At 50.2% G+C, this 121,896-nt stretch overlaps 4 protein-coding genes across 25 annotated transcripts; 1 reads left to right on the top strand and 3 right to left on the bottom strand.

Moving 5' to 3' along the window:
- Positions 1-2,423: 2,423 nt before the first annotated feature.
- On the bottom strand, positions 2,424-6,245 carry LOC144580772 (uncharacterized). The gene is made up of 3 exons (XM_078359619.1): positions 6,159-6,245; positions 3,785-4,240; positions 2,424-2,603 (listed from the first exon to the last, which is right to left on the bottom strand). The coding sequence occupies exons 1-3, from the start codon at positions 6,243-6,245 to the stop codon at positions 2,571-2,573; spliced, it is 576 nt and encodes a 191-aa protein (XP_078215745.1). The 3' UTR covers positions 2,424-2,570.
- Positions 3,947-48,785, top strand: ZSCAN18 (zinc finger and SCAN domain containing 18). 13 transcript variants are annotated; one of them, XM_078361018.1, is made up of 9 exons: positions 3,947-3,982; positions 22,763-22,895; positions 26,363-26,476; positions 42,405-42,928; positions 43,394-43,543; positions 45,113-45,201; positions 45,488-45,590; positions 46,210-46,302; positions 47,092-48,785. In XM_078361018.1, exons 4-9 carry the CDS (start codon positions 42,526-42,528, stop codon positions 47,973-47,975), a joined length of 1,722 nt encoding a protein of 573 aa, XP_078217144.1. In that variant the 5' UTR covers positions 3,947-3,982; positions 22,763-22,895; positions 26,363-26,476; positions 42,405-42,525; the 3' UTR covers positions 47,976-48,785. The 13 variants fall into 13 exon arrangements, with proteins under 13 accessions (XP_078217144.1, XP_035142143.2, XP_078217150.1 ...); XM_035286252.3 differs by having other exon boundaries at positions 22,763-23,099; XM_078361024.1 differs by lacking the exon at positions 22,763-22,895 and adding an exon at positions 38,990-39,052 and having other exon boundaries at positions 3,947-4,131; positions 47,095-48,785.
- A 13,647-nt stretch (positions 48,786-62,432) lies between these two features.
- On the bottom strand, positions 62,433-74,903 carry ZNF135 (zinc finger protein 135). Its single transcript, XM_035286247.3, is given in 5 exon segments — positions 62,433-64,112; positions 64,115-64,255; positions 68,621-68,716; positions 70,357-70,483; positions 74,583-74,903. Coding segments are annotated over 5 exon segments (2,046 nt in total). The 5' UTR covers positions 74,688-74,903; the 3' UTR covers positions 62,433-62,535.
- Positions 74,904-75,679: 776 nt separating this feature from the next.
- ZSCAN1 (zinc finger and SCAN domain containing 1) lies at positions 75,680-110,005 on the bottom strand. 10 transcript variants are annotated; one of them, XM_078361035.1, is made up of 7 exons: positions 109,939-110,005; positions 108,463-108,925; positions 108,206-108,247; positions 106,285-106,764; positions 103,027-103,121; positions 80,375-80,513; positions 75,680-79,877 (listed from the first exon to the last, which is right to left on the bottom strand). In XM_078361035.1, the coding sequence occupies exons 4-7, from the start codon at positions 106,652-106,654 to the stop codon at positions 79,255-79,257; spliced, it is 1,227 nt and encodes a 408-aa protein (XP_078217161.1). In that variant the 5' UTR covers positions 106,655-106,764; positions 108,206-108,247; positions 108,463-108,925; positions 109,939-110,005; the 3' UTR covers positions 75,680-79,254. The 10 variants fall into 10 exon arrangements, with proteins under 10 accessions (XP_078217161.1, XP_078217162.1, XP_035142158.1 ...); XM_078361036.1 differs by having other exon boundaries at positions 108,463-108,544; XM_035286267.3 differs by having other exon boundaries at positions 108,463-108,515.
- Positions 110,006-121,896: the final 11,891 nt, after the last annotated feature.

The raw sequence follows: 121,896 nt of genomic DNA, 5'->3' as shown, positions 1-121,896 counted from the left end.
AAAGATGCAGGTGTTGCAGAGTTAGCGTCAGCAGCATCTCCGCCTCTTGGTTTCAACTTTCAGATTCTGGGATGGGCTCATCCCCAGACCAGTTGTGGCCAGAGGGTAAGCATCCTGAAGAAGTGGTGTCAATGTGATATTGGTATGACCCCCATGCTTTTGTGTGAATTGTATTCCCTTTGCTCTTTTTTGAAAAAAAATTTATTAGGCTGGGCACGATGGCTCACACTTGTAATCCCAGCACTTTGGGAGGCTTAGCTGGGAGGATCCCTTGAGTCCAGGAGTTTGAGACTAGCCTGGGCAACAGACAGAGACCCTATCTCTACAAAATGAAATGAAACGAAACATAATGTACATATAGTATGTACATTACATCTAGTAGTCCCCCCACCAAATCCAAGAGGGATACATTCCAGTACCATGGTGGATGCCTGAAACCTCATATGGTACTAATTGCTATATACAGTTGTCCCTCCGTATCTGTGGAGGATTGATTCCAAGACTGCCCTCAGACACCATATCGGAAGATGCTCAAGTCCCTGATATAAGATGGTGTGCATTTGCATATAACCTACACATCTTCCAGTGTACTTTAAGTAATGTCTAGGCCAGATGCAGTGGCTCATGCCTATAATCCGAGCACTTTGGGAGGCCGAGGCAGACAGATCACCTGAGGTCAGGAATTCGATACTAGCCTGGCCAACATGGCAAAACCCTGTCTCTACTAAAAATACAAAAATTAGCCAGTGTGGTAGCATGTGCCTGTAATCCCAGCTACTAGGGAAGCTGAGGCAGGAGAATCACTTGAACCTGGGAGGCAGAGGGTGCAGTGAGCTGAGATCATGCCACTGCACTCCAGCCTGGGAGACAGAGTGAGACTCCATCCCCGAAAAAAAAAGGTAATGTCCAGATTACTTATGTTACCTAATACAGTGTAAATACTTTGTAAATTTTATACTGTATTGTTTAGGAGATAAAGAGGAAAAATGTCGGTACACGCTCAGTACAGATGCAATGTTCTTTCGAATACTTTCAATCCAAAGTTGGTTGAATCTACAAATGTGGAACCCATGCGTGTGAAAGGCTACTATATACTATGTTTTTTTTTTGAAATGGAGTTTCATTGTTGTTACCCAGGCTGGAGTGCAATGGCACAATCTCGGCTCACCACAACCTCCGCCTTCTGGGTTCAAGCAATTCTCCTGCCTCAGCCTCCTGAGTAGCTGGGACTACAGGCGCGCACCACCATGCTTAGCTAATTTTTGTATTTTTAGTAGAGACGGAGTTTCACCTTGTTGACCAGGATGGTCTCATCTCTTGACCTTGTGATCCACCCGCCTCGGCCTCCCAAAGTGCTGGGATTATAGGCGCGAGCCACCACACCCGGCCATGTGTTTTCTTATACTTACCTATGATAAGTTTTAATGTATAAAATAATTTTTAAAATACGGGTTACTTGAACACAAGTACTGAGATACCACGATGGTTGATTAATAACTAAGGAGTTACCTTGGTAACTCCTAAAAGCAACTAATGACGGGTGTATATACAGCGTGGAAACACTGGACAAATGCCTGGTTCCCATTCTGGATGGGATTGTGCGATACAGCATGGGATTTCATCATGCTACTCACGACAGTGTGCAATGTGAAACTTGTGAACTGTTTATTTCTGGATTTTCCATTTAATATTTTCAGACCACAGTTGACCTTGGGCAACAAAGGTGGAGAAGTGAAACTGCTAATCAGGAGAGGCTACTGTAATTTCATCACAGAGGATGGAAACTCCTGACCAAAGAGGATATGAGATGTGGACTAGGTAAGTTCCATATGGATTCTGGGGTAGCCTGGGCCATTGCAAGTGTGGCTAAGATGAGTGGGACATGGGATAGAGAAGACAGTATCCTGGATTATCTGGATGGGCCCAATCTGGCACACATGCCCTTAAAAGCAGAGGTTATAGGCTGGAGTCAGATGCTGAGGAAGGAATGAGTAGAAAGCTGAAATGTGAGAAGGATTCTACTCCCTGTTCCTGGCTTTAAAACTGAAAGGGGCGTGGACACAGTGGCTCACAGCTGTAATCCCAGCACTTTGGGAGGCCAAGATGGGTGGATCATTTGAGATCAGGGGTTCAAGACCAGCCTGGCCAACATGGCAAAACCCATAGCCAGGCATGATGGCACACACCTGTAATCCCAACTGCTTAGGAGTCTGAGCCAGGAGAATTGCTTGAATCCAGGAGGTAGAGGTTCTAGTGAGCCAAGATTACACCACTGCACTACAGCCTGGGCAGCAGAGTGAGACTCCATTTCCAAAAAAAAAAAAAATGTCTAGGTATGGTGGTTCATGCCTGTAATCCCAGCACTTTGGAAGGCCAAGGCGGTCGTATCATGAGGTTAGGAGATCAAGACCATCTTGGCCAACATGGTGAAAACCCATATCTACTAAAAATATAAAAATTAGCTAGACGTGGTGGCAAGTGCCTGTAATCCCAGGTACTTGGGAGGCTGAGGCAGGAGAATCGCTTGAACCTGGGAATCAGAGGTTGCAGTGAGCCGAGATCGCGCCATTTTACTCCAGCCTGGGCAATGAGTGAAACTCTGTCTGAAGAAAAGAAAAAAATAGGTTCATCAGAAAGCAGTATTATGCAAGTAAAAAGGCAAGTGACAGAGTGGGAGAAGACCACTGTAGAGCCAACAAAGGACTGGCGTCCAAATATACAAAGAACTCAGCGTCTCAATAACAAAGAAACTTAATAGAAAAGTTGGTAAATGACTTCAACCGGCCCCCTCATAAACAAGGAAATCCAAATGGCCAATAAGGGCATGAAAGTGTGCCCAACTTTACTACTAATAAACCACAGTGAGATTCTACTTCACACCATGCCAATGGCTAAAATGAAAGCAACAGTACCAAGTGTTGCAAGAATGTGGAGCAACTGAGTATCTTATACAACACTGCAGGGGGCAGTGTAAACTGGTGATATCTCCTAACCTGTACATGTGCACCCAGGAAGAGGCAGTTGCAGTCCTAGGCATTCAGCCAACAGAAGTACAAGCCTGCCTATCAAAAGATATACACACGATGTTCACAGCAGGTTTTTTTCTAGTAACGCTCAACTGGAAACAGCCCAAACGTCCCTTGACAGGAAGGAAAACGAGCAAATGGTGTATTCAGAGTGGTGCATTTTATATGACCACATAAAATGATTATTGTGCCCTAGAGGATTACACAGAGTGAAGTGGTCATCGTACAATGGATGATTACGCAGCCATGTGAAAGGGTTGTGCCACAGGGTATTACACAACCTTGGAAAGTGGTTTGTTACTGTGGCATGGAACCTTACCCAATGGCATGAAGGGCTTATTGTGCTATGGAGTCTTACATGACCACGTGGAGGGGTTACTGTGCCAGGGAGTCTTACAGAATCGTGCAAATGGGTTATTCTGGACGGAGCATCACACCGAGTAAAATGTGAACTGTGCATGTAAGGTTATTCGACCGCATGAAGGTGTCCGCCAGCGTCCACTGGAGCGTTGCACACCCCGGTACAGGAGTGACTGCAGGCCCCAGTCCCCGATGCCGTGAGAGGAAGGAGACACAGCGGTCTAGGAGTGGAACCCGCGTGAATGAGATTCTGCCGAAACCACGCGCGTCCAGGGTGGTGCAGGATCGCAAGGGGACGTAGGGCTGGTCAATCTGAGGGACCAGGAGCTTGTCCGCGGCGGCTCAAGGCCAGCCCACGAGCGCTCCCGGCGTTTTTCCGTCTGTTAAACCTCACCTACCAGCGGAGGCGAAGGACTAAGGCCCGGGAAAGGAAACACCGCGCGCTCCCAGGTTCCGGCTGCCTGGCAGCTGCGACCCCGCCGCACCCCGGCTAGTCCCCGCCGTCTGGGGTCGCCGGCGAACTCGCATCCGGGAACTCCGCGCGCGCATGCGCAGGACCCGAGGGCGAGCTGACGTAGACGCCGCGGCGGCGGGAGGTGAGTTCCGCCCTCTCCTGGCCTCTCGGGTCTCGGCTTTCCGCACTCCCGGCCGCCGGTCGTGGAGCCAAGGCCTTGTGAGGGTGGCGTCAAGGACTCTAGCGGCTGGGGCTGGGATGCGGCTGCGTGGACGCTCTTCCTGTGCGAGGGTACGCGGCAGCGCTGCTCCGGGCAGGGTCCTGTTGGCGCGCTGGCCTGGTGTCCTCTCCCCGCGGGGCTCGAGCCCCCTGCTCTCCTCTCCTGGTGCGGCGCAGACCCCTACGCCCCCATGTTCATGGGACGCGGGCCCTTTTTCCCTTCTCCCCTCCCCCCGAATCTCCTCTCCCCTCCCCCCGTGGGGTGCCGACCCCGAATCTCCTCTCCCCTCCCCCCGTGGGGTGCCGACCCCGAATCTCCTCTCCCTCTTCCCGTGGGGTGCCGACCCCGACTCTCCTCTCCCCTCCCCCCGTGGGGTGCCGACCCCGAATCTCCTCTCCCCTCCCCCCGTGGGGTGCCGACCCCGAATCTCCTCTCCCCTCCCCCCGTGGGGTGCCGACCCCGAATCTCCTCTCCCCTCCCCCCGTGGGGTGCCGACCCCGAATCTCCTCTCCCTCTTCCCGTGGGGCGCGGACTGATTCTCGTTATTAGAGACCGCAGGCCCCCTATTCTCTTCCCTTGAGGCAGGGACTCAGTTCTCTTTCTCCCCCTCCCACCGGGACAGACCCTTTATTCCCGCCGCTCGCTTAACTCCAGACTCCCCAGTATTCTGTTTTCTTCCTGCCGACACGAGCACTCTCTTCTCACCTCCCCACATTGTGCCCCCCCCCACAACTGCGCAGGTGCGGATGCGCTTCCCTTCTCCCTCTCCTCAGAGGACTTGGGCTTCAACAACCCTTTCTGTTTCCCGAGTCTGACTCCCGAGGACGTTTTCCCCACTTGTCATCCCACTCTCCCTAACAACCGTGTTCTTCCTCCCCTCCCTTCTCCTCCCGAGAGGTGGCTTCCTCCTCTGCCCCTTTAGGGTTGTGTGTGGATGCTTCCTTCCACCGTGAACACTCCCAGCCAGCCTTCCTCCCATCCCTGCTGAGTTCTGTCTCCACTGGCTTGCCCGTCCTCCCTTTCCTGAGGGTGTAGACTGGGCTGCCCTCCCCACAAACCTCTGTTGCCTGAAAGCTGACCCTCAGGGACAGGCATCTGAGACTTTGGGGTCCTCAGCTGAGCATCTCCTCTCCCCCAAACTCAGTCCTTCTAGACTCCTTCCACCCACAATCCTCATTGTCCACCTGGATATTTCTCTTTTTCCCGCACCCCCACGTCGTCTCGGCCCAAAATCTCATGCCTTAACCGTTAAGATATTTCCAGAAGTCAGTTAGTTGGACTTGGTGGCACATGCATGTAATCCCAGCTACTCGGGAGGCTGAGGCAGAAGAATTGCTTGAACCTGGGAGTCGGAGGCTCAGTGAGCCAAAATTGTGCCACTGCACTCCAGCCTGGGTGACAGAGCGAGAATCTGTCTCAAGAAATGTATAAAAATAAGGCCGGGCGTGGTGGCTCACACCTATAATTCCAGCACTTTGGGAAGCCGAGGTGAGTGGAGTATGAGGTCAAGATATCGAGACCATCCTGGTCAACATGGTGAAACCCCTTCTCTACTAAAAATACAAAAATTAGCTGGACATGGTGGCGTTCACCTGTAGTCCCAGCTACCCGGGAGGCTGAGGCAGGAGAATTGTTTGAACCCAGGAGGCGGAGGTTGCAGTGAGCCGAGATCGCGCCATTGTACTCCAGCCTGGGTAACAAGCGAAACTCAGTCTAAAAAAAAAAGAAATATAAATGCCAGATATAGCAGATATAGGTGATGGGGAGGAAGGCAGCCAAATCACACTGCCATGTGTGTACCTATGCAACAATCTCGCATGTACTTATGTAACAATCTTGCATGTTCTTCACATGTACCCCAAAACCTAAAATGCAATTTAAAAAGTATATATATATATATTTTTTTTTAAAAAGTAAGATACAATCATAAAAATAAAAATAAATATTCCCAGAATTCAGCCACATCACCACACCTCTTCTCCCTGATCTGGGCATTTCCTTGCTCCCTTGCCTCTGGCCTTTCCAGGATCCAGTGGGAGCCTGACAGGTCATATCTGTCCTCTAAACCCTCTTACTCAGTAACAGGCAGAATCCTCACATGCCCTAGGACTGCGGCTGCTGGCCTAAGGACTGTTTGCTGCTGCGTGTAGGTGATAGTAGAGCTTGTATCAGAGGGAAGATCCATGCCCTAGCTTCTTCTTTGGGCAGTTCATTCTCTGAAGCCGCTTGGCTTTTGAGTTGTAGGCAGCGGATAGAGATTGGGACAGTTTGGGAAAGGAGCCTAACTAAGAAACTGGATTGCAGGCGTATGTGCTTCCTCAGTTTGCAGAGTGAGCATTTGATAGTGACAGATTCTGCAGTACTTTGCTTATCCCTGCTAGAATGCCTACTCTGCGAGGTGGAGGTCTTCATTGTTTGATCCACTGCTAAATTACTGATGCCTAGAACAGGGCCTGGCATACAGTGTGTGTTCAGAAAATGCAGAGTGAAAGAAAAGGGGTCATCCCTGTGGCCACAGGAAGCTGGCTCTTTTCTCACAGACCTGAGATCACAGAGGGGGTGTGTGATGCATCCAACACACATTTATATTGTGTGCCCAGGCCTTTTTTTTTAGAGGTTTTTCCTTTATAATATGCACTGCCTTTGGCAATATAGAGTATTGGGTGAGTGTGTGCATGCACGTGTTTGTGTTTGAAATTGGCATGCTTCATGTGCTATGAAACTTTGCAACCTGCTTCTTTCCCCAACTTCTCTGTTGTACTAGATGAAGCTTTCAGCACACTGGCTTTCACTGCTATATAGTATTCTTCCTTGTGAAAATGCCACAGTTCTTTTTGCTTTGCCTTCCCTGTTGATGAACATCTTGGAAGTTTCCAGATTTTCAGCATTTCCACCAGTGCTTTAGAGAGCATGTTCAATGTGTATCCTTGTAAGGGTTTCTCTAGCCTGGAAGTTTTCAAAATTTTCACACAAGTGTTGAGAGAAACACATGTACACGATGGCTTGGATACATATCTAACTGGAACAAAAGTTTGATGAAACTATGCTTACTAAATGTGACATCCTCTGATACTACTTTTGAATTTTAATTAATGTCATTGTAAAAAGGATGCCAGTGTTGATCCACCACATCTCTTGGCATTTATAGTTTTTAATTTCAGCCTAGTTCTTCTGAATTGTTCTTCAGAGAGAATGTGGTATTTTTTTATATAATGTTGTGGGAACTACCCATAATACAGTGTTAACTAGGAAAAACAAAAAAGGACCCAAGTTATATATACAGGTTGACTCTACCTGTTTCAAAATGATTCTCTGTGAAGAAAACAGGAAGTAAATGCAACCAAGGCTCAACAGTGAGATGACAGATTATTTTTATTATCTTTGTACTTATTTATGTTTTCAGGATTTTCAACAGTAAACATGCATTAACTTTGCAGTGATGTCTTTAATATAAAATATTTAAATGGAATTTGAAGTTTTACTTAAATAGTAAGCTCCCTTGTTGAATCCTGAATAGAATTATATTTGTCCTATTTTCACTTACTTGTCTACTCAGAAACATACTTAGCTCACAAAGAGATTAAATAGCATTGAACTTGGATCAGCTGCCAACCACTGGGAGCAGCTAGAGGGCCAGTTGATTCCGTTGATTCCAGGGTTTACTGCAGGAACCTGGGAGTGCTGTGGACAGCCCTGGCTTGCCCCGATTCCATTTCTTAGAGGCTCACACTTCTGGCCTGCCTTTACTGTCCTACATCAAAACCTATTGCCTGGAAAGGACCTTACAAGCTAGCATTTTCCTAGGTGGAAACTCCATAGTTGTTGTTTTTTCACAGCTTCTAGCTAGCATCATGTTTTCCCCCTTGAACACTTACAACTATCTCTTGAATGCCTTTTGAGAAACCTGTTATGAATTCACGTCACCAAGGTGTTCATGAATGATGATCCTGGAATATCTCTCCAGGAGGCATTTATATTTCCCTTGCCTACTTTATATTTTGACAGGTTTCTAAAATACTCTTAACAGAAAAGTTGAAAAATGAGTATAATGAAAGCCCATCACCCACCCAAGATTCACCAATTAATGTTTTGCCATATTTTATATGCCTGTAATATATAACAGTTAAGTATTAATAATGTATATATGTGCATACATGTATATATATATATATTTGTGTATGTATATATTTGTGTGGGGTATATGTATATATGTGTTTTTGTATGTGTATGTGTATATTGTGTGTGTATATTATGCACATGTATATTTGCATATATGTAATTTTTATGTGCCATATATATTTTATATTTATGTATATGTATGTCTGCATGTATATATATTTATTACAAGTATGACACTTTCCCCATAAATATGTTGGGACATATATTCTAAGAATAAAGGCATTCGGCTGGGCACAGTGGCTCACGCTTGTAATCCCAGTACTTTGGGAGACTGAGGTGGGTGTAGCACTTGAGGTCAGCAATTCGAGGCCAGCCTGACCAACATGGTGAAACCCCGACTCTACTAAAAATACCAGAATTAGCCGGGTATGGTAGCAGGTGCTTGTAATCCCAGCTACTCAGGAGGCTGAGGCAGGAGTCTCTGGAACCTGGGAGGCAGAGGTTGAAGTGAGCCAAGATTGTGCCACTGCACTCCGGCCTGATGATAAGGGGAGAATCCATCTCAAAAAAAAAGAATAAAGACATTCTTCTGCATAACCATGAAACCATTATCACACCTAAGGAAGTGAGCAACAATTTTATGTTATCACGTGATAACCATCCTTTTCAAATTTTCCCAATTCCTAATAATATTATGGTATTAATATTATTACTATTATTATTTGAGACAGCGGCTACTCTGTTGCCCAGGCTGGAGTGCAGTGGTGCGAGCTCCACTCACTGCAACCTCCACTTCTCAGGTTCCAGCAATTCTGCCTCAGCCTCCTGAGTACCTGAGACTACAGGTGCCCATCACCACACCTGGCCACTTTTTTGTATTTTAGTAGAGATGGGGTTTTACCTTGTTGGACATAATAGTTTCCATCTCTTGACCTCGTGATCCGCCCACCTCGGCCTCCCAGAGTGCTGGGATTAGATAGATTATCTTTACAAGTTTAGTCACTCTGGCCTGCCAGACGTAAGTACAATCCAATTGTTCCCCTGCCCCGTTTTGTCTGTGTTATGTTGTATAAAATGCAGATTCCTCACGTTTTCCTCTGCCCCTTTTGTTTATGTGAAAACTGTGCTTCTTTTTTTTGAGACAAAGTCTGGCTTTTACACCCATGCTGGAGTGCAGTGGTGCGATCTCATCTCACTGTAACCTCTGCCACCTCAGTTCAAGTGATTCGCCTACCTTGGCCTCCGGAGTAGCTGGGATTACAGGCGCCTGCCACGACATCCAGTTAATTTTTGTATTTTTAGTAGAAATGAGGTTTCACCATGTTGGCCAGGCTGGTCTCAAACACCAGACCTCAGGTGATCCACCCGCCTCAGCCTCCCGAAGTGCTGGGATTATAAGTGTGAGCTACCAAACCTGGCCTAAACATTGTTTCTTGATAAGGAGTCTCTCACTCTGTCACCTAGGCCAGGGTGCAGTGGCACAATCTCGGCTCACTGGAATCTCCCTCTCCTGGGTTCAAGCGGTTCTCCTGTCTCAGCCTCCCCAGTAGCTGGGATTACAGGCATGTGCCATCACGCCTGGCTAATTTTTTTTTGTATTTTTATTAGAGACGGGGATTCACCACTTCGGCCAGGCTGGTCTTAAATTCCTGACCTCAAGATATCCTCTCACCTCAGTCTCCCAAATTGCTGGGATTATAGGCATGAGCCTCTGCACCCAGCCCCTCTTTTAATTTGGAGCTCTGGGTCAGGCATGGTGACTCATGCCTGTAATCCCAGCATTTTGGGTGGCTGAGGTAGGCATATCACCTGAGGTTGGGAGTTCAAGATCAACCTGACCAACATGGAGAAACCTTGTCTCTACTAAAAATATAAAAATTAGCTGGGTGTGGTGGCACATGCCTGTAATCCCAGCTACTCAGGAGGCTGAGGCAGGAGAATCGTTTGAACCCAAGAAGCAGAGGTTGCAGTGAGCTGGGATTGTGCCATTACACTCGAGCCTGGGCAGCAAGAATGAAACTCCATCTCTAAATAAAAAACAAAATACATTTGGAATCCTCAAAATCATTTTTGGAGAAAGGCATAGACCTGTCTTCTGGGCAGGTGGTTAACTTTGGCAAATGAATCTCTTAAGATGATTGAGACTTGTCTCATCATTTTCCTCTGTTGACAAGGTTTCTGCACCGTTGTGTTTTTTGTTTTTGCTTTTTATTTTGAAATAATTATAGATTCACAGGAGGATACAAAGAAATGAGAGGTGCTGTACACCTTTCAACTAGCCTCTCCCAATGTTAACATTTTGCATATGTGATGCAGTGATTTGTTGTATCAAAACCAGGAACTTGACATTGGTACAACCTACAGAGCTTATCAGATTTCACTAGTTACACATGTACTCATTTGTGTATGTTGTACTTGTGCAAAATTTTATGCTGTGTAGCTTTGTGTAACCACCATAGTCAAGATCCTTGATGGTAGCTTACTACATGACTCTCTTGTGCTCCTCTTGTGTAGCCATCCTCACACTCCCTATCTCCAGTCTCTAACCTCTGTCAGCAATTTTTTGTTTTGTTTTGTTTCGATTGTTTTTTTGAGACAGAGTCTCGTTTTGTCCCCCAGGCTGGAATACAGTAGTGTAATCTTGGCTGACTGCAGCCTCTGCTTTCTGGGCTCAAGTAGTTCTCCTGCCTCAGCTTCCCGAATAGGTAGGATTACAGCCATGTGCCACCACACCCAGCTAATTTTTTTGTGTTTTTACTGGAGACAGGGTTTCACCATGTTGGCCAAGCTGGTCTTGAACTCCTAACTTCCAAATGATCTACTCACCTAAGCCTCCCAAAATGCTGGGATTACAGGCATGAGCCACCACACGGCCGGCCGTGTCAAATATTAATGCTCTATCTCTGCAATTATGTTATTTGGTAAATGTTAGTATAGTGGAGTCACGAAGTATATTTATTTTTGAGATTGGCTTCTTTTTACTCAGTATAATTTCCTTGAGGTCCACCGAAGTTATTGTATCAGTAGTTCCTTTTTATTGATGAGTATTTTTTTGTGTGTGTGTGTGATGGAGTTTCGCTCTTGTTACCCAGACTGGTGTGCAATGGTACGATCTTGGCTCACCGTAACCTCCGCCTCCTGGGTTTAAGCAATTCTCCTGCCTGAGCCTCCTGAGTAGCTGGGACTACAGGTGCGCATCACCATGCCCAGCTAATTTTTGTATTTTTAGTAGAGACAGGGGTTTCACCATGTTGACCAGGATGGTCTTGATCTCTTTACCTCGTGATCCACCCACCTCGGCCTCCCAAAGTGCTGGGATTACTGGCGTGAGCCACTGCGCCTGGCATTACTGATGAGTATTCTATGGTATCTTAGATTGTTTTTTACTGCTGTAACAATACCTGAGACCGAGTAATTTACAAAAAATAGAAATTTATCTCTCATAGTTCTGGAGGCTGAAAGTCCAAGATCAAGGCACAGGCATCTGATATGGTGAAGGCCTGCTTGCTGTGTCTGTACGTAGCAGAAGGATGAAAGAGAGCAAACCTACTCCTTCAAGCCCTTTTTATAATCGCTTTAATCCATTCATGAGAGCAGACCCCTCATGACCCGAACACTTCCCAAAAGGCCACATCTCCCAAACTGTTGACTGGGAATTTAAGTTTCCAACACATGGGGCCAGGTGTGGCAGCTCATGCCTGTGATCCCAGCACTTTGGGAGGCCGAGGTAGGAGTATCACTTGAGCCTAGGAGTTGAAACCAGACTGGGCAATATAGGGCAAGCCAGTCTCTGGCAACAACAACACAAAAATCTTCATATCTATCTATCTAATCTATCTATAGGTGGGTATATATATATATACATATTTTTTTTTTCCAATTTTGAAGGTCATACATTCAAATCATAGTACACGGTATGAATGTACCAAGTTTTGTTTAACCATTCATTCACTGGAAGACATCAGGGTAGTTTCTCGTTATTGGGTATTATGAATAAAGTGACCATGATGTTAGTGGACTGGTTTTTGTGTCAGCCTTTGTATGTCTTTATTTCTCTGGGTTATATGCCTAAGAGTGCAATTCTTGGGTCATATGGAGATTATTTTTTTTCTTAAGACCACCTGCTGCCTATTTAATGTGGTAGTTTATTTTTAGTTTTACAAGAAACTGCCAAACTATTTTCCAGAGTGCCTGTACCATTTTATGTTTCTATTACCAATATATGAGGTATCAGTTTTCTGTAAAACCTTACTAGCATTTGATGTCACCATTCTTTTTCACTTTAATCCTTCTGATAGGTATATAGTGATCTCTCATTGTGCTTTTCATTTGCATCTCTGTAATGATTAGTGATGTTGCACATCTTTACATGTGCTTAGTTGTCATCTTGTGTCCTCTTGAAGAAAATTAGTGTGCATATCCTTTTCCCATTGTTTAATTGGATTTTTTTTTTTAAATGTTGAGTTTTGAGAGGTTTTTTTTTTTTGAGACAGTCTCACTCTGTTGCCCAGGCTGGAGTGCAGTGGTGTGATCTTGGCTCACTACCACCTCTGCCTCCTGGGTTCAAGGGATTCTCCTGCCTCAGCCTCCCGAGTAGCTGGGATTACACGTGCCTGCCACCACACCCAGCTAATTTTTTTGTTTTTTTTTTTGTTTGAGACGGAGTTTCGCTCTTGTTACCCAGGCTGGAGTGCAATGGTGCGATCTCGGCTCACCGCAACCTCTACCTCCTGGGTTCAGGCAATTCTCCTGCTTCAGCCTCCTGAGTAGCTGGGATTACAGGCACGTGCCACCATGCCCAGCTAATTTTTTGTATTTTTAGTAGAGACGGGGTTTCACCATGTTGAACAGGATGGTCTCGATCTCTTGACCTCGTGATCCACCCTCCTCGGCCTCCCAAAGTGCTGGGATTATAGGCTTGAGCCACCGCGCCTGACAATTTTTTGTATTTTAGTAGAGACAGGGTTTCATCATGTTGGTCAGGTTGGTCTTGAACTCTTGACCTTGTGATTCACCACCCTGGCCTCCCAAAGTACTGAGATTACAGGCGTGAGCCTCCGTGCCTGGCCAAGCGTTCTTTACATGGTATAGTTAACTAGTCCTTTGTCAAGTATGTGATTTACAAATTTTTTTTCTAGTCTGTAATTTTTCATTCTCTGAACAGGGTCTTTGGCAGAGCAAAAGTTTTCATTTTGATGATGTACAAATTACCAATTTTTACATTTATGGATCATGCTTTTGATTTCAAGTCCTAAGAACCAAGGAGTCTCCAATTTTTTTCTAAAAATTTTATAGTTCTCTTTTACATTTAAGTCTATGATCTATTTTGAGTACATTTAAAAAAAATATTTTTTTGAGACAGGGTTTCCCTCTGCCGCCTAGGCTGGAGTGTAAGTGGCATGATCATGACTCACTGCAGCCTCAAACTTGCGGGCTCAAGCAGTCCTCCCACCTCAGCCTCCCAAGTAGCCGGGACTACAGGTGCACACTACCACTCCTGGCTAATTTTTTTCATTGTGGAGATGGGGTTCTCACTATGTTGCCCACACTAGTTTTGAACTCTTGGGTTCCAGCAGGCCTCCTACCTCAGCCTCCCAAAGTGCTGGGATTACAGGCTTGAGCCACCGAGCTGGCCTGAGTGAATTTTTCTATATAATGTAAGGTAAGATTCCAACTTCAATCTTTGCATGTGGATTTCCAGTGCCCCTAGCACCATTTGTTGAAAAGAACGTCCTTTCCCATTTAATGCTCTTGTCAGAAATCCTTTAACCATGTAGGTTAGGGTTCATTTCTGGGCCCTCTATTCTGTTAGTCTATATGTCAGTCTCTGTGTTATTACCATCCTGTTTTGGTTACTAGTAGCTTTTTAAGTTTTGAAATCGGGAAATGTGAAACCTCCAGCTTTGTTGTTTTTCAAGATTGTTGTGGCTATTTGGGGTCTCTTGAGACTCCATATAAATTTTAAGTTGAATTTTTTAATTTCTGCCAAAAACATTGGGATTTTGATAAAGATTACATTGAAAATATAGATTGCTGGCCGGGCGTGGTGGCTCACGCCTGTAATCCCAGCACTTTGGGAGGCTGAGGCGGGTGGTTCACGAGGTCAAGAGATCGAGACCATCCTGGTCAACATGGTGAAACCCCGTCTCTACTAAAAATACAAAAAATTAGCTGGGCATGGTGATGCATGCCTGTAATCGCAGCTACTCGGGAGGCTGAGGCAGGAGAATTGCCTGAACCCAGGAGGCGGAGGTTGCGGTGAGCCGAGATCGCGCCATTGCACTCCAGCCTGGGTAACAAGAGCGACACTCCGTCTCAAAAAAAAAAAATGTATATATAGGTAGATAGTTAGATAGATAGATAGATAGATTGCTTTGAGTAGGACAATATGTGATATTTTGAAATATATATTTGGTCTTCCTCCCCATTTGCTGGCATACAACTCCTAAAATCTTTGGAACTTTTAAAGTGATAGGTATCTTATTGTTGAGTAATATCTGGCAGCCTCTACAAAGCTTCAGGATGGTGATTGGTCACCTGAAAGAATAAGGCCAGATTAGAAAGTTGAGACCTTTCAGCCCCACCCCCCCAACATTCAGGGAGGGGAGAGGGACTGAAGGTTAAGTTGATTATCAGGAGCCAGTGATTCAGTGAGGCATTCCTGTGTAACGAAACCTCCATAAAAAACCCAAAAGGACATGCTTCCAGATAGCTAAACATAGGGAGGTTTCTGGAGGGTGGCCTTTCTAGTGGGGGCATGGAAGCTCTGAGTTCCTTCTCCCGTGCCCTGCCCAATGTATCATTTCATCTGTATCCTTTGTAATGCCCTTTATAATAAACCAGCAAGTATAAGTATTTCCCTGAGTTCTGTTAATTGCTCTAGCATGTTAATTGAACCCAAGGAGAGAGTCTGGGAACCCCAAGTTATAGCCATCAGTCGGAAGCACAGGTAAAACAGCCTGGAGTTTGCAATTGGCATTGGAAGTATGGGCAGCCTTGTAGGACTGCACCCTGAACCTGTGGGATGTGATGCTATCTCCAGGTTGAGAGTATCAGAACTGAACCAATTTAGAGAACGGCCTGCTGTACTTTGCTGAGGAATCTGCTGCAGAATTCGTTGGTTGTTGGTGGTAGGGAAAAAGTCCCACACATTTCCTGGTGACCAGAGGTCACAGAATTCTTCTCTGTGGTGGTTGTGGTGTGATATCAGAGAAAAAACTTTTTTTCTACAGAGTTTTTTTTGTTGTTGAGACAGAGTCTAGCTCTGTCACCGAGGCTGGAGTACAGTGGCACAATCTCAGGTCACTGCAACCTCTGCCTCTCGGGTTCAAGCGATTCTCCTGCCTCAGCCTCCCGAGTAGCTGAGGTTACAGGTGCCCACTGCCATACCCGGCTAATTTTTTTTTTTTTTAAAACAAGGTTTCACCATGTTGGTCGGGTTGGTCTTGAACTCCCGACCTCAGGTGATCCACCCACCTTGGCCTCCAAAGTGCTTGGATTACAGGCATGAGCCACCACACCCAGCTCATGCCGGGCTAATTTTTATATTTTTAGTAGAAATGGGGTTTCACGGTGTTGGCCATGCTGGTCTCAGACTCTTGACCAAGTGATCTGCCCATCTCAGCCTCCCAAAGTGCTGGGATTACAAATGTGAGCCACTGCACCTGGTCTTCTACAGAAATATTTTAACAGTATTGTCTTCTATGAACATGTGATGTCCTTTTATTTATTTGTATCATCATTTTGTTGTTGTTCTTATTTTCCTGGCAACTTTCATTTGATATTTGTATCACCTTTAAATTTATTGAGCTGCATTTCTTAGTTTTCAGTGTATCCATTTTTTGCCTTTTTAGTTAAGATATTGTAAATGCAATTTTTTCTTTTTTTTTTCTGAGACAGAGTCTTGCTCTGTTGCCAGGCTGGAGTGCAGTGGCGCAATCTCGGCTCACTGCAGCCTCTGCCTCCTGGGTTCAAGCGATTCTTCTGCTTCAGCCTCTTAGGGGCTGGGACCACAGGCGCATGCCACCACGCCTAGCTAATTTTTTTGGTTTTTTTTGTTTTGTTTTAGTAGAGACAGGGTTTCACCATGTTGGCCAGGATGGTCTCGATCTCTTGACCTCATGATCCACCTGCCTCAGCCTCCCTAAGTGCTGGGATTACCTGCATGAGCCACCGCGCCTTGCCTCAATTTTGTCTTAATTTTCTTTTTGGATTGTTCATTGTTAAGTATATAGAAATGCAACAGATTTTTCTGTGTTGGTTTTCTATTCTGCAACATTGAATTTTTTAGATTCAACAGGTTTGTGCACATGTGTAACAGCATTTTCCTTATATAGAATCATGTTAATTGTCAGTGTTTTCCCTATATAAAATCATGTTATCTGTGAATTGAGGTAATTTTTACTTCCTCTTTTCCTTTTGTAGATGGCTTTTACTTGTTTTTCTTGCCTAATTGTTCTGGCCAGACCTTCCAATAAATACTAAATTGAATAGAAATGGTGAAGACAGGGCCGGGCATGGTGGCTCACGCCTGTAATCCCAGCACTTTGGGAGGCTGAGGCGGGTGGATCATGAGGTCAAGACATCGAGACCATCCTGGTCAACATGGTGTAACTCCGTCTCTACTAAAGATACAAAAAATTAGCTGGGCATGGTGGCGCGTGCCTGTAATCCCAGCTACTCGGGAGGCTGAGGCAGGAGAATTGCCTGAACCCAGGAGGCGGAGGTTGCGGTAAGCCGAGATTGCGCCATTGCACTCCAGCCTGGGTAACAAAAGCGAAACTCCGTCTCAAAAAAAAAAAAAAGAAGTGGTGAAGACAGCCATATTGTCTTGTTTCTGATCTTAGAATAAAGGTTTTATTTATTTTGTGTTTTAGACACTGTCTCACTGTGTTGCCCAGGCTGAAGTGCAGGACTGCCATCATTGCTCACTGTAGCCTTGAACTCAGTCTCAAGTGACCTTCTTGCCTTGGCCTCCTGAACAGCTGAGACTACAGATGCAGGCCACCATGTCCGGCTAATTTTGTAATTTGTTGTAGAGACAGTGTCTCAATCTGTTGCCCATGTTAGTCTCAAATTCCTAGGCTCAATCAGTCCCCCCACCTCAGCCTCCCAAAGCACTGGGATTGCAAGTCACTGCACCCAGCCATCCTTTATTAATGTCTTTTACCATTGAGTATGATGTAAGATGTGAGTTTTTCATATGTAGCATTTATTATTTTGAGGTAGTTTCCTTCCACACCTAGTTTATTGAGTGTATTTTTTAATCATGCAAGGGTGTTGGGGCTGGGCGCTTGGCTGACACCTGTAACCCTGGCACTTTGGGAGGCCAAGATGTCCATATCACTTGAGCATAAGAATTTGAGACCAGACTGGGCAACATGGCAAAACCCCATCTCTACAAAAAAATACAAAAATTAACCAGGAGTTGTGACCTGTACACATAGTCCAAGCCATGAGTATACTCAGGTGGGAGAATCACCTGACCCCAGAGGGGTCAAGGCTGCAGAGAAGCTGTAATTACACCACTGCACTCCAGGCTCGGTTACAGAGTAAGACCTGGTCTCAGAAAAAGAAAAAAAATGGTAAAGAAAGGCAAGGATCCAGTGTTGAATTTTCTCCAGTGCTTTTAATTTATCATTTGAGATGGTCATTTTTTTTCATTCTGTTACTGTGATGTTTCACATTAATTAATTTTTGTATGTTTTAATATCCTTGCATTCCATGAATAAGTGCCATCTGATCATGGTGTGTAATCCTTGTAGCATACTGTTGTATTCAGTTTGCTAGTATTTTGTTGAAGATTTTGCATAAACATTTAAGGCATATGGTTTCTAGCTTTCTTGTAGCGTGCTTGCCTGGTTTGGGTATCAAGGTAATGGTAGCCTCATAGGATGAGTTAGGAAGTTTTGGGAGACTCTTCCTCATGTTGTGGAACAATCTGAGAGGAATTGGTGTTAATTCTTTAATTGTTTGTTACCTGCTGGGCATGGTGGCTCCGTGAGGCCAAGGCTGGAGAATTGCTTGAGGCCAACAGTTCAGGACCAGCCTGGACAGCATAGTGAGACCCTGTGTCTATTAAAAAAAAATGTTTTGGGCCGGGCGCGGTGGCTCAAGCCTGTAATCCCAGCACTTTGGGAAGCCGAGGCGGGTGGATCACGAGGTCAAGAGATTGAGACCATCCTGGTCAACATGGTGAAACCCCGTCTCTACTAAAAATACAAAAAATTAGCTGGGCATGGTGGCATGTGCCTGTAATCCCAGCTACTCGGGAGGCTGAGGCAGGAGAATTGCCTGAACCCAGGAGGCAGAGGTTGCGGTGACCTGAGGTCGCACCATTGCACTCCAGCCTGGGTAACAAGAGTGAAACTTTGTCTCAAAAAAAAGAAAAATGTTTTAAGGTGCTCACCTGTAGCCTCAGCAACTTTAGAGACTGTGGCAGGAGGATTGATTGAGCCCAGGAGTTGGAGGCCACTGTTAGCTATGATCACACCACTGCACCCCTGCCAGGGTAGCAGAATGAGACACTGTCTTAAAAAATAGTTTTTTTCTTATGGTCAAAAAGGGAATGAATTAAAAAAACAGTTTTTTTCTGTGGGATTCAGTTAACCATGCAGACAGCCCTGAGAGCTACTGTGGAATGATATAAGCCCAAGACAAGAGCATGTAGGTATTACAGTACTGCTCATGTGGAGTTAAGGGCCAATCGAAGCAGTCTGTGTAAGTCAGAGCAGTGATTACCTCCAGAAAATGGGAATGTTTTATATCATGGATTGTCCTGGTTGTCCAGCTGCATACACATACGAAAACTCATAAAGATACATCTAAATGCTCAGTGAGTTGTCCACTTTGAATTTATTCTATTTATGTTATACTTAAATATATAATTAAAAGGTGGTTGTATCTTGGACCACAGTGGTGGAGGAAGTGTAAACTGGTAGGATACTAGGTGTGTTTGAAAGTCAGAGCTGACAGCTGAGGTGTGACTTTTGAGAAAAGAGAGAATGGAGGATATTCTATCCGAATGGAGCAGACTTCTGGCCTCTTCCAATAAGAAAATGGAGTGGCTGTTTACTAGGATTGGCAAGACTCAGGGAGGAGCAGCATAGGCCATGCCACAGCTTTTGGTCTCTTCGTGGTGCAATGCCAGGCAGAGCTCTAAGGGTTGAGAGGGCTATACAGTCCAGTATACATGTCTGGATTCAGAGGAGCTGAGTGGGTGGGAGAGAGGTGAAGTCAGAATGGTAATGGCAGGGGAATGGAGAGTGGAAGATGATTTGTGTTTGGATAGACAGAAAGCAAAGCATCATGGGACATTGAGGAAATATCTTGGAGACAGTTGGAGATCAAGTTCTCCTCAGTGAGGGGACCTCAGAAATACAGCTAGAGGATGGGCACAGTGGCTTATGCCTATAGTCCCAGCACTTTGGAAGGTTGAAGCTGGAGGATCACTTGAGGCCAGGAGTTTGAGACCAGCCTGGGCAACATAGTGAGACCTGTCTCTACAAAAAATAGTTTTTTAAAAATCAGCTGGGTATGGTGACATGCACCTGTGGTCTCAGCTACTTAGGATGCTGAGGTGGGAGGAGCCTAGGAGTTTGAGTTCAGGCTGGCAACACAGCCAGACTCTGTCCTTTTTTGAAAATAATAATATCTAAAGCAATGTTTATTCTCCATCCTTCATCTGTCTTCCTATACTCTTAAAAACATGCAAGTCTATAAGTGAGAAAAATCTATGAATACTTGGCTAATTTATTTTGGTAGGACGTTGTTTGTGCACATTTGAAATAAGATACACATGCGAAAGAAATACATAAATATAAAACTAAAAGTTTTCACAAAGTAAATATACTGTGCACTTTCAGTAAATATACTTCGTTTTTCATGTAATATGCCTGAGGAATTTACCCATATTTTTGTGTCCTCTTAGTTTATTCACTTTTGTTAATGTGTGGTATTTCATCATGTAAGTAAACCACAATTTTTCCATTCTCCAACTGGGGACATTAGGATAGTGTCTAGTCTCAGGCTATTATGAATGGTGTTTCTGTGAACATATATACACATTTCTCTTGGATGTACACTTGCGAGTGAATTGCGGTGTCACAGAATGGGCATAGTGTCAGATTTAGTAGATACTGGTCTGGCTGATTTTAATATTTACACACTACCATAGTAACTCTAGCAATTTTTTCTCTAAGGGTTCAAAAAACTTCCCCTTTTCCCCTTCAACCTAAAAAACAAAAGTCAAATGGAAGCATCATTTTGGGATGTTGGGAAAGAACATCCAATTTTGTGAAAATGGAAAGTTTCATCAGGGATGATTCCTGTTTATCTGCATTAGAAGTCTGGGAATGTGAGGACCACGTAGGAATGCTCCATAGAAATCCAGAGCTGCAGGCTGGGTGCAGTGGCTCATGCCAGTAATCCCAGCAGTTTGGGAGGCCGAGGCGGGCGGATCACCTGAGTTCAGAAGTTCAAGACCAGCCTGACCAACATGGAGACACCCTGTCTCTACTAAAATACAAAATTAGCCAGACTTGGTTGTGCATGCCTGTAATCCCAGCTACTCAGGAGGCTGAGGCAGGAGAATCGCATGGAACCTGGGAGGCGGAGGTTGCAGTGAGCTGAGATCATGCCATTGCACTCCAGCCTGGGCAACAAGAGTGAAACTCTGTCTCAAAAAAAAAAAAAAAAAAATTTAGAGGTGCACTTGAGGCAAACTGCATCCACGCACAAGGACCCAGGGCATCTTGTGAGGTGGTCACCATGACCACTGTGGTCATCTGCTCAGTCCTAGCTTCATGTCAAAGAGGTCCTCAGACAACAGGTTTTGTGAACATGACTTAAAGGTTAAACATATTAGTTACATATATAATTATCAGAAAGGCTCTAAAGATCAAATCCTTGAGGAAAATGGTGACTGTAGAGCAGCCATCAGCCAGGGTTGACAACATGACCACCTTGATGAAGATCTAACAAGGAGAGGAGCCTTCAAAATGTAATGAAGGTGGTAACTCCTTCAGCCTTTCTGCACACCTTAGTGAACAACATGTAACTGTCAGAGAAAGGAACCACACAAAAGAGAAGGACATGAGGTGGTGTTTGATACGGACACATGTCCTTATGAACAGAATGGAAGTATCTTTGGAAATGAATACCATGACTGCAGTGAATGTGGACTGACCTTTAGACAGAAATCTCATTTCATTAGTCACCAGAGGACTCATACTGGAGAGAGCCCTTATACCTGTAATGACTGTGGAAAATCCTTCTCCAAGAATTACAGCCTGATTGTGCATTGAAAAATCCACACAGGAGAGAAATCCTATAAATACAGTAAGTGGGAAAGGCTTCAATACTGGCTCTGCCTTTATCAAGCATGAGAAGCCCCACATAGGAGAGAAGCCCTGTGAATGCAATTGGTGTGGGAAGGCCTTCAGCTGTGACTCTTCCCTTGTTTTGCATCTCAGAAGTCATACTGGGGGAAAACTATTCTAATATAGTGAATATGAAAAATCCTTTTCTGATGTCTCCCACCTTATTGTCTATCTGAGAATTCATACATGAGAGAAGTATGTACTGGGTATAGAAAGGCCTTCAATGATCACACGTAACTTACTAAACATGGGACAATTAACATTGGAAAGAGACCCTATATGTGTATGGAGTGTGGAAAATTCTTCAACTGCAATAGTCACCTCTTGTGCATCAGAAAATTATTCTGAAATCTCATGAGTTAAATAGTGTGAAAAACACTTCACTGGGACCATGTACCTCATCAGGCATAAGAGGATTCATACTGGTTAGCTGGTCTGTGGCTGTAACCAATGTCAAACTCTTCAGGAACATTACTGGCATCATCTGACACCAGAGGACTCATACTGTTGAAAGGCCCTACAAGTGTAATCGGTGTGGCAAAGCCTTCAGGGACAGCTCCTGTCTGACCAAGCACAAGAAGGTACATGCTCAGGCAACCTTGTACCACTGTGTCTGGTGTGGGAAAGGTCTCCCAAGTATCTGTGCTCTTACTAGACACCAGAGTTGTCACACTGGACTGACACCTATAGGGATTCAGTGAGCATGAGTGGCAGTGACCAATCTGACACTCCTATTCATTGTCAGAGACTTCATGTTGAAGAATTTATGTTGTTTGAAAATAATGAATCTGTTTTTCCATATGTAAATGGAAGAACACAGCCTAGATGAGAGCACATGTGTTTATAGCATGGTATAATTAATATTTTATTTTATTTCATTTTCTTGAGATGGAGTTTCACTCTTGTCACCCAGGCTGGAGTGCAGTGGTGCGATCTTGGCTCACTGCAGCCTCCATCTCCTAGGTTCAAGTGATTCTCCTGGCTCAGACTCCTGAGCAAGTAGCTGGGATTACAGGCACTCGCCATCATGCTAGTTTTTTTAGTAGAGATGGGGTTTCACCATGTTGGTCAGGCTGAACTTCAACTCCTAACCTGAAGTGATCTGCCTGCCTTGGCCTCCCCAAGTGATGGGATTATAGGCATGAGCCACCATGCCCGGCCTGTACTAAATATTTTAAACCCACTGTTGAAACTTCCTCCTCAGAATGAAGATTCCTTTCAAAATATGGCTGTTCATTGACAGAAGCTCTGATGAAGATGTACACGGTGACGAATATTGTTCTCACACCTGCTAACACATGTATTCTGCAGCCCATCATGGATCAGATGGATCAGTAGTAATTTTGACTTTCCAGTCTTATTCTTTAAAAACAGATGTCTCTTTTTGGGACATGGTCTCATTCTTTTGAATGTGAATGAATTTCACATACATTACATTCGAATAGTTTTTCCCCAGTATGTCTTCTGAGATGTAAAACAAGGGAAGAGTGGCAGCTGAAGGCCTCCCAACACCAACTACATTCACAGGGCTTCTCTCCTAGGTGGGTCTTCTCATGCTTGACAAAGGCAGAGCCAGCACTGAGTGCAGTGGTACAACCATGGCTTGCTGCAGCCCTGACCTCTGGGCTCACGCTGTGCTCTTACCTCAGCTTCCTGTGTAGCTGGAACTGCCAGCATATACCACCACACCTGGCTAATTTTTTTTTTTGTTGTATAGATATAGTGTCTCCCCATATTGCTCAACCTGGTCTTGAACTCCTGTGCTGAAGCGATCCTCTTGCCTCATCTTCACAAAGTGCTGGGATTACAGGTGTGAGCCATGGTGCCTGGCCTAAAATGTTCTTAATGGCATCTAGCATGGTGAATCATTTCCAGAAGGTTTTAAATTTATTTTCCTCAGGTCCATCCAAGGAATCACTACTCTCTATGGAAGCTATAGCCTTACAAAATACGTGTCTTTTTTTTTCCTTTTTTTTGGCTATGGAGTCTCACTGTTGCCTAGGCTGGAATGCAGTGGTGCAGTCTCAGCTCACTGCAGTCTCTCCCTCCTGGCTTCAAGCAATCCTACTTCAGCCCCCTGAGTAGCTGGGGCTACCAGGCATGTGCCACTATGGCCGGCTAATTTTTTATATTTAGTAGAGCCAGGGTTTTACCATGTTGGCCAGGCTGGTCTCAAATTCCTAAGCTCAAGTAATGCACCTGCCTCAGCCTCCCAAAGTGCTGGGAGATTATAAGTGTCAGCCACTACACCTGGCCTGGTGGCGCTTTCTGTCATGCACAGGGAGAAGGAGGCAGAGTGAAGGCCAGAGACAGTGGTCAAGTGACCTTGTAGTGAGAAGGAGTGGCTCAGACAAGCAGGGTGGAGAGTGGCACTTCTCAGCCCCCCAGAGGAAGGCTGCACACACTCTGTGAGTTGCCCTGGCAGGCAGTCAGCAGGTTCTACATCACTAAGGCCCACTCAGAATGCTCAGTGTTCTTGTCACTTGTCAACTGAGAAAGCCTTGAGTCTCCCTATGTCTGAGTGATGTTCTTGTTTTAAACCAATTATATTTACTTTATTTGAAAAAGTAGTCCATGCATGTGGTAAAGAATTAAAAAATAGAAAAGGAAATGAAAGAAAAATGGGCCCTTTTCTCACCTGAGGTGCCCCCCTCAGAGACCACAATTGATGCTTTTTTATAAGACCTTTTGTAGACAACTAATGGCAGTGGGTTGTGGGGGACAGTACTGATTTTGGACATATGAGGTGTTACGTTTTGTATTCTATGCTGATCTCTGTGCCAAGTGTCCTGCAAGTCTCTTATTTTGTTGTTGAGACGGAGTTTCGCTCTTGTCACCCAGGCTGGAGTGCCTGGAGAGCCAGATCTGGGCTCACGGCAACCTCTGCCTCCTGGGTTCAAGCAATTCTCCTGCCTCAGCCTCCCGAGTAGCTGGGATTACAGGCACGTGCCACCATGCCCAGCTAATTTTTGTATTTTTAGTAGAGACAGGGTTTTACCATGTTGACCAGGATGGTCTCGATCTCTTGACCTCGTGATCCACCCGCCTCAGCCTCCCAAAGTGCTGGGATTACAGGCTTGAGCCACCGCGCCTGGCCCTGGAGGGTCTCTTTACATGTGTGCAAATGTGTATATTCCTCATTGTTTTAATGGACTGATAATACCCAGTTATACAGACCTGTCAACAGACATATTGTAGATTATATTATACATTGGGATTATAAACAAATATTTGATATTGTAAATGATACAATATAATATCCTTGTGATATTTTGCACGCATGCAGGCATGTCTGGATATACTTGGATAAATTTGTGGGGGTACAGTTGCGGGATCAAAGTGTATACATTAAAACTGTTTGGGGGCCGGCCACAGTGGCTCACGCCTGTAATCCCAGCACTTTAGGAGGTGCAGATGGGTGGATCACAAGGTCAGGAGTTCAGGATCAGCCTGGCCAACATGGTGAAACACCATCTTTCCTAAAAATACCAAATTAGCTGGACTTGGTTGTACATTCCTATAATCCCTGCTACTTGGGAGGCTGAGGCAGGAGACTCATTTGAACCTGGGAGGCAGAGGTTGCAGTGAGCCAAGACCACACCATTGCACTCCAGCCTGGGTGACAGAGCAAGACTTTGTTTCAAAAACAAACAAAAAGCTGGTTGGAGCTGGGGGTGGTGGCTCATGCCTGTAATCCCAGCATTTTGGGAGGCTGGGGTGGGTGCATCATGAGGTCAGGAGTTCGAGACCAGCCTGACCAACAAACATGGTGAAACCCCAAAACCCATCTCTACTAAAAATACAAAACTTAGCCAAGTGTGTTGGCACATGCCTATAATCATAGCTACCTGGGAGGCTGAGGCCGGAGAGTCGCTTGAACCTGGGAGATGGAGGTTGCAGTGGGCTGAGATCACACCATTGCACTCCAGCCTGGGTGACAGAGAGAGACCATGTCTCAAAACAAGCAACAACCAAAAAACAGGTTGGATGCAGTGGCTCATGCTTGTAATTCCAACACTTTTCGGAGGCCAGAGGAGGAAGATTGCTTAAGCTCAGAAGTTTGACACTGGCCTGGGAAAAATGGGGAGACCTTATCTCCACAAAATATATATACACATATTTTGAGACAGAATCTTCCTGTCACCCAGGCTGGAGTGCAGTGGCTTGATCTCAGCTCACTGCAGCCTCTGCCTTCTGAGTTCCAGTGCTTCTGCCTCAGCCTCCGGGGTAGCTGGGATTATAGGCATGTGCCACCACGTTCAGCTAAATTTTTGTACTTTTAGTAAAGACAAGGATTTCACCACGTTTGCCAGGCTGGTCTCAAACTCCTGACCTCTGGCGATCCTCCTGCCTCGGTCTCCCAAAGTGCTAGGATTACAGGCATGAGCCACCACACCTGGCCTCTTGTAGGGTTTTTATAGTTGTAGGTTTTACATTTAAGTTTTAACCCATTTTTATATATGGTAAAAGGGAGGGGTGTAGTTTCAGTCTTCTGCATATGGCTCACCAATTATGTCAGCACCATTTAGTAAATAGGGAGTCCTCTTCCCAGTGCTTGTTTTTGTCAACTTTGTGGAACATCAGATGGTTGTAGGTGTGTGGCTTTACTTCTCTGTATTGTTCTGTTGGCCTATGTGTTTTTGTATTAGTATCGTGCTGTTTTGGTTAGTGTAGAAGAGGTTTCTATTTAATGTAGCCAAATTTCCCCCTTTTTTTTCCATTTTTTTTTTTTGTGGTTTCTGGATTTTAGTTCTTCTTTAGGTCTCTGTAATATCTACACAAGACTCTCTTGCCACTCTTACAGGTTCTGCCTACATGGAAATTGAGATTAATTCACTCACTCAGACTGCAGCTGGAAACCTCAGAAGTTCTCCCTTCCTTGCCTCTCTGTAACTTCACTTTATTCATTGGAAACAAGGTGAGACCCACACACCAGATTCTCAACCATCTAGGATTAGCCAACTCTCTTTTTTTTTTTTTTTTTTTTTTTTTCTTTTTGAGACGGAGTTTCGCTCTTGTTACCCAGGCTGGAGTGCAATGGCGCGATCTCGGCTCAACGCAACCCCCGCCTCCTGGGTTCAGGCCATTCTCCTGCCTCAGCCTCCTGAGTAGCTGGGATTACAGGCACGCACCACCATGCCCAGCTAATTTTTTGTATTTTTTTTTTTTTTTTTTTTAGTAGAGACAGGGTTTCACCATGTTGACCAGGATGGTCTCGATCTCTTGACCTGTGATCCACCTGCCTCGGCCTCCCAAAGTGCTGGGATTACAGGCATGAGCCACCGTGCCTGGCAAGCCAACTCTTTTTTGCTTTCATCTAAAAAGAGCCCTCATAAATGGCAAATAGCTGTTGGGCGTGGTGGCTAACACTGTATTCCCAGCACATGGGAAGGTCAAGTTCGAGACCAGCCTGGCCAGTATGGTGAAACCTCATCTCTACTAAAAATACAAAAATTAGCAAGGCATAGTGGTGCACACCTGTAATTCCAGCTACTCAGGAGGCTGAGGCACAAGAATTGCTTGAACCCAGAAGGCGGTGGTACAGTGAGCTGAGATCGCAACACTGCACTCCAGCCTGAGTGACAGAGCAAGACTGTTTCAAAAAAGACAAAAAGGAAAGGCTGGGAGCTCATGCCTGTAATCCCAGCACTTTGGGAGGCCGAGGTCAGCAGATCATTTGAGGTCAGGAGTTCAAAACCAGCCTGGCCAACATGGTGACACTCTAAAAATGGTGACATTACTAAAAATACAAAATTTAGCTGGGTGTGGTGGTGGGCACCTGTAGTCCCATCTACTTAAAGGCTGAGGCAGGAGAATCGCTTAAACTCAGGAGGCGGAGGCTGCAGTGAACTAAGATGGCACCACTGCACTCTAGCCTGGGAGGAAGAGTGAGACTCCATCTCAAAAAAAGAAAAAAGGCAAATGTCAGTGTTTGGATCAAAATATCTCCTGGATGAGACCAGGCGTGGAGGCTCATGCCTTTAATCCCTGCACTTTGGGAGGCCAAGGTGGGTGAATTGCTTGAGGTCAAGAGTTCAAAACCAGCCTAGCCAGACGTGGTGCATGCCTGTAATCCCAGCTACTTGGGAGGCTGAGGCACAAGAATTGTTTGAGCCTGGGAGGCAGAGGTTGTAGTGAGCCAATATTGCACCACTACACTCCAGTCTGGGCAACAGAGCGAGACTGTCTCAAAATAAAGAAAGAAAAAAATAAAATGTCTCCTGGATATAAACAAAAACCTATACAAAGACACAGGGTCTTGCCCCTATCGCCCAGGCTTGAGTACAGTGGCATGATCACCAATCATGGCTTACTGCAGCCTTGACTTTCTGGGCACAGGTGATCCTCACACCTCAAGCCTCCCAGGTAGCTGGGATTACAGGCGTGCACCACTGTGCCCGGTTACTTTTTTTGTATTTTTAGTAGAGATGGGATTACACCATGTTGCCCAGGCTTCTCTCAAACTCCTGAGTTTAAGTGATTGCCTCCTGCCCCCAGCCTCCCAGAGTGCTGGGATTATTGACATGAGCCACCATGCCCAGCCAAAAACCCCTTTGAAGACTTTTAAAGTCTATTAAGTCTTTATTATTTCATTTTGTCCATTTAAATTTTAATGTCCATTTGGAGTTTATTTTGGTATATGTAGTCAGGCATTGGAATACAAATTTTTTTTTCATATAAGTAGTCATTTCTCCCAAGACCATCTATTAAACAATTACTGTTTTTCCTAATGGGCTGAAATTACATCTTTATCAGAATCTACATTCTACTGTGTATTTTAATCTGTTTCTGGACTCAGTTCATTGATATATTTCTCTATTTTTTTCTGTGTATATCATACCTTACTTTTAACAGTGACTTTTTTTGGTATATACAAGGTATCCTATAACAGAAGCCACATAAAATTAATTTGTAGCTATACAGATGTATTTAGAACAAAAAACATATTCTGCCTTTACCCTCATGGCTTTGCCAAAGCTAAACTGTGCTAATAGCTTCATGTGGACCTTTCATAATTGCCTCTATGCAGTTACATGCCTTGTATATACCTTCATGCAGAGGCAGTGCAGCCTGGACGTCAGGAATAGGATTCCAGGGTCAGGCCACCTGGACTCATATCTGCTGTCTGCCATTTTATAGTTGTAGGATCTTGTGAGGATACTCTGATGATTAAATGTTATATATGTAAAGTCTTTAAAACAGTACCTGGCAGTGCTATATAAACAAACATTACAGAATTGCTGCTGTTAGCCAGGCAGTGGTTCATGCTTGTAATCCCAGCACTTTGGGAGGCTGAGGCAGGAGAATCAGTTGAGCCCAGGAACCTCAGTAACACAGTAAGACCCTGTCTCTACAAGAAAATTTAAAATTAGCTGGGTGTAATAACACGTGCCTATAGTCCTGTCTACTTTGGAGGCTGAGGCGGGAGGATCACTTGAGCCCAGGAACCTCAGTAACATAGTGAGACCCTGTCTCTACAAGAAAATTTAAAATTAGCTGGGTGTAATAACTCGTGCCTATAGTCCTGTCTACTTGGGAGGCTGAGGCAGGAGGATCACTTGAGCCCAGGAGTTCAAGGCAGCAGTGAGCTATGATCACACCACTGCCCTCCAGCCTGGACAACACAGTGAGACCTTGTCTCTTAAAAAAACAGCAATGACTGCTTCTATTAATAGTTCCCTACAAATATATATAGTCATATGGATTTGAAAATTTGTGTTGTTTTAAAAAAAATGTTTTCATGTATCTCATATGAAAAATTCGAATGGGCTGGGCGTGGTGGCTCACGCCTGTAATCCCAGCACTTTGGGAGGCCGAGGTGGGTGGATCATGAGGTCAAGAGATCGAGACCATCCTGGTCAACCTGGTGAAACCCCGTCTCTACTAAAAATACAAAAAATTAGCTGGGCATGGTGGCGTGTGCCTGTAATCCCAGCTACTCAGGAGGCTGAGGCAGGAGAATTGCCTGAACCCAGGAGGCGGAGGTTGCGGTGAGCCGAGATCACACCATTGCACTCCAGGCTGGGCAACAAGAGCGAAACTCCGTCTAAAAAAAAAAAAAAAAAAAATTCTAATGATGTTTATAAGGAGGAATGGCATTTTCCTTTCCCTCATTCCCACTCCCTGCCACTACTCCTTACCAGAGTTAGTCACTCCCTGTTCTTTCAGTTGAATTTCCTGCCATTTTAATTCCATATTTGCAAGTACTTATACATACTTCTAACTTTATACAATAAGAACAATAAAATTTTAAAAATGATAACTAAAGCTTTTTTTTGAAAAGATTAATAAAATTTGCTGGGTGCAGTGGCTCATGCCTATAATCCCAGCCCTTTGGGAAGCTGAGGCGGGTGGATCACTTGAGGTCAGGAGTTTGAGAACAGCCTTGCCAACATGGTGAAACCCCATCTCTGCTAAAAATACAAAAATTAGCTACGCTTGGTGGCGGGTGCCTGTATTCCCATTTACTTGGGAGGCTGAGGCAGGAGAATCCCTTGAACCCAGGAGGTGGAGTTTGCAGTGAGTCAGGATCATAACACTGGGTGACAGAGTAAGACTCCGTCTGAAAAAAAAAAAAAAAAAAGGGAAAAAAAAGGTTAGGCCCATGGCTCACACCTGTAATCCTAGCACTTTGAGAGGCTGGGACCGGCAGAACACCTGAGGTCAGGAGTTCGAGATGAGCCTGACCAACATGGAGAAATCCCAGTGCTACTAAAATACAAAAATTAGCCAGGTATGGCGGCACATGGCTGTAATCCCAGCTGTTAGGGAGGGTGACCCAGGAGGCAGAGGTTGCAATGTGCCAAGATCACATCACTGTACTGCAGCCTGGGCAACAGAGTGAGATTCCAACTTAAAAAAAGAAAGAAAGAAAGAATGTGTATATGGGAAAGCACAGGGCATAGAATACCTAAAATAATTTTTTGAAAAAGAAAAAAAGTGGTAGGAATAACTGCACCTGATATTGTTACTCTGTAGTCATGGTAATCCAGTATGGTGTTGGCAGACACATACATAGATCACTGGAACAGAAGCAAGAACCCAGAAATAGGCCCACAAAGATACTCCTGACTGATTTTTTTTTTTTCTTTGAGACAGAGTTTTGCTCTTGTTACCCAGGCTGGAGTGCAATGGCACGATCTCGACTCACCACAACCTCCGCCTCTTGGGTTCAGGCAATTCTCCTGCCTCAGCCTCCTGAGTAGCTGGGATTACAGGCACGCGCCACCATGCCCAGCTAATTTTTGTATTTTCAGTAGAGACAGGGTTTCACCATGTTGATCAGGATGGCCTCGATCTCTTGACCTCGTGATCCACCCGCCTCGGCCTCCCAAAGTGCTGGGATTACAGGCGTGAGCCACCGCACCCGGCCATCCTGACTGATTTTTTTAAGGAGCAAAAGCTATTCAACGCAGGAAAGGTAGCCTTTTCCACAGATGGTGGAAGAGCAATTGGCCCTCTGTGGTGTTATAAAACCATATGTGATCTTTATCCCTGGTGCCTGGCACAGAGCTAAAAACCATGGAATTTTGTGAATAATAGGAGTAGGGTTTGCAATTCCTAAGGAGCCCCTTTTGACCACAGCTGAGTTTATGCTGATGAGGTGACTCCAGTGGGACCCATAGATATTTCAGGATAGTGACAGTCACCTTAAAGGAGGTGTGGACTCTTTACACCAGGATTGAGAGAGCTAGGTTGATGAACACATTCGAGTGCTGGGAGGATGGCTCACCCAGAGGGTGCTTGGATGTGCTGCCCCTTCAGTGTCCTCAACCAGACCTTACCCTGTGGATCTCTTCCATTTAGCACTTCCTGAGTTATATCCATTAAATAAAACTGGTAAGACTGGGCATGGCAGCTCATGCCTGTAATCCCAGGACTTTGGGAGGCCAAGGTGGGAGGATTGCTTCAGCCCAGGAGTTCAAGATCAGCCTTGGCACCCATCTCTCTCTCTTTTTTTGAGACAGAGTCTTGCTTTGTCGCCAGGCGCCAGGCTGGAGTACAGTGGTGCAGTCTCGGCTCACTGCAGTCTCCGCCTGCTGGGTTCAAGCAATTCTCCTGCCTCAGCCTCCAGAGTAGCTGGAACTATAGGCAGGAGCCACCACGCCCAGCTAATTTTTGTATTTTTTAGTAGAGATGGGGTTTCACCATATTGACCAGATGGTCTTGATCTCTTGACCTTCTGGTGATCCACCCGCCTCAGCCTCCCAGTGCTGGGATTACAGGTGTGATCCACCTCGCCCAGTTTTTTTTTTTTGAGATGAAGTTTCACTCTTGTCACCCAGCTGGAGTGCAATGGCACCATCTTGACTCACTGCAACCTCTGCCTTCCTGGTTCAAGTGATTCTCCTGCCTCAGCCTTCTGAGTAGGTGGGATTATAGGCACCCACCACCACACCAGGCTAATTTTTGTATTTTTAGTAGAGACGGCTGCAATCCCATCTCTTAAAAAGAGAAAATTAGCTAGGCATGGTTGTTCACACCTGTAGTCCCCACTACTCTGGAGGCTGCACTCTAGCCTAGGTGACAGAGTGAGACCTTGTGTCAAAACAAAAAAATTAAAAACTTTCAAAACTGAACAATTTTTTTAAAAATTGGAAAATGGGCAAAAGATGTGAACAGATATTTTAATAAAGATGATATACAGATTGCCAAAACATCATGGAAATGTGTTCAACTTTGTTAGCAATTAAGGGAAATGCAAATTGAAACCACAATGATATATCAAATACATCCCTATCAGAATGGCTAAAATAAAAAACAGCAAAACACAAATGCTGATAAAAACGTTAAGTGGATTAGCTTGGCATGGTGGGCACCTGTAGTCCCAGCTACTTGGGAGGCTGAGGCAGGAGAATTGCTTGAACCCGGGAGATGGAGGTTGCAGTGAGCTGAGATCGAGCCACTGCACTCCATCCTGGGTGACAGAGCAAAACTTGGTCTCAAAAAGAAAAAAAAAAAAAAAAAGTGAAGTGAATTCACACATACATTCATTGGTGGTGGGAGTGTAAAAGGGTCCAGCTACTCTGGATGAGGGTATGGCAGCTGCTTACATTAATAAGCACGTGTTCATTGTGTGATGTAGCAGTTGGACTCTTGGGCTTTCGTCCCAGCAAAGTAAAAACTTATATTCGGTTTCCTGAAACAAACAAATCTGTACACGAATGTTCATAGCAGCTTTATTTTCTAATAGCAAAATACTAAAAACGACCCTAATGTCTTTCAGTGGGAGAATGTTTAAAGTGCTGTATACCACTGAATACTACTTATCAATAAAATGGGGTGAACTGTTGATAGATGCTACTTCAGTGCATCTCAAAGGTGTGTTCAGTGAAAAAGCCAATCTGAAGAGGCCACATACTGTATGATCCCACTTATATGACACTGTGAAGGCAAAATGGTAGCAGTAGACCACTTAGATTAGCTGTTGTCTGGGGTTATGGGTGGGGAGGGAGTGACTACCAAGAGGTAGCAGGAGGATTTTTGGGCAATGGAGTTAATTCTTTGTTCCGAATTTGTTGGTGGATGTGAGTTAAAATTCATAGAACTGAATACCAAAAAAGTGTGTGTGACAAGGCCGGGCGCGGTGGCTCAAGCCTGTAATCCCAGCACTTTAGGAGGCCGAGGCGGGTGGATCACGAGGTCAAGAGATCGAGACCATCCTGGTCAACATGGTGAAACCCCGTCTCTACTAAAAATACAAAAAATTAGCTGGGCATGGTGGCGCGTGCCTGTAATCCCAGCTACTCGGGAGGCTGAGGCAGGAGAATTGCCTGAACCCAGGAGGCGGAGGTTGAGGTGAGCCAAGATCGCGCCATTGCACTCCAGCCTGGGTAACAAGAGCGAAACTCCGTCTCAAAAAAAAAAAAAAAGTGTGTGTGATGTATGTAAATTTAAAATAAAATATATAAATTGTTGAGATAAACATTTAAAAAATCAGTCACACAAAAACGACCAAAATGGCTTCCTCATAAGTGCCTCTATCTGGAAAACTCCTGGCCCTGCCCTGCCTTCCAGGTGGTTACATGTGTAAGGGGCTTTGCCAAAGCCCTCACCTTGGCTGTCGCTCATGTTGCCCCCATTTCAGCAGCTCCCGAAGCCCTGGCGTGAGTAATCTTTGAGTTGTATCCACTCCCTGAAACTGCAAAACCCATTTTAGCGCTTAAGTGTTTCGGGGTCTCCGCCTCTTGCCTCCCCAGTACTTGGTCTGCCTGCCTCTGTCTCTGTCTCTCTGTTCAGATTTGTCTTAGCCTGGAGTACATCCCTTCTCTGGGGCTTTCTTTTCCTGAGCCCGGGCTGGTCTCTGTCCCAGTCTCTGAGCTGGTCTCCCCCTTCCTTTCCGCGTTTGTGGGTCTTCATGCTTCTCTCCCTTCCCGTCTGCGCGTCTTTTTGTCTGTTTCTCTGTTTCTCACGGTCTTTGTTTCTCTGGGTCTCTGGCTGTCAGGGGTCTATTATTTATGCGCTCGTTCACCTTGTTGCCGTGGTGCCGAAAGTGACGCAGGCGCCGGGTGGGCGGGACGCCGGGGGACCACACTCGCGTCTGACAGGGTCCCGTACCCTGTCACGGCTCCCTCGCCTGCTCCCCCTACCCGGGCACCGGCTTGCGGCATTGTGGGAAGCGTAGTCCACGGCGGAGCCCAGCGCGCAGGCGCAGATTGGCAGCCGCCATCGCGCTCTGGGTCTCCAGGCGGCTGGGACTGGTCTCGGGTAGCTGCGCAGCAGGTGGGTCCGTCCCGGGACCGCGGCTTGGGGGTCAGGGAGCGACCCCGACGGGGCAGACGGTGAGGATGCCTCAGGGAGCAGCGTGGAGTGAAGCGGCCGGGGTGTCCTCGGGGTTGGGATGCCAGACCCCCGCTGTGCGTCCTGGAGGCCGAGGGTCTGAGAGCCCTTCCCGTGGAGTGCGGGGCAGGGGCTGGGTCCCCCAGGGGTGGGGCTGACATTTGGGTCGGTGAGAGGCCCCCTCCTGGGGGTTGGGGGCTGGGAGGGCCTAGGGGGCCCTGCAGGCAGGTAGGGAACTAGTGAAACCCCCACCCCTTGTAGGCTCGGGGAGAGGAGGCGCTTAGGGCACCCTGTGGGTGGGATACCAGGAAGGGGCGGCTCCTGATGAGGGGGAGAGTGTGGAGGGGGAGGCTCCTGATGGGGAAGTGGGGGAAGGGGAGGGGGACGTTGTTGAAGGGGGAGGAAGCGAGAAGGGGAAGGCTCCTGAACGGGGAGAAGGGAGGGGTAGGCTCCTTATGGGAAGAGGAGGCAAGGAAGCGGGACTTAGGGTGTGAGGGTGCCTTTGGTCGGGGGAAGCTGGTCAGGCCATGGCTACTTGGGCTGGAGCAGGGAAGAGGTAGAGGGCATGGGGACCAATGGGGTGCCTGGGATGGGCATTGTCTGCTGCCCCCACCCTTGGGATATCCCACCTCTCCCCAGTCACCTGGGGATGGTTCTGTTTGAGTTGGTGCCTGCGCCCACCCCAAGACCCCTCTCGTGAGAGTGGCAAGAGTGGGAGTACTGGGCTTCAAGCCTGACTCCAAGCTTGGGGTGGGGCCTGACTCTCAGCCTCCCATCACTCTTCCCCCATCTCCTTTCTCTCACACTCCCTGCTCCTTCCCTTCCCCAGTATACCTTCCCAACCCGTCCTGTCGTCTGGATTTCCGTGCCCCTGCTCCTTCCCCATTTTTGTGTGTTCTCCCTCCACTTTCCCATATACTCACCTGTGTCCTTGCTGACTCGTGGGGGAGCCTGAGTGGCACAGTCACACCATACCTGGTTCCATGTCACCTCTCCCATCCCATCGTGTCCTGCAGATGGTTTCCTGCTCTGGAGTCAGAGCAGGTCCACATGTCACATGGAGTTGCTGTTTTCTCTGAATGATACTTGAATCTGTGACTTCCTGGGCATTCCTGGCCTTGGGCTTTGTGGGGGCCTTGGCCAGTTGTGCAGGACATCTCTCTGGTTCTGTCTGTCCTGGTGAGTGGATCAGGGACCACAGAAGGCAGCTGAGATGTGAACGAAGACCCTCACTTCATGTTTTTCCATTCTTTTAAAAGCACCTTTTCTCCTTTTTGTAATGAGTTAAGTGATCTGTGGATGAAGCCAGGGCAGTCCCTGGGGATACCGGCCTATGCCCCACGCATTGAGCTTCCCTGGCTGATCCTCAGGCCTGAGGCCATGGGGTGGTTTGCTAGACCCAATGAGTGGGGCGGGATAGAGTCGTGATGAATAATCCTTAGGTGGCCAGGGTTGGGCCTGAGGAGGGCCAGACCAGTCTTGAGCTCTGCTCAGCCCCCGGTGAAGGCGATTTACTGCAGGACTCTGGGGGCCCGCCAGGCTTGGGACCCCTCAGGTCAGCCACCCCTCACCCTCTGTGAATCTCTCTCCCTCAGCCTATGCATTCCAAGCTGCCTGGGGGGCACAAAGCCTACAGGACTGGCTCAAAACTTGTGCAGACTGCTTCATTTTTTGAGGATGGGGAGTGTGGGCTCGAGGAAAATTCTGGACAGTCCCAAGATTGGGGGGTGGGGGTGGAGGTTTGCCCAGTGACTAAGCCAGACTCCAATGAGGTGTGGCCTCATTCAAGCAGGCTGTGGACAGGAAAGGGTCCCAATGGTATCTCTCTTGTTTTTAAGACACAGGCTCGTTCTGTCACTCAGGCGGAGTGCAGTGGCCAATCATAGCTCACTGCAGCCTCCAACTCCTGGGCTCCAGAGATTCTCCTGCCTAAGACTCCCCAAGCTGTGGGATGATAGATGTACACCTGCCCTGGTGCACACCTGTCCTGGTGATAATCTGAGCGTCCTCGTAACAGTTTAGCCAGGGATGGGCCTAAGGAGGCAAGAAGACAAACACAGGGCCAGAGATTTCTGGAGGCTCCTGAGATGGCCCTGTCCTCCTAGCTGTGAGCCTCAGGGTCCCTGTAGGAAGGGAGATGAACATGGAGAGGCTGTTTTTACAGGACAAAGCAGCTTTCTTGCAGTTGGGCATTTTAGGAGACCTTGGTGCCATGGAAGCCTCTGGTTTTCTCTGTAGGTGAATGTAAGGAGGGGAGGCAGAGGTGGCTTCCCAGAGAGGCTCCCAGCTTGCAATGGTGAGGGGAAAGAGCACAGAGGAGAGGAGGTCCCATGCCTGTCCCCAGGGGCTGTCCCCCACTGACATGGCCAGTGGCCCAGCCAGAGTGTGTCCCGTCCTCCCCACCCCCACTCCATCCCTGCCAGTGGCTGAGGACCCTTGTTTATTCTACTGAGACCCCGATACTCCCACCATACTCATAGCTGGGAAGTTGGAGCAGGAGGAGAGGGGCTGGGGTGGGGGGTTGGCTGGGATCTGCCAGACCATTGTGGAGGCCATGAGGGCTAGAGGGGGAGCTGTCAGGAGGCTTCTTAAAAGGAGGGCTTATAAGCCTGGAGCAGGAAGGATGAATGGCAGCGTCACTTTGCAGGTGGGGTTCCAGCCTTAGTGCTTGCCTGCCTCATGCCTCTGTTTCTCCACCTGCACCTTTGGGCTGCTCCTGCTTCCTACAATTGTGAGGTTCTGATGAGGGAAGGTTCTGTGCACACACATTATGCAGCTCACAGTGTCCTTTGTGGAGACAGGTTCTCTGCAAGGAGTGTATGCCTCTGGCATCCTAAGAAAGCCAAAATTACATGCCTGCCGGACCATACCTCTGTCCATACACCAAGTAGAGCTCTGTGCCTCCAGTGCCAATGGGGTAGAACAGGCATCATGCCTCTTATCCGAGAGGCTCCAGCTGGCCAGCATACCCACCTGCAGGCCAGCAGTGACCTGTTTTGTTTGTATTTATTAGAGATAGGGTCTTGCTGTGTCACTCATGCTGGAGTACAGTGGCACAATCATGGGTCACTGCAGCCTCCAACTCCTGGGATCAAGGGGTCCTCCCACCTTAGCTTCCCATGTAGCTGGGACCATAAGTGTATGCCACCATGCCTGGCTAATTTTTTTTTTTTTTTTTGAGACAGGGTCTCTCTCTGTCACCCACGCTGCAATACAGTATTGTGATCACAGCTCACTGTAGCCTTGATCTTCTGGATTCAGGTGATCCTCCCACCTCATTCTACAGAGAAGCTGGGACCACAGGCACACACTACTGTGCCCAGCTAGTTTTTGTATTTTTTGTAGAGACAAGGTTTTGGCGTGTTGCCCAGGCTATCTTGAGCTCCTGAGCTCAAACTGTCCCCCGACTTTGGCCTCCCAAAGTGCAGGGATAACAGGTGTGAGCCACCATGCCCAGCCACCTGTTTTTGTCAATGAGGTTGTGTAAGAACATGCCAAACCTGTGGGTACACACAGGGCTCTGGCTGCCTACTTGCCACAAGAAAGAGTTGAGTAGTTGAAACTGAGACTGTCTGGCTTTTTTAATCTGCTACCCTCTATCCTAGGAGGATAAACAAGAATACGTATTTCTAATCCTGAGGGTAAGAAACCCTTTTTAAGTGGGTTTCTGAACTCAGAAGTTCAGTTTAAAAAACGGTTGAAGGCTGGATGCAGTGGCTCATGCTGTAATCCTGGCACTTTGGGAGGCCGAGGCAGGTGGATCACTTGAGGTCAGCAGTTCGAGACCAGCCTGGCCAACATGGTGAAACCCCATCTCTACTAAAAATACAAAAAATAGCTGGGCGTGGTGTCAGGTGCCTGTAATCCCAGTGACTCAGGAGACTGAGGCAGGAGAATCACTCAAACCCAGGAGACAGAGGTTTCAGTGAGCCAACATTCTGCCACTGTACTCCAGCTGGGTAACAGGGCCAGACTATCTCCAAAAAAAGGGTTACATTAGATAGTAAGAAACATTAGGACATTGCCTGTGACCAGAGGACAGCATGGAGTGAAAAGACAAGGCACAGATAGGGACAGTGGCAAGATAGAGCCAGATGAGGGAACTCGTTAACTAGTTCACAGAAACAGCTGTAAAGAAAAAGTCAAAAAAAGAAAAAAAAAAAAAGACCGGGCAATGTGGCTCACACCTGTAATCCAAGCACTTTGGAGGCCAAGGTGGGCGGATCACCTGAGGTCGGGAGTTCAAGACCAGACCGACCCACAGGGTGAAACCCCTTCTTTAAAAAAAAAAAAAAAAAGCCGAGTGCAGTGGCTCACGCCTGTAATCCTAGCACTTTGGGAGGCTGAGTTGGGTGGATCACCTGAGGTCAGGAGTTCAAGACCAGCTTGGCCAACATGGTGAAACCGTATCTTTATTTTTAAAAAATAAAATAAAAAGTCACCAGAGATTGGGCAGTTTACCCACTCTTAGAAATTAAAGCATGAAAAAGCGCTCAGCCACACAACGGGCAGATGCTCGGGTCTAAGGGTCTCTGGCAGGGGGTGGAGTGTGTGAGGAGAGAGCACCCTGGTGGGGGCTGCCGTAAGTAGGTGACGGTTGTCAGATTGTCCCCTGTGCCCTACCTATCTTGCTTCTCCATATGTCCTTTAGGTAGATCAGAAAGGACTCTACAGAGATGGACATGAGGGTCCACAGCAGCCAAAAACAAATGAGGTACAGCCAGCACACCCCTCAACAGAACTGCACTGTTTTGTGCAATCTACACACACTGAGCCAACTCTACCCAGGCCCAGGGACCTGCCTGTGAAGAATCCCTGCTTTCCTGGGTACCCATTCTAGTAGGGACGGCAGTCGGTAGGCGAGTAAAAGGTGGAGGCAGTGAGCAGGTGTCAGGTGGGGGCGCACAAGGAGTGGAGAGGAAAAGCCTCCCGGAGGCGCCAGCTGACAGCTCAGACATATGAGGTAGCAAAAGGGTGGGGCTGGGTGCAGGGGCTCTCGCCTGTAATCCCAGTGCTTTGGGAGGCCAAGGCAGGTGGATCCTTTGAGTCCAGAAGCTACAGACCAGCCTGGGCAACATAGTGAGATCCCTGTCTCTACAAAAAATTAAAAATTAGCCAGGTGTGGCTGGGTCGGTGTCTCATGCCTGTAATCCCAGCACTTTGGGAGACTGAGGTAGGCGGATCACGTGGTCAGGAGTTCAAGACCAACCTGACCAACATGGTGGAACTGCATCTCTACTAACAGGGAGTGAGACTCCCTTTCTAAAAAAAGGTAGAGGTGTGGTGGTGGCAATGATGGCATGATATGGGTCTGTTTTGCTTGAGGTGTGTGAAGCTTGTGTAGAATGTCTTACAACAGCACCTAAGAGTTCTGCATTCACAGGCGCCTCCTTTAAACACTACTAGCCACAGAGTGAGAGGCTGATAGTTGATTATCTGCAAACCTCGGGGGGGGTGTTTTTTGGGTTTTTGTTTGTTTTCAAGATAGAGTCTCTTTCTGTTGCCCAGGCTGGAATGCAGCAGTGGCACGATCTTCCCTCACTACAGCCTCTACCTCCCAGGTTCAAGCGATCCTCCTGCCTCAGCCTCCTGAGTAGCTGGAATTACAGGTGCCCACTACCACACCCAGCTAATTTTTGTATTTTTAGTATAGAGGGGGTTTCACCATGCTGGGCAGGCTGGTCTCCAACTCCTGACCTCAGGTGATCTGCCTGCCTTGGCCTTCCACAGTGCCAGGATTCCAGGCATGAGCCACCGTGCCTGGCCCTTTTTTGTTTGTTTGTTTTTAAACAGTTTATTGAGTGTAATTTATATGCCATGAAGCTGACCTATTTAAAGTGGACAGTTGATTGGTTTTTAATATGCAGTACTCAGTCGAGCATTTTCGCCACCCGAAGAAGAAATCCTGTACCCATTAGCAGTCACTTGTCATTCCCCCAAACCCCAGCCCTGGCAACAGCTGATCTACATTTTGTATCTAGATTTGCCTGTTCTGGATGTTTCATTTCTGTGGAATCACACACCCCACCCCACAGCTGTGAGGTCTTTGTACCCCATATCCTGTTGTAGCACAGTCAGAGCAGAACCTGGCAACTGAGAAGAGCTCACAGCACCTGGCCTTGGGTGGTTTACTCTATGGTTTTTCCCTATAAAACTGGGCTTGCAGGCTGGGCGCAGTGGCTCAAGCCTATAATCCCAGCACTTTGGGAGGCCGAGGCGGGTGGATCACAAGGTCAAGAGATCGAGACCATCCTGGTCAACATGGTGAAAAAACCCTGTGTCTACTAAAAATACAAAAAATTAGCTGGGCATGGTGGCGCGTGCCTGTAATCCCAGCTACTCGGGAGGCTGCGGCAGGAGAATTGCCTGAACCCAGGAGGTGGAGGTTTCGGTGAGCCGAGATCGCGCCATTGCACTCCAGCCTGGGTAACAAGAGCGAAACTCCGTCTCAAAAAACAAAACAAAACAAACAAACAAAAAAAAACTGGGCTTGCTCAGACACATTCTGGCTGCAGCTGTGGGAAGTCCCCCCCCCCAGCTGGCTCTGGACCTTCAGACCCAGGTGAATCTTGGGAGAAGCTGGACAACTGCAGCTCACACCTTTCTGTGTCCATAGCCAGTGACATCAGAGCCTGAGGCCGAGTGGAGGCCTGGGCAGCTGTGACCGCTGGGTTCTGTTTAGTGAGCTCACCGTTGGTGCGAAATTACAATCAAGACAGTTCATCCTGAACTCTGGCTCCACTTGAATGATGGGGCTGCCCTGTACGTGGGGATTCAGCTGAGGGAGGGGCACGGGTTGGCAGGACCTGAACTCTCGCAGTCAGTGTGATTTCCACCCCATTGTCCCTGCTCCTGGGTACTTCCTGCCCCTCCCACCTGGTTCTGTGGATGCTTTGGCGGAGGCCCACCATCTGTACCATTTTCAGAAATGGGGGTTGTCCACTGGCCTCCGGAGTGGGCCCTCCACTCCCTATGCTTTTTTCTAAATAATTATATTTCAGATTGGTTGTGGTTTTAACTGGAGGAACAATCTTGACACCTAGTTCCTTCATGTTATTAGGAACTAATATCTTTTTTTTTTGGAGACCATCTCATCTTGTCGTCCAGGCTGGAGTACAGTGATGCGATCTTGGCTCACTGCAACCTCTGCCTCAGGGTTCAAGCAGTTCTGCCTCAGCCTCCCTAAAAGCTGGGATTACAGGGATTCACCACCATTCCTGGCTAATTTTCGTTTTCTTAGTAGAGACGGGATTTCACCATGTTGGCCAGGCTGGTCTCAAACTGCTGACCTCAAGTGACCCGCCCACCTCAGCCTCCCAAAGTGTTGGGATTACAAGCTTGAACCACCACACCCAGCCCACATAATGTATCTTTTAAATGTAAACAGATCCTGCATTTCTGCGATAAACACAAATCCAGCAGGTTGCATAAAGCATGCATGGTTAGGATGTGTTTATTAATATTTTAAGGTTTTTACATCTAAGTTTTTATAGAGATTGTCAAGTAATTTTTCATTTTCATCCTATTCGTGACTGATTTTTTAAAATCCTGGTAATGGTGCTGAGCACAGTGGCTCCTGCCTGTAATCCCAAAACTTTGGGAGGCTTAGGCAGGTGGATCATTTGAGGTCAGGAGTTTGAGACCAGTGTGACCAACACAGTGAAACCCTGTCTACTAAAAATACAAAAATTAGCTGGGTGTGGTGGTGCACAACTGTAATCCCAAGCTACTCGAGAGGCTAAAGCAGGAGAATCACTTGAACCCAAGAGGCAGAGGTTACACTGAGCCGAGATTGAGCCACTGCACTCCAGCCTGGGTGACAGTGGGAGACTCAGTCTCAAAAAAAAAAAAAAATTCTGCTAATGCACAGAATGAGTTACCCTCCACTTTGATGCCACTTTTTATCTGCTCAGGTTCCACACTGTGGTTCTGCTGATGCCTAACAAGTGGATTTCTTGGAAATAATTGTGTGTGAAGTCTGGGTGTGGTGGCTTTGTTCTCCTGCAGCTGGGGTGGCTATGTTCTGGCTTTATGCAAGGCTATTGTCTTGTCCGTGTCCTCTGCAGGTCTGTGGGTTCTGGCACCACCTAAGCCCCTTGGGCATCTGGTCATTGCTGACACCTCTCCTTTGGAGCCACCTTGTCCCTGGCTAGACACAGTCGCATTTTCCAGTGCAGTTTTGGAAAGATGCTGCCTTTGGAGAAGGCGTTTGCTTCCCCTCGGAGCTCACCAACCCCACCGGATCTGCCCACGCCGGGGTTAGCAGCTGGAGTCCAGCAGGAGGAACCTGAGACCATCCATGAGAGGACCCCTGCTGACCTGGAGTTCTCCCGCCTGCGCTTCCGGGAATTTGTCTACCAGGAGGCTGCCGGGCCCCACCAGACCCTGGCCCGCCTGCATGAGCTGTGCCGCCAGTGGCTGATGCCTGAGGCACGCTCCAAGGAGCAGATGCTGGAGCTGCTGGTGCTGGAGCAGTTCCTGGGCATCCTGCCTGATAAGGTCCGGCCCTGGGTCGTGGCACAGTACCCTGAGAGCTGCAAGAAGGCAGCCTCCCTGGTAGAGGGCCTGGCTGATGTTCTGGATGAGCCAGGTGAGCTGCCCCAGAGGAGAAGCAAGGCTCAGGGGAGATGGGGAGGGCGTCCTGGAAAGCCCAAGCTCCAGCCATGGCTTGCCTGAGATAAGTCAAGTTCCCCATACTGGTGAGGCAGCTTCTTGGTCCTCAGTGAGCCAGGCCCTACCACCCTACCCAATGGCATCACTCTCAGGATTGCCTCAGGGGCCAGGACAGTTGCTTGGGTTCCTGCCTTCACATCTGCCTTCTAGATGTAAGGAAGCTGGAAGAATGAGGGAAGGCATTCAAGGGCAAGGACCAGCCTCTTAACTGAGTAAATATTCTAGGTACTTAGCAGGCCGGAGATCTCCTGGTCCAAGGATGAGGTGCAGGACTGGTAGAGGTGGGGCGCTGAAGCCTGCAGGTCCCTGTGGTTTAACTGTGTGATTGTTGTTGACACATGTCCTGACCTCTTGGGGTCACAGGTCCCTTCACTGTTGACAGGGATGCTGCTGGGCTCCCCTGCGGGCTCATCCTCGATTTTTAGCGATGGAGTGTATGAAAGGCACATGGACCCCCTGCTGCTACCAGGCGAGCTCGCAAGCCCCAGCCAGGAGCCCGGAGCTGGGGAGATCCCACCACCTTCTGAGACACGTGAGTGCCCAGCCACCCTGGCAGCCTCTGCTGGGCCTTAGGTGGGGTGGTGGGCAGAGGCCTATGGTTTGGAGAGGGCAGGAGGGCACCCAGGGAGGCAGGGGCCCCCAGGTCCATGCTGTCATTGGCACTTCCTCCTGTAGTTCCTCTGAACGTTAGACATATCATTGTTTATTCAGTTAGTCTTCAGAGATTATGCAGATCATCCATACTTAACACAAATAGTGAAAAAGCATCAATACATGAAGAAAAAGGAGTCTCCCAACCCCCCACCGTGCACCATCTAAAAATAAAGGGTCTCAAGTGTCCTTGTGCGCATTCCCTCATGTCTGCCTGCACATGACACATGCACATTCAGAGCCTGGGGTTGGGCTCCCTGTGTGTGATGTGCTGTGTTTGAGTGCTTGCTGTTCAAGTGCGGTGCTGTAGTTGGGTCTGGCTCTTTAATTGCCCAGCATCCACATGCTCAGCCCATCCCCATTCTAGAGGTGGACTCTCTGCCCCTTGGAGTGAAGCTGCCATGACACCTCCTGACTTACATGCCCATACGTGGGGCTCTGGTCACTGTGACTGGGGTCCTCAGGGCCACTGGGCAAATGGCGTATGAATTTGACATTTCACATTTAGTAGAAGCGTCATGGATTTCCAGAAGTTTTGTGGCTGTTCGTTACCAGCGTGAGGGGGCACCCACTGGCCCGCATACAGGCCAGCACTATGTGGCGGTGCCTTTTAAGATGTCCACAAAGGCTGGGCACAGTGGCTCATGCCTGTAATCGCAGCACTTTGGGAGGCCAAGGCAGGCAGATCACTTGGGCCCACGTATTTGAGACCAACCTGGGCAACATAGGGAGACCCCGTCTCTACAAACAATACAAAAATTAGCTGGGTGTGCACTTGTAGTCTTAGCTACTCAGGAAGCTGAGGTGGGAGGATCACTTGAGTTCAGGAAGTGGAGATTGCAGGGATCCAAGATCATGCCACTGCCCTCCAGCCTGCAACAGACCAAGACCCTGTTTTAAAAAAACCAACCAGGCTGGGCATGATGGCTCACACCTGTAATCCCAGCACATTGGGAGGCCAAGGTGGACAGATCACGAGGTCAGGAGTTTGAAACCAACCTGACCAACATGGTGAAACCCTGTCTCTACTAAAAAATACAGAATTTAGCTGGGTGTGGTGTAGCATGCCTGTAGTCCCAGCTACTTGGGAGGCTAAGGCAAGAGAATCGCTTGAACCCAGGAGGCAGAGGTTGCCGTGATTTAAGATGGCACCGTTGCATTCCGGCCTGGACAAAAAGAGCAAAACTCCATCTTATTTAAAAAAAAAAAAAAAAAAAAGACTTCCACGAAGCTAGTGGGACTTGAACAGGCATTTCTGGGACCACCCAAGCCCTGTGGCCATGCTGCTTTGTAAATCAGGGACAGATGCACTGTCTGTGGAGCCTTGGGTGCTGCTGTCACATAAGTACACTGGGGCCTGTGTGGGAGGCAGCAGAGGCTCCTTGACCCTTTTCGGGGCACCTGGCCACAGGGAGCTCATTGCTTCAGCTCTGCCTTTCATTCTCCCTAGCCTGGCTTTCTCCGGACCCCCTGTTTCTGGAACAGAGGAGGGTTGGGGAAGCAAGGACTGAAGAAGCCAGCCCTGCCAACGCCGAGCAGGTGGGTCAGCATGAGCCCAAGGGTAAGGGGCCTTGGCCTCAGCTTAGCGGCATCCCCATCCCCGTCACCAGTACTCAGCAGAGGGCTGTGGCCCAGAACCCACCCTGGTGGGAGCTCGAGGGCGAAATCTTTGGGTGCAAAGGGGGCTGCCTCCTGCAGTGCACCTGGGTTGGGCCCCTGGCTGGGGCTGGCTTCTAGCCTACTCCTGTGGCTGTGGGGTTGTGGTGGGTCCACCCTTCTCTAGGGCAGGTGGAACGTCTCAGCCATGGCTGTACTGCTATTTCAGAAGCTGAAGCCCTTTCCAGAGGATCCTCAGAACCTGGGGGAGTGGGGCCACCTGGACCCTGCTGAGGAGAACCTGAAGAGCTACCGGAAGCTGCTTCTGTGGGGTGAGACTCACCTGCCTCAGGCTCATGCCACACTCCCCATACCCTTCCACAGGGTTTGGTACAGGACACTGACCCCAGGGGCTTTGGCTGGGACACTGTGATGTCTTACATGGATTTGAACTCCCCCGTGTTTGAGCTTGAATTTATTTGCCAAAGCCCCCACTTTTTCTGGTCTAAACATCTTGAGTTTTGCCCTGGCCCTGCCTGTAGGACTGAAGCCCTGGAATTTCGCAAGGCCTCCCGGCCACAAGGCGCTGACATTCTCACCCTCCCTGTCAGAGACAGCCTCGCCTGCATGGTGTGCTGAAGGGCCTCTTCTTTCCTAGACGTTCTAGCCCCAGAAACCCTCCTTGCAAGGAGGCCCTCCGCTCAGACTCTTCATGTCACCTCTTTGGCTTTGCTTTCCGAGTCCTGCCTCCGCCTGCTCTGCCACCCTTCGAGCCTTGCCATCTTTGCTTCACTGTCCATGGCCTGACAGGGACTTGGCTTTGGTGGGGGTCCCAGTGCAGAGGAGAGGAGGTGGGCTGCAGCCTGCCCTGGCTGGCCCACGACACATCAGGACCATTAGTTAGTTTGTGTTGGTGCCTCTTTTACTTATTTGGTTTTTAACCCCACTCAGGGTATCAGCTTTCCCAGCCTGACGCTGCCTCCAGGCTGGACACTGAGGAGCTCCGGTTGGTGGAAAGAGATCCACAAGGAAGCAGCCTTCCAGGTGAGGTTGGGTTGTATTGGTGTTGGGGCCGGTAGGGTTCACTTTTTCTTCAGAGGCAGAGGGGGTCCCACATGGTGCCATCAGTCCTAGCAAAGCCCTCAGTAATGGCTGCTTCACCATTTTCCCGCCACCATGTCAGACTGAGGCAGGAATCCAGTTACGTCCATCCTATCTTGCTGCATGACAGACCACCCCAAGTCTTGGTCAGCAGAAGCAGCAGCGATGTTAGTTGCCAGGATTTGTGGGTGGCTGGTCCCAGGGGTGGCCGTTCTGCCCCATTGGAGGCTCTCGTTAGCACACAAATGAGAACACCTAGATTGGACTTGGGCTGGAGGGCCCCGGGTGCCTGTCACCAGGGGGTTGTTGCTGGGGGACTTGGCCATATCTTTTGGCCCTGCATTGGCAGCGGGTCCCCAGGGAGCCCTCCAAGAGGGTGCGTTCTGAGTCGGCTCTGCTTGCATCGTGCATCTGTGGCCAAGCTAGTGGCCAGGGTGTAGACCTCCAGGCACGGTTTCCAGCGCCTGTGTTCAGTGTGGCTGTCCTTCCTGTCCTGTTGGTCGCATCCGTTGTTGGAGGCCTCCAGGTCCCACACAAAGCAGCAGGCATGGGGAGTGCGCTTCCAGGCAACCTGGGAGGGACAGCAGTGCTTCCAAACAGCTGTGAGCTTGAGCTCCGTGGGGGTCCAGAGCATGGACCCCTGTGCCCTGTTCAGTGGCTGAGGCTCGACTGAGTCCTCCACCCCAGGGCCCTGGCAGGGCCACTCACGCTGTGGCTCTGACCTGGTTCCAGAAGGCAGGAGGCGTCAGGAGAGTGCTGGGTGCCCCTGCAAGGAGGCTGCCCCCACGCAGGAGCTGCCTACGGAGGCGCCCCCAGGGGATGCCCTTGCAGAGCCCCTGTCCAGCACCGCTGAGGAAGAGGAAGAGCAGCCTGGGAAGGCCCCAGACCCTCAGGACCCCCAGGACCCTCAGGACCCTCAGGACCCCCAGGACCCTCAGGACCCTCAGGACCCCCAGGACCCTCAGGACCCTCAGGACCCCCAGGATCCTCAGGACCCTCAGGACCCCCAGGATCCTCAGGACCCTCAGGACCCCCAGGACCCTCAGGACCCCCAGGATCCCCAGGACCCCCAGGACCCTCAGGACCCCCAGGACCCCCAGGACGCAGAGTCTGGCTCTGCCTCCGGAGCGCAGAGGCAGTCAGTCATCCGGCAGCCAGCCCTGGACAGGGGTGCGGCAAGGCTGGGAACAAAGAGGCCACACCCCGAGGATGGGGATGGGCAGAGCCTTGAGGGTGTCTCCAGCACCAGCCACAGCACGGGGCTCACGGCAGGGCAGGGCCCAGGGGCTGATGAGCCGGGCTTGTCCCGAGGGAAGCCCTATGCCTGCGGCGAGTGTGGGGAGGCCTTTGCGTGGCTCTCGCACCTCATGGAGCACCACAGCAGCCACAGCGGCCGGAAGCGCTATGCCTGTCAGGGCTGCTGGAAGACCTTCCACTTCAGCCTGGCGTTGGCAGAGCACCAGAAGACCCACGAGAAGGAGAAAGGCTACGTGCTGGGTGGCACCCTGGGCCCCTACCCGCCCACCCGTGAAGTCCAGGTGGGGGCAAGGGTGGGCGGGCCCCCAGAGAGCAGGGAGGGTGAGGCTCTCCCCGCACCCCCAGAGGCGCAGAGGTGAGCCGCTTGTGCTGTCCCGGAGGGACCACCCTGCCAGCCGAGAATCCCAAAAGAGTTATCAGGCCCTTCCACGCCCCTGGGTGGCGGCTTCCTGTGGTGTCTGTGGACGTCATCTGCCTGTGCCCTGAATCAGCTCCTGAGGCTAAGCGCTCCCAACAAGGATCCACGGGAAGCCCTCACCTCTTTGTAAACACACCCTGGGCCAGTGCTCACATCCGAGGGGAGCCGCCGGATGTGGAAGAAGACTCCGCTTTCCTGCAGCCATTTAGTGCCGCCCCATGCTAGGTTATTTGACATTGTGCAGTGTAGAGTTGCCTTAAAGTGCGTGATCTGCCAGTGCTTTCTTGAAGTCACCCTTGCCCTGATTCCTCCTGTTTGCGCTCCCCAGGATTGCTCAAGTGGAAATTTTGTCATCTGTTTAGCCTTTTCCCTGCGTGATGTCGAAGTTCACTTCTAATCTGCAAAAGCAGAAGCTGTTTCCTAGTTTACCTCACGTGTCTTTACCTGTGTGGAGTAGCTCTCAGAGATAGCAGAAATGCTTGCAGCCTAAGACAGGGTTTTCAGACCGTGGGTCCCAGCCCGTTAATAAATTGTGAAATCAATGATCAGGTGGCCACCAGCATTGCACAGCAATGAGGCAGAATAAAACAGGCTAGAATGCATCATGTAGTAAGGCAAATACTGTTTTGTGAACTTTTCAGCCATACACCTAAATAAGAGAACTGGTTGCAATGTGAGACGCATTTCTTGCTGGGAAGTTGTAATCAAAATGGTTGAAAACACCAATAAAGATCTGTCTGTCTGAGCAAAAGAGACTAAACTCTTTGGGCTACGTAAGGTGATCTTTTGATTGACTGCATTTATTCTCAGACTACAGTATTATTCCCATTGCCTGCGCATAAACTTAATCACTCCCTATAGATACAGAAACTGGTGCCTCTTTTCTGCCACTGTGTTCAAGCAGGTGGTCTCTTGTAATGACCCCCAAATCACAAAGACTTAACGTAAATATTTATTCATGGGCCAGGTGTGAAGGCTCACACCTGTAATCCCAGCAATTTTGGAGGCTGAGGTGGATGGATCACGAGGTCAGGAGTTCAAGACCAGCCTGGCCAATATGGTGAAACCCACTCTCTACTAAAAATACAAAAAATTAGCCAGGCACGGTTGCGCACACCTATAGTCCTAGCTACTCACAAGGCCGAGGCAGGAGAATCACTTGAACCCGGCAGGCAGAGGTTGTAGCAAGCTGAGATTTCACCCCTGCACTCCAGCCTGGGCAACAGTATGAGACTCCATCTCAAAAAAAAAAAAATACATATATATATATATATATATATATATATGTATACATATGCACGCGCACACACACACATGCTCTCACAGTCCATTGTCCTGTTAGTGTTGCTGTTGTTTATATATTGGTTTGCACTCTGCTCCATGCAGTGATTCAGGGATCCAGGTTCCATCCCCTTTGTAGCTACATTCTTCACTGTACCCCTGGAGCATGTGGGGAAGGCCACACCTGTTCACCTGGGAGATGACACACTACTCACATATCCTTGGAGAGAAATGATTCCATGGCCCCAGTCACTTGGGCCTGGGAACTGTCACCTGGAGTGCCCGTCTCTGCAACAGTTACTAAGCTTAGTTCCCCTCTTAGCCTGTCCACCCCAAGCCCCAATCTGAGTGTGGCTCTGGTAAGAAAAAGGCTAAATTCCGCCCTCTCAACTCATTCTCAGCTGAACCTGTGAGCTCACCTTCTTGCATTGCCACAGGGAGCATCCCCTGTGATGTGTCCCAGTCAGCTCTCAGGCTGCAGGTGATGGTCATTTGTTATTTAGAGCCCTGCCCTCCATCCTGAGTTTCCCATTTCCTGTCTCATTTAGTGTGCAGCCAGATGTCTATGCCTTTTTTTTAAATTTGGAAATAACTTACATATTCTTCAAAAGGCACAAGAATTAAAATAATGCACAGATCCTCCACACAGCTTCACCCAGACCCACCTATTACCATTCGACCCTGCTTACCCCATGGCCTGCATGTGTGCACCTTCCCCCACCCCATCCAGGCTGTACGGTGTCCACATTCCTTCTGTCAGTGATGTTCTCATTGCTCACCTGGTCAGAGTGCAGTTTTCCACTGTATAGTTAACTGGGCCACATGCAAAGCCTTACAGCTGTCATCTCAGCACTGGGAGGCTCAAGCTGGGCATGGTGGAGCATACCTGTACTCCTAGCTACTTGGGAGACTGAGGTGGGAGAATGGCTTGAGACTGGGGGGTCGAGGTTGTGGTGAGCCGAGATCAAGCCACTACACTCCTGCCTGGGAGACAGACCTTGTCTCAAAATAATATAGTTAACTTTTTCTCCTTTTAACTAATAAGAATTGGTGGGAAGAGCCGGGTATGGTGGTTGACGCCTGCAATCTCAGCACTTTGGGAGGCCGAGGTGGGAGGATTACCTGAGGTCAGAAGTTCGAGACCAGCCTGGCCAACATGGTGAAACCCCATCTCTACTAAAAATACAAAAATTAGCTGGTCATGGTGGCGTGTGCCTGTAATCCCAGCTACTCAGGAGGCTGAGGTAGGAAAATCGCCAGGAGGCAGAGGTTGCAGTGAACCGAAATTGTGCCATTGTACTCCAGCCTGGGTGACAGAGTGAGAATCTGGCTCAAAAAAAAAGAACTGGTGGGAAGATACTTTAAGATCATGGAAATATCAATGATCTTCAGTTGCAAAAAGAAAATATATAATGCAAATATCCTGCTCCTCATCAAAACTTCTCCCTAAATTTGGTTTACATTTATGATTCTTGCCTGAATCCATTATTACCAGGGTGGTGATTTTCCAGCACCAGCCCTCCCTCCATGCTGACCAGCAGGCCCTCAGCATCCTACTGCCAACCATCACTCTTCCTTCTCCGCAACACTTTTTTTGTCTTAAGAATTTGACTCCAGGATTTGTTTATTCAGTGGTTTATAACTTGCTGCTCAGGTTGTCCTGGGTGAGCCAGTGAGACTCCCTTCAGTTGACTCCCGCGTCCTTGTGACACGCCTCCATTGTTTTTAGCACTTACTTTTTGGTGCAGTAGGATGTTCCTAGCCCATCTTTCTTCCCTTCCTCCGCCCTGAAATTGGCCATGTCTTTGAAGAACTAGTTCCATTTACTGGGTAATGGCATTAGAGACCAAGATCTAGGTGCCAGGTGAGGTGTCTTCTGCTGAGCTATGAAATACATGTGCATATATGACTGCACATGGGTCACACTCAGAGGTGTGTCTGTGCAGACACATACATGCCCAGTAAGACCCACGCAATTGATGAGTTCCTCCAGCCTATATTTGTATGTCTTGTCTTTAACACTGAGAACCCTGGCATCCCAAAATTCAGCATTTTACTACTTTGATGAATATTAAGATAACTCTAATGTAGTTTCAGAATTTCTTTTCCCAAACCACTACCAAAAATGAACCGATTGAGGTTTGGGGATTTGTTTGCTGTTTTCCTACCAGGATGTAACGAGCACAAATGGATGCTTTATGGTGGATAGAGACAAAAATAACAGCTAGATATCCCCACTTGTTAACCTCAGGGGCAGCAGGGCTGGTTGAGGCATTTGAGGCAATGGGTCTCAGCTCCCATACAGAAGTGCAGCAACATGGACTGTCAAGAAAGACAGGTGGGGTGAGGCACGAGAGAGAGGCTCAGGTCTGTCCAGTGGAGTTGGCAGGGTGAGATGTGTACAAAAGGACACAGACTCTCTGGAGAGCAAGGAAAAGCCCTAGGCAGGATGGCAGTGAAGAAGGCTAGAGTTCAGGGCGGGTTTATATAGGGTGTGGGAAGGTAGCTGTGTGCTACGTAAATAGGAAAAGCAGATGAGAGATGGAAACCTGGAAAGGTGGGAATACATTTCAATGGGAAAATGCTCAATGACCCTCTGTTAGGAGCTGAATTGTGTCCCCTGCTAAATGTCGTATGTTGAAACCGTAATCCACAATCTGATGATATTTGGAGATAAAGCCTTTAGGGAGGTAAATAAGGCTAAATGAGGTCGTTGGAATGGGACCTTCATCCAATAGGAGTGGTGTCCTTGTAAGAAAAGAGGCTGGGCAAGGTGGCTCACACCTGTAACCCAGCACATTAGGAGGCTGAGGCGGGAGGATCCCTGGAGCCCAAGAGCCAGCCTGGGAAACAGCTAGACCTCATCTCTACAAAAAATTTAAAAATTAGCTGGGTGTGGTGGTATGTGCCTGTAGTCCCAGCTACTTGGGGGGCTGAGGTGGGAGGATGAGGAGCCCTGGAGGTCAAAGCTGCAGTGAGCTGTGCTACACCACACACTCCAGCCTGGGTGACACAGCAAGATCCTGTCTTAGAAAAAGAGAGCAAGGATTGGTGGCAAAACCCTGTCTCTACTAAAAATTACAAAAAATTAGCAAGGACTGGTGGCAGACACCTCTAATCCCAGCTGCTCAGGAGGTAGAGGCAAGAGAATAAGTTGAACCTGGGAGGTGAAGGTTGTGTTAAGCTGAGATCGCACCACTGCACTCCAGCCTGGGTGACAGAGCAAGACTCTGTCTCAAAAAGAAAAAAAGAGAGAAAGCTAGGCACACAGAGATTGCTTCCTCTCTGTGCACACATAGAGGAAAGGCCATGTGCAGGTGCAGATACAGCAGGGTGGCAACCATCTACAAGCTTGGAAGAGAGGCTTCACGTGGAACCCACTCTGACTTCCAGCCTCCAGAACAGGGAGAAAATAGTAATAAATCCCTGTTGATTCAGCCTTCCAGCCTGTGGTGTTTAGGATGACAGCCCAAGCAGACAAATACATGTCTGCCATCACTATTTGAGTTGAAGAGAGTTTTATGAATCAGTGTCAACCAGTGCAATCCTTTTGGAAAGCTACAGTCCAGCTGTATTCGGAAACAATATGGGGCCAGGCACAGTGGTTCACACCTGTAATCCCAACACTTTGGAAGGCCAAGGTAGGAGGATCGCTCGAGCCCAGGAGTTCAAGACCTGCCTGGGAACAAAGTAAGACTCCATTCTCCACAAAAAGGAAAGAAAAAAAGAACAAAATATATACATGAGGATTCCAGTTTGCATGAAGTTAAATGCTATGACTTAAATATGAATGATAGAGCCATTCAAAGTAATAGTAAGAAGGCATAAACGGGCCGGGCGCGGTGTCTCACACCTGTAATCCCAGCACTTTGGTAGGCTGAGGTAGGAGGATCACCTGAGGGCAGGAGTTCGATACCAGCTTGGCCAACATGGTGAAACCCTCTCTCGACAGCAAATACAAAAAATTTAGCTGGGCTTGGTGCTGCGTGCCTGTAGTCCCAGGTACTCGAGAGGCTGAGGCAGGAGAATCGCCTGAACCCAGTAGGCAGAGGTTGCGATGAGCTGAGATGATGCCACTGCGCTCCAGCCTGGGCAACAGACCATTCCTTTTGACACCTCAGTGTATTCATGTCTCCCAGTCATGTTTTGGAATATGAGATGTGAGTATGTGTTTGGACCTATACGTAGTCTGTGCACATTCTCATTATAAGCGCGTCTCTTGGGTATCATGAACAAATGAGGTGTCTGATGGGTCTCAGACCCTGTGGACTTTCTTGAGGCAGATGCAGAACAGGAGAGACTAATGTGCTTTTGAAGCAAAGAAAGGCAGATACTTCATTCTGCCTACCCTGAGTCCAGTGAAAAGTCAGTGATTTATTAACGGCTGTTTCTTCAACCTGAGAGGCTCCTGGGATGGGGCCACACTTTGAAACCGTGGGCTTCCACAGAGGCACAGTTATCACTGGAGGCTTCCAGGTCTATTTCAGAATCACCCAGTGCCTCGGTGTACAGATTACGAAGCCCCCTCAGACCAACCAAAGCAAGGTCCCAGTTTTTTCTTTTTTTTTTTTTTTTTGAGACAGACTCTTGCTCTATCGCCAGACTGGAGTGCAGTAGTGCGATCTGTTTTCCGGTTTCAAGCAGTTTTCCTGCCTCAGCCTCCTGAGTAGCTGGGACTACAGGCACGCACCACCATGCCCGGCTAATTTTTTGTATTTTTAGTAGAGATGGGGTTTCACCATGTTGGCCAGGATGGTCTCAATCTCTTGACCTTGTGATCCACCCGCCTTTGCTTCCCAAAGTGCTGGGATTACAGGCGTGAGCCACTGCGCCCGGCAGGTCCCAGGTTTAACACTCTCCACCTTCAGGTGGTTTTCACTCACATCAAAATGGGAGATCCACCACCCTTGGCAGTGCTGGGTTCTGTCTTCCCAGTGTCCATGCGGCAGTCTCCAAGACAAGGGTTGCTGGGACCAGAGGTCAATCCAGATTTGTTGGCCCTAAGGCTGACACAACTGAGGGGTCCCTCTTCAGAAGGATAATTCAAAATTACAAAAATAAAATTAGGTGCTTGGTCTTGAAGGGATCTCTGAAAGTGAAGGATTTAGAGGTTCAGCTTCATTACCTTGATGGCAAATCCACAAAGCCAGAGCCTCAAAACATAGTACAGCCGAGCCTTCCCTCAACCCAGGAGAACCTGAATTTGTAGAAGGGTTCCCAGAAGTCTCAAGAAATGAATGGCTTTCCAAGTTCAACCTCTGGCTGACCAGGCAGCTCTTGAGAGACGGGCTCCTGAGGCAGCAGCCACATGCGATGGTGGCAGCTGCCAGAGAAATCTGCTTAGTGAGAAGGTGGCTTCCAGGACATGGTAAATCTTATCTCCCCAGCTCCTCGACAAGGCCCCTGGGACTAAGGAGGTCTCTCCAGCTGTGGCTCTGTCTTTTCATAGAGGTTTACCCTGATGCCATGGTTTTAATGTGACATCCCTCACTGCATTCACCAAACACAATAATGCCCAAGATGTTATCATCTCTGGCTAGCATTCATCTTACCATGCTTTTTTGTTGTTTTTTGAGACAGAGTCTTGCCCTTGTCAGGCAGGCTGGAGTGCAGTGGCGTGGTCTCAGCTCACTGCAGTTTCTGCCTCCCGTGTTCAAGATATTCTCCTGCCTCATCCTCCCAAGCATCTGGGATTACAGGCGTCTGCCACCCGACTAACTTCTGTATTTTTTTAGTAGAGATGGGGTTTCACCATGTTGTCCAGGCTGGTCTCGAACTCCTGACCTCAGGTGATCCACCTAAGTTGACCTTCCAAATTACTGGGGTTACAGGCATGAGCCACCACGTCTGGCCCATCTTAACATGTTTTCTTCACTATGACTCACCTTGCTTTCCTTGTGATGGCCTGCTTTGCCTATCTTGCCCACTTAGCGTGCAACCCACATAGGGCCATCGGCATTTTCTATGTGGTGTTCACACTTGTTTACTCTGCATTCAAAGAGAAGAATAATCTAATCAATTCCTTTGACAGTAAACCCTGAGGCCTTCCCTTAAAGCCCTCACTCTCCTAAAACAAATACAGCTTGGGGTGAGTGTGTGACAGAAATGTGTGCAACATATTGGAGTGGTGCCTCACACCTATACTCGAAGTGCTTTGGGAGGCCAAGGTGGGAGGACTGCTTGTGCCTGGGAGTTCAAGACCAGCCTGGGCAACATAGTGGGCCCTGTCTTTACAAAAAATAAAAAATTAGCTGGGCATGGTGGTGTGTGCCTGTAGTCTCAGCTACTAAAGAGGCTAAGGCAGGATTGCTTAAGCCCAGGAGTTCGAGGCTGCAGTGAACTGTGATCACACCACTGCACTCCAACCTGGGTGACAGAGTAAGACCCTAAGGATAAAAAGAAAAAAAAAGAAAGGAAGAAAGAGAGAGAAATACATGGAGCGGCCTTCAAAGGCAGGAAAGCCTCCCAGCAGAAATCTGATTCACTGAGTTCAGATGTAGGCTAGAGCCAGTGACAGGTGGTTTCATGTGTCACTCTCGGCTTCAGACAGCTAAAGCTTTATCCTCCTTCTCTCTATATGAGTGTGTGCGGTATCTAAATACATATATATATATCTGTATGATGCTGCATAAAGTATGTGTGTGCTATAACAAAGACTGCCTTCAGAAAGTCTCTTTTGTTGGGCATTTAGTGGCTCGTGATCCACCCACGTCGGCCTTCCAGTTTTCCAAGTGATGCAAATGAACAGATGTTTTACATTCACTTTATACTTTGCTACATGCTTTGGGATTCCAAGAGCTCATTCAATTCTCACTGCACATTGAAGGGGAGGTAATTTACCACTCATGTTTCTCTTTTTTTTGTTGTTGTTGTTGTTTTGAGATAGTCTCACTTTGTTGCCCAGGCTGCAGTACGGTGGACCCAATCCTGCTTCACTGCAAACTCTGCCTCCCAGGTTCAAGCAATTCCCCTGCCTCAGCATCCCAAGTATAGCTGGGAGCAAAGGCATGAACCACCATGCCCAGCTAATTCTTTTTTGTATTTCTAGTAGAGACAGGGTTTCACCATGTTGGCCAGGCTGCTCTCAAACTGCTGACCTCAAATGATCCACCCGCCTTGGCCTCGAAAAGTGCTGGGATTACAGGTGTGAGGCACCACACCCAGCTTACCAGTTGTATTTCTTTAATTGGGTTAAATTTTCTGTTACTTGCAGTGGGGTTAAGTCAAAAAGGAATTTATTGCTCAGGTAACTGAAAAGTCCAGAGAGGCCGGGTGCAGTGGCTCATGGCTAGAATCCCAGCATTTGGGAGGCTGAGGCAAGAGGATTGTTTAACCCCAGGAGTTTGAGACCAGCCTGAGCAACATAGCAAGACTTCATCTCTACAAAAAATTTAAAAATTAACCCAGTGTGGTAGCACATGCCTGTATTCCCAGCTACTCAGGAGGCTGAGGCAAGACAGATCATTTCAGCCTAGAAGGTTGAAGTTACAGCCTTGGTGACAGAGTTAAACCCTGTCTAGAAAAAAAAAAAGGCCAGAGGAATTAAAGTTTCTCTTTTTTTATTATCTTGTTTGATATGAACTTTCACTCTTATTATCCAGGTTGGAGTGCAAGGGTGTGATTTTGGCTCACCGCAACCTCCACCTCCTGGATTAAAGCGATTCTCCTGCCTCAGCCTCCCAAGTAGCTGGGATTACAGGTATGCGCCACCATGCCCGGATAATTTTGTATTTTTAGTAGAGACGGGGTTTCTCCATGTTGGTTAGGCTGGTCTTGAACTCCCGACCTCAGGAGATCTACCCACCTTGGCCTCCCAAAGTGTTGAGATTACAGCTGTGAGCCACCACACCTGGCCCAGGGTTTCCTTTCTTTTTTTTTTTTTTTTGAGATGGAGTTTCGCTCTTGTTACCCAGGCTGGAGTGCAATGGCGCGATCTTGGCTCACCGCAACCTCCGCCTCCTGGGTTCAGGCAATTCTCCTGCCTCAGCCTCCCGAATAGCTGGGATTACGGGCACACGCCACCATGCCCAGCTAATTTTTTGTGTTTTTGTAGAGACGGGGTTTCACCGTGTTGACCAGGATGGTCTCGATCTCTTGACCTCGTGATCCACCTGCCTCGGCCTCCCAAAGTGCTGGGATTACAGGCTTGAGCCACCGCGCCTGGCCGGTTTTCCTTCTTTGATCTTTCTGTTTCTACATAATACTTACTCTGTAATGTGCCCATACATCCTCATTTCTCTTTATTTTCCATTTCCCCACGAAAATATAAGCTCCTAAGGCCAGAAGTTTCATCGGTCTGATTGTCAGAGTCTGGAATTAGACCTGACCTTTATAGTTGGTGCTTGGAAAATACTTGCTGCCTGAAAGAATCTCCCTCTCACAAACAGTAAAAGCAGAAGCTCAGGAGGGACAGTGACCACCACATGTCAGCCCTATCCAGTGCTTCCACGAAACTTCCAAGGGCCCTGGCTGCGTTACTCTGTTTATATTGTTATAAAGGAATACCTGAGGATGGTTAATTTATAAAGAAAGGTGGTTTATTTGGCTCACAGTTCTGCAGGCTGTATAGGAAGCCTAGTGCTGGCATCTGCACTACAGGGAGGCCTCAGGAATCTTCCAGTCATGGCAGAAGACAAAGGGGGAGCCGGTATATCACATAGTGAGAGAGAAAACGAGAGAGAGAGGAGGAGGTACCAGGGTCCTTTAAATAACCAGCTCTTGGGTGAGCTTATAAAGTGAGAACTCACTCGTTATGAGGACAGCACCAAGCCATTCATGTGGGATCCACCCCATAACCCACATACCTCACACTAGGCCCCACCTCCAATGCCAGGGATCACATTTCACCATGAGATTTGGAGGGGACATATATCCAAAGGATTGCACCAGCTTTCCTGAGTTTTTTCCCGAAACATGATGGAAAGCCAAAGGATGGATAATTCTCTACTAAGATTCTTCCACTTGGCCAGCTGCGGTGCCTCATGCCTATAATCCAGCATTTGGGAGGCTGAGGCAAGAGGATCACTCGAGCCCAGGAATTTGAGACCAGCCTGGGCAACATTCTGGTGACTTGGGAGGCTTAAGCCTGGGAGGCAAAGAGGTTGCAGTGAGCCAAAATCATGCCACTGCACTCCAGCCTGGGCAACAGAGCTAGACACTGTCTTAAAAAGAAAAAAAAAAAAAGATTCAGGGATGTCTTTTGTCTGCTCCACAATATTTGGGGACCTCAGCTGGGAACCTGAAGGCTGAGGGACCTTGAAAGCTGGGAGGCTGGAATCATCTGAAGACTGTTGTCTCACGTGTCTGATGACCCTGGGAAGATTCAGGCTAGGAGCGAATGGACACCCTAAGCAGAGTCTGGCTGGCTTCATCCTCACAGCGTGGTAACCTTGGGTCAGTGGGTTTCTCAAGCAGTGTCTCCGGGCTCCAAGCACAAGTGTTCAGCAAAAAAAGATGGAAGCTATGTGGCCTTTTATGAACCAGCCTCAGAACTCTCCCTCATTCCTATTCAACCTGCATTCACAGTTTCCCACTTGATCTACTTGTGTGCCAACAACTGAAGCATTCCAAGCAAGGTCCTCTAGACTCAAGAGGGTGTAATTCCCACAGTACCTTTCCACTGGCTTGGCACCACCAGAGAGGGGAATCTCGTCTCTTTCCCTGGCTTAGGACAGAAGTGATACTGTCCCTGCTGTATTCCCTTTGTGTCGCTGAAGAAGGCCTGATGAGGAGGGGCTGTGTCGGGAGGAAGGAACTCACATTACTTCTTTTTTTTTGAGACGGAGTTTCGCTGTTGTTACCCAGACTGGAGTGCAATGGCACGATCTCGGCTCACCGCAACCTCCGCCTTCTGGGTTCAAGCAATTCTCCTGCCTCAGCCTCCTGAGTAGCTGGGACTACAGGCACGCGCCACCATGCCCAGCTAATTTTTGTATTTTTAGTAGAGACGGGGGTTTCACCTTGTTGACCAGGATGGTCTCGATCTCTTGACCTCATGATCCACCCGCCGTGGCCTCCCAAAGTGCTGGGATTATAGGCGTGAGCCACCGTGCCCAGCCTACATTACTGTTTTTTTGTGATGATGCCAATCTATCACTTTCAAAGGACTTCAAAAGAGCCTGTGCTAGATTCCAGTTTTACTGACACGAATTGGAACAGAGTGGCCATAATCTCTTCCCTGAATGTAATGTTCTGTGATAAGAATATCCTAGAGAGCCTGAAATATGAGTAGGCACCTGTCATTCCAATAACCTAAAGCAGCAGATCTTCCTCGCACATTTGGTTTCCTAGAGCACAAGAAGCTACACAAGGATAGGAACACAGGGAAAGGCAGGAAGACACGTAGTAGAGGGAGGGAGGACAAAATAGCTGACCAAACACCAAGGCTGTCGAGCGGCACCAGTACAGCCACCAGCTGGCTACACGTGTGAGATGAGCACTGAAATGTGGCTATGGTGAACTCTGACGTGTGATGCAAGCAAAAGATGCACACTAGATTCTGAAGATGTAACAGAAAGAATGCAAATATCTCAATAATTTTTATATTGACATGTGACACTGCTAACATTTGGGATATATAGGAATAAACATTAGTTTCACCTGTTTCTTCTTGCTTTTTCTTTCTGAGAGAGTCTCGCTCTGTCACCCAGGCTAGAGTATACAATCTTCGCTCCCTGCAACCTCTGCCTCCCAGGCTCGAGGAATTCTCATGCCTCAGCCTCCCAAGTAGCTGGGATTACAGGTGCACACCATTGCACCTGGATAATGTTTGTATTTTTAGCAGAGAGATGGTTTCACCATGTTGGCCAGACTGGTCTCAACTGATCCACCCGCTTTGGCCTCCCAAAGTGCTGGGATTATAGGTGTAAGCCACTGCACCTGGCCTCTTCTTGCTTTTTCAATGGGGCTACCAGAATATTAATTTATGTGACGTGCATTGTTTCAATGGGACAGTGTTGCTACGTACTGTGTACCCTGGCTTTCTCCAGTGGCTTTTTTTAAAGAGATGGTGTCTCACTGTGTTACCCAGGATGGAGCACAGTGGCTATTCACAGGCACAATCCCACTACTGATCGGCATGGGAGTGTTACGTTTTGTTTTGTTTTGAGATGGAGTTTCACTCGTCACCCAGGCTGGAGTACACTGGCACACTCTAGGCTCACTGCAACCTCTGCCTCTTGGGTTCAAGTGATTCTCCTGCCTCAGCTTCCCAAGTAGCTGAGATTAAAGGCATGCACCACCGTGCCCAGCTAATGTTGTATTTTTAGTAGAGATGGGGTTTCACCACGTTGGCCAGGCTGGTCTCGAACTCCTGACCTCAGATGATCTGCATGCCTTGACCTCCTAAAGTACTGGGATTACAGGTGTGAGCCCAACCAGCATGGGAGTTTTGACCTGCTCTGGTTCACCCTCCTTAGGCAAGCTGGTGGTCATCTGCTCCAAGGAGGTCATATTGATGCCGAACTTAGCGTGGACACTGATGAGCATAGCACACTACAGCCCAGAATTCCTGTGTTCAAGTGATCCTCCCACTTCAACCTCCCAAGCAGCTGGGACTAGAGGCAGGTGCAGCCATGCCTGACTCTTCAGTGGCTTTTAAATGACAAAGGCATTAATCCAAGAGGCACTCCACAATCATATTGAGATGCAGTATTGGAAGACTATCTGCAACATGGTTTCCCCAAGAGAGAAATTTTAAGTAACTAGAAATGTATATCCCAGCATTGGGATTTAAAAAATCAAATTGATGGATGTAACCACAGCTGATAGCCAAAAACAGCCAATGTAATTTCTAATGAGGGCAGCAAGTCACCATTTAAAGGTTATAGTTGTCAGAATGACTATTTGTGGACTCAGGGTTCAACAAAATGTTAAATTGTATGAAAACAAAACCTTACTAAACAGCAGGATGCAGAATCAATGAAAACACAGTTCAAAAGGATTAACTTGAACATTTCCCAAAGATGAATTGTACAAAACATGTTTCTAACATGAATTTGCTATTGCTTCTAAGATGATGGTTTAACAAAGGAAAATTCTTCCTTTTTGTAAAAAAACAAACATCTGTGTTTCTAATGCAAGTTCTGCAGAGAAATGTGGAGGGAGAACAGAGCAGTAAAAGCCATCTCAGAATTAGTGAGACTCTATGGAAGCAGCTTTCCATTTTGAGTCTTCCCATACAAAGCTTTTCGATCTCATTGCATATGAAGATTTATTGCAGAAATAATGCAGGGATAACTAAAAACCTGTTTATAGTACACTGATGCTTTCTCATATGGAATTCAAACCTGTGACTGGCTTCCACATACCCTGATCAAATCATACAGCTTTTTACTGAGACAGTCAGTATCCATAGTGATTCCATAAAGATACCACTCTCATTTCTAGAGCACTCTGCCATACTGTCATTTGGGACTATGAGAGTCAACCTGCACCATTCATAAGCACTTTCCTCTGAACAATGTAATGTGCAATAATGGCGAATTCTGACTTTATTTGGTTCTTGTATATGAAAGGCATTTGTTGGGGTTCTCCCCAGTTTGAACTTCTCTGGTTTAGACTACGGTGAATCCTTGGACAAAAGCCAACCCTGGATCCACTGCATTTGTTCCATTTCCTTTTTTATAGGTTCTATAATGTAGCACTAATGGCTTTTCAAGGCTGAAGGTCCTGAGTGTTGATTATCTACATGTTTCCCTATACTTTGGATGCAGGGATGCATGACCTAGAGCTTGGTGGTCCCACAGTCATTTTTCATCAGTGTGAACTCTGTGAGAGTGTTTGAGGGCTGTGCTGTGTGAAAGCGCTTGTGTATGGGCCAGGCATGGTGGCTCATGCCTGTAATCCCAACGCTTTGGGAGGTCAAGGCAGGCAGATCATCTGAAGTTGGGAGTTCGAGACTAGCCTGACCAACATGGAGAAACACCATCTCAAAGAATACAAAATTAGCTGGGTGTGGTGGTGCATGCCTGTAATCTCAGCTACTTGGGAGGCTGAGGCAGGAGAATTGCTCGAACCCTGGAGGCGGAGGTTGTGGTGAGCCAAGGTCACGCCATTGCACTCCAGCCTGGGGAACAAGACTGAAAGCCCATCTCAAAAAAAAAAAAAAAGACTTGTGTATGAGTATACATTTCTCATGTGTATGATTGGGTCAAATCTAGAAAGGGATGTGAGCTATGGCTTCAGGTCTTCTTATGTCCCCAGCACATGTGAAGTTGGGTTTACTCAGTGTGAGTTCTCTGGTGCTTGGTAAGGGAGGAGCTGTGTGTAAAGGCCTTTCCACATTCCCTGCAGGCATACGGCTTCTCTCCTGTGTGGATCCTCCGGTGCTGAGTGAGATGGGTGCTCTGCCTAAAGGACTTCCCACAATCGTGACACTCATAGGGCTTTTCCCCAGTGTGAGTCCTTTCGTGCTGGCTGAGTGAAGAGCTGTGGCTGAAGGATTTCCCACACTCGTTGCAGCCATAGGGCTTTTCCTTGGTGTGAGTCCTCTGGTGTTCAATGAGCAGGGAACTCTGGCTGAAGGCTCTGCCACATTGGTTACATTCGTAAGGTTTCTCTCCTGTGTGGATCCTTTGATGCTGAATGAGGGGAGCAAGCTGGCTGAAGGCTTTGCCACACTCATTGCATTCGTAGGGCTTCTCCCCAGTGTGGATTCGCTGATGTTTGGTTAGGGACGAGCTGTGGCTGAATGCCTTGCCACAGTCGTTGCATTCGTAGGGCTTCTCTCCTGTGTGGATTCGCAAGTGCTGAGTGAGGTGTGTGCTCTGCCGGAAGGCCTTCCCACACTGACTGCACTCATAGGGCTTCTCTCCTGTGTGTGTCCTTTCGTGCTGGCTGAGTGACGAGCTGTGGCTGAAAGTTTTCCCACACTCATTGCATCCGTAGGGCTTCTCTCCTGTGTGAATCCTCCGATGCTCCGTCAGGAGTGTGCTCTGGCTGAAGGCTTTCCCACACTCACTGCATTCATAGGGCTTTTCTCCCGTGTGGGTCCTCTGGTGCTGAATCAGTGGTGTGATCTGGGTGAAGGCTTTTCCACACTCATGGCACTCGTAGGGCTTCTCCCCTGTGTGGATTCGCTGGTGTTTTGTCAAGGATGAGCTGTGGCTGAAGGCCTTGCCACACTCACTGCACTGATAAGGTTTCTCCCCAGTGTGGATTCGCACATGCTGGGTGAGGTGGATGCTTTGCCGGAAGGCTTTCCCGCACTCGCTGCACTCGTAGGGCTTCTCACCTGTGTGAGTTCGCTCATGTTGACTGAAGGAGGACCTAAAACTGAATGATTTCCCACATTCGCTGCACTCATAGGGCTTCTCCCCTGTGTGAGTTCTCTGGTGCTGGATAAGTGGGGCAATTTGGTTGAAGGTCCTCCCACACTGAGTGCATTTATAGGGTTTCTCCCCAGTATGGATTCTCTGGTGTTTAGTAAGTGCCGAGCTGTTTCGGAAGCCTTTTCCGCATTCCGGACATTCATAAGGTCTCTCTCCTGTGTGCATCCGGTGGTGTTCAATAAGGGCTGAGCTGTGACTAAAGGCCTTTCCACATTCCTGACATTTGTAGGGTTTCTCTTTTACATAGGTTTTCTGTAGAACATTTAGGTCTGGCTTCTCCCTTTTTCCACGTGTTCCCCATGTGTGGGGGCCTTGTCTTTCAGGAGTCATTGGTTGATGTGGGAGATCAGAGTTCAGACTTAAGTTTTCTCCAAACCCATTCCTCTACCACTGCTGCTGAACAGGTGTCTTCACAGGCGTGAAGGCTGCCGGCACTGCCAGGCTCTCTAGGCTTTCACAACTCCATTCCAGTGGCCCTCAGTGTCCTCACCCCTGCAGTACCACAGACCAGCCCACAGGAATCTTTCTACCAAGATGACACTGTTGGATATTTCTTCAGAGATGCCTTGCTTTAGAACTGACGGTTTGACTTTGGGTCTAGATTCCAGGTCTGAAAGAAGCAAAAACTGAAAATGTTCCTTAATCTCTGTTCCAGGGCAAAAGAGTTTGTGGTGAGATGGGAAGACGAAGGATAAAGCTAATGATTTTGAAAAGTTCAAGGTACAAGTGGCTTTGACCATTTAAAAATACAGTTTTGCAAACCAGGAAAGGAAGGGAGAGAGAGAAAAGCAGAATAAGAAAGAGGAAAGGAAGAAGAGAGGGAGGAAAAAACAGTTGGGATGAGGAGTATGGATGGAGTCTGTGAGGGAAGCACAGAGGAGGGTGCAGAGGGGATGCCCAAGAGAAAGCACTCAGAGATGCACTGGACATGGAAGGAGCAGTGTGGCAGCCAGGCCCCAGTTACAGTGGCCTCCACAATGCCAGGCGGCAATGGAGAAAAATGAGCTGTGTGGGGAAAGTCTGCTGACACCCAGCTTCTTCCTGGCAGCATATGCTGGTTGTGCCACCTCATTCAAGATGTAAAGGAACCTATCAGCTCCCCACAAACCCAAAGAGCTGCAACATGCATCACTACAAGGATGGATAGATAACCCATGGTGTATCTGAGTGCTCTGATCTGCTTATTTTGTCTGTTTCACTGTGAACCCCCTGAGGATAGGGGTTTCTGTCCACCTTGCTCACCACTATCTATAGCCCACAGCAAGAACTCAATATACATGCTAACTGAATGAACAAATGCACTCCCTCCTCCTCCTCCTCCTTCCTGGCAGGACTCCCTTTTTGCCCTGGTACCCAGGCCTCTCTGCACAGCCATGATCTAGGTACATGCTGCCCCTACCCTGACACAGCAGTGGCCTAGAGGTGTGATATGGGCACCTTCCCCATATTGTTATGCTTCAGGGAAAAATTCCATTAAAAAAGAAAAAAAAGTTAAGCTAGGAATGAGTGGCAGAATAGTGGCCTCCCCAGATGCCCACATCCTAACCCTAGAACCTGTATGTTTCCAATTACATGGGAGGGAGGAATTAAGGTTGCTAATATTGGCTGACATTAAGATAGAGAAATTATACTGGATTATCTGGGTGGGCCTGTGTAATTATAAGGGTCCTTAAATGTGGAAAAGAGGCAGAAGGGTCCGAGTCAGAGTGAATATGATGTGAGACTTGACCAGCCCTTACTGACTGTGAAGATGGACAAGGCCATAGCCAAGGAATGTGGGTGCCTCTAGAAGCTGGAAAATGCAAAGAAATGGATTACTAGCCAGGCACAGGGCCTCATGCCTATAATCTCAACACTTTGGGCAGCTGAGGCAGGAGGATTGCTTGAGCCCAGGAGTTTTAGACATGCCTGGGCAAAATGGCGAGACCTTGTTTTTATAAAACATAAAGAAAAAATTAGCTGGGCATAGTGACACATGCCTGTAGTCTCAGCTACTCAGGAGGCTGAGGCAGGAGTATTACTTGGACCCAGAAGATCAAGGCTGCTGTGAGCCACAATCATACCACCGCACTCCAGCCTGGGCAAGAAATCAAAAACCTATCTCTACAAAAACAAAAAAGGAGAGAAAGGGGCCGGGCGCGGTGGCTCACGCCTGTAATCCCAGCACTTTGGGAGGCCGAGGCGGGTGGATCACAAGGTCAAGAGATCGAGACCATCCTGGTCAACATGGTGAAACCCCGTCTCTACTAAAAATACAAAAATTAGCTGGGCACAGTGGTGCGTGCCTGTAATCCCAGCTACTCAGGAGGCTGAGGCAGGAGAATTGCCTGAACCCAGGAGAGGTGGAGGTTGCGGTGAGCCGAGATGGCGCCATTGCACTCCAGCCTGGGTAACAAGAGCGAAACTCCGTCTCAAAAAAAAAAAACTGGAGAGAAAGAAAAAAATGGATTCTTCCCTTCCCCAAAGCCTCCAGAAAGAATAGTGCCCTGCTGACATCTTTATTATATCCCAGCAAGACCTATTTTGGACTTCTGATCTCCAGAACTTTAAGATAATTAATTCACTTTGCTTTATGCTACGAAGTTTGTAGTACTGTTGACCTTGAAAAATGAGGGGACTAGGGGCACTGACTCCAGTGCAGTGGAAAATCTGTGGGCCGGGCGTGGTGGCTCAAGCCTGTAATCCCAGCACTTTGGGAGGTCGAGGATGGCGGGTCATGAGATCAGGAGATTGAGACTATCCTGGACAACATGGTGAAACCCTGTCTCTACTAAAAAATACAAAAATCAGCTGGGCCTGGTGGCATGTGCCTGTAGTCTCAGCTATGCAGGAGGCTGAGGCAGGAGAACTGCTTGAACCCAGGAGGCGGAGATTGCAGTGAGCCAAGATTGCGCCACTGCACTCCAGCCTGGCACCTAAAAAAGAAAATCTGTGTTTGTTTTTTTTTTTTTGAGACAGAGTTTCACTCTTGTTACCCAGGCTGGAGTGCAATGGCGCCATCTCGGCTCAGCACAACCTCTGCCTTCTGGGTTCAGGCAATTCTCCTGCCTCAGCCTCCCGAGTAGCTGGGATTACAGGCACGCGCCACCATGCCCAGCTAATTTTTGTATTTTTAGTAGAGACGGGGTTTCACTATGTTGACCAGGATGGTCTCGATCTCTTGACCTTGTGATCCACCCGCCTCGGCCTCCCAAAGTGCTGGGATTATAAGTGTGAGCCACCGTGCCCGGCCCCTGTGTATAACTTTTAATTCCCTAAAAACTTACCTACTAAAAGCTTACTGTTGACTATACTGATAAAATAGTTAACACTTTTTATTTTTATTTTTTTGAGACGTGGTCTCACTCTGTCACCCAGGCTGGAGCACAGTGGCATGATCTTGGCTCATTGCAACCTCCGCCTCCTGAGTTCAAGCAATTCTCCTGCCTCAGCCTCCCAAGTAGTTGGGACTACAGGTGCACATACCACCATGCCCAGTTAATTTTCTTTTTTTGTATTTTTTTGTAGAGACAGGGTTTCACCATGTTGGCCAGACTGGTCTTGAACTCCCAACCTCAAATTATCTGCATGAAACAACTCAGGGGCCTTGATCAAATGATCCTGGGCTCAAGCAATTCTCCCACCTCGGCCTCCCAAAGTCCTGGGGTTACAGGTGGGAGCCACTGCTCCCAGCCCTTAGTTAACACATATTTTATATACGTATTATACAATCTATTGTTAAAGTAAGCTAGAGAAAAGAAAATGCTATTTTAAAAAATCATAAGGAAGAGAAAATGTATTTACTGTGCATTAAATGGAAGTAGATCACCATAAAGATCTTCATCCTCATTCTCTTCACAGTGAGTAGGTTGAGAAAGAATAGGAGGGGTTGGTCTTGCTGTCTCAGGGGTGGCTGAGGCAGAAGAAAATCCATGTATAAATGGACCCACACAGTTCAAACCCAGGTTCAAGGGTCAATCGTAACTTGTTGCAGGAAGAGTAACAGGAAACTAATACACTGGGTAAAGGCTGTTGTTGATGTGGAGGGACCTTATTGTGACCCTCACCCACACTGGCCATCCCTCCTGGACTCTGGCCCCACTTCCCACCTGTCAGTGGGCTACCTACCAATCACCCTACAGTCGCATGGCAGAACCCAGCCTGGATCCACTGACCCACAGACACATGAATTGTAAACAATTTTTTATTTAAGCCACTGAGGTCAGAGTGCTTTTTTTTTTGAGATAGAGTTTCGATGTTGTTACCCAGACTAGAGTGCAATGGCACAATCTCGGCTCACCACAACCTCCGCCTTCTGGGTTCAGGCAATTCTCCTGCCTCAGCCTCCTGAGTAGCTCGGATTACAGGGGCGCACCACCATGCCCAGCTAATTTTTGTATTTTTAGTAGACGGGGTTTCACCTTGTTGACCAGGATGGTCTCGATCTCTTGACCTCGTGATCCGCCCGCCTCAGCCTCCCAAAGTGCTGGGATTAGAGGCGTGAGCCACCGCACCCGGCCAGAGTGCACCCGGCCAGAGTGCTTTTTCTACACAAGAGCTGACTGATGCATCACTTCAGGCTTTGCACCTGCTGTTTCCTCTGCCTGAAATACTACTGTTCTCTCAGACTGCTTCAACTCACATTTCACCTACTTAGAGAGGCTATCCCTCATCGCTCTGCTAAAGTCTCCTCGCCCCCATCCCAGTCTCCACCTCACCACTGATTTTCATTTTCTCAGCATGCAGCACAATCTGTAATCATCCAACTCGTTTTATTATTTTACTGATTTATTGCTTGTCTTCCCAACCCCCTCACCAAGAATGTAAATTCAGTGACGATAAAGCCTTGGTGTCACTCACAGCAAAATGAGTGCTTGATAAATCTTCACTAAGACCAAGCAGTAAATTTCCTGTGAAGAATTAGCAGCTGCAGAGAGAGAAACCAGGAAGCAAGCATGGACAGGCCTCTCTCAGCCCTGAAGGGCTCCCATCTCACCTTGGTACACACCTTGGGGAACGCCAGGGTCCACTGCCCGCAGCTCTGCCTCTTGCTCCAGCAGGGAGATGATGTTCAGCTTTGGTAACCAATGTCCTGCTCAGGAAGAGACCCCAGAGTGAGCATTTGCATCCCAGGACCCTTCCTGACCCTCAGCCCATTCCAGGTCCCAAATGGCTGGGGGCCCCTTAGTGACTTCAGCTGTCATACCAACAATTGTAGATGTTCCTCAGGGACTCCATTCCCTACTCTCCCTACTCTCTGTCCCTGACCCTACCCCTGGTTCCGGGGTGGACATGTGACCCAGGCCTGGCCAATCAGAACTCAGCTTCTTCCCCTGCCCACCGGCAATAATGATCATTGTGAAGACCTGGCAGCCAAACCAAGACAACTCAGGGGACTTGATGATGCCTGGGCCATAGACCTTGTCTTTTCTGCTGGTCTTGGACCCAGGAAAGGCAGCCTGGCAGGTGCCTTGTCACCTCCAGAGAAGCCTATCTGGAAATAAAGCCAGAGATTGTTACAGTCTGAATATTGGTGTCCCCCTAAATTCAGGCTATGTATAGTGGCTTATGCCTATAATCCCAGCACTTTGGGAGGCTGAGGTGGGAGGATCACTTTAGAGTTTGAGGGCAGCCTGGGCAACACAGCAAGTCCCCATCTCTACAGAAATTTTAACAATTAGCTGGGTGTGGTGGTATGCACCTGTAGTCCCAGCTACTTGAGAGACTGAAATGGGAGGTTTACTTGAACCAGGAGGTTGAGTGTGCAACAAGCCACGAACAAGAGCATTTCTTAAAAAAGGTTCTAGTGCTGGAACCGAATACCCAATGTGACAGTGTTGCGATAGGGCCTTGGGGAAGTGATTAATTCATGAGGGTGCCCTTATAAAAGAAGCTTGAGGGAGCTCCCTTGCCCCTTATGACATGCCAGGACATGGGAAGAAAGTGCCGTCAGTGAGGAGCAGGCCCTCACCAAACACTGAATTTGTTGATACCTTGATCTTAGGCTTTCCAGCCTCTAGAACTGTGAGCAACAAATATCTGCTGTTTATAAATCGCCCAGTCTAAGGTATTTCAGCAGCCCTAACAGACTAAGGCAGAAGTGCAGTGGGAAGTATGGAAGAGGGAGGGGCTCCTGACAGCTCTACAGAGGACTCTGGTCCACCCTGGGATTCTGTTGTGTTGTGACCCAGAATGTTTCCCTCACCTCATGTTTCTCTGCTTCTGGTGATTTCAGGTTGAGTCTGTGACTTGCTAATATTAGTCCTAATTGATATTTGCAACATTAAAACAGTCATGTTCTTTTTTTTTTTTTTTTGAGACGGATTCTTGCTCTATCGCCAAGCTGGAGTGCAATGGCGCAATCTCGGCTCACTGCAACCTCTGCCTCCTGGGTTCATATGATTCTCCTGCCTCAGCCTCCCAAGTAGCTGGGAGTACAGGTGCGCACCACCATGCCCAGCTAATTTTTGTATTTTAAGTAGAGATGGGGTTTCACCATGTTGGCTAGGATGGTCTCAGTCTCTTGACCTTGTGATCTACCCGCCTTAGCCTCCCAAAGTGCTGGGATTATAGGCATGAGCCACCGCAGCCACCCCAATAGTCAGGTTCTTAAAGGTCAAGACACACGCCCAGACATTTGCTTTTAAAGCACAATCCTATACCCATATTTAACCTAGTAGAGTCAGAATCCGTATTAGGAGCAGACCATCAAGGACACGGGTGCGGCCTTACCCACAGCAACCAGAAGTCTGAAGGTGCCCAGAATTACATCATAATACAAGGTCCTCTGGGCAGGCTCCAGCTGCCCCCACTCCTCCTGGGTGAAGTCCACCACCACGTCCTCAAAGGTCACTTGCTCCTGAAACATCACACGAGTGTCTTCAGCCAGGCCAACCCTAGCACAGCCTGCTGGTGGGGTACCTTGTGAATGCCAGCCAGGCTGGGCCGGATAGAGTTCTCTTTGGTCTGGGGTTTTGGGTTTTTCCATAGGGCCTGAATGGGCGCCCTGCTGATGGGGGAGGATCTTAGGATCTAAGGCATCATACCCATTGCCAATAATTTGGCTCTTGAAATAAGAAATGAGACAGAGGAGCCAATAAAGGAGTAGACAATACCGGCATGGTGTCGCACGACTGTGGTCCCTGCTGCTCAACAGGCTGAGGTGGGAGGATCACTTGAGCCCATGAGTTTGAAGCTTTAGCGAGCTGTGATTGCATCACTGCACTTTAACCTAGGAGACAAAGGTATAAAGCTAGTCGTAGCAAGTCCAAAGACTGAATGTAGGTTGTTTTTTTTTTGTTTGTTTTTGAGACGGAGTTTCGCTCTTGTTACCCAGGCTGGAGTGCAATGGCACGATCTCGGCTCACCGCAACCTCCGCCTCCTGGGTTCAGGCAATTCTCCTGCCTCAGCCTCCCGAGTAGCTGGGATTACAGGCATGCGCCACCATGCCCAGCTAATTTTTTGTATTTTTAGTAGGGACGGGGTTTCACCATGTTGACCAGGATGGTCTCGATCTCTTGACCTCGTGATCCACCCGCCTCAGCCTCCCAAAGTGCTGGGATTACAGGCGTGAGCCACCGCGCCCGGCCTGGGTTTGGTTGTTAATTTTTTAGAGACAAGGTCTCACTGTCATCCACGCTGGAGTGCCGTGGCGCAATCAGGCTCACTGCAGCCTCCACCTCCTTCCTGGGCTCGAGCAATCCTCTCCCGCCGCTGGGATTACAGCTACGAGCCACCGTACCAGTCCCGGGTATGGGTTTTCTGACAGTCCTACAGGAGGCTGGCTTCTTCCGGTGACCTGGTGGGGTTGACGTCATCATAAACACGCGAGCCCCGCCCCTTGGCCTCTTCCTGCAGTCCAAGGAAGCGGCTCCCAATGCGCCATGTTGGAGCGCAGCGCACGCTAAGGCCCCATGTTGGACCAGACTGCAGAGTCGGGCCCCTACGGCTGTCTGACATCACCCAGCCTCAGGAATGCAGTGCCGGCCGCACAGACACGAAGCCTGCTCAGACAAGGACCCGTGCCCGCTGACTCCAGCGCAGCGTGGGCAATCCTGGCAGAGGCAGAGGCTGTGGCGCGGACTTCAGGAGCCTGGGCGCGCAGGTAGAGGCCAGGTGCGGGGTTAGAGGCTGGGCCCGATAGAGGCCGGGTGCGGGGGTAGAAACTGGGCCCAACTAGAGGCCAGGTGCGGGGGTAGAGGCTGGGCCCAACTAGAGGCCAGGTGTGCGGTAGAGGCCGGGCATGAGTAGAGGCCTGGTGCGGGAGTAGAGGCTGGGCCCAACTAGAGGCCAGGTGCGGGGGTAGAGGCTGGGCCCAACTAGAGGCCAGGTGTGCGGTAGAGGCCGGGCATGAGTAGAGGCCTGGTGCGGGGGGTAGAGGCTGAGCCCAACTAGAGGCCAGGTGTGCGGTAGAGGCCGGGCATGAGTAGAGGCCTGGTGCGGGAGTAGAGGCTGGGCCCAACTAGAGGCCAGGTGTGCGGTAGAGGCCGGGCATGAGTAGAGGCCTGGTGCGGGAGTAGAGGCTGGGCCCAACTAGAGGCCAGGTGTGCGGTAGAGGCCGGGCATGAGTAGAGGCCTGGTGCGGGGGGTAGAGGCTGGGCCCAACTAGAGGCCAGGTGTGCGGTAGAGGCCGGGCATGAGTAGAGGCCTGGTGCGGGGGGTAGAGACTGGGCCCAACTAGAGGCCAGGTGTGCGGTAGAGGCCGGGCATGAGTAGAGGCCTGGTGCGGGAGTAGAGGCTGGGCCCAACTAGAGGTCGGGCCCAACTAGAGGCCAGGTGCGGGGGTAGAGGCCGGGCCCAACTAGAGGCCAGGTGCAGGAGTAGAGGCCGGGCCCAACTAGAGGCCAGGTGCGGGGGCAGAGGCCGGGCATGAGTAGAGGCCTGGTGCGGGAGTAGAGGCTGAGCCCAACTAGAGGCCAGATGTGCGCGTAGAGGCCGGGCATGAGTAGAGGCCTGGTGCGGGGGTAGAGGCCGGGCCCAACTAGAGGCCAGGTGCGGGAGTAGAGGCTGGGCCCCACTAGAGGCCAGGTGCGGGGGTAGAGGCCGGGCCCCACTAGAGGCCAGGTGCGGGGGTAGAGGCCGGGCCCAACTAGAGGCCAGATGTGCGCGTAGAGTCCTGGTGCGGGGGTAGAGGCCGGGCCCAACTAGAGGCCAGGTGCGGGAGTAGAGGCCGGGCCCAACTAGAGGCCAGGTGCGGGAGTAGAGGCCGGGCCCAACTAGAGGCCAGGTGCGGGAGTAGAGGCTGGGCCCAACTAGAGGCCAGGTGCGGGAGTAGAGGCCGGGCCCAACTAGAGGCCAGGTGCGGGAGTAGAGGCCGGGCCCAACTAGAGGCCAGGTGCGGGAGTAGAGGCCGGGCCCAACTAGAGGCCAGGTGCGGGAGTAGAGGCCGGGCCCAACTAGAGGCCAGGTGCGGGAGTAGAGGCCGGGCCCAACTAGAGGCCAGGTGCGGGAGTAGAGGCTGGGCCCCACTAGAGGCCAGGTGCGGGTGTAGACGCCGGGCATGAGTAGAGGCCTGGTGCGGGGGTAGAGGCTGAGCCCAACTAGAGGCCAGATGTGCGCGTAGAGTCCTGGTGCGGGGGTAGAGGCCGGGCCCAACTAGAGGCCAGGTGCGGGAGTAGAGGCTGGGCCCCAGTAGAGGCCAGGTGCGGGTGTAGACGCCGGGCATGAGTAGAGGCCTGGTGCGGGGGTAGAGGCTGGGCCCCACTAGAGGCCAGATGTGCGCGTAGAGTCCTGGTGCGGGGGTAGAGGCCGGGCCCAACTAGAGGCCAGGTGCGGGAGTAGAGGCCGGGCCCAACTAGAGGCCAGGTGCGGGAGTAGAGGCCGGGCCCAACTAGAGGCCAGGTGCGGGAGTAGAGGCCGGGCCCAACTAGAGGCCAGGTGCGGGAGTAGAGGCTGGGCCCAACTAGAGGCCAGGTGCGGGAGTAGAGGCCGGGCCCAACTAGAGGCCAGGTGCGGGAGTAGAGGCCGGGCCCAACTAGAGGCCAGGTGCGGGGGCAGAGGCCGGGCATGAGTAGAGGCCTGGTGCGGGAGTAGAGGCTGAGCCCAACTAGAGGCCAGATGTGCGCGTAGAGGCCGGGCATGAGTAGAGGCCAGGTGCGGGGGTAGAGGCCGGGCCCAACTAGAGGCCAGATGTGCGAGTAGAGGCCGGGCATGAGTAGAGGCCTGGTGCGGGGGTAGAGGCTGAGCCCAACTAGAGGCCAGATGTGCGAGTAGAGGCCGGGCATGAGTAGAGGCCGGGCGCAGCACCAGTTGGGGCCGGGCGCGAGGTGGAGGCTGCGTGCGAGTGGAGGTCACGCGCGAGGAGGCCGAGAGTCTCGGCGGGTCTCCGGAGGCGCACAGCGCAGGGTCCACGCCCGGCCTCGGCAGGAACGGCTGCCCCTGCTCTGGGGGAAACGGGAGGGGAGCAGCTGGGAGGCCGCGGCGGTGCTGTGTCCCCAAGCCCGGAACCGCGCTGGAGCCTGGGGAGCCCCGGGGAGCCCCGCCCGAGCCGCTGTGTGTGGGGCCGGCCCGGCGTCGTCCCCGCCTCTGGGGGAAGCTGAGGGCCTGGCGGGGCCGACGCGAGCCTGCTGCGCAGATGACTCCGGCCCTTAACGCTACAGTGACAGGCCGGGAGGCTGCGGTCCTGGCCTCGTGCCTCAGTTTCCCTCTTCCATCCCTAAGGATGGCGGCCCAGTGCCCGGTGTGGGGCAGCGGCGGGATCCGGGGCGGGGCGCGCGTTCCCTCGGGGGCGGTCGGAGCAGCTCCAGCCCCGCCCTCCTCTCAGACAGGGGCGCCCCTCAACGTCGGCCCCGCCACCCCGGAACCGCCTTCCTCAGGCCCGGGCAGCAAAACGGGCCACACACTTACGCGCGCCGCTGGCAACTCGCCCCGCCGGGGCCGTGGAACCGCAGGGAGAGCCCCGCGTCCCGCGCCCCGGCCCGGCCCGCCCTCCCCCGCCTCGCCGGCCGCGCTCACCCACCTGACCGCGAGACGAGGCCGCGGCGCCGGCAGCCGCCACTACGCCTGCGCGCGCCTGACTCCGTTTCCTGCCGGGCCGCGCGCATTTCCGGCCGCCCTCCCCCATCCTGCTCTCGCGGACGCTGTGGGCCCCCTCAGTACTGCGGGCCCGGGAGTGACGCGGGAGTCAGGGCGCGCGGGGAGCCCGGGCATCAGCGCGGGATGGGTCGTGTTGGCAACGCCACGGTCAGCGTCATTCCTGCCAGAGCAGCCGTGGTTTTGCAAACACACACGTTCCAGCATTGAGCGGGTCGCGCACACAGGAGCCTTTGCACTCGGAGGCGGCGCAGCGTTGTCGCCGTGTTTATTACGTGGCTACAGGGAACATCACGTGCGGGGCACTAGCGGTGAATGGCGGCTTCGGACACCGCCAGGGCATTGTCAGGGACGTGCGTGGGCCGGGCAGCCGGGTATCCAGAGCTGCCGCCGCACCCTCGTCGACACGGAGGGAGCTGTCATGTTCCCAGCGGTCACGAAGCCCGCCAGGCGCTAGGCCCGGGTGCAGCAGCGCGCAGCACATGACGAGGGCCCCTCAACTGTCCCCCACTCGGGGGCTCCATTTCCCCGGCGTCTGTCACACGTGCGTGGAGCAGAGACAAAGCCGGGAGAGCCAGGGCCGCGCCTCGTGCTGTTGCCCGTTTCGGGGAGTCCGGATTCGTGCCGATCTGCCTGGCCTTGGGTGCAGTATCTGCAGCTGAGGAAACGTTGCAGGACGAGGGCGGTTTTTTTTTTTTTCTTTTGGCTGAAACAACTCTGAAAACAGCAGGGAACGCAATGGGAAGTATCGTGGGAAACACAGACACTTGAAGGGATCTGCTAGTCACGCACAGTTTCACGAGCCCCAAAAGCGCGGCCATTACGAGGCGCTGCACGACGCACTGACGTAAAGCACGCAAAGCCAGCCTCGTGGCTGTTGACGGGTGTCCCGCGCGTTCCGAGAACTGTAAAGCCCCACCCTTGCGACGGTCACCCTGAAAACCCGCCTGCGTTTCACTGCACCGCAGCAGAGGCTTTCCATGCACACATACTGACGTTTTTCAGTTATCCTACAAACCCAAATGCAACAAGACATTTTTGTGTGTATTTCACAAGATGTAAACTACAGTGCCCCACCCCCCACCCCCCACCCCCCGTTTCCCCAGTAAAAACTGGATCACATGGTATGAACACACACGATGAACTATTTTTCCCAAGTGGTCTGACAGCCCGGGTGAGAAGCGGTCGGTGGGGCCGCACGGAGCCTGCTCAGCCCTGATGGTGGCCAGGCAGCCCTGCCCAGCTTCCTCAGACCCTCCGATCCTGCTTGTTCTCAGCCAGGCTTCTAAACCGTACCTGCCTGCAGGGGTGGGCTCTTTCTACAGGGGCGGGTGCTGCTTGGCTCCAGCCAAGTGGGATCGTGTGGCCTGGTAAGCCCAGCGTCCCAGGTCTGGATTTCGCAAAACAACCCAGAGATTGGGATTTCCGTGTGAAATCTCATAATTCTTAAAAGCTGGTAGGGATTTTGAAGACTTTAATAATACTCTACTAGTCAATGATGAGCTACTCCTGTGCCGAACTTGCTGTGGTCTGAACTTCCTGCCCTCTCTGGTGACCACTGGCTGGGCCCTTCTCAGCTCCTTCTCTGCTTCCTGTTGCTGGTTGCCTCGGTGTGACCTGGGACAGGACCCCCTCCCCAAGCCATCAGCAGGTGGGCTGCGCATCAGGGCAGCTCCCAGGCAATCCTGCGGTCACAGCATAGATAGCAGAGCTGTGTCACGCCTTATGTTAAGGTTTAAAAAGTTAATCTGTCCAACATACATACATTTAAAATGCACTCTTAACAGTTACTGCTCCCTGGATATATTTCTTCCTTTAAAAAAATCATTTTGAGAGCTTCGAAGCCTAGCAATGTCCTGCCCTCCTCTGACCCCAGAGGCCCTGGCGGCCAGGGAGAAAGGTGCCCTGTGAGACTCGGTCTTCCAGAGCATAAGCCATGTCCTTGCTTCTGTCAGCCAGGGTGGTGAGAGTGGCCCTCCAGGGAGGCTTCCCCAGCTCTAACCTGCAGCCCACAAGCTCACTCATTGACTCACTCATCCCTTCACTACAGAGGGCCTGCTGTATGCTTGGCATGGTCAAGTGTGGCAGTGGAGACTGTTCCAGGCACAGGAGGAGGCCAGGGTGACAGGCAGTGTGGAGACAGTCGGAGACACAGTGCTTTAAGGAAACCAGCCTCCAGCATCCCAGTGCTGGGAGCTGTGGGGGCAGCGGGGCCAGGAAGGACATGCTGGAGCTGCCCTGCTGGGCTTTCTCTTTCAGTGTCCACATTTTAGAGGGACCCTATTGGCTGCAGGATGGGGATGGGCAGAGGGAACAGGGGCTGGAGGCAGAGTTTGCCTAGAGGCAACTGCAGGCAGTCAAGAAATGGGGACAGAGCCTGGGGCTGATGGCACAGGGGAGAAAAGAGAAGTGAGAGGGGTTGGGAGCTGGGTGCCCAAGGCAATCAAATATCCTTCCTGGAGGCCAAGGTGGGCAGATCGCCTGAGGTCAGGAGCTTGGGACCAGCTTGACTAACATGGAGAAACCCCGTTTCTACTAAAAACACAAAAATTAGCCAGACGTGGTAGTGTAGGCCTGTAAGGAGAATCGCTGGAACCCGGGAGGCAGAGGTTACCGTGAGCCAAGATTCCGCTATTGTACTCCAGCCTGAGCAACAAGAGCAAAACTCCATTTCAAAAAAAAAAAAATCTTCTGGGGCCTTGGAAGGTGGTGGCCCCTCTAGGGGGAATGGGAACCCCAGCGGGGAGGCAGTTTGCATGTTGTTTGTTTTTGCACAAGGGAAGATGAGTTATTTGGACAAACTCAGTTGGAGGACTGAAGGACACCAGGTGGATGTCTCTGAGGCCAGCCCAGGAAGGCTGGAGCCTGACCGATGCCCTGTGGGCAGTGGCACCCTCTTTCTTATGCAATTCTGGCTCCAAGGAACAGAGCTGTGACTGTGCCTCCAGGGGTTGGAGAGTGAGATGGAAACTGAATGGAATGAGCCCCTGGCTCCCGGCAGGTGGGGGCGCTCGGGAGAGTTGTCTCTACACCTCCTGTCTTCCTAGACAATCGATCTGTGCCTGAGGGAAGACTCGGGGCTTCCAAGAGTAATGGGCTGACTGCGGGGGCCAAGACCCCACCCTTCATCCTGAGCTCGGTAGAAGAAGCTCCTCCTTTGCAGGATGAGAGAAAAGGCGCCAGGAGGGGAGCTGGAGCCCACCAGCAATTAAGGCAAGGGATAGAGCCGGGAGCCCCCAGTGGGGACTGCAGGGAAAGCTGGGGATGCCGGAGGGAGCTGGGAAGCAAGGTCCGGAGGCCCCGTTGGGGGGAAGCTCCACGAAGGCAAGCGTGAGAAGGCAAGCACGGCAGCGAGTGTGAAGTGAAGGCAGTGGAGGGTCTGCGGGAGCCGCACAGCCCGTGACGGGCATCAGGACAGACCGAGAGTGGGGGCAGCTTGGTTGAGAAGTAGCAGCAGGTGGATGTGACGTGGGTAGGTCCAAAGGCTTTTGAGTTAGAAGGCGACTTGGAAAAAGGTCCCTGCCTGTGTGGATTCACAGTCAGCCCAACGTGGTGTGTTTCCAAACGAAGTTGGGAGGAGAAAAAGAAAAAGACAAAAACTTTTAAGGCTTTTGCTTGAAAAGGGACCAGTGTCCGGCAACGATGAATTGGGGACCGATCAGAAGCAGAATCCCAGGCGGGGTCCCCGCTGACGGCAGGTTGTGCCGATGCTGCCTGCCCCCGCTCTGCTCCAGCCAAGCAGGATGGGCGGCCCCACTCTTTGGAGACCATCTGGTTCTTCCTGGCAGAGCAGAAAGCCAGATTTTTATGCTTTAAACAAGTATTGGCATCTGTCTTAAAAAAGAAAATCCTTCTGTAAGTCAAACCAAATATAGGCAGGTCAGCCTAAAGACTCCGCCTGCAATCCAGAGACAGAAAGCAGTTTCAGGTTGTCAGGGCGGGAGGGAAAGGGCGGATGAGCGCTGACACCTGTGGGATCTCTTTCTGGGAGAGCGAAGTGTCCTTGGAGCTGGAGAGTGCTGGTAGTTGCACGATGTCGTGAAAGTAGGTGCATTCTTAGTGACTGAAATGGTACATTTTATGTGTGTGCTTCACCAAAAAAATAAAAAGGAAAGAAAACAAAACCCTGTTTATCTGGGGGGCTGAGCTCACAGGAGGGCAGCCGGGGCATCTGGGGTCAGCTGCACCCTTCTCTGGAGTTGGAGCTGCCCAGGCGGGATCCCGACCTCATGGTCTCAGGGATATCCACAGTGAAATGAAAACCCTGCGGCAGAACGTGCCGCTGGGTCAGGTACTCACAGGGAGACCTGCACAAGGCTTCTGAAAAATGAGACACTAATGAAACTCGTCTTCAATCCACTTGCAAAACACAGTGTGCACGATTGACCAGGCTACGCTGTGGAACTGCTGCCTCTCAGCCGAGACCCTGGGATGCCCCCTCCCATGCTGGGTGGAGACCACAGAGCAGGTGTCCAGGATCTTCTGTGAAACAGCGGTGGCCAGGGATTGGTGGGGCTGGGGGATGTCCCCACCTTCTGGGGCCCATCGGTGCCCCCCAGGGACTCAAGGCTGGGTGGCTGAGGCCCGAGGCTGGCCATTCACATGTGGCCATGAACAGTGTGGAGCTTCTGGTGGTCGATGAGGTGGACCATCCAGGGGAAGGACTTCCCGCAGACGCTGCATCGGAAGGGCCTCTTGGGGCTGCGAGGGGCCGCCGGATCCTGGGCTCCATCCCTGGGTGGGGCGGATTCCCGGGGGCCCTTGCTCCGGGGGCCTTTCTTCTTGGGTGGCTCCAGCAGGTGGATCTTGCTGTGCTCAGCGAGGACGGAGCTGTGCAGGAAGACCTTGCCACACTCAGGGCACGGAAAGGGCCCCTCTTCGCGATGGGTCTTCTGATGCTCGATAAAGTGGGTGACCCAGGTGAAGACCATCCCACAGTCGGCACACTGGAAAGGCCTCCCCCCTCGGGGCCCACGCGGCGCTCCCGGGGTGCCTGTAGCAGCCTCTTGGGTGCCAGCTTTGGTGTGCTTGAGGGATGGCTGCCGGCGGCCGCCCTGGTTGGTGTTCCTGTTTTTCTTTCGGGGACTGATTCTCTGAGCACTCAGACCCTTGGGGCCCGAGGTCACAGCCCCTTCTGCCCGCAGGTCTGAGGAGGGCCCTGGGAGAATTTCCTCAGGCTCGTCCCAGATACTTGGCTTCAGAGGCAAGCGGGCCCGGGACCCTGTGGAGAGTGAGGGAGACGGGTCACCTGTAGTGAGTGGACTGCCTTGGCACCTCCCTTTGTGCCTGAGGGGCATGGAGGACCCCAATGACTGAGCCAAGTCCAGGTCCTTCCCCTGCTCAATATGGCCCCTCTGCCCTCCGTCCTGTCCTTCAAGATAGGTGGGCACATGTTTTGGGGGCAGATCCGTCAGCACTGACCCCTCGTTCCTACCTGGCTGGCCCTCTGGGTAACCCCCTGCTCCAACACTCTCAGTCTGTCTGGCTTGGCTGCCGTTCAGGTGGGGAGGCAGAGGCCCTTCTTGTGGGGTGAAGAATGTGCATGGTGGTTCTAGGGGCCCCAGACCTCAGTCCCCACGGAAGGTTTGTATGGTTTCTGGGGAAGTGTGGAGTTCACCACCGAAGCCCCTAACTCCACCCATTAACAAAGTCTGCGGCTTTAGGTTGAGGTCCCAAACTGCATTTCCAAACTTTAATCTGCACAAGAGCCAGACTCACCCATCGAGCCAGGGGCGCGGGGTGGCTCGGCCTCTGCCCTCGTGTGCACACCCTGCGGGAGCTGGGTGGGCTCCGGCCACTCGCTTTCCTCTGGGGGTGCCGAGGCTGCCGCTGCCGCATCCAGGATCAGCTCAGACGCCTGGAATGACAAGCACAGGACTGTTCCGCACCTGCCCCTCAGGTGCTGTCCTACCCCCATCACCGAACAACCAAGGAACGGGTCGTCGCCAAAGGCTCTCCCAGGGCGGCGTGCGGTGGTATGCGCCTGTCGTTCCTGTGTTTGGGATGCCCATGAGGATGCCCGGAGGATCGCTTGAGGCCAGGATTTGGGGACCAGCCTAGGCAACATAGCAAGACCTCATTTATACAAAAAATAAATAATAACTCCCAAGGAGCTCTTACCAGGACCTGAGACAGAATTCAAGGGGCCGCTGTACAAAATTGAAATGCAAGTCTCCTTGTTCAAAAATCGTTGACCGTTTCAGGACAGTGACAACAGAGCATTAGCTAGAGCCAGGGGACCTATGCCTTGCAGCTCGGGTCACTGTTACCCACCAGAGTTCCAAGCTCCTCTGGCGGGTTACAGCCTCCCCAAGGCTGCACTGCCCTTCCCCACAAGCTCAGAGAAGATGGGTAACCACACAGGCTTCACATCCCACCTGCAACCTATGACCTCTGCACTCCTAAGCCTGTCCCACCCAAAACCGGGGTCACCACTTTCTAGGCAGGGAGATCACCTAAGGTCAGGAGTTCGAGACTAGCCTGACCAACATGGAGAAACCTCAACTCTACCAAAAATATGAAAAAATGTAATAATCACAGCTACTCAGGAGGCTGAAGCAAGAGAATCACTTGAAACCGGCAGGTGGAGGTTGCAGCAAGCAAAGATTGCACTCCAGACTGGGCCACAAGAGCGATACAAGGAGAAAGAGAAGGAAAAGGAGGAAGAAGAAGGAAGAGGAGGAGAAAGGAGGAAGAGGAAGAGAGAAGAAGAATTTGAAACAGAGGGGTCTGGCTTGGTGTCCAGGCTCAGCCCCACTTGCTGTGTGGCCCTGGCTGAGGTGCTTTAGCTCTCTGGGCTTCAAATGAGGATGTGGGTGCTATGTGCCCACAGCCTGTTACCATCAAGGGCTCGGCGTACTGCAGGAGGGTCGTAGCAAAGGAAAAACACTGACATTTGTCAATGCAAATCAGGTTGTTGGGGAAAGTGTGTCGGGTCAAACAAAGCCTGAGAAGAGACCAAGAATCCAGCAGGCCTGTCTTGGGTGGGTCTCCACTTTCTCCTGCCCCAACCCTACCTGGATGCACAGGGGCCTAAGGAAGCTGTCCTAACAGCTGGGCAGGACAGGCATGCAGAGATTGCAGGGCTGGCGACTGAGGAGGTAGGGAGGGAGGGAGCTGATGGCCCGAAGGGAGTTAAGACACAAGATTTCGCCCAGGCGCAGTAGCTCACGCCTAAAATCCCAGCACTTAGGGAGGCTGAGGCGGGTGGATCACGAGGTCAAGAGATTGAGACCATCCTGGTCAACAAGGTGAAACCCCTTCTCTACTAAAAATACAAAAATTAGCTGGGCACGGTGGTGCGTGCCTGTAATCCCAGCTACTCGGGAGGCTGAGGCAGGAGAATTGCCTGAACTCAGGAGGCGGAGGTTGCGGTGAGCCGAGATCGTGCCATTGCACTCCAGCCTGGGTAACAAGAGCGAAACTCCGTCTCAAAAAAAAAAAGGACGCAGGATTTTCCTGCTCTCACATTGGGAGTATGTGGATGGTGTGTTTGGCTGGGTTGTTGATTTTTATTTCTTAGCCATTGCTAGTTTTGATTTTAAAACATGTCAAATTCTGAAATTGTCACCAGAGGAGCCACCATCTGCAGGAGTAAAGATGCGACTTTCTTTTTTTTTTTTTTTTGACACGGAGTTTCGCTCTTGTTGCCCAGGCTGGAGTGCAATGGCGCGATCTCGGCTCACCGCAACCTCCGCCCCATGGGTTCAGGCAATTCTCCTGCCTCAGCCTCCTGAGTAGCTGGGATTACAGGCACGCGCCACCGTGCGCAGCTAATTTTTTGTATCTTTAGTAGAGACGGGGTTTCACCATGTTGACCAGGATGGTCTCGATCTCTTGACCTCGTGATCCACCCGCCTCGGCCTCCCAAAGTGCTGGGATTATAGGTGTCAGCCGCCGCGCCCGGCTCAGAAATTATCTTTTTTTTTTTTTTTTTTTTTTTTGAGACGGAGTTTCGCTCTTGTTACCCAGGCTGGAGTGCAATGGCGCGATCTTGGCTCACCGCAACCTCCACCTCCTGGGTTCAGGCAATTCTCCTGCCTCAGCCTCCTGAGTAGCTGGGATTACAGGCACGCGCCACCATGCCCAGCTAATTTTTTGTATCTTTAGTAGAGACGGGGTTTCACCATGTTGACCAGGATGGTCTCGATCTCTTGACCTCGTGATCCACCCGCCTCGACCTCCCAAAGTGCTGGGATTACAGGCGTGAGCCACCGCGCCCGGGCAGAAATTATCTTAATGGCTTTAGTTGGGGCAGTGGTAATAGTTAATTCTGAAAAAACACAGGAGAGTGAAGTGACATCACCAAGATGGTGAAGTAGGAGATAGCAGCCTTCATTTCTCCCTCCCCCAACCCACACGCAAAGCAAATACAGACAGATATTCACAAGCCGGAATAGACCAAAATGCTCAAGGACGCATCGAAGATCTGCAGCAAAACGAAAAAAACCCAAGAACGTCCACATGAAAAAGCTCACTGGTGAGGTAATGCATACTGAACTGTCAGGAAACCAATGTGAACACAGAAGAAAAGCAGGAGCCACGGGTATCAGCTACACAGTGGGAACCACCAGGGACCCCAGCAGTCCGCTCTGCAGTGGACACTGCATCCCTCCTTGCCGAGGTTGTAACAGTCATTCCCACCAGGGTCTCAGGGAGCTAGGACCTTAGTGTGCTACGCACAAAGGGCTTCAGATAGTTACCCGCATGGGGTAATAGCGTTTCAGTCAACAACGGACGAGCCGTAAAATTATAATGACTCTCTTCCACCACCATTTGAAATCCATCTCCATAGATACGCTGCTGCCTGACCTTGGGTGTGCACCAGCACCCTCCTGCCCCCAGCTCCCCCGCCAGCGAGGACCTGACTGAGTACTGCAAGAAATACACAGGAAATCACAGAGAGATCCAAGATCATCTTGAGCAAGAATCTGCAGGATGATGGTACAATGTTACAAGGAAAGAGATCCGAGTATTTGTCTTGACTTACGGCAGCTGCAGACTGCACCGTTAAAATGGTTACTGGAAAATCAGGGGGATTTGTATTTGTGCTTTTGGAAAATGCTGCTATTGCTGCTTGGAACTGAGAGAACAGAAGTTGGATGGCAAATTAATAGGACCCCCTCCCGCCCCCGCCACAAAGAGCCAGAGCTTTAAAACGGAAAGAACCCCCGCCAAAAGGTTTTCATGGGTAGACTGAGTCCAGATATTTCTGAAGAACTAACGAAAGAATATTTTGGAGGCTTTGGAGAGATCAGATATAGTAAAGGCCGAGTGCAGTGGCTTACACCTAGAATCTCACCGCTTTGGAAGGCCGAGGCTGGAGAACTGCTTGAGGCCAGGAATTCAAGACTTAGGCAACACAGCTAAATCCTGTCCCTACAAAATTAGAAAATTACCAGGCGCTGTGGCTCACACCTGTAATTCCAGCTGAGGTGGGAGGATCGCTTGAGCCTGGGAGGTCAAGGCTGCAGTGAGCTGTAACTGTGCTACTGCATTCCAGTCTGGGTGACGGAGTGAGACCTCATCTCAAAAAAAGGAAAAAAGGGCCGGCCGTGGTGGCTCATGCCATAATCCCAGCATTCTGCGAGGCAGGTGGATCACTTGAGGTCAGGAGCCTGGCTAATGTAGTGAAACCCCGTGTCTACTAAAAGTACAAAAATTATCTGGGTGTGGTGGCGTTCATCTGTGGTCCCAGCTACTCAGGAGACAGGCACAAGAATCGCTCGCACCACGGGGCGGCAGAGGCTGCAGTGAGCCGAGATGTCACCACTGTACTCCAGCCTGGGCAACAGAGCGAGACACCATCTAAAGAAAAACAAAAAGGCTGGGCGCGGTGGCTCACGCGTATAATCCCAGCACTTTGGGAGGCCGAGGCGGATGGATCACGAGGTCAAGAGATCGAGACCCTCCTGGTCAACAATGTGAAATCCCGTCTCTACTAAAATTACAAAAATACTTAGCCGGGTATGGTGGTGCGTGCCTGTAGTCCCAGCTACTTGGGAGGCTGAGGCAGGAGAATCGCTTGAACTCGGGGGGCAGAGGTTGCAGTGAGCTGAGATCGTGCCATTGCACTCCAGTCTGGGCAACAGAGGGAGACTTCGTCTTCGGGGAAAAAAAATCAATGCACTGTTACACTTGTAAAAAACTGCCATGTAGAATACCCAAACATTTTTAAAGTAAGAAACAATTTTAAATGTAGGAAAAAACTAACATCTTTGGTGAGCAGCGTCCACTTTCACAATTTTCACCTCTCCTACTCCACAATAATCAGCCGTAGAATATTCACTTTTTTCTTGCTTAGTGTATCTGTCTCACGGCAATTTGTCAAAGCTTTTGTTGCAAAACACATTTCTTAATTAAATACACAAAATAATACATAATATTGGGATAACCAAAAGGACTATGGCATCTTTTGATTCATTTTTGCGTTTCGTTTTTTATTATTTTAGAGACAGGAGCTCGCTCTGTGCCCAGGCTGGGGTGCAGTGGCCTGATCACAGCTCACTGCAGCCTCAACTTCCCAGATTGAAGTGACTCTCCCACCTCAGCCTCATGAGTAGATGGGACCACAGGCATGCGACACCATACCTAGCTAATTTTTTTTTTTTTTTTTCATAGAAACGGGGTTTTGCCACGTTGCCCAGGCTAGGCTGGTCTTGAATTCCTGATTACAAGCGATCCTCCTGCCTCCCGAAGTGCCGGAATTACAGGCATGAGACAGCACACTTTATTTTGGTGTTTTATTCCTCTCAAAACATTTTCTCCTGATAAGTTTATAATTAAAAATCTTACTTTAAATTAATGATGCTTTGTTTGTGCTCCTCAAATGCCAATGTTTTAACAATTTGAATTCTCTCCTGGGAAAAATTTATTAACTTAAAAGGTACATTTATTGACATCCATTTGTTTTTTTGTTTGTTTGTTTTGTTTTTTTTTTTGAGACCGAGTTTCGTTCTTGTTACCCAGGCTGGAGTGCAATGGCGCGATCTCGGCTCACCGCAACCTCCGCCTCCTGTGTTCAGGCAATTCTCCTGCCTCAGCCCCCCGAGTAGCTGGGACTACAGGCGCACACCACCATGCCCAGCTAATTTTTGTATTTTTAGTAGAGACGGGCTTTCGCCACGTTCACCAGGATGGTCTTGATCTCTTGACCTCGTGATCCACCCGCCTCGGCCTCCCAAAGTGCTGGGATTAGAGGCGTGAGCCACCGCACCTGACGACATCTATTTGTTATAGTCCAAACCACAGCCCCAGAAAAATCGCCCATATACAGGTGACACATACGGAGAGATTTAGTTTGTTTTCTGCAAGTAACATGATAGTAAGATCCTGCTCCTAAGGCCGAGGGCTCACATGATCATGCACTTTCCAGCAAGCTTCTCAGTGCTCCTGGCATGTGGGATATCTTCTGGACCGGCTGCTGATCCTTCACATCTGCCTGTGCCAAGGTCTCCGTGAGGGCGCAATTCCGCTGCAGCTCAGAGGTGGCACCGTCATTCAAGGCCACCCCTAGCGGTTCTCATAGCTCTTGTTGCGCACCGGCACGATGGGAAACTTGTCCAGGTGATTACCTCCGACCTTGTGGATCAACTGGTAGAAAATCTTCAGCTTTTCTCGGGTTCCTTCTTGGTGACAGAGTAGACCAGGACAAACGTGTGACCTGCCCTTAGCAAAGCACCGTAGATGGTGCAGCAGCAGCCACCAGTGCTGTGGGCGATGTGCACGGCAGCTCAGCACCTGGCAGTAAGTAGCTTCCGTGTCTGGCAGGTACGCATCGGGGGAGGTACCTGCATGCACTTTGGCACCAGCAGGGCTGGCTATCCCCAGCCTTCTGGGGTCATCCCTGCCTTCTGTGGGCGGTGAAGGTGTGGACATTAAGCAGGGCGGGCAGAAGCCGTAGCTGCTGCAACAGGCATTCCTGGAACCCAGAGGGGAATCGCCCGTGTTGGGAATCAGAGGAGATGTGCCCAGTTCTCTGCTGGTAGCTGGTGGCAGGAGAAGCCAGCCCCTGCTGACAGGCATCAGCAGGCACTTTTCTCCATCACGGTTAATCCAACCGGTTTTATCTTTCCTTTGTTCTTTGCCACCTGTGCTGTGACTCGATGTAGATTTGTGTTTATACACGTTTAATTTGGGGGATTCCATGTGAAACCTCGAATGCTCCTTGAGTGGAAAAAAACGATTATCGTGGAGGTGAAAACTTTCTGTCGCCTATTGATGTCTAACTGTCCTAATGTCACATTTGTGGTGATGCTGGCATCAGTGCACTCACTGTGCTGCCAATCGTATAAAGTACGGCACACACAATTATGTGCTGTGTGTAACGAAGCACACCCTCTAATAACATAACTTCGTTCAATGTTATTTTAAGAACGATGAGAGAAAAAAATTATAGGCCAGGGCCCCAGTCTGGAGGCTGCACGTTCTCCCTATGTCTGCGTGGGTTTTCTGCAGATATGCCAGTTCCCTCCCACATCCCAAAGATGTGCCTGTTAGGTGAACTGGCGACCCTGTGTGAGTGAGTGCTTCCTGCCAGGGTTCCACCCTGAGATGCCAGGACAGGCTCCAGCCACCTGCTACTCTGAGCTGAAATAAGCGGGTTGGAAAACGAATGAATACAAATTCTTGTAAAATGAAACTCGTAAAGTATGCAATAATTACACAAACGCACAGCACTAAATGACGCAGTACCAAAGCGTTCAGCACCCTGACCATATTTTTATACCACCCACCACCAAGCTCACCGTCGTCACTCACTGATGTCTTCACTAAAAACTGAAATCATTTGGCTTCAAGTCAGAGTTAACAGGAGCCTATTGATAAGTGAGGAGCTAGTGTACTAGCTAATGGCAGTAAACACGTATGGTACTGGTTTATGGATTTACTATACTTATTTTATTAATAGACAGGGTCTCCCTATATCGCCCAAACTGGTTTCCAACTCCTGGGATCAAGTGATCCTCCCGCCTCAGCCTTCCAAGTAGCCGGGACTACAGGCACTTGCCACCATATCTGGCTATTGCTAATTATTATTATTATTATTATTATTATTAATTTTGAGACGGAGTTTCGCTCTTGTTACCCAGGCTGGAGTGCAATGGCGCGATCTCGGCTCACCGCAACCTCTGCCTCCTGGGTTCAGGTAATTCTCCTGCCTCAGCCTCCTGAATAGCTGGGATTACAGGCACGCACCACCATGCTCAGCTAATTTTTGTATTTTTAGTAGAGACGGGGTTTCACCATGTTGACCAGGATGGTCTCGATCTCCTGATCTCGTGATCCACCCGCCTCGGCCTCCCAAAGTGCTGGGATTATAGGCTTGAGCCACCGCGCCCGGCCTCACATTTTCTTAAATTAAAAACATCAGCCAAGAGCAAGAGTCGTTTACAGTGTTACGTTTGTCCGTGAGCAAACCAGTTAAAAAAAAAAAGCCAGGTGCAGTGGCTCACACCTGTAATCCCAGCAGTTTGGGAGGCTGAGGTGGGTGGATCACCTGAGTCAGGAGTTGAAGACCTGGCTGACCAACATGGTTAAACCCTGTCTCTGCCAAAAATACCAAAAAACTAGCCAGGCATGGTGGAATGCGCTTGTAGTCCCAGCTACTCGGGAGGCTGGGGCAGGACAATCGATTGAACCCGGGAGGCGACCAAATGACAGGGTGAGAGTCTGTCTCAAATAAAGAAATAAGTAACATGGTCTCTCTCTGTTGTCCAGGCTGCTCTCTGATTCCTCTTGTCTTGGCCACCCCAAGCACTGGGATTACAGAAGAAAGATCGACTCAAATCACAACTTTTACACTTACCTACCTGCTCCAGGGCAGTTAGTATACTCATTAAGTAACACAGCTTCAAAGACTTGCAGGGTTAAAGCTATAAAATACCTATTCATGGATGTTTTTGTTTTTTAAAAAGGTTTAATCCTTCTTCCTTTTTTTTTTTTTTTTTTTGACGGAGTTTCACTCTTGTTACCCAGGCTGGAGTGCAATGGTGAGATCTCGGCTCACCGCAGCCTCCGTCTCCAGGGTTCAGGCAATTCTCCTGCCTCAGCCTCCTGAGTAGCTGGGATTACAGGCACGCGCCACCATGCCCAGCTAATTTTTGTATTTTTGTAGAGACGGGGTTTCACCATGTTGACCAAGATGGTCTTGATCTCTTGACCTCATGATCCACCCTCATGATTTCGGCTCACTATAACATCTACCTCCCAGGTTCAAGCGATTCTCCTGCCTCAACCTCCTGAGTAGTAGCTGGGATTACAGGCGCATGGCCAGCACCAGCTAACTTTTGTATTTGTAGTAGAGATGGGGTTTCACCATGTTGGCCTGCCTGGTCTCGAACTCCTGACCTCATGATCCACCCTCCTTGGCCTCCCAAAGTGCTGGGATCACAAGCGTGAGCCACCTCGCCTGGCCCTCTTCCGATTCTCTCAAACAAAAGCTTTTGCTTCTGCTGCCCCCAGAGCATTATCTTCCATTGGGATCATGATGTATTATTTGTTTATTTCTTTTAAAATGACACAGTGTTCTTTTTTTTTTGAGACAGAGTTTCACTTTTGTTGCCCAGGCTGGAGTGCAATAGCAGGATCTCAGCTCACTGCAACCTCTGCCTCCCGGGTTCAAGCGATTCTCCTGCTTCAGCCTTAAAAGTAGCTGGGATTACAGGCGCCTGCCACCGCACACGGCTAATTTTTTTTGTATTTTTAGTACAGACAGGTTTTCACTATGTTGGCCAGCCTGGTCTCAAACTCCTGACCTCAGGCGATCCACCCCACATCAGCCTCTCAAAGTGATGGGATTACGGGCGTGAGCCACTGTACCCGGCCCAGACAGTCTTTTTCTCAATTGAAAACTGAGAAAATTTCAACACAAAAAATTTAAATTATTTTTGTTAACTTCTTGCTAATTAAACATGATGTCTTCAGGGGTCCTGCCTTGGCACCTGGGCCGTGTGCCTCAGAACACCCCTTTTCATGATGATGCTAAGAAATCTCCTACTTTGTGTGACCAGTCATTACCTGTGCCGTTTGCAGCCACTCACCACATCTTCACGAGCAGGGCTCTGGGATCCTGAAGGGCTGAGATTTAGGATGCGTGAAGCTTCGTAGGGTGCGGGCTGTTGGCAGACAGCTGGGGGGACTCGTCCGAGAAGTACAGAATGGAATTGCTCACACCCTCTGATGCTCTGGCATTGTTCACTATAGGAATCAGTTCCCTGCTCTGGGGAAATCAGATGAGGCGCTCAGGCTCTGGACACCCTGTGAGAGCCTCAGTGTCCGTGATGGGCGTCTCCACATCCTGAATGGCTGTGCCGTCCTGGGTGCGTAGACAGTGGTGGCTCTCCCTGCCTGGCCGCCTGACATCAGTGGCCAGCGTTGTGGTGGATGAATGTGTCCTCATATTGAGAATCAGGTGCCATTTACATGGGCCTTATAGATGCTTTCTTTCCCACAGGTATTGGCCACCCCTTGCCGGTCAAGGCACTGTAGACCATCATCCTAGAAACAGCTTGGGCAAACCTCCGCTCGCCCCATCGCGGGGCGGGATTAAGAGGCCCGATGAGACAATGCCAAGGTAAATGTGATTTTGAAGATCATTCCCGGGGCCAGCTGCCACAGGACACGTAAACCCCGACCTTGGTGACCCATCTGGAGTGTCATCTGCAGGCCAGGTCATGCTGGTGTTGCTGATGTAGTCACAGACCTGAGAGGACTCGAAGGCCCCGTGGCCACTGAGCAGCTCAGAAATGAGCTCACTCATGCTCTGGCACGCGTGGAACAGGGTAGGTTGCGGTGACGCTCACCACGATGACCCCATCACTGGGCAGTTCCCCCCCCGGTGGACTTGCAGCTTCTGCACCAGGTGATGTTGCAGTGAATGAAAAGGGTTCCTCACAAGCCCTCGAAGACCCCAAGCAGGACGAAGGGGAAGACTCTGGCCATGTCCTGATGCATTCCATGAAAAAGGGAAGGTGGCTGGCTACTCCCAAAGAGATTGGTGGATGGTGCCATGAGGGACACCGCTAGGGCTGCAAAACATAACCTCCATATATGTCTTCAAGGTGAGATAGTAACTGACCTCCTCTATTTTTCATTTTGTGTTGTAATAGAGACAGATCTTGCTCTGTGAGCTGCACTGCAGCCCGGAACTCCTGGACTCATGCAATCTTCCTGCCACAGCCTCCCAAGTAGCTGCAGCTACAGGCATGAGCCATGGCTAAGGGCTGAGCACGGTGGCTCACGCCTGTAGTCCCAGCACTTTGAGAGGCTGAATGGGTAGATTGCTTGCACCCAGGAATTCAACCCACCCTGGGCAAAATGGTGAAACCTCATCTTTAGGAAAAATGCAAAATCAGCCAGATGTGGTGGTGCATGCCTGTAGTCCTAGCTACTCAGGAGGCTAAGGTGGGAAGATGGCCTTAGCCCAGGAAGTCGAGGCTGCAGTGAGCCAAGATCACGCCAGTGCCCTCCAGCCTGGGTGACAGCGAGAGACCCTATCTCAAAAAAAAAAAAAAAAAAAAAAAAAAGATGGGGTCTTGATACATTGCCCAGGTGGTGTTGAACTCCTGGACTCAAGCAATACTCCTGCCTCCGCCTCAAGTAGCTAGAACTACAGGCACACATCACCACACCCAGTTAATGGTTATTGATTTTTTAGAGAGGAGGTTTGGCTACATTTTCTAGCTGGTCTTGAACTCCTGGGCTCACACGATCGCCCCGTCTTAGCCTCCCAAGTTGCTTAGATGATAAGCAGAAGCCATGCATCCAGCTCACCTGACTTCCTCTAGACTGAAAAGCACATCCCCACCTGCATCACCAAAGGCAAAAGAGACCCCAGCAGCAGCTGCAGCGGAAAGCACCTTGTGCCTCTTGTCCTCCTTCTTGCTGTACTTGAAGAGGCTGCTGAAGAAGTTGCACACACACCAGCAGCTCTTTCTCCAGGCTCCCGCCGCAGGATTCTCTCAGTACCAGTGTGGCCGTTGTGAGGAGCAAGGTCCGCTTCCCCAAGAAGCCTCTGATGATAAAGCAGCACAACTTGGTCTTTCTCCCTGGTAACCACAGCCAAGGCGCGTGGCACACGGGACAGACACGGGGTAAATCGGAACGGCAGTACCGACACACTCCGTTGATTCCATCAGCTTCAGCCGTTTCTTTTACCGGGGCCACAGGTCCCTGTCCTCAGAATTGGTCTCACTTGCTTTCGCTGGGAATCTTCCCTTAGCAGTGGATGGTGTGGACGTCCTCCTGTCTCCACACGTCCCCGTGGCGGCAAACTGCTCCTGGATAAATCAATCAGCTGTCCAGGGCTACTCATTAGTCCTGCATTGATAGTGCTGGTTAGACCGCAGCGTGTGGCGGGCCACCTGCCTAGCGGACCCTTTCATCAGCGTGACTGCTGACAGCACTATCTACTGTCACTTTAGAGCACACTCCTCAGGCCTGCAGGAGGGCTTCCAGAAGGCATGTCATCGGGAGATGAGATAGTTCAATGTGTTTCCCCTGAAGACCTTCCAGTGGAAGAAATGCTGGCAGAAGACAGCAATATGGATGATCCTGACCCTGTGCAGGGCTACGCTAATGTGTGTGTTTGTGTCTTAGCTTTTTTTTTTTTTTGAGACGGAGTTTCGCTCATTTCCCAGGCTGGAGTGCAGTGGCGCGATCTCGGCTCACCAAAACCTCCGCCTCCTGGGTTCAGGCAATTCTCCTGCCTCAGCGTCCCGATTAGCTGGGACTACGGGTGCGCGCCACCATGCCCAGCTAATTTTTGTATTTTCAGTAGAGGCGGGGTTTCACCATGTTGACCAGGATGGTCTCGATCTGTTGACCTCATGATCCACCCACCTCGGCCTTCCAAAGTGCTGGGATTACAGGCGTGAGCCACCGCGCCCAGCTGTGTCTTAGTTTTTAACAAAAAAAGTTTAAAAAGTAAAAAAAAAAAAAAAAAAATGTTTGGCCGGGCGCGGTGGCTCCCGCCTGTAATACCAGCACTTTGGGAGGCCGAGGCGGGTGGATCACAAGGTCAAGAGATCGAGACCATCCTGGTCAACATGGTGAAACCCCCGTCTCTACCAAAATACAAAAAATTAGCCAGGCGCGGTGGCTAATGGTTATACTGTAGACATATTGATATTAAAAATTATCACTCCAGGCCGGGCGCGGTGGCTCACGCCTGTAATCCCAGCACTTTGGGAGGCCGAGGCGGGTGGATCATGAGATCAAGAGATCGAGACCATCCTGGTCAACAAGATGAAACCCCGTCTCTACTAAAAGTACAAAAATTAGCTGGGAATTGTGGCACCTGCCTGTAATCCCAGCTACTCAGGAGGCTGAGGCAGGAGAATTGCTTGAACCCAGGAGGCGGAGGTTGCGGTGAGCCGAGATCGCGCCATTGCACTCCAGCCTGGGTAATGACAGCGAAGCTCCGTCTCAAAAAAAAAAAAAAAAGATAAATTATGTTGAAGAAAGAAATATATTTGCCAATTTAGTGTAGCCTACATGCGCCATGTTTCTAAAGTCAACACGCCCCAGGCCTTCATGTTTACCTCACCGCTCAGACTCGCCCAGAGCAGCTTCCCATCTTGCAAGCTCCGTTCCTGATAAGTGCATGTTTAAATACACACATACTTACCCCTGTGTTACAGGTGTCTACAGTATCGAGTACAGTCCCAGGCTGCGCAGGTCTGTAGTCTAGCAGCCTTGGGCTGTGCTCTAGGTGTGTGAGTGCACTCTGCAATGTACACACAGGACGAAACCGCCTTAGGAAGCATTTCCCAAAAGGTGTCCTGACGGCTCAGCAGTTGTGCACCACTCAGCAGTCGCCAGTTATGCCCACTCCACAGCACCTCCTGGCAAGCTGGGCTGCCCCGCCCAGAGTGGCTCCACCTCTCCCTCACCTGTGCTCCTGTTCTCCTGCGCTCCACTCCCCCCCGAGGCTTCACGAGCAGAGGTGTGCCTCATGCAGTGAGGAATGCCTGGGCCAGGGAACCAGCACTGTCGGCGCCCCATCCCGGAGCCGCCATCCCTCCACGTGAGCGCTGGGCCTTGGCCCTAAGGCCCCTCCAGAAGTGCCCCTTGCTTAAGGACGCTGGGGCACCCTAATGCGGCTGAGCCCCACAGCCAAACCCAGTGCCAGCAGGGATCCTCTCAGCCACAGCGGACTTGGTGGAAGAGGGGTGGGAGGACCTCAGCAGCCTTTCCCACTTAAGACCCCCCCTAAAACCCCCTTTGAGTCGCCGTGTGGTGAGGGGATGGCCTGTGAATGCAGCTGTGGTTTCCAAGGGGAGGCTGGGATGGGAGAGGGAGTCTGATTAGTACATACGCCACAGAGGCTGAGGAAGCCCGTGGTTGGCAACTGTGGTCTACCCAGGGGAGATGCAGAAACAGTCCACGGCCCACGAAACTTTGTTTTGGTGCAGAAGAGGGGTTCTCATGATGATTTTTAAATTTATTTTTAAGTTAAGTGGAAAAAAGGAACTTAAAGACTATTCCAGCCGGGAGTATATTCACCTTTATACCAGCGTGGTCATAAAATATATAATTAAAATTTCTTTTTTCCTGAGACAGGGTCTCACTTTGTCCCCCAGGCTTGAGTGCTGGAATGCAGAGGTGCAACCTTGCCTCACTGCAGCCTAGACCTCCCGGGCTCAAGCGATCCTCAAGCCTCAGGCCCCTAAGTAAGGGGGGGTTGCCAACAGCCGAGATGCAGGAATCTACGGGGCCCCAAACCTTTGCAGGTTGGCCAGGACACTGGAGAACCTTCACCCCCACTTGGCCACCGCACCACGTGATAAGGAAGGGGGTACACCACGGCCTGGGGCATTAAAGCAGCAGCAGCTTGTACTCAGGGAAAGGCCTCCCTGCAGACAGTCACCTGGGAGACTGCCCGGATTGCTTGCTTTTGGGACTGAGGAAGGAATGGGCTGGGCCCTCTGACAGAGCGGGTGGTCACTAGCAAATGTCCACTGGCTTCTGGGCACAGCTGCTCAGGGGGCCAAGCAACGCTATGCCCTGTTGGAAAACAGCTCCTCGTTATCAGGAACCCCCTGATTTGCCCTCCCCTGGTCCCGAAACGCCTGGGCCTCGGCTGGGAATCCTGAGAAGGATCTGGGGTGGAAAGTATTGCTGGGCTGGATTGGTGCCATTTTAGCCAGGTGTGATGGCGCATGCCTGTAGTCTCAGCTACTCAGGAGACCGAGGCACAAGAAACGCCCGAGCCTGCAAACAGAAGTTGGAGTGAGCCGAGGTCGCACCACTGCACTCCAGCCTGGGTGACGGGGTGACGGAACAAGACTCCGTCTCAAAACAACCACAACAAATCCCAAAACCCATTGTTTGGAGGAGGGTTCCTTGGTTTCAGCTCCGCTTTTTGGGAATCCTGACTCCAGGTCTTGTGTACGCCTGTGTTTCCCTCCACCTCCCGGGTTCAAGCAATTCTCCTGCTTCAGCCTCCCAAGTAACTAGGATTACAAGCATGCACCACCACACCCGGCTACTTTTGTATTTGTAGTAGAGACGGGGGTTTCACCATGTTGGTCAGGCGGGTCTCAAACTCCCGACCTCAGGTGATCTGCCCGCCTCAGCCTCCCAAAATGCTGGGGTTGCAGGTATGAGCCACCATGCGCAGCCAATTTTTTTCTATTTTGTAGAGATGAGTTCTCTCTGTGTTGCGCAGACTGGTCTCAAACTCCTGAGGAATGGGCTGGGCAATGTGCCCACCTCTGCTTCCCAAAGTGTTGAGACTACAGCTTATCAACACTGTAATCTCAGACTGGGGTTTTGTGTGCAGTGTTCCCTAAAAGAGGAAAGGACCTTGCAGGTGATCCCACCGTTTCCTGCCAGCTCAGTGAACATGCTGGGAGAGGTGGGCCTGTGCGTCCTAAGAGCTGGCTGGGGGCTGGACTGTAGGGGCGCGCAGCTCTCCCAGCTTTCTGCGTCCTGATTCAATATCACAGCGTGTCTTGACCGCTCTGACCAGCCTACTGCAGGGTTTTCCCAGCAGGCTTGAACCCAAACCTGGGCCTTGAACACTCCCAGGCCTGACAAAGGCACGCAGGTAGCTGCCCAGAAACTGACCCCAGCCCTGAGCGAAATTCCTTTAATCCTCGCCAACGGTCCACACCCTGACCCCCTCGCTGTGGGCATACCTGGGTAGAACACCCCTTTCTCTGGCTGTCCATCCGGACGATCATGGCAGCCCTCTCTCGGTTCCCCTACTGCAGGCTCTGGGCCAATCACCCTGCACTGAGGACTTCCTTCTTTGGAATCCTAATCCGCCCCATCTCCCGAGGGTTCGGGGCACTCCCTGTGGGAACTCCCCTGCGCCACTTTTGGGGTGACTCCAGCCTCAAAAAAGTGTTCGGCAAGCAAAACACCGTTGTTTTTTTTTTCTTTTTAAGTTTCAAATTAAAACACGGAAACGTCACCTCCCCTAAGCTCCCAAGACCCCCAGGAGGTTAAACTACTAAAGAAATGCAAAAGACCTCCCACAGCGCCTGGGCCGGGCTGGAGGGTGCACAAGACCTCCCAAAGCGCCTGGGTGGGGCTGGACCGTGCAAAAGCCCTGCCCTTTTCTTCGAGGGCTTGGGGCCTCACCTGGAATTCTGCCGCCTCCGCCTCAGGAACCAAACCCAATCCCAGGGGGTTTTCAGGGGCTCCCCAGAGAGGGCTGAGACCTCGAGTGCAGGGCTCCCCGGATCTCTGGGAGCCTGTCAGGCTTACACTCAGTGAGAAAGAAAACAAATGTAGCTGCCTAGAAATACAGGGGACATATTAAAATTTGTAATTAAGGGGGAAAAGGGACTGATCGTCCCGTAGGTGGGCGCCTGCAGAGAGGCTTCTGCCTGGAGACTCCAGCGCCTTCCCCTAGCCCTTTCCTCTTACCAGCCGGAGAAAGAAAACTTAAGCATTGTGGCTTTAGGCAGATAAAAAGCCTTAAAAAGCACCAAAGATGAGAAAAGCCAAGAGGCTCCTGCTTTAGTTGGCCACAGGCCAAGAAAGAAAAAAAAGTCCATTAAGGGAGATCACCTGAGGTTGGGAGTTTGAGACCAGCCTGGCCAACATGGTGAAACCCCCTCTCTAGTAAAAATACAAAATTAGCTGGGCATGGTGGCAAATGCCTGTAATCCCAACTACTCGGGAGGCTGAGGCAGGAGAATCGCTTGAACCCAGGAGGCAGAGGTTGCAGTGAGCCAAGATCGTGCCATTGCACTCCAGCTTGGGAAGCAAGAGCGAAACTCTGTATCCAAAAAAAAAAAAAAATTTAGCCAGGCATGGTGCCATGTACCTATAGTCCCAGCTTCTTGGGAGGCTAAGGGTAGGAGGATCCCTTGAGCCTGGGAGGTCAAGGCTGTAGTCAGCTGTGATCTGGCCACTGCACTCCAGCCTGGGTGACACAACCAGACCCTTTCTCAAAATAATAGTAATAAATAAATAAAAATTAAAGTAAGTTTTTGTGACTTAAAAATTGGCCAGATAAGATGGGATTTCATGAACTCCCCAGTGAAGTCGTTCATATGGCTGCATGTAAGTTAAAACAGGGCCTTCGTGGATTGAAAGTTATTATCTATAAAAGCTAATTAAGGTCAGACTCAGTGGCTTGCTCCTGTAATCCTAGCACTTTACGAGGCTGAGCCGGGTAAATCACTTGAGGTCAGGAGTTCGAGAGCAGCTAGCTAGCCAATGTGAAATCCTGTCTAGTAAAATACAAAAATTATCTGGGCTTGGTGGTGGTGCGCCTGTAATTCCCAGCTACTGGGGAGGCTGAAGCAGGAGAATCGAATCCCTTGAGACCGAGAGGCGGAGGTTGCAGTGAGCTGCTCTTCAGCTTGAGTGACAGAGCAAGACTGTGTCTCAAAAAAAAAAAAAAAAAAAAAAAAAATCGAATTAGGCCTGGCGCGGTGGCTCACGCCTGTAATCCCAGCACTTTGGGAGGCTGAGGTGGGTGGATCATGAGGTCAAGAGATCGAGACCATCCTGGTCAACAAGGTGAAACCCCGTCTCTACTAAAAATACAAAAAATTAGCTGGGCATGGTGGCGCGTGCCTGTAATCCCAGCTACTCAGGAGGCTGAGGCAGGAGAATTGCCTGAACCCAGGAGGCGGAGGTTGCGGTGAGCAGAGATCGCACCATTGCACTCCAGCCTGGGTAACAAGAGCGAAACTCCATCTCAAAAAAAAAAAAAAATCGAATTAATAAGGGGGTGCAGATTCCCACTGTTTCTCTGTTTGACAGCCCAATTTTTCCTGTTCTCAAATCAGGAAAACTAAGGGTGGCTTACGATGGATTACTACAACCTTGGCTCTGTACTCCATCCACAAAAGCCTTGTGTTGAGGCCTGCTTTAGTTTCGATGCCTTTCCCCACAAACCTCACACTAAAATGTGGTCCCCACTGTGTGAGAGGGGCCTGGTGGGAGGTATTTGGGTCAGGGGGTGGATCCCTCAAGAATAGATTAATGCCCTAGGTGACTGAGTTCTCACTTTATTCACCTCCCATAATAGTCGGTTGTTAAAAGAACCTGGAGCCCCCTCCCTCCCTCTCGCTCCTTCTCTAGCCAGTGCTTGGCGCACACTGGGTCTGCACATGCTGGATCTCCCGCATGGGAGTGACTTGAGGCCTCACCAGAAGCACATGCTGGTGCCTGCCGTGCTTCTTGTACAGCGTGCAGAACCGGAAGCCAGACAAACCTCTTTTCCATTCTTTTCTCTTTTGAGATGGAGTCTAGCTCTGTGGCCAGGCTGGAGTGAAGTGGCGTGATCTCGGCTCACTGCAACCTCCACCTTCCAGGTTCAAGCGATTCTCCCGCGTCAACCTCCCAAGTAGCTTGGAATACAGGCACGCGCCACCACACCCGGCTACCATTTTTTGTATTTTTAGTAGAGATGGGCTTCACCATGTTGGCCAGGATGGTGTTGATCTTCTGACTTTCTGATCTGCCCACCTTGGCCTCCCGAAATGCTGGGATTACAGGTGTGAGCCACCACTTCCAGCCTAAACTTCTTTTCGTTGTTAATGACCCAGCCTCAGGTATTTCCTTAGTATTTGCATTTATAAAAATGCAAAAAGGCTGAGATAAGGCTTAAAATCAATTGCTGCCTCAGCATCTGTTTTGCCTGTGGCCATTTAGCTAAGAGCCAAGTTCCCTCCTTGGTCCCCTGGGTCAGCAGATCTCCCTCCCACACTCCCTATCAGAAGACGGTGGGACCCTCTGGAGAATGTTTGCTGTGGGTGTCAGGCTCCGATTCTCTTGTCCCAGTTTCTCGGCCCCTTGGGGTAAACTGCCCAACCGTGTTCTCCCCTCAGATACTTACACCCCCATCCCTGGGCTCTCTCCGAGTCGCTGCGCACTCTCCACACCTCCCTGACCTCTGTGCATGTGTGTGTGAGTGATGGGTGTCTGAGGGTGCCATTACCCCCCAGCACCTATAAGTGATACAGTCTTTATTTTCACGGTGTGTCTCTTCTAATGACTGAAGAAGTGCTCCACATCGTAAAGATCCTAAATTAAAACAGCCCCTAGACCCAACACCCGACATTATTAAAATTACTGATTCCACTCGACAGTTGTTAAGTATTTTGCTGATATAAATTGGCTAACATGCTCCATTCGGTGCCTATTTCAACACCCTTTCAATTACAATTTGCCTTCACCTCAGAGGACACAAACGAGCTTTGACAGCTTGCCCTCAGCAAGCTGCCACCACACAGTCTCTGCACACAAGATCTTGATCTCACCTTCCTCTGGAAACACACGTATGACAGGACACGGATCACATTCTCTTTCAAGGAGACTCGTCTGACAACCAAGCAACCCATCTTTCCAAACTCCCTGGTGGAAACTCACTCCCCTGCCATGCCTCTGGGAGACTCCAGCCTCAGATCGGATTGGGGGCATAGAACAGCCATCCTGACAGGTACGGAGTGACGTCTCATCCTGTGTTTAATTTACATGTCCCCGGCAGCTAACGCTGTTTAACTTTTCTCATCTGCTCACAAAAACATTTTCAGTTTGGAAAGGGAAACATGGCCAGCCAGGTGTAGTGACTCAACACCTGTAATCCCAGCACTTGGAGACGCCAGCATGGGAGGATCGCTTGAGCCCAGGACTTTGAGGCTGCAGTGAGCTATGATCATGCCACTGCACTCCAGCCTGGGTGAGAGCAGAAGACCTCCTCTCCAAAAAACAAACAAAAGAATTAAAAGGTAAACATCACAACTGGGCACGGTGGCTCACGCCTGTAATCCAGCACTTTGGAAAGCCGAGGCGAGTGGACCGCAAGGTCAGGAGTTCAAGACCAGCCTGGTCAAGATAGTGAAATCCCGTCTCTACTAAAAAAACACAAAATTTTCCAGCTACTTTGGAGGCAGAGGCAGGAAGTTGCAATGAGGCGAGATCGCGCCCTTGCGCTCTAGCCTGAGCGACAGTGAGACTCCATCTCCAAAAAAAAAAATAGAAGAAAAAAAGGGAAACATGAGATTTTTGTCTGCCTTTTAAGTGCGCACACAGAAAACAGGAGAAAACCAGGCTGGGAGCAATGGCTCACACCTGTAATCCCAGCACTTTGGGAGGCTGAAGCAGGTGGATCACTTGAGTCCAGGAGTTCAAGACCAGCCAGGGAAACATGGTGAAACCCCATCACAGCTAAAAATACAAAAATTAGCCGGGTGTGGTAGAGCAAGCACCTGTAGTCCCAGCTGCTCAGGAGGGTGAGGTGAGAGGATCACTTTAGCCTGGGAGTTCGAGGCTGCAGTGAGCTGTGAGCACCACTGCACTCCAGCCTGGGCAACAGTGAGATTCCCCCTCCTCAAAAAAACAGAAAACATGGAGGGAACCAAAGATGCTGCGAGGCTGTGAGTGGGTGGTGTGGAGGGGAGGCCAACAACCTCAGTCAAGGATGAGGGAGGCTGGGTGGCCCTGAAGAGAGGTGGGGGTGTCCTGGGGCCGCCCAAGCTGTCAACAATGTGCTGGAGGGATTGAGGTCCCGACAGCCAGGGATTGGAGGTTACTGCTCAAGAGGACAGAGGAGAGAGACAAGGTTATCATTCAGAGAAGGAGAGAGAGGGGCCTGTGGGCTGAAGAAGAATGAGGACATGACTGTCTGTTCAGTGCCAGAGGGAAGGGAAAGTGATTCGATTTTTTGTTTGTTTGTTTGTTTGTTTTGAGACGGAGTTTCGTTCTTGTTACCCAGGCTGGAGTGCAATGGCGCGATCTCGGCTCACCGCAACCTCCGCCTCCTGGGTTCAAGCAATTCTCCTGCCTCAGCCTCCTGAGTAGCTGGGATTACAGGCACGCGCCACCATGCCCAGCTAATTTTTTGTATTTTTAGTAGAGACGGGGTTTCACCATGTTGACCAGGATGGTCTCGATCTCTCGACCTCGTGATCCACCCGCCTCGGCCTCCCAAAGTGCTGGGATCACAGGCGTGAGCCGCCGCGCCCGGCCTGCGATTCGATTTTGTTGCCGCTCTGGTCTGAATGTTTGTGTCTCTGTAAAGTTCATGTGACGAAGCCCCAACCCCGAAGGAGAGGGGATTAGGAGGTAGGGCCTTTGAGAGAGGGTCAGATCATGAGGTTAAAGCCCTCAGAATTGGGATTAGTGCCCTTTTAACAGAGCCCCAGAGAGTTCCCTTGCCCTTTACACCCTGTGAGGTTACAGGGAGAAGGCACTACCTGTGAATGAGGCAACGGACCCTCACCAGACACTGGATCTGCTGGCACCTTGACCTGGGACTTCCCAGTCTCCAAACCGTGAGAAATACGTTTCTGTTTCCCCACCCCCCAGACGGAGTCTTGCTCTGCTGCCCAGGCTGGAGCGCAGTGGCATGATGCATCCTCTGCCTACCAGGTTCAAGCAATTCTCCTGCCTCGACCTCCCGAGTAGGTGGGATTACAGGTGCGTGCCACCGCGCCCAGCTAATTTTTGTATTTTTAGTAGAGACAGGGTTTAACCATGGTGGCCAGACTGGTCTCGAACTCCAGACCTCATGATCCGTCTGCCTCAGCCTTCCACAGTGCTGGGATTACAGGCATGAGCCACCTTGCCCAGAACTTCTGTGGTTTATGAACCATCTAAGCTGTGGCGTTTTGTTTTTGTTTTGAGTTAGGGTCTTACTCTAGAGTGTCAGCCAAGCTGCAGGGTAGAGACATGATCATAGCTTATTACAGCCTTGAACTCCTGGGCTCAAGTGATCCTCCCACCCCAGCCTCCAGAGTTACTAAGACCACAGGTGCATGCCCATACACTTGGCTAATTTTTTTTTTTTTTTTTTAGACATGGGTCTTGGTATGTTGCCCAGGCTGCTCTTGAACTCCTGGGATCAAGTGGCTCTCGCACCTCAGCTTCCAGCGAGGACTCACTCAGAGTGCTGGGATTACAGGGATGAGCCATCACACCCAGTCATATTTTGTTACAGCACCCAGAATGGACTAAGACCATGGGAGAGACACGTGCCATCTTTCAGTCTGTTACTCGGCCGAGAGTGGGTCCTGGGCCTGGAACATTTCCTTACCAAGAGATCTAGGGGTCCTCACAGTTAGTGCTGGGCATAGCGCCCTGTGTAGGTCTCTGTTTCCCACTGTGTGCCCCTTGGTTCTGCTCAGGCATGTGCTTCACATGGCACCTAGACTGCCCCATTGTTAGGTCATGCTGACAGCCACATGGACGGATGGTGCTCTGGCTCTGCGAGCCAAACCTTGTTCCATCCATTGCGCAGCTGTGCATTGTTTCCCAATATCAAGATCCAGGGGCAGAAAGTGTTCAAACTCACAGCAGCCCTGATCATACATGCTATTCGCTGAGCGGTTCTCGTTTTTGTTCTTTTGTGATTTACCCATTACCACTGAATTTCTCATGCGCCTGCGTGGCCCGACCCGATTTTAATCTCTCCAGCCACACCAAGATCCTCTTTGCTCCCAACTGAGCCGGCCCCACCCGTCGCTCTGAGGTCTGCACAAGAGAGGGTCTAGCTGCTGGGGAGCCCCTGGCGGCGTTTCCTTCTGGTCCCGCCCAGAATCCTGGGTTAACTGAGAGGAGAGGATCAGGGGCAGTGCCTGGATTTTCTCAACACACCCAGCATCTGATGCAGGTGACACAGGAGGATGGGCCCTAACTGGACAGCTCAGAAAGGACTGGAGGGGCTGGGGTGAGGCCCAGAGGCGCACAGCGTACACACACCTGCACTCACTGCCCTTGCCCAGAACTGAGCCCAGGAAGTTTGGGGAACCTGTGGGATAGGCGAGGAGTTCAGAGGCCGGGTGTCCTGGGAGCGTTGGTGACAACCTCACACAGTCCTTGGATAGGGCGTCCTTGAGGCCGTCCCAGGAGCAGCACTCACACCCTGGGGTGCAGGAGCACGGAGCTGGGGGCCCCGGGCTCACCTGGGATGGTTCTCTCTGGGACCTTGGGCTCTTCCTGTCTTCCTCCTCACCGAAACTCCAGTCCTGGTGTTCGACCGAGTCCAGAGATACCAGAACTGTGCGGGAGAAAAGGGATCATGAGAGGGGCCTATTCTTCCCATAGCCCCCAATTCTACAGACCGACTTTCCCCAAACATCCCCACAGCACCCCTCAGTCTCAGGCAAGGGTGGCAGCAGGGCCGTCATTCTGTCCCTCCACGTGGCTGTCGGGCAGGAACCTGTGGTGACACCAAGGGCCGCTGAGGACAAGTACCCTCTTTACTCACAGTCCATCCTACTGTGGGCCTCCAGAAGCCCACGAGGGCACTCACTGCAGCACTGACTAACTAGGGAGGCCTGGATACCAAGAGCCCTCTGCTCCCCAAGCCCCCCGGGGTTGCTGTGCACAGACAGAATGACTGCTGAAGGAGGAAGCCGGTTACAGGACACTCAAGACATGGGAACCAGGCCGGGCACGGTGGCTCGAATCTGCAATCCCAGCACTTTGTGAGGCCACGGCAGGTGAACCACGAGGTCAGGAGTTTGAGACCAGCCTGACCAACATGGTGAAACCCCATCTCTACAAAAATACAAAAATTAGCCGGGTGTGGTGGCAGGCACCTGTCATACCAAGCTACTCAGGAGGCTGGGGCAGGAGAATCCCTTGAACCTTAGACGTGGAGGTTGCAGTGAGCCGAGATCACACCACTGACTCGAGCCTGGGTGACAGAGTAAGACTCCATCACACACACACACACACACACACACACAAAGACGTGGGAACCAGAAGCATGTACTGTTACGGATCCAGTAGGAAGAAATGTTCACAGACACAGATGCAATGAAAAATTCAAGGGGCCGGGCGCGGTGGCTCACGCCTGTAATCCCAGCACTTTGGGAGGCCAAGGCGGGTGGATCACGAGGTCAAGAGATCGAGACCATCCTGGTCAACATTGAAACCCCGTATCTACTAAAAACACAAAATAATTAGCTGAGCATGGTGGCGCGTGCCTGTAATCCCAGCTACTCAGGAAGCTGAGGCAGGAGAATTGCCTGAACCCAGGAGTCGGAGGTTGCGGTGAGCCGAAATCGCGCCATTGCACTCCGGCCTGGGTAACAAGAGCGAAACTCCGTCTCAAAAAAAAAAAAGAAAAATTCAAGGCCAGCCATCACGGTGGCCCACACCTGCAGTCCCAGCACTCTGGGAGTCCCAGGTAGGAGGATTGCTTGAGCCCAAGAATTTGAGGGCAGCCTGGACAACACGGCAAGACCCCCACCTGTAGTTTTTAATTAAAAAAAAAGAAAAATTCGGCCAGGCTCAGTGGCTCACACCTACAATCCCAGCACTTTGGGAGGCTGAGGCGGGCAGATTACCTGAGATCAGGAGTTCCAAGATCAGCCTGGCCAACAAGGTGAAACCCCGTCTATACTAAAAATACAAAAAAATTAGCTGGGCGTGGTGGCGCGTGCCTGTAATCCAGCTACTCTGGAGGCTGAGGCAGGAGAATTGCCTGAACCCAGGAGTCAGATGTTGCAATGAGCCAAGATTGTGCCATTGCACTCCAGCCTGGGCAACAAAAGCAAAACTCGGTCTCAAAACAAAGAAAAATTCAAGACCACAGCCACTTCTGGGGTGTCAGGCAGAGTGGGGAACAACATGACTGGGAGACACGAACTGGGGGTTCAGCCAACTCCACTGTTTTTTTTTTTTTTTTTTTTGGTGAGATGGAGTCTCGCTGTCTCCCAGGCTGCAGTGCAGCAGTGTGACCTTGGCTCATTGCATCCTCTGCCTCCCGGGTTCAAGCGATTGTCCTGCCTCAGCTTCTGGAGTAGCTGGGATGTATTGTAGGCATGCACCACCACACCCAGTTATTTTTTGTATTTTTTAGTAGAGATGGAGTTTCATCATCTCGGCCAGGCTAGTCTTGAACTGGCCTCAAGTAATCCCCCCGCCTCAGGCTTCCAAAGTACTGGGATTACAGGCATGAGCCACCGCGCCTCGGCGTCGGTATTTCTTTTAAAACAACGCCAAGCCAGCCTTTCCGGAGGTTAGGCTTTGATATGGCGGGGTGTCGGGTGCGGGGCTGTTCATTATACTTGCTTTACTATTTCGTAGGCTCAAAATACAGACCACCGCTATGGAAGACAAATCTCAGAGCCCTTTGCTCAAAAATGATGGAGAATTTTGAGAGTGACCATGTAGCATTAAACCTAGCGAGGGTGCCTCTGGGCTGGGATGGCTGTGAGGTCCACAGAGCACCAGCTTCTGGTGCTCTTGGGCCCTCTGCCCCAGGAGCAGGGAGTTCGAAGGTTAATTCATCTGGCTTCTGCCTTGGGGCTTACAGGACTACCATTGCACCGAGTTTTCCCCAAGCATGGCGCTGGCTGCCCTGGGGCAGTATGGAGACCCGCGAACTGCTTATCACTTAGTCTGCGGGAAAGCTGTAGTGGGAGCGGGCAGGAGAGCATGTGTTCTCCCTTGCTCCAGCCCCTTTTCTCTGAGCTCTGATCAGGCCCTTCTCACTCCCAGCCTTTGCTCCCGCAGCACAGCTGCCTGGTGCACCCTCCTCACCGAGGACCTGCTGGGGAAGCCCTCCCTTGTCCACAGCGCCACGACCACTCTCACCACCTATGGCTGCCTCCTTTGGCCTCCCAGTGTGCAATCCCTCCACTTCCGTCACTAGAAGAGCCCCACTCACGGAACTGGGCTCTGGGTGGATGGAATCTCGGTGTGGGGGTCACAGGGGCAAAGATGCAGGAGGACAAAGCCCTCTCAGGGGAAGGGGGAGCTGAGAGAGGGAGGGAGCCCAGTTTCCACCCCAAATTCCCCAGCTCTCAGAGTCGGGGTGCAGACGTAAGCCTCTCCACACCATCAGCGAGTGATTCCTCAGTGTTGCAGGAGGCGCTGCAGGTGGCTGGGAGGACTTGGCGGGGTAGGGTCCCTCCCAGAGAGCAGCTGGTGAGGAGCAGCAGACACAAAGCCACAGGACAGATGGACACATGGGAAATGGAGGGATCTTTAATAACTGACTGAGTGAGAAATTTGAGGCAGATGAGACGTGCAGCACGACATTTATATGTAAAAATAATTAAAAACACAGGCGCGGGGCAGGAGAGGTTTGCTGGTCGGGAGGGGCCAGGCAGGGGTGGGAGCGACGCGGGCGGGAAGGAGGGCGGTTCGGTCCTCGGAGACGTCAGGCCCCCTCGCCCTTCCCGGGGCACCGAGCCTGCGCCTCTCACCTTCCTGCTGGCACATCTGTGTGAGGTCCTCCACCAGGCTGGCCGCCTCCCTGCAGTTTCGGGGGCCCTGTGACTGCACCCAGGTCCGCATCTTGCTGGGCAGCGCGCCCAGGAACTGCTCCAGCACCAGCAGCTCCAGCATCTGTTCCTTCGAGCGCGCCTCGGGCCTCAGCCACTGGCGGCAAAGCGACCAGAGCTGGCCCAGAGCGAGGTGCGGCCCGCCCGCCACATGGTACTGGAACTGTCGGAACCGCAGACGCTGGGCTTCGGTGTCCCTGGGGTTTGCTGGCCCATGGTCCCCGTCCTGCTCACTCGGGGTTGGGGTCTGGGGACGTCTGGGGGAGGCAGGGGCTTTGGGCCGTGGGAGCATTTCTCTGGTCAGAGTGCCCTCTGAAGGGTCTGTGTGGACTGGATCCCAAGAGTCTCAGTGGCTCCAGACAGAGCCGGTGTGGCAGGTGGGCGGAGTCAGCAATCAGGGGCCTGCAGAGAGGGGCAGGGACAGAGGGGCCACATCAGATGGTGGCCCTCCCTGCTCAGGATGCCCCTCAGCTCCTCACTTCCTAGTCCTGGCCTCCAGCACCCCAAGGAACTAACCTGACTTTTTCCCACCTCCTGACCTCCTCTTCCACATGCCTCTCAAAGGCTACTCTGCGCTGAATTCAAGCCACTGGCTGCCTGAGGACCTTTGCACCGGCCATCAAACCCCAGCCCCTCCCCTCCCAGATGTCCCGGCCGTCTTCCACCCCCCCCAGGCCTTTCTGAACACATCTTTTTTCCTTAGAGTCTATCTCCCTCTCATCTAGTCATTCAACACTCATCGACTGACGAGCTGCGGGAGCTCCACTGGCTGCCCCCGTGGAGTAGCCAGCGCTGCGCAACAGAAGCTCCGACAGGGATGCAGACATTCTCCACCCATGCAGCCACCTACACGTGGCTGGGAGCACCTGAAATAAGGAACTGAACTTTAAATTTAAATGGAAGCAGCCAGGTGGGCTACATAATAATGAATGGCGGTGGCGGTGACGGCGGCAGCAGCAGTCTCTGCCCATGGTATCTTTGCTGCCTTCATGCTTTTCCTACCAACTCCAAGCTGGTAGAGGAGGGCAGGAAGAGGGCAAGGGAGACTGGAGACTGAAAAGACACGGAGAGTAGAGGGCAATGAAAAAATACCCTCTTGTGGCCGGGTGCAGTGGCTCACGCACTTTGGAAGGCTGAGTGAGGCAGGTGGATCACCTGAGGTCAGGAGTTCGGGACCAGCTTGGCTGACATGGTGAAACCATGTCTCTACTAGAAATACAAAAATTAGCTGGGCGTGGTGGCACGTGCCTGTAATCCCAGCTACTCGGGAGGCTGAGACAGGAGAATCGCTTGAACCCGGAGGAAGAGGTTGCAGCAAGCAGAGATTCTGTCACTGCACTCCAGCCTGAGCGACAAAGTGAGTCTCTGTCTCAAAAACAAAAACACCTTTTGTACATTTCCAAGCCTACTATGGTGAATATATAACTGAAGAAAACATTAAACGTTATAAAAATAAACGGAGGTTTTGGTTGTTTGTCTTTAACAACTGTACTCTGGGCTGATCTGCTGGTGAGAATAGAAATTGGCATGACCTTTCTGGAAAGCACTATGGACACTTATATATGAAGGACACTTGGGAGATTGCATGCAGGATGCAAGATTCACTATAAAAGTGCCCAGCTGTTGAACGTGGTGGGATCAAGTACCTCCCCCACCATGTGATGGGGGGTGTTCCATGTGCACAACACACACCATGACATGACCACAGGGAGTATACACATGATGTTCAGATGACATGAGGCACAGAGAACACGGGATGCGGGATGATGCATGAGTGTCCTAGAAAGCGGGTGCTGGGCAGAGGCCCACAGGGGGCCAGCCAAGTGCTTTGTGTTCTTCATACTTCTCTGAATGTCCTCCAAATGGTGTCAGGATCCCATGTGACCTTCATCAACATGGAAAAACAAAACAGAACAAGAAATCTTTAGGAAGGATTTGTAACTACAAGGGAAATGCTGATGACAAGTGAAAAGGAGAGATTCCATGGGATTTTCCCTCTTCATCCTCTGCTGCATTCTTCGTACCCTCTACAGGTCTTGTGCATGGGTTTTACAATCCAGGAGAAAGGAGAGGTGCAGGGTGGCAGAAAAGGCAACTCACCAGGCCTGTGCCCCACCAGCAATCTTCGAGTCTCGTACCCGGCCACCTGCACCCTGATTGGGAGACTACAGCTTGGTCTCTCCTGCCGAGACCACAGGCAAATATAGTCTCTTACATTGTATTCACACTTTTATATATGTACTTTTGAATAAGGAAAAAGGGCCTATTTTGAAGCTCCACAGGTCCAAGAAGTCCCTTTGCCCTGGGGCCTCAGTCCTTATACTCTCTCAGGTGCTCATGGCAGCTCACCATGGAGATTCCAGGGAGCGCTGTAGCCCCTCCGCATCTTCCATGGTCCTGGGCTGAGGTCTGTGAGAGGGGAGGCTAAGTTTATCGGGGATGAGGGTAAAGAGGAGTTCTTAGCAGAGGGCACAAGAGTCCGCAGCTGTGTCTGCGGTCTGTATGGGAAAACTCGGGCGTGCCTGAGCTCACGAGGGTCCTGGACTGATGGTGGAGGCCGTTTCTGGAAGATGAAGAGGGCCTGGGATGATGCGGAGGGTCCTGAGGTCTACATAGCTGGTAAGAAGGATCTGGACCCCCCCATGGGCAATGCTGTGGTGGCCCCGGGGTCCTAGAGGTCTACTTCGGTAGGGGTCTGGGATTAGTGTTGGGAATGTGTGAGAGTGTCACTTGGAGGGCTGAGTGCCTGGTGGAAGTGCCTGGTTCACTCGGCAGGAGCACTGCGATCTGCAGCCCAGGCCCCAAATTCTACTAGGGGGATGGGATGGGCGGAAGGGCTTTGCCGTGGATGCCGGATGCTTATTGACATGGTGGACGTGTTCCCTGCGCCAGTCAGTGAATGGCTCTGGCTCTGAGAAGGGGGCTTACAATGCCACACAGGGGAGCTCCATAAGCAATGGGCAGCGCACTAGGAATACGGGGGAGGGGCAGGGACGGAGACTCAGGTTGGGGGTCGGCTGGGGGGATGGGCTGGTTGGGTGGGGGATGGGTCGGGGGAGATGGGTCCAGGGCGGCTGTTCGGGTAGGAGATGGGTTCGCGGCGGCTGGTTGGAAGGGAGATGGGTTCGGGGGCAGCTGGTCAGGAGGGAGACGGGATGGGGGTGGCTGGTCGGGAGGGAGATGGGTCCTGGGATGCAGATCAGGTGCTGAAGGGAGAACTTGAACGCGGCCGAGCGGGGTCTAGGCGGGCAATGGGGGTGCGTAGAGGGGCTTCTGCCGCAAAGTGACAGGCGGATGCCAACGGGGATCGAGGTCCCCGCGGAAGGGGCGGCCCCAGCACCCCAAACCCCCTCCCTGCGTGGGCTGTAGCCTTCCCCTTCCCTCCCCCACAGCGACCTCCCGACTCCCGACGGACTCTGGAACCCCGGCCCGGCCCGCCCCCGCCCCGACCAGCCTCCCCCGACTCGCGCCCCGGGACCGCGATCTCGGGCCAGCTCCCGCCGACGCGGCGCCGCGCCCCTCCGGGAGATGGGCGCTTTGGCGGGTGGAGGAACGGATGGGCCGCGGCGGACTCACCGCGCGCGGGCTCCGCTCCGGCCTGGGCCGCTCAGTGATGGCGACCCCTGGGCTGGCGAGCGCGCCCAGCGCCGCGGGCGGACCCCCTCCCGGCACCCCGCGCGCCGCGGGCGGCCGCCATTGGTCCGCTGGGGCGAGCCGCGCGTTAGCGTCACGTCACGCGTAGCGGGACTCCCGGGCAGGGGCGGGGCTGTGACGCACTAGGCGGCCGTGGCCAATCGGATGCCGCCTGGGATGAGCGCCCCGCCTTCGCCGCGCCCTCCAGTAACCTCCCGCTCCGGCTCGTGTCGCCTTGGCAACTGGTCGCGCGGCTTCGAGGGCGCTTCTGAGGGGAGCCGAGAAGGGGCCGCCTGCGGGGATGCGCAAGTACGAGGCGGCCGCTGAGCAAAACGCAGGCGTTCCACACACGCCATGATCCTTTATTTATGACGGAGTTTCGCTCTTGTTGCCCAGGCTGGAGTGCAATGGCGCCATCTCGGCTCACCGCAGCCTCCGCTTCCCGGGTTCAAGGGATTCTCCTGCCTCAGCCTCCCGAGTAGCTGGGATTACAGGCACGCACCACCATGCCCAGCTAATTTTTTTGTATTTTTAGTAGAGACGGGGTTTCACCATATTGACCAGGATGGTCTCGATCTCTTGACCTCGTGCACCACCCGCCTCGGCCTCCCAAAGTGCTGGGATTACAGGCTTGAGCCACCGCGCCCGGCCGAAACAGTGTTTTTAATGTAAATACGTTTAGTACAAGTATGTCCCAGAATAGGATCGCCAGACTTAGCAAGTAAAAATACAGGACGTCCAGCTAGACTTGAATTAAGGAGAAGAGTGAATTTATTTTTAGTATTACTGTTTCATATTTAGGGTATTTAAAAAGCTTCTGGATATAAATACATGAGTGTAAGTGATTTCCACTGTAATTATGTCCCATAGTATCATAGTAGCATTGCCCGATTTAGTAAGCAAAAAATAAAGCTCAGTTATATGTAAACTCAAGAAAAACAAGGACGCCGGGCGCGGTGGCCCATGCCTGTAATCCCAGCACTTGGGAGGCTGAGGTGGGTGGATCATCTGAGGTTGGGGGTTGTGAGACCAGCCTGGCCAACATGGTGAAACCCCCGTCTCTACTGAAAACACAAAAAGTAGCCAGGCATGGTGGTGCGCCCCAGTAATGCCAAGGCAAGATAATCGCTTACTGGGAAGCAAAGGTTGCACTGAGCCGAGATCATACCACTGCACTCTAGCCTGGGCAACAGAGTGAGACTCTGTCTCTAAATATAAAAATAAAAAGGAATACATTTTTAGTATCAATGTGTTCTATATTTTACATGCTTTAAACAAACATAATGTAAGTACATTGCATGTAAATAATTTTTTCCCAAATGCTCCCTCTTTAGAAGGAGTGATAATTTTTTTTTTTTTTTTTTGAGACGGAGTTTCCGTCTTGTACACAAGCTGGAGTGCAATGGCGCGATCTCGGCTCACGGCAACCTCTGCCTCCTGGGTTCAGGCAGTTCTCCTGCCTCAGCCTCCTGAGTAGCTGGGATTACAGGCACACGCCACCATGCCCAGCTAATTTTTTGTATTTTTAGTAGAGACGGGGTTTCACCATGTTGACCAGGATGGTCTCGATCTCTTGACCTCTTGCTCCACCCGCCTCGGCCTCCCAAAGTGCTTGGATTACAGGCTTCAGCCACTGTGCCTCGCCTATATTTCACATACTTTAAACAGACATTATATAAGTACATTGCATGTAAATAATTTTCCCCAAATGCTCCCTCTTTAGAAGGAGTGATAATTTTTAATATTAATATGTCTACAGTATAACCATGTGCCAGAATGAGGTTGCCATATTTAGCAAATAATATAGAACAATAGTTACATTTGAATGTCAGATAAATGATGAATAATGTTCTAGTGTAAACATGTCCCAGGCCTGGTGGTGGCTCATGCCTGTAATCCTAGCACTTTGAGAGGCCGAGGCAGGACAGGAAGATCACGTGAGCCCAGGAGTTGGAGGCAGTCTGGGCAACATGGAAAGACTCCATCTTGACAAAAAATACAAAAATGACCCTCAGGTGGTGGTGCACATGTGTGGTGCCAGTTAGGAGGCTGAGGTGGGAGGATCACTTGAGACCGAGAAATTGAGGCTGCAGTGAGCCGTGTACACAGTACTGCAGCCTGGGTGACAAAGTGAGACCCTGTCTGAAAAACAAAACAAAAATATGTTTTGTTGTGAACTGAACTCGAGCCCGGGAATCTTGTCCAGCGAGAGGGTCCGAAACCTGGAAGAGAGCGCGCGCCGGAAAAAAGGAGATAAAAAAGGCGAGGTCTGGAGGGCTACATGCGCTATGCTCATGCAGCAATTTTATTTTTGCAATGTGTTTCATTATATACTTTTCTGAAGTTAAAGTTGTTTACACCAGATTAATGTACTTAAGTTACAGTAAGCAAGTTAAGCCCAGTAAGTAAGTTAAGCCCAGTAAGTAGGCTACGCCCAGTAAGTAGGTTATGCCCAATAGGTCAAGGTAAGTAAATTACAATCACGCCCTGTAAGCTATGGTAAATAAGTTACAGTTACGCCCTGTAAGTTACGGTAAGTAAGTTACCAAGTGTAAATATTTAAGTTAATATATTGCAATGAAGGTAACAGTCCAAAATGAACACAATGAGACAATAAACCATAAGAAGCCAAAAGTAGACACAATGCCTCCCAAGTCCTCATATCCATAAAGTAATGTCTGTTGATTATTTTGAATAACATATAGTTCCTCTCTCGGTTCCTGCTTTCCCTCAGCTCGACTCCCCCAACCGGGGATCTGTGTCGGGGCTCAAGCTCACCGTATGGCGAGGCCCATTTCCTAGGGGCCTCACACCGGAGCGATCCCCACAGGTCTCCCTTAATGTTTCAACAGTGTATTTGAGGCACCCTTGTACTAAATATTAAATACTAACAGCATATCTTATAATTATATCACAACACGTATTTGGAACATACTTATACCGAATTTTTTTTTTTTTTTTTTTTTGAGAAGGAGTTTCGCTCTTGTTACCCAGGCTGGAGTGCAATGGCGCGATCTCCGCTCACTGCAACCTCTGCCGCCTGCGTTCAAGCAATTCTGCCTCAGCCCCCTGAGTAGCTGGGATTACAGGCATGCACCACCATGCCCAGCTAATTTTTTGTATTTTTAGTAGAGACGGGGTTTCACCATGTTGACCAGGATGGTCTCAATCTCTTGACTTCATGATCCACCTGCCTCGGCCTCCCAAAGTGCTGGGATTACAGGCGTGAGCCACCGCGCCCGGTGAATTCTTTTTTATTTTATGTCCTCATATGCAAAATACATTCAACTTATACTGAATTCTAATGCCAAATTAATCTTCTAAATATGAATGGTATATTATAAGTACATTCCAATAGTGTATTTGAGAATAGACTAAAAAAATATTCATTTCGTATTTGAAAATCAGATGGGGGTGAGATCATGATGCAAGGAGGGTCCTCAGCTCTGGGACTGAGCTCAGGGTAGCTGAACTGGGACTGAGCTCAGGGTAGCTGAAGCTACCCATTGCTGAAGAGGAAGCAGGAGTATGTGAGCTAAGGAAGGAAAGAAGGGACCCGAGCCTGAGCATCATGCCTCTGCTGAAGAGCTGGTTATTGAGGGTCTCTGTGTACCAGGCACTGTTCTGGACACTGGGGTGGAAGCACATCAGTGAGAAGGACTGATACGGTGTTAGCCCCTTGGAAGCCCATGTTCAGGGGGCACTTACCAGTAAACAAAGAAGATGCTTCCTGGAAATATAAATACCTAGAAGGAAATACAAAGGGGTCTGGAGATTAAAAGTCCCAGGAGTGATAGCTGGGTGTGGTGGCTCACACCTGTAATCCCAGCACTTTGGGAGGCTGAGGCGGGTGGATCACTTGAGGTCAGCAGTTCAAGACCAGCCTGGTCAGGCCGGGCGCGGTGGCTCACGCTTGTAATCCAAGCACTTTGGAGGCCAAAGCGGGCGGATCACCTGAGGTCGGGAGTTCAAGACCAGCCTAACCAACACGGTGAAACCCCCGTCTTTAAAAAAAAAAAAAAGACCAGCCTGGCCAACATGGTGAAATCCTGTCTCTACTAAAAATACAAAAAATTAGCCAGGCGTGGTGTGCATGTTTGTGATCCCAGCTACTTTGGAGGTTGAGATGGGAGAATCACTTGAACCCAGGAGGTGGAGGTTGCAGTCAGCCAAGATCGTGCCACTGCACTCCAGCCTGGGCAAGAGACCAAGACTTCATCTCAAAAAAAAAAGAGTCCCAGGAGTGTCAGTGAGGGGCTGCCTCAGCTGGATAATCACAGCCGTGCCGCTGCATCTTCTCCTGCTGGCAGCTGGTCCCTAGAGTGTTGTGTGTGAATGACACTATGGAGAAACCACTATGGGAAAACCAAAGGAGGGTGCTAAGGGCTATTTTTCCCCTTCTTGAAAATTAGGCACTTGTAATGACATGGTTCATATTCTTGGTAGCAGAAGTTGGCCTGGTCCTTTGGGCCAGCAAAGGTTCATATGTGCATTTATAACTGCTACCCACTTGGGAAACCTCCCTTGAGAGAACACTTAGTCTGTGTCTAGCGTCAGGATCAAAGACACCGTCACAGGCCACCTGAACTCTAGATCCATTGGGAGGCAGCCTGGTATCCAGGGTGTCCAGCAGAGGTTTCAATTTTTTTTTTTTTTTTTTTTTGAGGCACAGTCTTACTTTTGCTACCCAGGCTGGAGTCCAATGGTACAATTTCAGCTTACTGCAATCTCTGCCTCTCGGGCTCCAGTGATTCTCCTGCCTCGGCCTCCAATGTAGCTGGGATTACAGGAGCCAACCAGCACGTTCAGCTAATTTTTTGTATTTTTTAGTAAAGACAGGGTTTCACCATGTTGGCCAGGCTGGTCTTGAACTCCTGATGTCAAGTGATCCACCCTCCTCGGCCTCCCAAAGTGCTGGGATTACAGGTGTGAGCCACTGTACCCGGCCTGAAATTTTTTTAAGGAGCAAAAACCTTTGTCCCAAACCCCACTTAGAAAAAAGTTAATCAGCTAAAAGCCAAACTGTTGTGGTTACCAGGGGCTAGAAGAAGAGGGAAGGGGAATTCTTTTGGGGCTGATAAATTAGATTCTGGTGATGATTGCATAAACCTGAAAATATACCAAAAACTACTGAAGTGTAAAAGGGTAGGCTAGGCATAGGGACTCGTGCCTATAATCCCAGCACTTTGGGAGGCTGAGGAGGGGAGGATCACTTGAGGTCAGCAGTTTGAGACCAGCCTGGCCAACAGGGTGAAACCCAGTCTTTACTAAAAATACAAAAATTAGCCAGGAGTGGTGGTGGACATCTATTGTCCCACTTACTCAGGAGGCTGAGAAGGGAGAATCGCTTGAACCTGGGAGGCAGAGTTTGCAGTGAATGGAGATCGTGCCATTGCACTATAGCCTGGGTGACAGAGTGAGTCTCCATCTCAAAAAAGAAGGGTGAATTTGTGCTGTGTGAGTTATATCTCAATAAAAATGTTTCGGCCAGGTACAATGGCTCATGCCTGTAATTCCAGCACTTTGTGGGTCCCAGGTGGGAGGATGCTTAAGCCCAGGAGTCTGAGACCAGCCTGGACAACATGCTGAAACCCTGTCTACAAAAAATAGAAAAATCAGCCAGGCATGATGGCTGTGCCTATAGTCTCAGCTCCTCAGGAGGCTGAGTCAGGAGGATGACCTGAGCCCAGGAGTTCAAGGCTGCAGTGACCTATGATGCACCACTGCACTCCAGCCTGGGTGACAGTGTGAGACCTCATGTCTAAAAAAATTAAAATAAAGAAAAATGCAGAGCTGTTTGAGTTGATGCTATGGAGTCCCAGTTTAAACCACCCCTCTTTGAACATTTTTACGGAAGACAGTATGTGGCCCCCTCACACTCAAAAATCAACTCCAGTTGGAACTGGGCCCCATCTCTACAAAAAAATTTAAAAATTAGCCCGGCATGGTAGCACATGCCTGTAGTCCCAGCTACTCTGGAGGCTGAGGTGGGAGGATCGCTTGAGCCCAGGAGTTTGCCAGCCTGGGCAACAGAGTGAGACCTCATCTCTGAAAAGAAAAAAAAAAAAAGCTCACCAAGCCTACCCCAAGTTTAGAAAGATACGACTCTCCTATATACATGCGGCTAACAAATGTGACGAAAAGTGCCATTTGACTAGTGAGTGATCAGGGACAAAGATCAAGAATGTGGTGAGGTTTTTTGTTTTTGTTTTTTTGTTTTGAGACAGAGTTTTGCTCTTGTTGCCCAGGTTGGAATGCAATGGTGCCATCCCAGCTCACTGCAACCTCTGCTTCCTGGGTTCAAGTGATTCTCCTGCCTCAGACTCCAAAGTAGCTGAAACTAGAGGTGCCTGCCACTATACCCATCTGATTTTTGGTATTTTAGTAGAGACGGGGTTTTAGCTGGTTGCCCAGGTTGGTCTTAATTCTTGAGCTCAGGCAATCCACCCATCTTGGCCTCCCAAAGTGGTACATTACAGGCATGAGCCACTGTGCCCGGCCTCAGAAACACATTTCTGCAAAGATTTTCAAAGATTTTAATTTCCCGCCCCGCCTTTTTTGTATGTGTACGATGAGGTCCCTGGTACAATTATGAATCATGACTCACCTCAGCCTCGACCTCCCAGGCTCAAGTGATCCTCCCACCTCAGCATCTCAAGTAGCCTCCAAGTAGGTGGTACATGTAAAACACTGCTGGGTCTGGATCTGAGGACTGGGAGGCGAAGAGGTGCAGTGGGGACTGTGGTGAACCAGATAGGAGAACCCTCGCTAAGGGACAGCTGCAAGAATTAACTTAGTGGTAAGTGAATTATGTTAGTCTGGCCTAGGTTTGTCTGAGTGGGTTCCACCTAGTGGTACAGGGTCTTCCAAACAGGGGGAGAAGCCAGAAATCTGGATTTAATTTAATTAATTTATTTATTTTGAGACAGAGTTTCCTTCTGTCACCCAGGCTGTACTGCATTCTCTACCTCCCAGGTTCAAGCGATTCTCCTGCCTCAGCCTCCTGAGTAGCTGGGATTACAGGTGTGCACCACCGCATCCGACTAATTTTGTATTTTTAGTAGAGACGGGGTTTCACCTTGTTGGCCACGCTGGTCTTGAACTCCCGACCTCAGGTGATCCGCCTGCCTCGGTCTCACAAAGTGTTGGGATTAGAGGCGTGACCCACTGTGCCTGGCCTGGATTCTTTAACACATTGGTATTCAACAGGGATTGGTCCTCCCCTACCCCACATGGAACATTTGGCAATGTCTGGAGGTGTTTTGGGCTGTCACACCTTGAGGTGAAGTGCATCGCTTTGGCATCTTCCTGGGAGAGGCCAGAGGTGCTGCTAAACAGCCTATGATACACTAGAGAGCCCCTATGCACAAATAATTATCTGGTGCAAAATGTCACTAGTGCTATGATTGAGAAACCCTGATCTAATGTAAAACCTCCCAGTTCTTCTCCTCTTCCTCTTCCTCCTCCGCCTGCTGCTGCTCCTCCTCTTCCTCCTCCCTCTTTTTCCTCCTCCTCCTTCTCTCTCCTTCTTCTTTTAGAAACAGGTATCTCTGTCAGCCATGTTGAAATACAGTGGTGCAGCCATAGTTCACCGCAGTGTCCAACTCCTGTGCTCAAGCAATGCTCCCATCTCAGCCCCAACAATTTCTTAATTCTAAACAACATACTCTGCGGCCAAACCAAGTCCCTCCATGGGCCCCTTTTGCTCTCTATGGTGTGCACAGCCACGTTGTTCTCATCTACTAATCATAGGAGAAGGTGGGCCACAGTAATGAGTGTGTGTTTAGCAAGCCTCATAGGTGCCCCCTCAGTGGCCAGTTTTATTGGAGTTTATTTTATTTATTTATTAATTATTTTTTTTTTTTTGAGACGGAGTTTCGCTCTTGTTACCCAGGCTGGAGTGCAATGGCGCGATCTCGGCTCACCGCAACCTCTGCCTCCTGGGTTCAAGCAGTTCTCCTGCCTCAGCCTCCCGAGTAGCTGGGACTACAGGCGCACGCCACCATACCCAGCTAATTTTTGTATTTTTAGTAGAGACGGGGTTTCACCTTGTTAACCAGGATGGTCTCGATCTCTTGACCTCGTGATCCATCCGCCTCAGCCTCTCAAAGTGCTGGGATTATAGGCGTGAGCCACCGCTCCCGGCCTGGAGTTTATTTTTTAATATGGTATTTTCTCCAAAGTGATAAATTCTGGAATAATTCACTTACCACTGAGTTAATTCTTTTCTTTTCTTTTTTTTTCTCCCCACCCGACCCCATCTTTTTTTTGCTGGGGTGGAGATCAAGTTTCGCTCTTGTTACCCAGGCTGGAGTGAAATGGCGTGATCTCGGCTCACCACAACCTCCGCCTCCTGGGATCAGGCAATTCTCCTGCCTCAGCCTCCTGAGTAGCTGGGATTATAGGCACGCACCACCGTGCCCAGCTAATTTTTTGTATTTTTAGTAGAGACGGGGTTTGACCATGTTGACCAGAATGGTCTCCATCTCTTGACCTTATGATCCACCCGCCTTGGCTTCCTAAAGTGCTGGGATTACAGGCTTGAGCCACTGCACCTGGCCTTTTTTTTTTTTTTTTTTTTTTTAAGTAGAGTCTCACTCTATTGCCCAGGCTAGAGTGTAGTGGCACAATCTGGGCTCACTGCAACCTCTGCCTCCTGGCTTCAAGTAATTCTCCTGCCTCAGCCTCCTGAGTAGCTGGGGCTACAGGTGTGTGCCACCATACCTGGCTAATTTTTCTGTTTTTAGTAGAGATGAGGTTTCACCATGTTGGCCAGGCTGGTCTTGAACTCCTGACCTCAGGTGATCCACCCACCTTGGCTTTCCAATGTGCTGGGATTACAGGCGTGAGCCACTGCACCCAGCCATATTTTGCTTTTTGCTTACCCTTCACCTTGCTTTTGCTTTTACTCATTTCGCCCTTTATTTAACCTCCATTTCCCTCTGCTATTTTCCTGCATGTTAGGGAGTCACTTTTCAGCCCAGCCTTCTCCTGCCGTCTTGACCTGGCCTACCTGACCACAGAGACACACCTGTTCAGCCTGGGCCAGCCCTCTGGGGGCTGAACATGCTTTACCCCTGCCTGGGACCCTCTGGTAGCCCCCAGGCAGGAGGTGTTAACCCAGGGCCACTGAAGCTCTGGGGATGTCCCCGTCTCAAAACGCTTCCAGCTGAAGCAGGAGGGCTTAGGAGATTCTTTGCCTCTTGTATCCTCCTGGGGCCTCTCCAAAACCAGTGACCTGGGGACCCTGAGTGCAGCTCCTCCTGGGTTTGCAGGGTCCCTGAGGACACAGTCAGCACTCATCAGCCTCCCTAAGTCTCCAGGTGAGGTCTGGGGGCTGTTACCCTGACCTGGGCAGAAGCAAGGAAACACAGGAGGAGGAAGTACAACTTTGAATAGTCCTGGGACTGAGTGGCCACTGTTCTCCCAGGCCTGGATGCCTCAGGCTCCAGATGTGTCCCCAGGCCCCAGGTCCTGGATTGAGGGATGAGCTCCCAGATGAAAGCCCCTATCACTGTCCGAAGCAGCCCATGTGTGGGCTGCTGTTGCTGGCTGTCAGTACACCACAGACGTGTTGCTGTGCTGTCTGCTTCCCGTCCTTGTGGGATCACTCTCTGGGGCTGCTGTTTCTGGCCAAACAGGCTGGCGGTTGCCAGGGAAGAGCCCCCGCTTTGATCGTCCAGGGGACGGACGTGGTGGTCGGGGGCAGCTTCTCCATCTTCCGCTTGTACAACATCACCCTGTTTGATTTTACTGCTCTGCCAGCTGGCTTGCTGTATTCAAGGCTGCCAGGGTGTTTGGTGGGGACCACCTTTACAAGTTTCTCTAAAGCCTCAGGCAGTGGCTGATTCTCAGAATCCCACCTGGATGGCCAGGATTCATCCTGCCTGTCCAGATCCTGGTCAACCTGTCTCACTGGCCCCACCTTAGCACCTTGCTCCATTTTTCCTTCTCGTTTGCTGTCTCTGTCTGGAGTGTGGTTTGCTTGTCTCCTCATTGTGCTGCAGGGACTGCAGAGGTGAGACAGGGATTCTCCCCTCTCTTGTCCACTACCAACCCTTTGTGCTTAGAGCAGTGCCAGGCACAAGTAAGTGTGTTTGTTGAATGAACAAGTGTTTGTTTGCAATTAACACATTTCTTTCTTTCTTTTTTTTTAAGATAGTGTCTTGCTCTGTTGCCCAGGCTGGATCGTGCAGTGCATTGCAGTAGCATGATCTCGGCTCACTGCAACCCCCGCTCCTGAGGTCAAGGAATTCTCCTGCCTCAGCCTCCTGAGTAGCTGGGACTACAGGCACCCGCCATCATGCCCGACTAATTTTTGTGTTTTTAGTAGAGACAGGGTTTCACCATATTGGTCAGGCTAGTCTCGAACTCCTGACCTTAGGTGATCTGCCCAACCTCAGGTGATCTGCCCACTTTGGCCTCCCTAAGTGTTGGGATTACAGGCATGACCCACTGTGCCCGACCCAAATTTCTTTTTTTTTTTTTTTTTTTGAGACGGAGTTTCGCTCTTGTTACCCAGGCTGGAGTGCAATGGTGCAATCTTGGCTCACCGCAACCTCTGCCTCCTGGGTTCAAGCAATTCTCCTGCCTTAGCCTCCCAAGTAGCTGGGACTACAGGCGTGTGCCACCATGCCCAGCTAATTTTTGTATTTTTAGTAGAGACGGGGTTTCACCATGTTGACCAGGATGGTCTCGATCTCTTGACCTTGTGATACACCCGCCTCGCCTCCCAAAGTGCTGTGATTATAGGCGTGAGCCACTGCGCCCGGCCCCAAATTTCTTTATAAGTTGGTCAGCCCTGGGAATTCCTCTTTACCTGTGTGTCCCATCACCCATTTTTGTCCTGGGTTCCCAAATTGTCTTTGCAGACAGTTCTTCATATAGTCCTTCTAGTAATTTTTTTCTTTTTAAAAAAATGAATATGTTTACCATTTTATATTATTTTATTTTTGGAGGCAGGGTCTGGCTCTATTGCTCAGGCTGGAGTACAGTGGCACAATCATAGCTCACCACAGCCTTGACCTCCTAGCTCCAGTGATCCTCCCACCTCAGCCTCCTGAGTAGTTGGCATCACAGATGCATGCCACCAGACTCGGCTAAATTTTTTAATTTTTAAATTTATGTTTCATTTTTTGTAGAGACAGAGTCTCATATTATGACCTAGGCTGGTTTCTAACTCCTGGGCTCAAACGCTCCTCCAGCCTTAGCCTCCCAAAGTGCTGGAACTACAAGCCTGAACCACCATGGCTGGCCTGTTTACCTTTATTTAAACATTGCCAAAGTGTTTTCCAAAGCAATCGTATCATTTCGCATTCTCTCCAGAAATGCGTAAGATTTCCAGTCACTACACTTGCCATCACCTGATATTGCCAGGTTATTTTTTCTAATTGATTAATAATAATTGTATATATTGGCTGGGCATGGTGGCTCACGCCTGTAATCTCAGCACTTTGGGAGGCCGAGGTGGGTGGATCACGAGGTCAGGAGTTCAAGATTATCCTGGCCAAGATGGTGAAACTTCCTATCTACTAAAAATGCAAAAATTAGCCGGGCATAGTGGCTGGCGGCAGCTAATTAGGAGGCTGAGGCAGAGAATTGCTTGAACCCGGGAGGCAGAGGTGGCAGTGAGCTGAGATCCCACCACTGCACTCCAGCCTGGGCGACAGAGTGAGACTCCGTCTCAAAACAAAAAAAAAATTGTATATATTTATGGGGTCCAATATGATGTTTCAGTATATGTATACATTATGGAATGATTAAGTTGGACTAATCAACATATCCATCTCCTTACATCCTTATCATTTTTTGCAATGTGAACATTTAAGGTATAATCTTTTTCCAATTTTGAAATATACATTAATTATTAATAACTATAGTCTCCACATTGTGCAATAGATC

Source organism: Callithrix jacchus, chromosome 22 (assembly GCF_049354715.1).
Source record: "Callithrix jacchus isolate 240 chromosome 22, calJac240_pri, whole genome shotgun sequence".
NCBI lineage: Eukaryota > Metazoa > Chordata > Mammalia > Primates > Cebidae > Callithrix > Callithrix jacchus.
The sequence above is the reverse complement of the archived record's forward strand: the minus strand, read 5'-3'. Positions and strand labels throughout refer to the sequence as shown.

What these genes read in the sequence shown, in the direction of transcription:
- ZSCAN18 (XM_035286251.3), top strand. Translation starts at nt 42,526, where the DNA reads ATGCTGCCTTTGGAGAAGGCGTTTGCTTCCCCTCGGAGCTCACCAACC. An exon ending in TGATGTTCTGGATGAGCCAG is followed by an intron (nt 42,929 to 43,393) that starts GTGAGCTGCCCC and finishes CACTGTTGACAG; the next exon opens with GGATGCTGCTGGGCTCCCCT. An exon ending in CCCACCACCTTCTGAGACAC is followed by an intron (nt 43,544 to 45,112) that starts GTGAGTGCCCAG and finishes CATTCTCCCTAG; the next exon opens with CCTGGCTTTCTCCGGACCCC.
- ZSCAN1 (XM_078361035.1), bottom strand. Translation starts at nt 106,654, where the DNA reads ATGCTCCCACGGCCCAAAGCCCCTGCCTCCCCCAGACGTCCCCAGACC. An exon ending in CCCAGAGAGAACCATCCCAG is followed by an intron (nt 80,514 to 103,026) that starts GTGAGCCCGGGG and finishes TTGTCATTCCAG; the next exon opens with GCGTCTGAGCTGATCCTGGA. An exon ending in CCGCGCCCCTGGCTCGATGG is followed by an intron (nt 79,878 to 80,374) that starts GTGAGTCTGGCT and finishes CACTCTCCACAG; the next exon opens with GGTCCCGGGCCCGCTTGCCT.
- LOC144580772 (XM_078359619.1), bottom strand. Translation starts at nt 6,245, where the DNA reads ATGGATCTTCCCTCTGATACAAGCTCTACTATCACCTACACGCAGCAG. An exon ending in CAGCCGCAGTCCTAGGGCAT is followed by an intron (nt 4,241 to 6,158) that starts GTGAGGATTCTG and finishes ATGGGGGCGTAG; the next exon opens with GGGTCTGCGCCGCACCAGGA. An exon ending in TTAGTCCTTCGCCTCCGCTG is followed by an intron (nt 2,604 to 3,784) that starts GTAGGTGAGGTT and finishes TCTTTTCTTCAG; the next exon opens with ACAGAGTTTCACTCATTGCC.